The sequence below is a fragment of the Acinonyx jubatus genome, chromosome C2 (assembly GCF_027475565.1).
Source record: "Acinonyx jubatus isolate Ajub_Pintada_27869175 chromosome C2, VMU_Ajub_asm_v1.0, whole genome shotgun sequence".
Lineage (NCBI taxonomy): Eukaryota > Metazoa > Chordata > Mammalia > Carnivora > Felidae > Acinonyx > Acinonyx jubatus.
In genome coordinates, this window is record NC_069384.1 from 3,140,127 (window position 1) to 3,279,146 (window position 139,020).

At 54.5% G+C, this 139,020-nt stretch overlaps 4 protein-coding genes across 14 annotated transcripts in view; 2 read left to right on the forward strand and 2 right to left on the reverse strand.

Annotated features, from left to right (window-relative positions):
* Nucleotides 1-4,713: 4,713 nt before the first annotated feature.
* Nucleotides 4,714-8,281, forward strand: LOC113594347 (basic proline-rich protein-like). Its single transcript, XM_027041523.2, has 2 exons — nt 4,714-6,351; nt 6,612-8,281. The coding sequence occupies exons 1-2, from the start codon at nt 6,216-6,218 to the stop codon at nt 7,316-7,318; spliced, it is 843 nt and encodes a 280-aa protein (XP_026897324.1). The 5' UTR covers nt 4,714-6,215; the 3' UTR covers nt 7,319-8,281.
* Nucleotides 8,282-10,007: 1,726 nt separating this feature from the next.
* Nucleotides 10,008-67,499, reverse strand: PKNOX1 (PBX/knotted 1 homeobox 1). Of its 6 annotated transcripts, XR_008297499.1 has the most exons (13): nt 67,351-67,492; nt 43,107-43,174; nt 41,389-41,496; nt 38,087-38,214; nt 35,143-35,314; nt 33,208-33,378; nt 28,838-28,937; nt 27,802-27,899; nt 21,354-21,482; nt 17,565-17,641; nt 14,943-15,115; nt 12,022-12,735; nt 10,008-11,067 (listed from the first exon to the last, which is right to left on the reverse strand). XR_008297499.1 is itself a non-coding variant. In XM_053220511.1 (12 exons), the coding sequence occupies exons 3-12, from the start codon at nt 41,437-41,439 to the stop codon at nt 12,524-12,526; spliced, it is 1,311 nt and encodes a 436-aa protein (XP_053076486.1). In that variant the 5' UTR covers nt 41,440-41,496; nt 43,107-43,174; nt 67,351-67,492; the 3' UTR covers nt 11,882-12,523. The 6 variants fall into 6 exon arrangements, 5 of the variants coding, with proteins under 5 accessions (XP_053076486.1, XP_053076489.1, XP_026897322.1 ...); XM_053220511.1 differs by lacking the exon at nt 10,008-11,067 and having other exon boundaries at nt 11,882-12,735; XM_053220514.1 differs by lacking the exon at nt 10,008-11,067 and having other exon boundaries at nt 11,882-12,735; nt 28,838-28,934; nt 67,351-67,491.
* Nucleotides 67,500-96,233: 28,734 nt separating this feature from the next.
* NDUFV3 (NADH:ubiquinone oxidoreductase subunit V3) lies at nt 96,234-107,451 on the reverse strand. 2 transcript variants are annotated; one of them, XM_015083830.3, is made up of 4 exons: nt 107,293-107,451; nt 105,739-105,859; nt 98,469-99,557; nt 96,234-96,465 (listed from the first exon to the last, which is right to left on the reverse strand). In XM_015083830.3, exons 1-4 carry the CDS (start codon nt 107,338-107,340, stop codon nt 96,302-96,304), a joined length of 1,422 nt encoding a protein of 473 aa, XP_014939316.2. In that variant the 5' UTR covers nt 107,341-107,451; the 3' UTR covers nt 96,234-96,301. The 2 variants fall into 2 exon arrangements, with proteins under 2 accessions (XP_014939316.2, XP_026897326.1); XM_027041525.2 differs by lacking the exon at nt 98,469-99,557.
* Nucleotides 107,452-119,849: 12,398 nt separating this feature from the next.
* WDR4 (WD repeat domain 4) overlaps nt 119,850-139,020 on the forward strand; it is a 21,354-nt gene continuing 2,183 nt past the window's right edge. Inside the window, exons 1-10 of one of the 5 annotated variants that reach the window (XM_027041526.2) lie at nt 119,850-120,071; nt 121,850-121,912; nt 123,047-123,190; nt 127,630-127,786; nt 128,445-128,557; nt 130,479-130,539; nt 134,228-134,326; nt 135,964-136,028; nt 136,754-136,937; nt 138,082-138,151. In XM_027041526.2, coding sequence (XP_026897327.1) covers nt 119,983-120,071; nt 121,850-121,912; nt 123,047-123,190; nt 127,630-127,786; nt 128,445-128,557; nt 130,479-130,539; nt 134,228-134,326; nt 135,964-136,028; nt 136,754-136,937; nt 138,082-138,151 — 1,045 coding nt within the window. In that variant the 5' untranslated portion in view covers nt 119,850-119,982. Of the gene's footprint in view, nt 120,072-121,603; nt 121,918-122,913; nt 123,016-123,046; nt 123,191-127,629; nt 127,787-128,444; nt 128,558-130,478; nt 130,540-134,227; nt 134,327-135,963; nt 136,029-136,753; nt 136,938-138,081; nt 138,152-139,020 lie in introns of those variants that run through there. The other 4 variants (XM_053220515.1, XM_027041530.2, XM_027041531.2 and 1 more) reach the window with 4 other exon arrangements.

Here is a 139,020-nt window from a genome sequence, read left to right on the forward strand (position 1 = left end):
TAAGACCCCCATTACCAAATCCAAGATCATGAAGTTTTACCCCTATCTTTTCTCCTGAGACTTCTATTGGTTTTAGCTGTTATTCTGGTAAATGACATTCAATGATCCATTTGGAGTTTTCATACATGGTGTGAGGTAGGGATCCGGCGTCCTGTTTTTAAATGCGGATACCCCGTTTGTTGAAGAGACATGGTCTCCCATTGAATGGTCTGGGCGCTCTTGTTGAAGATCAGTTGTCCGTAGATGTAAGTATTCATTTCTGGACTCCGTACTACTGGTCTCTATATCTCTCCTTATGCCAGTACCACACTATTTTGATGATTATGGCTTCATAGTAAGCTTTGAAATCAGGAACTAACTGTGGAGCCCTCCAGCTTTGTTCTTTTTCAGTATTTTGGAAATCATGATATATCTTGATATAGTTTTCTTCATGGTTCTTGTGCTTGGAATTCATTGAGCTTCTTGGATTCCAGTATTTGATTAGAAATAGTTCCAGGGAACAGGGAAGGAAATCGCCAGTGAAACAATTCACAAAGCTGTCCCAGAACAAAAGGTTGAGAGGGTCCACCCGCAAGGGACAGGGAAAGACCCATACGGGACATCACTGGGCAGTGCTAGATCACCAAGGAAAGGATCCAAAAGCAGCTTCCAGAGGTGGGTGGGGAAACCCAGGTTACCCAGAGCCTCGGGAATGAGAAAAGCGCCTGACTTGGTCTCTAGCAGGTGGAGGCTGGGAGGCGAGGGGGCAGAGCCTGAAAACATCTGGAACGGGAAGGCAGGCAGGCAGGCCACGCTCTCCTGTAACAGCAAACTGGCCCCCTGGCCCCAGAAAGCACTAGAAGATGTGCTCCGCCCAACAGGATCCTGAAGGGCACCCCCAGAACGGTGGGAAGGCAGGTCCCTGGCAAAGGGCTGGGCAGCCATGGGATGCAGCAGGACAGAGGGCTCCCGGCGATGCTCAGAGGGGGAGGGGACGTCACAGGCCTATAAATAGTCGAGTCCCAGGCCTAGTAGGTAGAAAGTGGGGTTACAGTAGTACCTAGAAAACACCACAAAAAGACTGTATGAATGAAGGCTGGACAGCTGACCCTTGAGCAGCACAGAGGTCAGGGATGCCAGCCCTTCTCCCCCTGCAGTAGAAATTCTGTCGCTTTTGTTCCTCAGAAACTTAACTGTGGGCAGCCTCCTACTGCCCAGTTGGTGCCCTTCTCCTGCATCACTTGCTGGTGATGCGTTAAATACGCTGTATTCTTATGCATATTCTGTTGGGCACACAAATACCATAAATACTGTATTCTTACAGCAGACTAAGCTAGAGGGAAGAAGACGCTGGAACAGCAGGAAGAGAAGATACATTTACGGTATTTACAGTACTAGACTGTGGAGAAACATCCACGCATGAGTGGCTCTCCGCAGTTTAAACCTGTGTCCACGGGTCGGCTGTGGAAGAAATTCAATCACAGTGCAGGATGCAACTAAGCTAGGAGGGAAGGCGGCTTAATTAAGGTCATGAAAGCCTGAACATCAATCTGTCCAGAAGTTATAAACTACATAGGAAGGACAGTTGTACTGGGGGGCAGGGCACGTAAGCTTCACCTTCCGATGTCACCAGTTAAATGAGCAGCACCATGAAAGCTTTGGAAATCTGTGGGCAGATCCCATGAGCAGCCGCTGGAGGCACCGAACCTCTGGGTGGCCAGGCAGGCTCTGGGACCCACTCTTTTCGTTCTAAGTCATCACCTAGAACTGTTTGACTCGTATCTGTGCTCAACTGGTTAAAAAAAATAATCTTTTTACACAAAGCTGGTAAATCCAGTTTCTGGACCAAAGGGAAAATATCTTGGGCGTATTTCTGAAACTCAACAGTGGCCGTATTAGGCCTCTGTGGGCCAATGAGCGGGAGGAGAAGACAGCCCTGCCTGGTGGCCCGTTCTGAAGGATCACAAGATTCCCGGACGGGCCAGTTTACTTTCCCCCCAACAGTGCTGGTATTGAACGGTTTTTAACACGACCCTTTCGTAGCCTGGTCCCCTACACCATGGAGTGGACCGTATGCCAATGCTCGGCGTGGAGCCCAGAGCCTCCCCTCCGCCGTCCGCCCCAGCCCGGGCCTGACTTGGGGTCTGCACCGGAAGGCTGGTGGGAATAAACGTCCCTGGGGGCCCCTCCACCTTGTCAGGAGCCCGCCCACCCCTGCTGCCTACTTGGTGGCAAAAGACTGTGGCCCCAAGGGGCCTGCTCCCTCCCTCCTTCCCAGCCCCAGGAGCAGACCCGGGGAGCAGTGCCCGTGGCCGCAGGCGGTGGTCTTGGGGTAACTTTATGAGCTTCCCAGCTGGGCGGGGCCGCAGTGTAAGCAGCAGGGGTGGGCTCAGGAGCTCCCGCCTGCATGTCCCTGGCCGTCCCCGCCGTCACCTTCAGACGCTGCTCCTCTGGGGCCGTCCCCCGTGGAGCAGCGGGCCTTCCACCACAAGCCTCCCGTTGGCTGGCATGCTTCGCCCCGCCCCCATCCCCACATCCTCTGGCACAGAGCAGCCCGGGTGCCGCTGGACACAGTTCCCTTGTCGTCCACACCTTGTCTCCAAGAGGAAGGCTCCTACCTGCAGCCCTGGGCCTGGGCAGAGAGGGGCCACGCTCAGCGGGGCTGTGGCAGGAAGCCCCTCGCGCCGGGCACGGCCGGCAGGGGTCAGCACAGGTGGCTGCCGTGCCGACTGGACCAGACTCGGGCACGGCCACGCCTGGCTGCAGGGAAGCTGGCGTATGGGGTCTGTAGTCGGCCGCGGGCCCAGCTTAAAATGGCAGTGGGGGTGGCTAGTCCTAAGGAGAAAGAAAAATCAAACGTGAATGCTGACCCCCCCCCCCCCCCTTGAGGGCTCGCTTTCTGCTGGAACCCCCGAAGTGACAGACATGCCTCGGACACTAGTGTCCCGGCGAGCGAGCCGATGGAGCTCCTCGGGTCCAAACCCGGAATCCGCCCCGCACGGCCGGCAGGCCCCTTCCTCCCACGGTCACTCCGGGCCGTGCCCAGCAGGCGTGGTTCGCCTGGTCTCTGGTGTCTCTCCCGGTGGGAGACAGAGCCCACCTTCCGAGCTGCAGACCAGGAAGCGCCGATCGCTCTCCGGTACCGCTTTGCAGCTACAGTGTGGGCACCTGACGAGCTTGGCGTCGGATGCACCACCCGGAGCCCCTGCAGGACCCGGGCCGGTGCGTGGGGTGGGGGCGGCCGAGTGCCTTCCGCCCCATTCCTGGTGCGACCAGCTGTGGACTGGCAGCCAGCCTGAGCCGGGTCCTCCGGCTTCGGCACCGCCGGAGTCTGGGCTTCCTGGCAGTTTCCTTCTTGCCGAATGAGCCACGACTGCGTCTCTTCCAGCAAGAAGCCCGGAGAGGGGACGTTTCCCCCACGGCCGCCTGGGGGTGGCCGTATTCTCGGCCCTTCTGTCACAGCTGGGTGCACGCCGGATTCCCGGAGCCCAGCCTGTGGGAGGAGGGGCCGGCTGTCCTCCACGATGGCCCCGGCAGGGGCTGGAAGTAGCCTCTTCCGGGGTTTTGTCGCCTTGGCTTAAGATACCATCAGTGACACTTCACTCCCCGGGAGGCTGGCCTGACAGCTTGTTCTCAGGGACATAGGCCGAAAGCAAGCTTCTTCCTGATCTACTGGATTAGTGACGATCAGGGGGAGAAAAGGCCCACGGTGGGGAGTGCTGGCCACCGCTGACCCCTAAGTGGGCAGGTATCTCCCCCTGTCCCGGGCATGGGCCTCTGCCACTCCCGGCAGGGGGACATCGGAGCAGCCTTGGGGTGGGGGGGGGGAGGGGGCGGCCTGACAGCACAGAGACACTAACAGCTCGTTCTGCGCCCAGCAGACGTTACCAAGCACCCCTTCACACCAGACACGGCTCCAGGCCCTGGAATCACAAAGGCCTCCACACCGGACCGTCTGGTGGGTGGGATCAAGGACCGATTCCTGCCGAGAAATTGGCAGGTGAAACGAGTGCGGTCTATCCACGCGGCGGAATATTACCCAGCCTTAAGAGGGAAGGACCTTCTGACACACGATATGGGGACGAACCTTGAGGACATTGTGCTCCATGAAGTAAACCAGTCACAGAAGTCACACTCACAGAGGTACCTAGAAGGGTCAGACCCATAAACACGAAAAGTAGAACGGGGGCCATCAGGGGCCAAGGGAGACGGATGGCGAGTGGGCGTATTTAATGGGGACGGAGTTTCAGTTTGGGAAAGCGGAAAGTTCTGGAGACGGATGGTGGGGATGGGTTGCACAACCATGTGAACGTACCTAATGCCACAGAACCGTATGCTTAAAAATTTAGTTAAGATGGTGTATTTACGTTATGTGTATTTTACTACAATGACAGAAAAGAAAAAGCAGGAAAAGGGTTGCAGAGAGCGGAGAAGCAGGTTGAGCTGATGCCCACCGAAAGGGGACATTTGAGACTAGAAAGATGTATGAGGCTGCCTAGCAGCAGATGGCAGGTAAGAATCCTATTTAGGCTTCAGGCACGGCCAGTGCAAAGGCCCCGGGGCAGACATGTGCCGACAAAGTCACGACAGGCCCAAGGGACCAGAATGAGCAGGGGAGAACGTTCCAGAGCCGAGCCAAGGAGCTGCCCCTCATTTTGGGCTTGGTGCCTGTCTGATGCAGGAGCACTTTTGCCTGGTCACCGACAGACCGCCTCCCCAGAGCAGCGCCCTCACCAGAGGCCGGCTTTGGTTATTCGGGTCAGCTCGCTGGTCTGGAGGTCACACGTGACAAGTCCCACCCACACACACGTGTGCGCTAATGCTCTGCACTGGGTGAGTCCCCGGCTTCCAAGGTCCCGGCGACCGTGTCCGGGCTGCTGGCTCTTACAGCAGAGGCCACGGGGTCAGGAGAACAGAGGAGCTTTACAAGCCAGCGGGCGCGGCCAGGGTGGCCTGCCGATCCCTCTTAACCCTTTACCGGAACCACCGGGAGAGCGGGGAGAGGAGGGAGGCCTGGCCCGCTGACCGGGCAGGGTGAGGCAGACGCCAGCAGGCGATGCCCCATCAGGGCACCACCCACCCTGGCGCCCGCTGGGGTCCCCGAAAGCTGGCCTTATGGCGGGAGGCCCGCTCTGGCTGCGCGGCGTGTCCCCCGGCTACCCGGGCAGGGTGCTCGTGGGCGCTCCACCAGGGCACACGCTCACCGGTGAGCAGGGACCCTGCGTGCTGCCTGGTGGGCGAGCTCGGCGGGCAGTGTGTGTGCAAGCTGATGGCCTCAGGACCGTTTGAGCCGTCTAGATTTTTTAAATTTAAAATTAAGTGAGAGTTTAACGTACGGTAACAAATACATGCCAGGTATTTCTAATTTAGTGAATAAAATCAAAAGTTGCATTAAAAAAATTTTTTTTAACATTTATTCATTTTTGAGAAAGAGACAGCATGAGTGGGGGAGGGGCAGAGAGAGAGGGAGACACAGAATCCGAAACGAGCTCCAGGCTCCGAGCTGTCAGCACAGAGCCCGACACCGGGCTCGAACCCACCATCAGTGAGATCCTGACCAGAGCCGAAGTCGGACACCTAACTGAGCCACCGGGGCGACCCAAAAGTTGCATTTTGAAACAGGTATTTACTCCACTAAAAGCTTACACCTTTAAGGAAAGGCAAAGGCAGATGAACCACGTGTGACGACCCTGAGAGACAGTCCAAGGCCACTGACAAGACGGGAGGACTGGGGGGCACAGGGACGGGAGGCTGCTGGAAACCGCGGAGGCCGCGGTCAGACACTCTGGGTGACCCAGTTCTGACGTCACGGCGGGAACAAAACCTGGCCCAGGCTCAGAAGGGTCTCACTCAACGGCCAAAGGCCCAGGAGAGCACGCAGGGCTGGAAATACCGCCGAGGCCACTGGGGAAAACTGTAAGCAGCCACCAGGCCCCGACACTGCAGAAAACGAACACTCCCAGGCAAAGATTCAGGATCCGAACGGTTACAGGACGTCCACTCGACGGGCAGCGAACCGTGAGACAACCTCTCCAATCCCAAGTAAGGATGATTTGCAAGCCGCGTTTTCCCCTTCCGGATCCCGGCGTTAACCGCTGGGCCTCCCGAGAGCTGGTGACGGACCGCACACGCGGGGTTTGGACAAGGTTTGGACAAGGCCCCGCGTCCCTGCGTCCCTCCACCCCGGGTACCCGGCTTGGGACGTGCGTGTCCTGACAGCCTGACAGAGCGGCGGGATGCACAGGCCTGCCTCTGCCTCCCTCCCCTCCCCTCCGACCTGTCTTCCAACCTCACTGTCCGTCCTGTTGCCACCCTGCTCCCACTCCAGGCGGAGAGGCCCCGAGAACGTCAGCCTGACAACACGGGCAGCGGGTAACCCACTGCATCCTACGTCTCCTTGTGCTCAGAGCTGCGGCTGCGGGGCTACCCGGTGACTGGATCCAAAGAGGGACAAACCCCTTCGGGGCGGCCCCCCTTCAGCAGAGCACCGGGAGGGGAAAGACGACAGCCCGGACGTTAGGGGCCCGCCCCCCCCCCCCCCCACAAGAGGCCGTGTTCACTCACAGGGGTGCTGGGGGGCAGGGCAGGGCCCGGGGAGACCCCCACCCGCCAGCCCGACCCTTCCCTCACAGGGAGCAAAGGCCCTAATCCACGAGGGGAGGAGCTGCCGCCGCCCCCTGAAGGCCCTACTTCTGGCCCGAGGCCCCCTGCCTCCCAAGACTGTTCCCCGACGGAAGGCAACCTGCCGCAGAGGCGCGAGCGGGCAGGGCTGAGAAGGGGGGCCCTGCGCCCCGGGATGTGCCCGCAGCACAGGCTGAACCCGGAGGGCCCGGGCCTCCACCTCCGGCCTCGCCCGGGCTGGTGCAGGGGGCAGGGGCAGGGCCTCGCCAGCTGGAGGGACGTGGGGGTAAAAGGCTGCCGCGGAACTGGACTCCCCCTGCCCTGCACGGATGACCTGACGGAGGGGGAGGCCCATTCCTGGGCCCCGAGGACGACCCGCCCTGGTCCCCCTGCCCCTCCACCGCCACGCGGCCTTCCGTCCGAGTCAGGAGGCCCGACCCCCCCCCCCCGTCAACCGAGCCAGACCCCAGAACACCTGCTTGCCACGCGCACCTGGCTCATCCGCCTACAGCCCTGCACCCACCACCCCTCACCTCTCCCCGGCCCGGGCGCCCAGGATGTCCCGCAGAGGCCCTCAGGGGATCCTGTCGCGGCCCCCCGGCTGGGCCTGTGGGACGGCGCACACCGGGAGGACCCCGCGACGGCGGTCCCGGTGAGGAGGGTCCTACCCCCAGGCCACAGGCCCCCATTTCGGAGACAAAGCAGCTTCAAGCCCTAGATCCCTGACTGTGGTGAGCCACCGGCGGGCCGGGCAGTGTTCACACTGGCCCTGCGGGGACCTGCCCACGACGTCCCCTGCCCCGCTCTGGGTTGCCAGGCCTCTTCGTTTTGACTTGCAGGACTCTCCCCTCAAACGTAAACGCGGACTCCCCGCTGGGTGTCGATGTTAGAAAAGAAAAACACTTCCCTCAGATTCCCACCTGCTCGGTGCACAGCGTCCTTCCCTGGCACAAAGGCTTCCTCTGGATCCGGCCAAACCCACTGGGCCGTTTACGTGTCTGGGGTCTTAAAAGGCCTCCCACGAGGTGAGAAAGACGCCCCTCATCATGTCCCACTGACCCAGCGCCGTCCCCCCGCGGCCCCCGGACCGCTGGCGTTGGCCCTCCCCCGACTTCTCTCCACCTGCTCTGATCAGCGACCTCCTGGGGGCCCAGCCCATCGTCCTCCACACACTCAACTTCTCCTTCTAGAAACACTCCTTCCGTGGCTGCTCTGCCTCCAGCTCCAGCCGTGTCTAACAGAACTCTGGTTTCGAGAGCTCAGGTCTACACTGGCAGCGAGCGTAAACGGTTACAGGCCTCACCGCTTCTTTCTGACACGACCGCTGTGTTAGTATCAGAGGAAACTGAGGTGACGTAAAGCAAAATATTTTAAAACGTACCTGATTTCTTTCTACACGCCATTCTCTAAAAACGCCTAAGCAACTAAAGCCATCGACATCTTTAAAACGTGCCTTTTCAACCACACTGCAACTTAAGAATTCCTCGTTCATATTAAAGTCACCACCGGCTTTTGCAGGCTGACGTCCTGGGTTCATTTAAATGACGATGCGGGACACGGAACCACCTGTGCGAGATCTGCCTCCTAAATGCCGTCTGCGTGGAAAATACCGGTTAGTCCAGTGGGCCACCCCAGGCAGGCCTTAGCTGAGAGCAGGTGGGCCGCCTCCTTGGGCGGCGGGACCAGGCCGGTGGGCGCCCCGGAAGGCAGCCCCGGGCCCGCCGCCTGCCTGGGGTCCTCTGTCTCCTGGTCCCACGTGCCTCGACGCTCTGCTCTGCAGCCGTGCAAACTCGAGCGTAAAAACGGTTCGGAGATCTTATGTCTTAGCGAAGACGGCAGGGCCTGTTGTGAAAGGGCAAAAATAATTGCCACTGAGAACTGCTTCTCAGAATGTCTAGAGCACAGCACTCGGGCCAAACACCAAACGCAGAACGTAATGACCTCCGCAGAGAATAACCGAATGCAAACATTGATCCGAACAGGTTTCTTATTTTCAGGGTTCGCCACGTCATCACTCATTTACTCATCTCTCCAGACAGACGGATAGGATTTTATTAGTTATAACATTTTCGACAGGAGGGGAGGTGGGTGGGGGGAGGGGCTAGATGGGTGACGGGCGTTAAGGAGGCACCTGTTGGCATGAGCACCAGGTTTCGTATGGAAGTGATGAACCACTGGGTTCTCTTCCTGAAGCCAAGACTGCGGAGAAGGTTAACTAACTTGGATTTAAATAAAACCTCGGAAGAAAATAAATGTTAATTTTTGAGCTAGAATAAACCTTATATACCAATTTCTTCCTTTTACCAACAAAGCCCTTGAACCCTCAAGGCGTCAAGGACCGGGCCAAGGTCTCACCTGATTAACAATTCATGTCCGCCTCTCACCTCTGACCTAGTGGAGCTGGAGAGAGCACACAGGGGCTCCGTTTGCCACCAAACTGCTCAGAACGTTTCCTAAAACAACAGACTTCAGAGCCGGCTTGTCTAGTCACCCGCAAGGCTTGCAATTTCAGATGCACTTTTTAAAAATACTCGAGTCTGCTGACCTTAGCCTCTGAGCATAAACAGCGTGGGGGGAGTTCTAACACACTGGCCTACGAAGAAGAAACCTCGCTGAAAAGGCTTTAACGTGGCGCTCCGACGTGCCCGGGAGCGGCCGTGGGTCATTCCACAACACGCGCTATGATAGGCAATATGTCACCGACGAAGCATTTTCCCATTACTGTCAAAATAATTACATTTATGATAAACCACAACAAAAAACAAACAAAAGCTTTCCGATTCTTTCCCGGAATGCCAACAGCTAATGGAAGTGAGCAGCTGAAGAAGATTCCAGAAGATGCAAATGGACCTGAGTGCTCCAGTGCAATCCTCCTTTTCCAACAACGTGCAGGGGTCACTACGAGCCCCGCATCCCCAGCGAAACCCGTCACCAATTTGAGTGTTTTCCTTAAAATGGAAAAACAGCTCACGGTGCCACCAGCTTTACAAAATGACACATCCACGAAGCATGTTTCTACTTTTAATTTTTTTGCTTTGATAAATCAATTGCTTCACAAAAATCCCCTTTCGAGACAACAATCCAAGAAAACATACCGTGACAGTATTCACATTTTAAAGATTGTCAGTTCGTAGACCGAACACAACTAAAACAAAGGCAGACTGCTGGGTCACTTCCGTCCCTGACCGCCAGAGGTGGCCTTGCCCACCGTCCAGGTAGGGTTGGGTCTGTCTGAAAGGCAAGGGCCCCGAGCCGGCTCACACAGGTGAGGGCCGCCCAGAAAAGGCCGCTGCGACCCGCGGGTGCGCTCTGGTACCAGCTGCTGCCCCGCCGTGCGTCCCAGACAGAGACTGAAACGGACGGCGCTACCTGCAGCCAGAAAACGGAAGCCGGGGCCGGCCAAGCCGCGGGAGGGTAACGACGTTCTTACTCTGGGTCTGGGGACACATCCGGAGCGTCCTTCTGGCGCAAAGTCAGGATCGCATCTGCTCCGTGAAAATGAACGCTCGAGGGAGTCCCATTTTCAGAGGTTCTCTTGAAGGTCCGAGGGCCGGAAGATGGGGGTTTATAAAATGCAAACCGACGACAGGCACGCCGGGCAGCGGTTTTATGAGCCGAAACGGCTTGCCACGCCAAGGTTGTCCCCGAGCACCTCGGTTATTCGCGGGGAGAGTGGGGGGGAAGCTGAGGCCTCTCCACGAGCGCCCCGTCTCTGGACGGCTTATCCTAGTCCTCCGAACCCGGTAAGAACTTCGAGCCTAAGGAAACCGGCCTCGGCCGCAGGGGGCGCGGAGCGTCACCGGGCACGGAAGGCCGATCTCAAGCCAGCGAGGGCAGCAGGACCCCGCACGGCCCCCGTCTGTCTCCAAACGGGCAGTCTGTGCAGCCCTCGACTAACAGGCTACCACAGCTCAGTGAACGTGACCCCTGGGGCGGGGGGGGGGGGGGGGGGGGCAGTGACCTGCCTGTGAGTCCACACGCACCCAAAGAGCGGGGCGACTGGAGGGACTGGGGAGGGAGGGAGGTGGCTGGCTGGTGTCCACAGCTCCTAGTTTCAAGAAGTCCAACCAAGTTAGGATTTAGGTCAAGTTAAAATGATCTACGAAACCGAAAATATTACAAATTGTTTATAAATAAGGAACGCAACTGTTGCTTAAAAATGTTGTTCTCGCTCCAAAAGAGTTTAGTCCACTTTTTCTTTTAAAGCTCCTGAAGTATTTTTCAAAGAAAATTCTATGTATTTCTTACCGCCTCCTAAGTTACCTAGGAAATAAGTCTTCTGTGATTAACTGTAATTAACCAATTTTGGGGGGGGAGGGGAATCAGTTCCAGAAAAAATCTGCCCCAGCTCCAGATATCCTGCAATGTAACCTTGGTCCGTAACTGATGATGGCTGCTGAATCTCCAGAACTGGTGACCTTCCCAAACACCAAACCACCTTTTAGAAACACGAACACTGGGCGTCCCCTTTAAGACGACACAAAGGCTTGGTGAGACAAGGTGGCTTGTTTTCTGAGCAAAAGCCCCACTTGCAAATAAATGAAAACAAAGGCAACAAAACCCAGTCTACTCTTTTGGTCTGCCTTGTCACCGGGAAACGGAAGTCCTAAAATTACTCCAAACCTCATGTGATCAAGTCGGGGGTGGGGGTGGGGGTGGGAGGTGGGGGGGGGGGGCCGGGAATCCCAAAGCGACGATGTACGGGGAGAAAATACTGACCCCGGGACCGACGGCAGACGCGTGTGAGCTGAGGCCGGAGAGCCCGCCCGGGGAGCTGTGTCGCTTTGGGGACATGTTAATTGCGTAACAGCGCGGGTGCTGGTTACTGGGCCTCACTCTGAGCCGGTGGCACAGAGCACATCTTATATTAGTTTATAATAAACATTCTATGCATAACATAGGGCCGACTAAAAACTTCTAAAACAATACACAGCTAACTGGTGCAGTAACCATTTAACTGTAGTCGAATTTAAATTAGACTGACGTGTGTGGTCACAGCTTCTGACTACTGGTTACCACCTCACTTAACTCACCTAAGTCCTATTAGCAAACACCTTTAGATACAGGTTCAGATCAAGTGTGAAATGCAATCTGAGCTTTTACATAGAAACTGAAGTCCGAAGGTGTCAAAATTGCATTAGACGCTTGTTTCTTCTACGGTACTACATGTCAATAGCTCCCCCGGGATGGTGGAGAACCATGGAATGCTAGCTACCTTTGGGCAGGTTCACTAAATTTGGTCAGTTCAGAACATTCCAAATTGAAATAGTAAGCACGTGTGTTTCTTCTCTAGAAATTTTATCCTCAATATAGTCATAATCCAATTCATAGCGAATTTATAAAAATAGCTTTTTATCCAATAATTCCAGCAAGGTAAAAATAGGAGTTTCTTTTCATATATAGCAAATGAAACAGGCTCACCAAGTCCGTGGGGACCTCGGCGTATGTCCACCAGAGCATGCTCACCACGGGCCACACGCACTTTGCTGCCGTGGGCGTCTACCTTGCACTGGCAGTTTTAAGGTGCAGAAGCTTCTCTCCAATCGTGGGCGACACAAATAAACCAGCCCACTGGGACCTGCTTCAACCACAGAACGAAATTAAAACTGCATCATTTTCTAGAAAATGGCAGCACTATTCTTTAACTAATTAGGGGCTCACGGGGGTGTCTGTCATTCATCACATTTTTAGCGTTAAACCTTTAAAGAATCTCCTTAAAAACCCGCGCACGCACACACGCACACACACGCACACCGGAAAGTCGCCGCGCCCGCGAGGGCGCTCTCGAAGCTCACTATGAAATACAAAAGTGCATTCTTCTCCATCTACGTATAAAACATGTCAGAAATAAAAGTGTGTAAAATGTTTGCTGTGCAAACTGTAAAAAGTCAGGCCCGCCCCGCGGTTCTGGGCTGTGCCGGCCCTACTGCAGGGAGTCACTGTTCTCCAGGACCAGCCCGCTGATGTGGGTGGGGGCGAGCGCGGCCCCGCTGTCCCCCGTGCTGTCCACAGACTCGTCCTCGCTCTGCTCCGCCATCATGACCTGCTGTACCGCCAGGGTGGCGCCGTCCGAGGACAGAGACTGCAGGCTGTCCACGTTCATGCTCACGGGCGTGGTGATCGTCACGACGGCTCCTGCGGCAGAACGTTCAGATTAGCGCCCACCCAGGGAGACACTTCGTGACCCAGCCGGGTGCCGTTCGCTCCTCCGACCTCGTGTTGGGACCCCCACGCGAGTCTCTGGGACGATCGCCAGGGGTTAGGAGACGTCAGACCCTCCTCCGCTAATACGCGGCGCAAGTTCCTGGTCTGCAGGCGGTCCGTAAGGGGCCATACAGACGCGGGCGTGCAGGGCAGAAGCAGGAGCCGCAAGGGAACAGGAGACTGGGACGCAGGACGAGATGAGGAGCAAGGAGACAAAGGCAAGGAGCCAGGGTCGCAGTCGGGGAGACCGTGTGACAAGGGGAACAAGGAGGACCCTGGGACACGCTGGTCCCCAGCAGCCCAGGGGGCTCACACGCTCGTCCCTGAAGGTCTCCAGGAGCAGCGACAAGTGACGACGGCAGCGGGAGACAGTGTTGGGCGGTAGAATGTGGGAAACACCTTTAAAGAGATTCACTCATCCGTCCTTGCCCCCCACACGGTACATCACGTCATGTCACAGATGCGCTGGGAGCATATACGGGAGACTGGTGATAAGGACAGTTTCTGGAGAAGATCAGAAGCCAAGACGGGGCAGAAACTTACTGGTCACTGGCAAGTCTTGTTTGAACTTCTCCCCCAATACACGGGCACTGCCTTTTCCAAGGCCGGAAGGAGGGAGAGAGACCTAATACTAATCCAAAGTAATTTGGACTAAAAGACAAAACGTGAACTGAAAATATAAATTATTTAAACCTAAGGCCACCGCATATCAAAACCCAAACGATGAAGCTTCAAATGCACACACCAGCCCTCAAGAAACAGAACGAAGCGTGATGCACAGCCCGCTGCGAGGGGCCCGTCCCAACCGCGAGGCCGGCACATCTGTGGACAGCCCGGCTCGTCCGTTCGGTGGAGGGAGGTCCGCACGGGCGGCAGGAGACAATCAAGCCCCGGGGAAGAACCAGCTGAAAAGATCGGAAGACGATGCCCAGGCCAGGCGGGTGGAGGGGCGTGGGGGTGGGGTGCCATCCAAGGTCCGGCCTTGGTTGCGGGTGGTCTGCCCAGGACTGAGCACCGCTGGTCACCAAACAAGGGCCGATCACCGAGCAGGGCACGAGAGGGTCCCTTCAGGGCTGGAACAGAGCTCGGGAGCCTTGCCCCCGTGCAAAAGCACCCGCCCCCAGCAAGGTGGCATTCCCAAGGCCTGCCATCCAGTCCAGGATCACCAGGCAGGAAAACCACCCACAGTGAGCAGAAAACCGGGTCACCGGAAACCAGCCTGGGGCTGACAGATGTTAGAACCAGCAGAGGCGGCCATCAAAGCGGTTGTTGTGACTGTATGCTACGAAGGAGAGCCACAAGAGCCGCCAAAGACTGTCCCGAACTTCCGGAAACGCGCACTATGATGTCCACCCTGAGACACGCCCGTGGTGGGACCGGTGGCAGCTTAACCACGGGAGAAAAGGCTAGCGAAGCCCCAACACAGACGTGGAAACTATCAAAACGGAAACGAGAGACAGAATCCCAAACCCTAGAAAGAACAGCGGGACAGATGGGGACCTGGGGGCCCGGAGGGGGCAGGGCGGGGGGGGGGGGGGGGGCGTCAGAAAGTGTTTGAAGACGTAAGGGCCGCGAACTTTCCTCGGGAACAGCAAACTGCTGCGAAAACAGGAAGAAGGAGACAGTGGGGACGGGCTGGGAACACCACCTACACACCGAGAACCACACACACCCAGACAGTCCACACCTGGGCAAGGCGTGCCCACGGAAAGGTGCTTATGGCGCATGCGGGGACGGGGGCCTGTGATGAGGGAGAGGGACACCGTCGGAGGGGACCAGCCGCGGGGGCTCACAGGGAAAAGGGGTGAGATGCCAGGTGGGGGGGCTGGCAGAGCTCCATCCTGAGCTCCGAGCTCCCAGGGAAAAGAAACACGAAAAGGGGGAAAAGGACAGAACGCACAGGACACCGGGCCTCCCAGACGCACCGCGCTCCGTACACGATGCCTCCCTCACGCGTCACGCGCAAAACACCGCAGCCGCCGCGACCCAAGGCTCACGGCTGCCACCGCGGTCAAGGCCGTCCCTGCCCACACCCCTGCTGCCCCCAAGCAGCCAGGCCCTCCCCCAGACTCTGGGCCCCCCCCACACCCCCCCTCCCCCCCCGTCCCCACTGCCCCCCCAGTCCCTGCGAGGCCCACCTTCTGACATGGCCAGCTCGCTGGGCGGCGGCTGTGCAGCTCCCGAAGCAATGGAGTCGGGCCAAAACCTCTGGACCGGTCTGTTCTGAGCTGTCTTCTTCTTGGTTTTTGGAGTTTCTGAGCAACTAGAATCCAACATGGGCTGAAGAATCCGTCTTCTGGCGTTGATGAACCTGGGTGTGGAGGGCGACACCAGAAGCGGTCACTGGGACAGCAGACGTCCCTACAGGGGAGGCGTCAGAGCCAGCCTGGACCTCAGGTGGCCCGCGCACCTCTCCCCCGGCCCAGCGCACGTGGATGGCAGGTGGGGCGCCGGTGTCCCCGGGGAGGGGGGCGGGGAGCGGCCACACTGCACACCCGGGGGTCCTGTCCCGCCCTGACCTCGTGGTCACCTCCAAGCACGGCTCTGGGGCCAGACCTGCGACCCTGCACGCCGCTCACGACGGGCTAGTCCCAGAGGAACTAAGTTCCTAGGTCACTAACCAACCCCACCACGAGGCAGCTCAGAAGCGACTCACCACCCCCGCGGGGACCCGACCCCTGACCCCGCACACGCACAACCACTGCTGCTGCGGGAGCCTGAGGTCGGCAGGGCAGGCGGCTTGTAAGTGCGTGGACAGAAAGCCTGCACCCCTGCCGGCACCTGTCTCCCCGCACCCCCCACCTGCTGTGACCGCAGCCTGCGGGACGCCCATGGCCGCTGGCGAGCTCGGACCGCACGCTCCGACCAGGCCACAGCTGCACCAGCCCGGCCTCCTCCAGGAGGACAGCGACAGGGGCTCACCTCTCGCCGCAGCCCAGCCTGCTAACCCCCGCAGCGGGACCCTGACAGCAAGAGAAAGACGAGCACCAGCGGACACGCGGGCTCTACTTCTGTCCCGGTGCTGTGCCACCACACGCTGCTCTCGGTGCCCCCGACACAGAACAGAGCTGGGCACGGACCAGTGACAAGGTCACTTCGCGTTAAAATCCTAACGGTCCCGGGTGCCTGGCTGGCCCGCTCGTGATCTCAGGTCGTGAATTTGAACCCCACGTTGGGGGTAGAGATTAGTCAAATACAGTTTAAAAAATATAACCCTTGCATTCAAAACTATCTACAATTGCAGGAAGATACGCCCTAAAAACAGAAACAAGCAGGAGTGCCTGGGTGGCTCAGTCGCTTGAGCGTCCGACTTCGGCTCCGGTCAGGATCCCACGGTTCGTGGGTTCGAGCCCCACGTCGGGCTCTGTGCTGACAGCTTGGAGCCTGGAGCCTGCTTCGGATTCTGTCTGTCTGTTTCTTTCTCTCTCTCTGTCTCTCTCTCTCTCTCTGCCCCTCCCCTGCTCGTGCTCTGTTTCTCTCTCAAAAACAAACATTAACCAAAATTTAAAAAAAAAAAAAAAAAAAAAACTTGAGGTCAAACCTTCTAGACAAGACAATTCTGCTAACAGAGCTCAAGGAAGTCAACCCTGAAGAAAAGTGGGAAGGCCAGGCAGCAGCAAAAGCATCACAATGTGCAAACAAGTGTCTCTAACATTCACCCCCAACGAATCGACCACTGGTAGGACCGAACCGAGACAGGACGTGTCACGCGAGGGGACAGGAGGAAACGGAGCGTGTCCTAGGCCGTCACGAACGTCACAGCGACAACACATGTGAAACCTCCGTTTCTGCTAACGGCATTTCAAGATTCCACAGGAGACAGTTCAAGGAGTATGGTCTATCACCGGTTCCCAAAACCGAAACAATGGCCCACGGCAGGATACCGGAGATGTTTGGTGCGGTACCTGAGCACCCGTCCCGCACAGACGACTGCGTATGCCGGGAGACCCCGTCACGTACCCTGGAGCCCACCTGACCTTCAGGTGTAAGCTCTAACGGTATTTCCGACTGATGGGACGTGTGCTCTCTTCCCTTCTACACGGGCCCGTTCTGTAAGCTGGACTCGCGTCCACACGGGCGCACGTGAACACAAAGGACACAAGTGACAACCGCACAAAATGGAAGTGCGCCCCTGGACCCCAGCGCCATTACTGACGGGCGCAGCCCTGATTTCCGGGGCACGCGGTCAGGGTTCAGGCGTCCACGACAGTACGTGACACCGGAGTCAGAACAGGAGGATGTTTCATCCACGAAGTCAACCCTGTCCCAGGCGTGTCCCTCGTAGGGCCCCGAGGTCCCCATAGGACCCCGCTGTGGGTGGGACCACCACCTGGACCCCCACTCAGAGCTGAACAAAGTGGCACAAGGTTCCCAAAGGTGGGAGAGCCACGGGGGGTGCCCCCGAGGTCAGGATGCCTCATGGCGGCCGTCACCACCCGGAGAAGGTTACCCGTGAAAACAGGCCATCGGACTTGAGCGTGGGGGCTCGGGGCTAGAAACGTGGCGGAGACACGCAAGTCTAACTGCACAAGCAGCGTGAGGGCAGAGAGTCCGCCGCGAGGGCCACTGATGCCCGAAAGCTGAAAGCGTGTGCTGAAATCTTCTCAAGCCTCCCGCCACCGATCCCAGTCCTGACGACAGTGCTGCTGGTTAAAAGAACTCAGGAATCTTCAGCCAAATTCCGCTATTGATTAGCGTCCGTGCTTTCAAGGGTTCTATCGCGCTGACTGGCACGACCTCAGGGAGCGGGCGCATCTTACCAGTTGTTAACTTGGAGTAGTGTCAAATTTGTCTGAGCAGCGATCTGTTTTTTCTCATCTTCTGTTGGGTAGGGATGCTACAAACAAGAAGAAAAGTTACCGTGAACCTCGGTGTTTACACAGGAACTCCGGCTTCTCTGGGTAGACGAGAAACGCGTGAACAGTCCTTAGTAAGAACCGCTAAGTAGTGGGGCGCCTGGGCGGGCGGGTCAGTGGGTTCAGCGTCCAACTCCCGATTTTGGCTCAGGTCGTGATCTCACGGTTTGTAAGCCTGAGCCCCGAGTCAGGCTGACGCTGTGGAGCCCGCGTGCAATTCTCTCTCTGTCCCTCCCTCTCTGCCCCTCCCCCTGCGTGCATGCTCTCTCTCTCTCTCTCTCTCTCTCTGAAAATAAATAAACATTAACAAAAAGACTGCTGAGCAGCGATAGTGTTCTGCCAAAACGCCTTCAGCCTCACAAACTTGTTTTAGAAACATCCCGCACAGCATGCAGCGTCTCCCGGAGCCGCTCAGCACCAACGCGGCAGTTGGGGCCCAGACAAAGGCGGGCTGCGACAGCCGGAGGCTCACAGACGGCACAAGTGGTGCCACCACCGCCAGGAGCTGCTGCCACCGCGGGGGTCACTGTCCCAACCACGTGATACGGCCGGTAATTTAGGGACCACCCCGCCGAGGGTATGTTAGGAGCACACGCTGTGGACAGAGGCTTGAGCTCTGACCCGGCCAGAAGGCACGGACATCAGGCTGCACGTCCTACAGTGAACCGCTTTCCTCGGTCACTTCTGACATGGCGGTCATCCCCATTCTACAGATGAGGAAACTGAGGCAGGAGGGCACACGCACTCCCCATCCGACAGCTGGGTAAACGGGAGGGCGCGGGGAAGGGGCAGGGCAGGCTGTTCCAGGCCCGTCCCACGGGGTGACACGTTTCTGTCACGGGTATCGTGAGGAGACACCGACAAGGGGCCGCGCGGACGGCTTTTCGGGAGCCGCCCCGCTAGGTCAGCATGCGCGGTCAGCGGACCGAGCCACCGCTGGGGATGCACGTGTCTGCTACGTCACTCCTTCCCTTGTGATTAGTACCTTTCACTTAAAAAAAAACAGCATTAAACCAGAAGTACGTATCAAAGTCACAGAAGTCCCAGAGGAAGATAATTCCCACCTACGGCATAAACGGTTTCTCCAAGACTGATTACCGTCCACACGCAGAAACCGTGAAGACGTTTACTCTCAGACCTACGCGCACCCACGTCCCTTGTGGACGCCCCGGGGCCCCGGAGAGCACACGGGGGCAGAGGCTCCCGTGAGTATCACTTGGTGGGCGGGAGTCACGCCAGTGGGGTGCCACGCTCACCCCCGCAGCGTGCCTGCTCCCTCAGACGACGGCGGCTCAATCGGTCTGCCCACAGCACATGGCCGGAGGTAGAGGCCGCGCAAATGCAAATACCGTGCTTGCGGGGCCCCTGGGGGGTTCGGTGAGTTAAAGGCCCGACTCTTGATTTCGGCTCGGGTCATGATCTCAGGGTTCGTGGGTTCGAGTCCCGCGTTGGGCTCTGAGCTGAAAGAGCAGAGCCTGCTTGGGACTCTCTCTCTCTCTCTCTCTCTCTCTGCCTTTCCCTCATTCATTCTCTCTCTCTCTCTCTCAAAATAAATAAACTTAAAAAAATAATAAATAGAAGCTCATAAAATCAAAGGGGGCAGGAAACCTAAGTGCTTTCACCAAAAACAAAACAAAAAACAAAGAAAGCCATCATACAGCAGAAAACGCTATCCTAGCGTATTGGGAACACCACCGGAGAGGATGCGATTTCCGAGACACGAGGGCAAGAGAGACAGAGAATGCTTCATGGGGGGAAATAAAGGAACATTTTACTTCGACCTTGTCACAGGGTTTGCTGTTTCACAAATCATTCCGGCGTTAAAGGAAACTTGAAAGAAAAATGCCGACCCTACCACCTGTCTGTAGCGTGACGACCACGCATCGGCTGTGAGATCACAGTGGGCTCAGACGCGGGTGGGTCCCGCCCTCAGTCCCTGCCACCTGCCCGAACCTTCCTGGCGCCCCAGCCCTCGCTGCCGAGTTGACCAGCTGTGTAACGGTCCGGCAGACGGGTGTGTCCTAAACCCCACGCCCAGTCTTGGCGTCGGGATACCCAACATCGCTGTGCCCGTCATCCATAAAACCTCTCCTCTTGACGTGAAACCTTTCGGGACACGTTTCCAGGTGTGGCCACGCCGCTCAGAGACGGCACTGTCCTCTCTGACCCGTGTTGCCGTGTCCTGCGGGCGGGGGTAGCTAGCGGAGAACAGGACAGCAGAGCAGGAGGGAAGCAGGGGCCCGGCTCCCTCAGGGCCTTCCCTCCAGGAAAGGGAGAGGGGTCCTGCCCCCCTCCCCGCCCCGACTGCTCAGCGACATCACATGCCGGTTCAAAGCCTCCAGCCGGCTGCTACTTTGGACCATCACCTCCCGGGTAGGGAGCCTGACGCCAGTCCGAGAAAAGGGGGTGCCACCCGGCCGCGGCAAGGGCCAAACCCCAGAAGACGCGGGATGACCGAGATGGACGCTGGCCTCGTGGCTCACAGCCGGGGTGAGGACGGAGACCGGTCCCGGGAACAAACGCAGGCCGCGGGCCCAGGCAGCGGGCTTCCCGAACGGTGGATGCAGGGAAAGGGCGCGAGGAGCCCTGGGTCCCACAGGCACCTCGCGGACAAGCACGGCGCACTGGGATGTGGACGGGGAGCACGGGGCAGGGAGGAAGAGGCCGCGGCAGCCAAAGGCACGAGCAGGCACCCATGGCAGTGACGGAGAGGGGCAGAGCCAGACCACGGCCACGGCGATCGGGGGCGCTCCATGTGGTTGCGTGGAGGCTGGGGCCACAGGGGCAGGGGGCGCGTGCACCAGAGAAAACAAGCTGGGATGAAGGCACCCGGCCACGAAGCTGGTTCCCGAGGCTTCCGGGCAGCTCCCTGCCGGACCTCCCGACCTCCTGTCCCTCCTCCCTACACAAAGGCCCCTCCTTCCGCCGGACGCGGCTTAACGCAGCACGTGGTGTCCACTTTCCCACCTCGGTCTCGCCACACGCTCCCCCGAAAGCCAACCTGGTCACTCCTGGTCCCGGCCAGCAGGCTGGGCGGTCACTCCTGGAAGCTGCTCCGGGCCACACGCCTCCCGCAGGTTCAGGGGCACGCGGGCTGAGGGTGTCCCCCGCTGAACGGAGCAGCAAGTAAGTGCTTCCCGGGAGGGGACACCTTGCGGAGACGACGTGGCCGTGACCCAGGGGAGGAAACAGGCGCACACACACAACGTGGATGGGCTGGTGCTGCCTGTGGGCCCCACTCTGTGTCACGTGCTCCCCCCTCCGTCCACATCGCGATCTTCGACCTTCCCACCTCTTCCTTTCAAGTCCAATACATGCGACATCGCGCTGTCTGCCCAGGCTTTGCCCCGACCCAGCCTCTGCCTGCCCGCCTCCCTAACTGACCTCACCCCACCTCACCCCGTCATCACTCACGGGGAGCTGGCTCTCACGCACGCACGGGATTGACGTGAGCTGGAAGTATTCCCTTTTCACCAGGGGTGCCCTCCTGTTTAAGTCACTTGAGGGGGTGGCCTCCGGGTTTTGGTAACCCTCCTTCCACCCCGTATTCCACCCCGACGTTTAGACGGTCGACAAAAGACCGATACTTCACGCCGGGCCTGCTCGCGCAGACCAGCACATCTTTCGTGGGAAGCGCACCAGAAAGCAAGCAGCTGGGGGTGCGGCTAGCGGTGCGGTCACTTGCGTTCTTACCCCTATGTGCTGAAAGAGCCAAGATCTCATCACATTGGTGGCATGCTTCGGCAAAACGCCCCTTTTGTTCTTAGCTGAGCCGTCATCTTGATGCAAGATGCTGAGATCTTGGTTTAACTGTAACTGGAGCTTTTAAACAATTGAAAAGAAAATGTTAGAAAGCACAGAAAATTATGACACATCCAAGTGGCTCAGGACTTCAGATGGAGACAATAACCAAAGATCTACGGATAAATGACTTGTCGATAGCAGGGGCACGTGCACTGGAGCGGGTGCAGGCTATTCGGGGCGGGAGGAGGATCCCGGGGCATCATCGCCACGGGCACGGCTGTCTCGCTGTCAGTGGCCCCTCATCTGGCGAGGCAGGTGACACGGGCACCAACAGCTCCCCGGGGTCACTCCCCTGTCGACATGCCAACCCCACGGCCCTCTCATCCACTGCCCGTTTTCGCCTTGTGTCCTCTGGCAAGGGACGTGATAAAACACCGCTCTCCCAGCCGAGAGAGCGGTCAGGCAATCAACAAGAATGGGCAGGAAGGCTTGAGGGCTGGAGACGGCCCGTGGGCTGAGCAGGGGGCAAAGGCACACACAGGAGCAGACAGAAGCATCACAGAGTAAGGGACGAGGGACCGCCGGTGGCCCAGACGCCTCCGCAGCCACGACAGATGCCCCCACCCCCTGCAGAGAGCAGGGAACACGCTCTGTCCATTGCCTTTCAAAAGGAAGGACGGGCAGGGCACTGCGAATGTCCTGCACACAAACGAAAGAGAGATCTGATGTCTGTAAGGATAGGCCTCAGGCCCCAGCAGGTCCCAGGCGCCGCACCTGATGCCCAGCACGCCCGTGGGGACGGTGTCATCAGTGTTCACGACACGGGCAGGGGATGAAAGCGATCACCACTCACCAGGGCCTCACACACACACAGCAGAGACCTCTCTACTGTTACACTTGAATTGAGAACTTATGTATGAAACGGACTCCACAAGAAAACGAACATCAACTTCAATATGATGCATTCATAGACACAGTTGATTTACCATGACCTGAGCCGAAGTTAGATGCTTAACTGACTGGGGCACCCAGGCGCCCCCACAGACACAGTTTAAAGGATTTGGAACTTGGGGCGCCTGGGTGGCCCAGTCGGTTAAGCGTCCAACTTCGGCTCAAATCATGATCTCACTGTTCATGAGTTTAAGCCCCACGTCGGGCTCTGTGCTGACAGCTCAGAGCCGGGAGCCTGCTTTGCATTCTGTCTCCCTCTCTCTCTGCTCCTGCTCTGCTCGTGCTCTCTCTCTCTCTCAAAAATAAATAAAAATTAAAAATTTTTGAAAAAAAAGAAAGGATTTGGAACTTTATTTTGGAGAGGTCACCGTATTATCTGTGCTTCCTCTGGATTTATATCACTTTGGATACATTCTTTAAAAGCCTCAACAATATCATCTAAACAGAATTAAAGGATACGTTAAGACACTGTACCTAAAATATTTTAAAACCAAAGATTATTATCCAGGCCATAAGAGTTTTCGGAAACGGGTTTCCTTGTCGGGGGCTGAAAGCGGGTGGTGTCGAGCGCCCTCTCCGTGCTCCTACGTGTGCACAGGGAAGAGTGGGAAATGAACTTCCAGTAGGAGTTCCCAGGCACCAGGGGCCAAACTTTAGCTTGTCTGCCTTATTTGTCTCAATTAACGTGTAATGTTCCTCATGAAGCTTGACATGGGCTCAGTGTCGCTTTTCTTGTGCAGGGCTGAAGCAACTGTGGGCTCAAAAAAGGCCAAGTGACAGCTGGCCGTGTGACTGGACCCCACGGATGGCGTCAACGGGGTCTGAGAGGGCCGGCGAGGCTGCATGAGGAAGCAGACCGAGGGCCTCGGAACAGAGCAGCCACTGGCCCTGCGGGGCTCCAGCAAGGCCAGGGACTAGACAGGAGGGGGTGAAAAGCCTAGGAAACTGGCCGGAAGTTTGCTCAAGAAGCAGAGACAGCCCCGGACCCTCCCCGTCATTCTCCGCAGATGACCCATCTGTCCCCCAGCCCGCAGGAGACGGAGGACGTGTTGAGCGCAGCTGGACGGTGGGAGTGAGGGGCAAGGAAAGCCTCCACACGACACGGGAGACCCCAGCCCGTCCCCGCCCCTGACGCCAGGCCTGTGCCCCGAGCGAGAAATCTGAGAGTCCTTCTCTGGAGTCACCGAGTGAAGAAGACGCTCCGAGGCTGGCCAACGGAGAGGCCCGCTTGCCGCGGCCCACGCCCGACACGCACCCAGTGGCTTCCTAGCGGCTCAGGTTCCGAGGACAGGCAACTGTCCCCAAATATCTGAAACCCTCCATCTCATGGAACTGGACAGGGCTGGGCTGACGAAATTAGTCGGGCAGAGAAAGACAGACATCGTATGCCCTCACCCGTATGAGGACTTTAAGAGACAAAACAGGTGAACCGAAGGGAAGTCAGAATAACATAAAAATAGGAAGGGGGACAAAACAGAAAAGACTCGTAAATACAGAGGACAAACAGAGGGCTGCCACAGGGGCTGTGGGAGGGGTGATGGGCTAAATGGGGAGGGGCCATTAGGGAATCTCCTCCTGAAATCACCGCTGCACCACATGCTAACTAACTTGGATGTAAATTAAACATAAAAATATCGATAATAATTTTAAAAATAAATGAAAGTCTCCATCACAAAAAGCAGACACCAGCGGGAACGAACGTTGAGGCACAGGGGGAAGAGCGAGAACACAGAAGCTAAAGACAACTGCAGCCACCCTTGGGCCAAAAACGGGAGCTTCAACGCAAAGCACAGAGGCCGAGGAGGGTCTGGAAAATCCCTGCTCTGCTGAACACTTTGAACTTCGAGGACGGGGCGGAAGGCGGTGGGGGGGGGGGTGGTGCGGAGAGAAAAGTAAGTCTCTGAGAACGAGACAATGGGAGCACAAACACACGGAAGTCCAGAGACTCTGTTCAGAGGGTCCGATGCTCAGTTAGCAAAGGCTCTACAAAGAGACTGTGCGTGCCGGGGAGGGGGCAGGGCCATCTCGGGAGACTCCGAGCACACGTCCCCGACTCAAGGACACGAGGTTGTGGGACTGCGCTGCAGCAGCACGGAGGAGAGAAGCATCCGACGGGAGACAGAAGACACTGGCCTCTTCCCCAGGCAATGTGGCCACGAGGGCACAGAGACGCCGTGGCCTCCAGCCCTGGTGACAGTCATCTGCATCCCGGAGCTGCACTTGGACACAGATTGCATCACGAGACCGAAATGAAGTCATTCTCAGGTTTGCAAAGTCTCAACAAAATGTACCTCCCAGCATATTTCCTCTGGACGTTTTCAAAGTGGGGAATAAAGCTAAGAAAGCAGAGGGTACACGCTCCAAGAGAGGGGACTCCTGCAGGTGATGTCAAAGGAAAGTTCAAGAACATGCCCTGTGCCTGGCCCAGAGAGAGATGAGCCCCTGCGAGCAGGAGACGGAGAGCTTCTGGGGGCACACAGCTCCGATGTGCCTTCTGGAAGGCAGGGCATAGGGGGATCAGCACGAGGGTGTCAGCCACGGCCCCATGAGCACTCGGCCAGGGGACTCAGCAAGGCAGCGGTTCACTCGGGCAGAAGCAAACACGTGACCCAGAAAAATGCTGTGATCACAGTTACACACTCAGCTCGGCACAGACCCGTATTTACACAGTCAGGGTAACATTAACACCGAGCAGGGGTGTGGCCACAAGGCCAAACACACAGGGAAGATGGGGGAAAGCCAGAGCGAGCAGGGGCTCCTGCCACAACAGTGAGCCCAAAGCAGGTGTGTAAGGGGTGACTTAGTGTTTAGAAACGGGGAGGAAGCCAGCAGAAGGAATGACTGTAAGATCAGGAAGCAGGTGCCTGACACGAGAGGCGGGAACAGAGGGCGGGAAAGGTGGCGGTTTGCTCCAAGCCTCTCAGCACCCTTGACGCTGAGCTGGGCACGCAGCTCGATATAAACTTGATTTATATCAAAGCAAAGTGAGTTAAACAGTAGAATGGAGGCAAAAAACCTTGTCACAGGCCAACCAATAGCAAAACCCTAAAATATACAAATAACGATCGTACAAATAGACTCTCCCAGGAAAGGAGAGGAGATCAATGAAATCCCCTGGTTACTTCTCTTTTCTCAAAAAAATGTTTTTAGGGGCGCCTGGGTGGCTCCGTCGGTTAAGCATCCGACTTCGGCTCAGGTCACGATCTCGCGGTTCGTGGGTCGAGCCCCGCGTCGGGCTCTGTGCTGACAGCTCGGAGCCTGGAGCCCGTTTCGGATTCTGTGTCTCCCTCTCTCCCTGCTCCTCCCCTGTTCATACTCTGTCTCTCTCTGTCTCTCAAAAACAAATAAATGTTAAAAAATTAAAAAAAAACACTTTTAGAAGCATAAACACCTTTCCATAGAGACGCCCTACGAAGAGGGCAAATCCCACCTCCTGACGGGCATGAAGTCAGAATGCAGCCCATGGTGGCGGACTCTCTCCTGGGCGAGTGTGGCCGTGTTAAAATCCCCCATGTGTGCACCCGAGACCCAGCCAGACACTGGGCAGGACGGGGCGGTAGGGGGCAGCACGGGCGCGAGCGTTACGAGGGCTCAGCCGTGACGGCCACCGCACTGCCGCTGAGATTCACCTGGGGGTCATACTGGCCAGAGCAACCACGTGAGCCGTGACAGTGACCGAACGGACCGTGACAGTTTCCAACACAAGAACAGACCCCGTCATCGGTAAGTTGTCACCCTGATTATCTGCAGCCCAGAAAGAACCAGCCCCACCCCCCAAAAAAGGAAAAAGAAAGGAGCCCAGAGCAGCCCAAATAGCTACAAAAAGAAAATCGTATGCACCACCTCATCCAAAGCACCTGCACCCAAGCCCTCGGTCAATCTGGTCACTCTTCCGTCAGAAACCCGGGCAGCCCGTGTCTCTGGCCTCCCAGCCCTGCTGACCTAGAAGCCATACATGGAGGAGGGTGACGGGGAGGGGACAGGCACACGGTGGGCTGCAGGGCCACGAGGACCGGAGCAGAAACAGCTCACAGGCAGCAAGAAAGGGGGCTGCGTTCGCCAGCCCGCCTCATGGGGCTGGGGGGCATCACAGGCGAGTCTGTGTGAGAAGGGGTTGTGCTGAAACACACATTTGGTAGTTAAACTAGTCCTCGGTGTGTCTAAGAAAATTCAGTTAAGCAGCAACTTCCTTCTTAAGCATCGGGACAAATAAACCTCTTCTCCAGAAGGGAGGCAGCGGACTCTAAGGTGTCTTTCTCTAAGAGCGGTTCATGCTGGCACTGGGACACGCTCTGCCGACCAGGCGCCGCCCGCGTTCACAGCTGTGGCACAAGGGGAGCTCCAGGGACAGCGGGCTGGATGGGGAGCCCAGGGACAATGCTGCTGGGGTCTAGCTCCTCCTCTACCCCTTGCGGGCCCCAATGACAAGGCCCCCAAGCCCAGCCCAGCTCTGCCCGTGAAGTGAGAGGCGGTAAGTCCCGGATGGGCCGGGCCCAGGCCCTCTCGCATCTGCTACCTGAGTAAGGGAAACACGAACGTCTCCAAGGCTGGGCTGCCAGTTGTCAGTAAGGCTGCAGGAAACATCCGTGCTTCCAGGAAACAACGAATCTACGTTCTTAGTGTGAGCTGCTAACAGAAACGTGGTCTTTCTGACTTAAACCGAGCTGCGTGTAAATAATAAGACTGTACGTGTACGTGTGTGTGTGCGTGTGTGTGTGTGTGTGTCTCCACAACTTAAAGCGGGCGGGCAGTCCACCAAGTTCAGCCTCCCCTACCACAAAGGCACAGAGGGCGTAGGTCGACTGCAAGGTCACAGCGCGTAACAGCATTTCCACCTGCTGCTTCTGCCCCTGAGGTGGCCTCCTGTGCTCTCGCAGCTGGTGTTCCCCAGGAGGCGGGGGGCCAAGTGGGGGGTGGTGCCTCACTGGGCGCCTTGGAGCGGGGGAGGGGCAGCCCCCGCTCAGCTCTCCCCTCCGGTGGGTGGGCGGATGTGAAGCAGGCACCCTGGCCACCCCACCGGCCACCCGAGGGCGAGCCTGAAGCGGTGCTCTGGCCCATCAGGTGCTCAGCAGGAAGGCCTCTGCAGGGTCTGAAAGACCTGCCTGCTGGGTCCGCTGTGAACCTCCACGGGGGCGGGAAGAGGGCGTCTACACTGCCTCAAGTCTCCGGACCCAGAGACAACTACACCACCCGATGCTAAATTGGACAACGGGGTTGCTCCAGGGAAGGGGTTATGGAGGACCTTTCTGCCGCTCCTTCGGACTTTCTGGACTTTGCAACTTTCTTACGGTAAAGGAAACGGGGAGTAAAACAAGAAACGGGGCTGACACTGAGCTGAACTGGGGACTGGCACGGTCTTCAGGCAGAGGAACACCCACGCCTGGCTCTCCCGTGCCCGCATGGCCCCGCTCGCCCCCAAGCCCTCCCCCAGGAATGGCACACGCACCTGGGAGTTCTGGATCCTGATGGTGCCGGGCGACAGGGCTTGTGTCACCACCTGGCCTTGAGGAGTGACAACCGTGACAGGCTGATACACCGTGCCACCTCAGGAAGGAAGAGATCAAAACGCTCTTGAGTCTCAGTGATAGAAAACCACATTCTCAATACACTCAACGTACATCATGAAAGGAAAACAAATCTCTGGTCTGACGAGGTTTTTAAGCCATGTCGAATGATCAATACCCCGCTGGCGGACTTGTCACTATAAACTATTAAAACGACCCTCCCGGATGAGTCGCGCCCCGGGAGGGGTGCGGGGGACAGGGCACTGGGCAAGGGGCAACGAGGCGTCCCATCGCTAGGGCGCCGTCAGCCGGGGTGGATGCTGCAATTCCCTTTCTTTTGCTCCATTTCCCCCACAATCGGCACATGTTAAAGGACTTGGCCAAGGGGGCTAAGTAGTTTTCATCGCAGTATTTTGTTGCTCGAACGTGCTTCCATCCTCCTTTGGAAGCTTCCCTTTGCACTATCGTGTGAGGGTTTCTCCCCGCCCTGCGCGCCCCGATTCCGTCCTCACGATGGCTTTGTATCTGCGATGCTGGAGACGCACCAGGGACCTGCAGACTCTGTCCCCTTCCCGCGATGATTTCTGCCGTGCGAGTAACACCAAGGCTAAGAGGGAGTTTTGTTTGCTTGTCAAACATTAAGGGCACGACTTAAGGTTTCCCAGATGCTGCCAAGAGTACAATTAAAAACTACGTTATCTGCAAATTACAACTCAGTTTTTGCTATATATTTTCAACTCCCATATAAAACCCTTCTTCCCCAAAGTTTTTGGTAGGGACGCACAACTTGCATAAAATATCTGTTACTGAGAATGAAAACAAGAGACGGGCCTCCAATTCTAAGAGGTGTAGTCTTGCCACCCCTGTCTCAGGAACTGGCGTTAATCAGCAATTGCACTGACGGGCTTCTCCGTTCTCATATAAAGGACTCTTGCACAAAAGCTCAAGGAAAGAGTGTCCTTTTCTCCGTCGGCATACCTGCCACTGTCGCCATGGTGACGTTCCCCTGCTGCAGCGCGGATGCGGGCACCACGATTCCTTGGGGGCTGAGGGTGCCTGAGATGGCACTCTGAATCTGCTGTGAGTCAAAAACACACGGTGAGCAGTGAGCGGAAACACAAAAGCCACGTTTAAAACTTTAAACCAAGTGGCATGGTGCCACCACCAGTGAAGGCCAGGTGCTCGAGACAGAGACGCAGAGGACAAGCCTTCCGGAAGGCGCGCCTTCCTTATCTGCAAACCAAGAGACCCCCAGACCGACCCACTATTAAATACGACCGTCAGCACCGAGATTCCAGCTTCGACCTGGCTCCCAAACGGTCATCTTTTGCCTCATCATATCAGACTCGCCTCCAAGCCCTGGAGGCGTGACGAGGAAGGCCGGGAGGACCTAAGGTCATCGCACAGCCTTCCCACTCCGTTGGCTCACTCTAGAGCTTTCCAAGAACCAGAGTCCCCATACGGAGGACGCCACAGGCTCAGGAGGCTCCACGTGGTGCCAGAGAGTCACCTGCGGCCGCGGCCAGCTCTGTCCCCTCACCAGAGCACGGAGCACATCGGCGTCCCCCCGCCCCCCGCCCCCGCCCCCGCCCTGGGTGTTCAGGTCCGTAGAGTGCTAGGTCTGGGCCTGGCCCCAGCCGGTTGCACAGAAAGAGCGTAAGACCACATCAAGATCCCAGCCATCCCAAGTCAGGTACAAATGGGCTGTGACGGCTGGGGCAGGTGGCCGGGAAGGGGGCTCTGTGCCGGGCGTCGAGGCACAGGGTCTGGCACACCACCGGCACGCAGGTATTTGAGCGATTAGATGGCATCGGTGCGAAAACCCGAAGACGATTACTCTGCAGGCTGCCGCACCGATCCGAGTGCGTGTCCGAGCTTTGGTAGGGACACACAGCATCTGCCACATGAACTTGGTTAGAATAAAAATTAATTCATCCAAATCAAATATCCAAGCTCCCACATGAAGGACCCAGAAGAAGAGGGACAAAATGAAACCAAAGCAAGCAGAAAGAAGGGAATAATAAAGATCAAAGCAGAAATCGATGAAACTGAAAATAGAAAAACAACAGAGAACAGCCAATGAAAAAAAGAGCTGGTTCCCTGAAAAGATCAATATACTGACAAACCTGCTAAGACAGGAAAAAAGAGAGGTGACAAGTTACCAGCACCAGGAAGGGGACGGGGGGAGGGGGGGCACCACAGGGCCTGCAGATGCCGACAGCGGGAGGGGCTCTGGCGACAACTGGGCACAAACACATCTGACGTCTAGACAGAAGCCAACACGAAACACACCATCCCAACAGCCCGGTAACTGTTGCGGACGCGGAATTTGTAGCTCGAAAACTCAGAAAAGAAACCTCCAGGTCCAAGTACCGTCACTGGAGAATTCTATCAAACACGTAATGAAGAATTCACACCAATTCTACATAATCACTTCCAGAGAACAGAAAAGGAGGGAATACTCTTCATCTCATTTTGTAAAGTCGTATTATTCTGATACGAAACCTTGGCAAAGACTGTAACAAAAAAGAAACCACAATCAGTATGGACACACAAACGTCTCACAACATACAGCAAACAGAATTCGGGAACCTATATAAAAAGAATGTGCTGCGACCAAGTGGTATTTATTCCAGGAATGTGAGGCTTGTTCAATATTCGAAAAATCAAGTAATGTGATCTACCTCCATGTTAACAGAGGAAAGGAGAAAAATCACATAATCACATCAATTCATGCAGGGAAAGCATTTGAAAAAATTCAACATAATAAAAAAAAAACTCTCCGGAAAAAAAAAAAAAAACAGGAATAGAGGGGAACTTCCTCAACTTTATGAAAAGCATCAAGAAAAAAATCTTCCAGTAAAATTATAATTAACAGTGAAAGGCGAGGGCACCTGAGCGGCTCAGTCGGTTGAGTGTCCGACTTCAGCTCAGGTCATGATCTCATGGTTCGTGGGTTCAAGGCCCACATCAGGCTCTGTGCTGACAGCTCAGAGCCAGAGCCTGGAGCCTGCTTCAGAGTCTGTGTCTCCCTCTCTCTCTGCCCCTCCCTCACCCGCACTCTGTCTCTCAAAAATGAATAAATGTTAAAAAAAAATTAAAAAAAAAAAAAAACAACAAAACAACATTGGAAGGCAGAATGCTTTCCCCCTAAGACTGGGAACAGGGCAGGACGTCCACTCCCACCAACTGTATTCGACATAGCACTGGATGTTCTAGACAATGCAGCAAGGTAAGACAAGGAAATAAAAAGCATATAGATCAAGAAGGAAGGAACGGACTATTCCTATCTGCAGATGATACAACTTAACAAGTAGGAAATCCTAAGGAATCTATGAGAAGGACCTCCTAGGACTAACAAGTGAGTTCCGCAAGGTCACAGGATACGAGACAGACACACAAAAATCAATTATATTTCTAAATACTAGTCGGGACACTGAAGTCAAAGCTAGAATACCATTTATGATTGCTCAAAAAAATACTCAGGTGTAATTCTAAAAACACACGTGTAGGACTTATAAGACAAACTTACAAAACGCTGATGAAAAAATCACAGAAGAGTAAATAAATGGAGAGACATATCATGTCTGCGGACCAGAAGAGCCAACACAGGAAAGATGCCGATTTGCCCCGAAACGATACACGGGCTTAATGCCATTCCTGTCAAAATCTCAGTAACGTTGTTTTGTAGATACAGACAAGATCACTTCAAAATTTACACGGAGAGGAACTAGAATAACTAAAACCATTTTGAGAAAGAAGAATAAAGGGGGACGATACAGTCCACCCCGATCTGAGACTTACCAAATAGCTCCAGTAACCACAGCTACACGGTGGGAATACATCCAGCAGTGTGACAACAGAGGGGACAGAAACAGACAGACACAAACAGACCGACATTGTGACAGTGTCACAAAAGCAACTCAACGGAGGAACTTCCGGAAACAGCCTCCACCTAAACCCTCACACTTCGTACAAGAGTTAACTCAAGATGGGTGGTGGACCTGAGTGTGAAACACACAGCTTGCAGAAAAAGGACTGGAGAAAATCTTGGGGCTCCAGGGCTCGGCAGAGTTCTCAGACTCACCACCAGAAGCACAGCTCATCAAAGGAAGAGCTGATACGTGGGACTTGATCAGAATTTAAAATGTTTGTTCTGCAAAAGACCCTGGGAAGAGGATGAAAAGATCAGCCACGGACTTGGGAGAAAATATTTACAAACCACATAGCCAATAAGAGACTCGTATCTAGAATACTCTCAAAACAACAGTTAAAAAAACCCTAGAAAACGGGCAAAAGACACGAGCAGACATTCTACCAGAGATCTCCAGATGGCAACTAAGCCCACGGAAAGATGTCGGCGCCGTCAGCCATCAGGGAAGTGCAGATTACGACCGCACGGACCACCGCCTGCCACCAGAACGGCTCAAGGGCACCAGTGCTTCCTGTGGGTGGACCTTGAGGCCACTGCGCTCCGCAAAATACGCCAAACACAGAAGGACAAATACTGTAGGATTTCCCTTACATCAGGTGCCCAGACGAATCAAATCCATAGACACAGAAAGTAGAATGGTGGGAGCCAGGGACTGCGGAGGGGAGAAGGGGGAGTTAGTAGTTAACAGGGACAGGCTTCCAGTTTGAGAACGTGGGAAGTTCTGGAGACGGAGGGCGGGGACGGTGGCACGACAGTGTGGACGTGCTTCAGCCACGGACCTGTGCACGTAAAAACGGTTACGATGAGGGGCACCTGGGGGGCTCGGCCGGTTGAGGGCCGACTTCGGCTCAGGTCGTGAGCTTACGGTTCACGAGTTCGAGCCCCGCGTCGGGCTCTGTGCTGACAGCTCGGAGCCTGGAGCCCGCTTGGGATTCTGGGTCTCCCTCTCTCTCTCTGCCCCTCCCCCACTCATACACGGTCTCTGTCTCAAAAATAAATTAAAACGTTAAAACAAATTTTTAAATGGTTAAGATGGCACATTTATGACATGTGTACCTTACCACAATTTTAAGAAATAATGAACAAAAAACATATTTTAAAAAAGAAGGAAACAAGTGAACGGTACTCTATCCCCCAGAAGGATGGGATCCAGGGCACGGTACACAGACCGAGGCCTCACTTCAGTGGCTGCGTGATGCCCGGAGGGACTGTCTTTAGGGCTTGAGGGAATTCACTGCCAGCCCAGGTCAGGCTCAGAGATCTAGAAACCTCTCTGGGCAGGACGGCCGTAGACAGCCCAGACGTTCTCAAAGGGCTGTCGGTCTCCAGACTGACAGTGACGAGCAGCCGTCCGTCCCCTTGCGGACAGGACGGTAACCGAGGAGCAGAGCGGGGCCCAAACGTACGTAAATACCTGGGACTGGACGGGGGAGTACGGGCTTCCAGGCTCCCCGCTCAGGAGGGTCTCACTGTTCATTTTCGTCTTTAGACAAGCAATATAGCGACTGCAGAAGTCTTTGCAGAGCTCGTTAACCTTTTCCAGCTCAAGAAGATGAATGCGCAAAACCTGGATTGCTTTCACCATCTAGAAGCAGAGACAACGAAGGCTCTCAGACAAGCAGGCAGGAGCACAGCGGCCGTTGGTGTCACCAGCACAGGACCGCTCCGTGACTGGCCCGAGCCACGTCGCCACGACTGTCTGCACCACCGGGGACACAAGGGGAGTGACGTCAGAAATCAGGCCAAACAGTAAGTCACCCCGGCGCCGCTGACCTTCCGTACTTCAGCTGCATCCGGTGTGTGGGGACCCAGATGGTCCCAGGGCCGCCCTCGGGGAGTCGCTGCAGCGGGAGACAGCAGGGCCTCGGCCCGGCCCCACGGCCGACCCGCATCACAGCCAGTGAGGTGCTTACCTCCCACTTCTTCGTCTGCAAACAGGGAGGAGTCCATGCCCACCGCATAGGCAGCTCTTCATTTGGACAAAACCCCAGTTAACCGACTCTGCCCTTTACGGATTGTGCTTTCGGTGTCGAGCCCGAGAACTCCCCGCCCAGTGCCAGATGCGGGCTTTTACGATTTTCCCAAAAGTTTTACAGTGACTGTGTCAAGTCACTAAGTTCTGGAGTCACCTGCCCCACAGCAGTAGACAGCGGCCTCAGATGGAAACCACCACTTGCCGGGAATCCACAACCCGGAGCCCAGCCCCTCCCCCTGTGACCTGGGTGGCAGTAATTCACATGTATCTGTGGACCGAGAGTGACCACGAACCAAACTCTGCCAGGCCCTGTGCTCGAACACCGGTCAGGAGAGCCCGGGGCCACTCTGGCTGTACCCGCGGCCCACGCACTGATGGCTGTATGACAGAGATTCAGAGGCAGAGAGAGCTTCTGAGTCTCACCCCAAGAGGGCGGGCGCTGCTAGTCCCATTTCAAAGATGAGGAGACTTACTCGAGGTCGGACAACTCATCACAAAATCCATTAGGCAGTGAGGGCTGAATGTATAATGAGAAACTTAAAGAGCAACAAAGCTGCGGGCAATTTATTCAGGAAAAACTTTTCTAAGGATGCTTTTCTGCTGCTAAGGGCCCTGACTAGGGCTCGGGGCTGGGAGTTAGGGTGCTCCAAGGAAACCCGGTGAAGGGGCAGGCCCCCGGCCACAGGCTAACGGCTCTCCACCAGCACGGACGGGGCCCGCTCCCTCTGGGTCCGGCACTGACGTTCACTCCAACAAAGTGTCCGCTCCCTTGAGAAAGCACACACAACCTTGAACCTCGGGGCCGGAGCTGGAAGGAGGGCGCCAAGGTGAGACCAACTGGCTCCGAGCAGAAAGGCCGAGGGAAGCAGCGGGGAGCCTGGGAGCCCTCTGGTAAGCCTGCCTCGCTCCGTTCACGGGCCTCCCCGAGCGCACGTACAGCCCTGCCTCCCAACACAAATACCAGCCTCAAGACTGAGCATGAGGTCCGTCTGTCTCGGAGAAGAAGGTTGTGTGTCCGTGACCAGGGAGAGGCCAAGAACAGAAGCGGGGCCCAGACATGCTGCCCGAGCAGCCCAGCGCGTGAGCACGCCGACTCCGGGGGACGTTACAAATGTTGAGGAGAGAAGTGGGTCCCCGGCCCCTTGCGATGCAGGCTCAGGTCCTCTCCTCGGGTTCTTACATGAGGTCACTGGAGAAGCTGGACGACGTGGGGACACTGAGGTCACAGGTACAGGAAGCTATTTCACGAACTGTATGATGCTCCCCTTTAGCAGAACTACATCCTAAAGTTCTAATTGGAAGCTTAAAATTTATTGGTCACATTTGAAACTGGGAAGCAATAAGACGTAAGAATAAAACGTTTCTTTTACTTACTAAATTGTCGGTTTCCGGGTCTTCGCAAAAGAAGGGTTTTCCTTCTTTCTCTTGCTTTCTTACAAAATTTTCAATATCTACATCAAAACTGGCAGAGGTCGTGCCTTCTGAGCCCTGGGTAGACTGTTCGCATTTTTCGAACAACAAAGCTAGTAGTGGAAATAGTGGATGCCTAGGGGGAGAAAAATTTTAAATGTACGTTCCACATTTTCAGGAGAATATTTTAGTATGTACGTATGCACTGGCTTATATAACAGCGCGGCTGAGAGACAGTTCCTGTACGAAACAACATCCACTCTAAAGTGGACAGTTCAGTGGTGCTTACTATACTCACCACCAAGGCAATTTTATAACATTCTCATCGTCCCCCAAAGAAACCCTATCGTCATGAGCAGCCACTCTCCATCTTCCCCCAAACCCCAGGCCCAAGCCGCTGCTAATCTACTGTCTGTCTCTACGGATTCGCCAGTTCTGGACACTTCGTATAAAGAGTCACGGATGGGAATGCAAACTGGTGCAGCCACTCTGGAAAACAGTGTGGAGGTTCCTCAAAAAACTAAAAACAGAACTACCCTACGACCCAGCAGTTGCACTACTAGGCATTTATCCAAGGGATACAGGCGTGCTGTTTCGAAGGGACACATGCATCCCCATGTTTATAGCAGCGCTATCAACAACAGCCAAAGTATGGGAAGAGCCCAAATGTCCATCGATCGATGGATGAATGGATAAAGAAGATGTGGTATATATATACACACAATGGAGTATCACTCGGCAATCAAAAAAGAATGAAATCTTGTCATTTGCAACTATGTGGATGGAACTGGAGGATATTATGCTAAGTGAAATTAGTCAGAGAAAGACAAAAATCATATGAGTTCACGCCTATGAGGACTTTTAAGAGACAAAACAGATGAACATAAGGGAAGGGAAGCAAAAATAATACAAAAACAGGGAGGGGGACAAAACAGAAGAGACTCATAAACATGGAGAACAAACTGAGGGTTGATGGAGGGGTTGTGGGAGGTGGGTGGGCTAAATGGGGGAGGGGCACTAAGGAATCTACTCCTGAAATCATTGCTGCACTATATGCTAGCTAATTTGGATGTAAACTTTAAAAAATAAAAAATTAAATAAACAGATAGATAGATAGATAGATAGATAGATAGATAGATAAAAGGAATCACAGGATACGTGCCCTTTGGCCTCTAGCCTCCTTCACTTAGCGACACCGCTTTCAAGGGCCGTCAGTGCTGTACCGCGTGTTGGCACGCCATTCCTTTTTATGGCTGCACGACACTCCACTGTGTGGAGAGACCAGTTCTCCAGTTGCAAGTTTTACACTGAGATCTATGCCCCATCTTGAGGCAACTTCTGTATAAAACGTGAGATGAGGTCAAGGGTCTTCTTCCAGCAGGTGAACGTCTAACTGTTCCAACACTGTTTGTGGGAGGGGCTGCCTCCACTCCACCAAACTGTGTTGGCACCTTTGCGAAGGTCACGTAAATCATGTTTTCGTACACCTACTTCTGGACTATCAGTGACGCTGATCCCAGCCCTTCACCAGCGTCACGACATCGTCATTACCGTAACACCCGAGTCAGCCTTGAAGCCCGACTGTAGTCTTCCTCTTCAACACTGTCTTAGCTGGTCTAGTTCCTTCATCTGCCATGTAAAATTTAGAACTGGCTTATCTATATGTACAAAAATATCCCGCTGAGACCTTAATCGCAATTGTGCTAACCCTGCAGCTGGATTTCAGGGGAAATGACATCTATGCTGTGCTGACTCTTGCAATCCATGAGTATGGTATGCCCCACCACCTAGGTTCTCTCTGATTGCTTGCGTCAGCATTTACAGTTTCCAGCATCAAGGGTCTGTGTTTTGTTAGGTTTACACCTGATTTGGTGCTCTTGTAAACGGTATCGTCTTTCTAATTTCCGTTTCCAATTGTATATTACTGGTATAGAAATAGGATTTGTTTCTGTGTGTTGCCCTTGTAACCTGTGACCTTATTAAACTCAGTCCTGGACATTTTTTGGTGGAGTCTTTGGGATTTTTGATGTAGACGATCGTGTTGTTGGTGCACAAAGCCAGTTTTCTCTCTTCCTTTCTCAGCTGGTATGCCTTTTCTTTCTTTTTCTTGCCTTACTGCACTGGCTATGACTTCCATTACAGTACTGAACAGGGGGAGGCCGAGTGGACATCTCTGCCTTATTCCCAATCTTACAGAAAACAGTCATTGGCCACTAAACATAATGAGAACTATAGATTTTTGGAGGTTGCCCTTCATCAGGCTAGGAAAGTTTCCCTCTATTACCACTTCGCTGACAGCTTTTAACCATAATTAGCTGTTGACTTTTCTGTGTCAACCGATACGAGCGTGTTGTGGGTCTCACTGGTTGAGCTTTGACTAGTGAATCAGTCTTGAGTTCCTGGGATAAACTCTACTTGGTCACTGCAGGTGATTCTTTTTATACGTCACTGAATTTCATTTGTTAATACTGGATTAACTATTTTTACGTGCAAGTTCGTGAGGCGCACTGGTGTGTACTTTTCCTTTCTGTATTGTGTGTGGCTTTAGTATCACAGTGATGCTCAATTCGTAAGCTGAGTTGGAAAGCCTCCCCTCTTCCTTTTTCTGGAAGAGACTGTGTAGACTTGCTGTTTTTTTCTTCTTTATTTTTGGTAGGATTCCCCAGTAGAATTGTCTGGGCTTGAAGATTTCTTCTTGCAGGGTTGACTAAAATACAGATTTAGATTCCAAAACTTTTTTTTAAGGTAGTAGGAATAACATCTTAATTCGAGAAACTGCTCACCCTAGTGGTCATCACACCATACCCAAAGCTCTGCCTAGCTGCCAGCTCCAGCATATTCCATTTACCAAGTTTCTCTGCTCCTCTTACCCCTACTAAAACCCACGCGCATCGCATCTCATCGCTACCTATAAATGGCCTGCTTGTCTGCGTCCATTGGCGTCTGGGAGCCCGCCGGGGGAGGGCTCACTCCTTCCACATCCGGTTCAGAGCAGTTGGGATCTTGCTCCGTTTTTAACTCTGTTACTACTTGCATCTGTGAAAGGAGGAGGAGAGTTTTTGTTACTAAACACAAAGTAAACTGCTACTAAGTATTCTCTTCTCAAGCAGAAACAAGAGGACTGGTAAAGTGGGAGACAGTTGGATGGCTGGCGAGAATCCATCAAAATTACCACCAACAAACCTCCTTTGAGTCTGACACGTTTTGCAAATGGCTAAAACAAAGGTTGAGTTTCCAAATCATCTTGAAAACTGAGGGCCGATATCTGTGAACTGCGTGTGATTTTCAAAAAATATGCCACCTCCAGAGTGCCGAGGGGATTAAGTCACCTTACTGTGTGTGTCTCTTCCTGCCCTAAACCCTCACACTGAGCAACATCACAGCTTGAGAGGTAGAAACAAACAGTCCAAACTCTTTCTATCTTGTCACGAAAACAAACGTAGTCATGGCAGGGCTGAAACTCTCCCCTATCTATTCTTAAATTTCAGGAATACGTCATCTATAAACGTTTGGGAAAAAAAGTCACTGTATTTAGAAAGTAAAGACTGGCGGTGTTTAAAGAAATAGCGTCTAGATATTATCATTTAAACTGCTTTAAACTAAGGGGCGCCTGGGTGGCTCAACTGTTTGAGCCTCCAACTTTGGCTCAGGTCACGATCCCACGGTTTGTGAGTTCGAGCCCCGCGTCGGGCTCTGTGCTGATGGCTCAGAGCCTGGAGCCTGCTTTGGATTCTGTGTCTCCTTCTCTTCTCTGCCTCTCCCCACTTGCACTGTCTCTTTCTGTCTCTCAAAAGTAAATAAATAAATAAATGTAAATTGCTTTAAACCAGCTATTTTGGTTTGTAACTTAGGTGAAAAGTCTTTAAATCCTTAAACATAAAGAATTCAGTTTACAGAAAAAAATTCCAACTTGCTGGGGGGCTCTGGGGGGCTCGGTCAGTTAAGCATCCGACTCCCGCTTTCGGCTCAGGTCATGATCTCAGTTGTTAGATGGAGTCCCAAGCACAAGTCTGTGCTGACAGCACGGAGCCTGCTTAGGATTCTCTGGTCTCTCTCCCTCTCTGCTCCTCCCCCGTCTCCCCCACCCCCACCCCATCTCCCCACCCCCACCCCCGCCACCCCGCACCATGCACTCACTTGCTCTCAAAATAAACATTTAAAAAAAAACCCTAAATTGCTGCAGTAAACTTGTAATTATCCAGGAGCAGATTACCAGTGCCCTCAGCTGCTTCAGGACCGGAACCCACCTGCCCTGCCGCCAGCTGCCATGACTCCGCGCCCCAGGGAAGCAGCTGGTGGGGGCACTCGGGGAAGGGGCTTGTCCCAGGCAGGGAGAGAGCCTGCTCCCTGCCATGCGACCCCCCTGACAGCCGGGGGTAGTCGCCCGCCCGCGAGGGAGCCCCCGTCCTGCGGTGCAGGCTCTAGTCTCTCCGTCAGCCCAGATGTGCAGGGAGACCTCCGTCCCACTGCCTTCAGATGGCGCAGCGCGCCTGGGAAATTGTTTCTCTCTTGAAAACACGAAGCAGTAAAGCAACTAACAAGCCCAATCGAACACAACCTTTCTGGAGGGAGATCCGACAGTATTACAAACAAGCGTCAAAAGATGTATTTCAGGTCTTTGGGTTTGTTTGTTTCTTTCTTTAATGGTCGCGAAGGAAGGGAAAGCTCGCTGTCCAAGTGTGGAGGGGAGGCAGAGCCACACCGTGGGACAGTCAACGCGTAACATAACGTTCACGAGTTTTGCGTGTCATGGGAAAGAGCTTGGCTGTTAAAAGCGAGGCTCTGTCCCTCCCCGTGCCTGGCACTGCACAGGACACGACCCCATCAGGGCACCAGGATGCCCGCCTGCCCTGTGGGGGGAGGGGACTCCGAACAGGATCTGCCAGCAGGTGATGAGTGCCAAAAGGAGAACCAGGTGCAGGCAGGGAGGGAGCAGGGGGCAGGCTTGGGGGGGGGGTGCCGGGGCGGGCAGGGGAGTCCTCCCAGGAAGGATTTGCGCAAAGACCTGCCAGACAGGAAGGCACTGGCCCCCCTGCTGCTTAAGGAAGAGCCAGGGCCAGGCCCAGGGCCACGGGGCAGGGATGCACGGGAAAGAGGGGCAGAGGTGAGTGCGAGGGCGATGTGGGGGTGTGAGGGTGATGCAGGGTCACCCCGCCCCCACCCCCCGGACAGGGTTCAGCAGCGGGAGAGGAAGGGACAACCCCAGCTTGGTGTTTTAGAAACAAAATCACTTGGAAATATCGCGGGGCTTCCAGATGCAGAGAGCAGGCTGAAAGGGACCCCCCAACTCAATTCCTGTAAGAAGCTCAGACCCCGAGACGTTTTTCAAAAGCCCACAAAAACCAAGTCTGTGCCACAGGAACCAAGCCAGGAAGGGCACGAGACCAGCCACCAAGGAGAGTCACGAGGGAGGCTGCCTCAGGTCCTGGGCGCCCACCTGGAGCCTCACTGAGGCAGGGCTGTGACCTCATCTGGGAGAGGCCACCGAGCCTGATCAGTTGGTCGGGCCCACTAACTAGGATCTTCAAGTAGGGAGAAAAGAGAACCTCTGGGCATCCCCGCACCACCTCCTGAGCGCAGGAAGCAGGGGCAAAGGCAGGCTGGGAGGCCCTCGCTGCACGGAGCTCCAGGGCTCGAGGGAGACGGGGGTGGCCCCCACCTCCTCCTCCCGAGCGCTTCGGGGCACACAGCACAAAACCCAGCCTTCCCGCAGCTGCAGCTGCAAAGGCAAGCCAAGGCCACGGACAGTGGGAGGGCGGTCAGGACTCCACCCACGCGGTGTCAGAGCCAGCCGTCCGGGCACAGCCGTGCGACGTGAGCAGACGGCACGGCCTCCGCGCCGCGCCGTCCATCGGGACGGTGCCCTCTGCCGCCCGCACCACGCCTCCCGCTGAGCTCAGCCACCTGGGGCCCGGCTTTTAGCAACGGCACCCCGCTTTTCTTTGAAGGCAACAAGCCTCACTAACACAGACACTAACAGGGCAAACCCCCGAGAAACCGTGACTCGGGGAGTCAAAAGCACTGGCGGCCTGCTGTCCCCGGGGGAAGCGACGCCAACAGCTCCATGGCTGGCCTCTCCGGGCAGCAACACGTACGAAACGCAGGGCGCACTTGAAACTGGACCCGCAGCTCGATGAAACTGAACGTAACTACACAAGGCGCCGGTCCCCTGGCGGCACTGAGAATGCAGAATAAAGCCCCAGCTCTCACTTGTTGCCCGTCTTGGTAGCTGTCTATGCTTAGTGTCTGTGTAGCCATCATGGTTCATGGGTCTCATAGGAAAGCATCAAATCATCTTGTGTCAAAAGCAAATGGCGTCTGGGGAAACAAAAGCAGAAGAGCGTCAGTTAGTAACTGCAGAGCACTCCGGGCCCCCCCTTCCACGGCACCCGGGTACTTTTCAAGAACACGTACTTGCGCACGGAGAGGGAAACGCCACCCTGGCGTTGTCGAGAGCCGACCCCCCTCAGCACCACCCCACTCACTTAGCGGTCACGTGTTTGTCCCTGCCCCGGGCCCTGACTGGCTTTCAGGTTTTAGCCACCTGGGTTCATTCATCCACTCAGCCAACAAGCATCTAGTAACCGTCTACACACGCAGGACAGCGCTGTGGGCCCTGGGGCACCACAGCAAGTCAGTGAGGCTCAGCTTTCCTGGGGCAGCCAAGGCCGCAGGAGTTGGGGGGGGGGGCGGTGGCCACAAATACAGGGAATGTCAGGGACCACACATGCAGCGGGGGACAGGATGCAGGGCCAGTTCTCCCAGCCGGGTGACGGGGTGCCCTTCTGGCCACGCGCCCCGGACACAGAGCCCAGCGACCGGGGGTCCGGAGACCGGACCTCAGACGGGAGCGGTGAAGGGCTCTCCCCTAACACAGGTGTGATACACAGGCGGAAAGACGGTTCATTTACTTGAGGACAACGTCAAGTGACTCGTTACGGTGACGGGGGTGGGGGTGGGGGGCCAGGAGCACCTGCACTGTGGCATGGGAACCGATAACGTCCTGGGGCGGCCAGAGAGGCTCCGACAGCCCAGGCTGTGCCGACCAGGTCACGAGGTCAAGGGCATTATTCCGCTTACTCTGCCCTAGCTCGGCCACTGAAGGTCACCAGGGGAAGCGATGCTCTGGGAGACTGTGCTCACTGGAAAAAATCCAGTCGAAGACCAGCAAGCCGGGGGCGGAGTGAGAAGCACGTCCCGAGGCCCAGCCAGAAGGAGCAGGGTGTCCAGCCCACGGCCCGCCCCGGGGGAGGCTCTCCCGGGGGGCCGTGCTACGCCGAGGAGCCCGACTACCAGGGCCTCCCCCCTGCCCAGGGAGCCGGCATGAGGTGGGGGCTCACGACGTGACCTCATGAAAAGCCAAGGGGCAAACAAGGTTACCCTCCTTCCTTCAGCAAAGGCTCCTGTCTCAAGCCCTGTCCTGTGCACTGGCGGAGCGTGGGTCCGGGGCAGACAGGCACAAACCGGTCACCGTGCACACAGGTTCGGGTAGGGGAGCTGGCGGGGGGCACACAGACCAGTCACCGTGCACACAGGTTGTGGGGGAGAAGGGGGAAGGCACAAACCGGTCACCGTGCACACAGGCATCAGGAGGTGATGAGGTGAGGGCGACCAGGCAGGGACACGGAATACTTGGGGGAGGACCACTACAAGTGCCCGTGGGAGACACCCAGAGGCAGGGGGACGGGAAGGAGCCGGGTGCAGTGTGTCTGGAGGACAGCTAGCGTGGCTGGGCAGCGTGACAAAGGAGAAGGGGAAGGCAAGGGAGCGGGAGGCACAGGACCAGGTCCCACACACCCTCATGGTCACAGTCCCCCGTGTCAGGGGGACAGGGACCCACGGGAAGGTCTGAGCAGCAGGGTGACGACACAGGGGCACAAGGACAGGTGTGCAGCCACAGACAGGCTGGGGGCCGTGGGGATTCCCACCTGAGCAACTGGCCGAGCAGAGCCACATGTCCCAGACTCAGCAGTTGGATCAGAGCAGGTTCTGTGGCCTGGGAGGAGAGAGCAAGAGTCGGGACATTTTAGGTTTGAGACGCGGCTCCTACAGGTTCTCAATAAATGAGTCTGTGCCAGAAACGCAGACTTGGTGGGGCGCCTGGGTGGCTCGGTCGGTTAAGCGTCCGACTTCGGCTCAGGTCATGATCTCACCGTCTATGAGTTCAAGCCCCACGTCGGGCTCCGTGCTGACAGCTCGGAGCCTGGAGCCTGCTTCGGATTCTGTGTTTCCCTCTCTCTCTGCCCCTCCCCCGCTCATGCTCTGTCTCTCTCTCTCTCAGAAATAAACATTAAAAAAAAGAAAAAACAAAGAAATGCAGACTTAGTGACCATCAAGCATGGCTGGTGCATGCAGGGGCTGAACAGCGTCCTCCAGGACATGGCCAAATCCCAGCCCCGGGGCCCTGCGAATGGGACCTTCTCTAGGAAATAGGGTCCTTATGTATGGACTTATGTGAAGGATCTTAAGAGGAGATCATCCCGGATTTAGGGGAGCCGTAAATCCAGTGACTGGTGCCCTTGAAGGGTGGGAGTGGGGAGAACAAGACCCAGGGCATACGGAGGGGACGCCACGTGAAGACAGGGTGACACTGGAGGGACACGGCCACAAGCCAAGAACGCCTGGGGCCACCAGGAGCTGAAAGAGGCAGGAGGGACCCTCCCCTGGAGCCTTCAGATTGCAGGTTGATTTCAGAGCTGCAAGAAAATACGTTTCTGTGGCTTTCATCTGCCCGGGTGGTGGGACTTTGTTTTGGCAGGACGCCGAGGCAGGCTGGAGAGCCCCCCAGATTGGGTGAGTCCGCCCGGGGGGCACGGGGTGGGAATGTGGGGCACCAGCCCAGAATGGGAGCCGCGGCCAGCGGGACAAGAGGAGGTGGAGGAGGTGGGCGGGGTAAGGGGCGTCGGCCGTGTCATGCAGCTGAGCACCTGAGCACGGCCGCCACCGGGACCTGCAGGGGTGTGTCCGTGGGCCGGGGAGGGCAGGAGAGAAGGGCGGGATGTGGCAAGCCCACGGCGAGACCAGGAACTCCTGTGGAGCCGCCGCTGAAGTTGCCCTCTGTGCCCCTGGCACCCCCGATCCTGAGACACGGGCACACCTGTCACTGAGCGCCTCCCAACCGACTGTGCCTTGACCAAAGGCTGGCCCTCCCCCTGGACTCGCGCCTCCCCCTCCACCCCAGGCCGCTGGCCCCAACCTTGATCACCGGCAGGGCTCAGGTGAACCTCCGGCCTTCCCCCTCCTCCCCTCCGGAGTCCACCTTTCAGAAACGCAGTCCTGGTGAAAACCCCCCTGCAGGGCAAGTCCCTGGCCAGCCGTCCCCTACTCGGAGCTGTGTCCATGTCAGGGAGCGCCCGCCTCGTCCTCGGGCCGCACGGTGCCCCCCCCGCGCACTTCTGCCCCGCGCTCCGGCCTCCTGGGGGCCTGGCCGGCGCCCGCACGCGCCCCGTCACCACGTCACCGTCCCCAGGCGGCCCTGCCAGTGCCTCTCCCTCGCCTGCCGTGCGCAGCTCTCCGGGGGCCCGCCGTCCACCCCGGGCTCGGCCCCGCGGCGCCTCGTGGTTGCTCCCGCTACACGGTAAGGGCCGGCGAGGGCCCCGTCCTGCCGCATCCCCCACGACCGGCACGGCGTCTGGCCCCGCCCCGAAGCGCTCACCGTTGACGGGGCGCGCGTTGGACACGCGAGTCACCCCAGCTCCGCGGGCCCCGACACCCACGTGTCCTCGCTGCGCTTTTGAGCCCTTTCTCCTGTCACCGTTACTTCTGTGGCCGCCGGAACGAGAGCAGCTCGCGGCGCTGCTCCGACGGAGGCTCAAAGAACAGCTCTGGGGGGGTCCACGTCCTGAGCGCACTTCCCGCCAGACAGACAGTCGACGCCAGAGCCACCCTCCCTAGGGAACACCTGCAGGACGGGGCAGACGTGGCGAGTAACCCCCTGGTCACACGGCTTCACCCTCCCGGCCGCGGAGACATCGGGTGAGGCCGTGCGGAAACGCGCGTCCGTGTCGGGGCCTCCTCCACGCCTGTGGTTTCACGCATCCCCACACGCACGCGGCGAGGGAGACTCGGCCGGCGGGTGTCGGGGCCGGCACGGCCCGGCCCGGGTCCCCGTCTTCTCGGAGCTGTGCAGCCACAGCGGGGAGGGAGGCAGTCCCCCCCCCCCCCCCCCCCCCCCCCCGCCATCTGGACGCGTCTGACGCTACTCACTGTGGAGAAGGAGTGGTCCGCAAACCGTCCGTCTAAAGAATAGCTAACCTGAAAGCGACACCACCCTCCTCTCCGCGGACGCGTCGCCCCCCAGGCCGGGCCGGCCGAGAGGCTGAGCCGGGAGCGGCCTCCGTCAAACGTCACCGAGGCACATCCGCCAGGACGTGGTCCGGCGCGGAGCTTGGCCGACACCGCACAGCCCTCCATCACAGTCCAGGGCCAGCCGTGTCGGGAGGCCTGCACGTACGCGTCCACGGGACGGCGTCAGAACGGCCCCTGGCTTTTATGCAGGCACACCGTACTCCCAAAAGAGGGTGCGGGCCCCGCGTGGGCTCCCAGCTCCGTCGGAGGGTCCTCCCTGGGCGAGCCCCGCCGCGCGTGCAGGTGAACACGGGGCCCTCGGTGCGCCGCCCACGGGGACTCGAGCACAGGAAGTGGCGCCGATCCGAGGCCCTGCGTCCCTCCGCTGCCCGCTCCTCTCGAACAGAAGGGACGTTCAGCAGCGAGGACGCGGGGCAGCCCCGCTTCCACCCACGGCACTCCCCGCACAGGCCGGCGGCGCCCTGCCCTCAGCTCTGGAAGCGCCCTCCCTCACTGGGCCAGGAGGAAGCCGCCCCCCCTCGGGCACAGAGCCACGACACAGCGGATGGACGAGCCTCTTCCTGCAACACCCCACTGACTTCCTGACTTAAAAGGTACACTTCCTTGGGTTTGATAAACAGGCAGATGCTTCGTGAGACTGGGAAGACACACGAATACACGGGGAATAAGCACAGGACGGTCGGTGACAGAGAAGGGGCCCCAAACACAGACAGGGAACGGCTCGGGGGGACCCCGCCCTGCTGGAACAGAAGTGGAGCTGTCGGTGTGAGTTCCCGTGCGTTCAACACACACACACACACACACACACACACACACACACACACACGTGTGCACCTGCTTCAGCCCTGTCCCCCGAGAGGGTGGAGAAGCAGCGACACCCGGTACCACCCAGACCCTGGGTGATAAATGTCACTCCCCAGAACAAAGAATCGGGGCTCCGGAGAGCAGTGGCTGACGTGACCCCAGGGCTGGGGCAGGAAAGGCACAAGGTGACCCGGAGCCTGTGCTCAAAAATTACGGGGACACGCCAGAAGGAGTCAAAGCAGCTTGCAGAAGCTCTCACGGGCCAAACGTGGGACAACGGGTGACGGGGTATGACAGTACTCGGAGTAAAACAACCATCGGTGAGTCCAATGAGGTACTCAGGAATAAACCTAACCAAAGAGGCGAAAGGCCTGACTCTGAAAACTAGAGGAAGCTTTCACAGGAAATCGGAGGTGACTCAAAGAAGCGGGAAGACCTTCCGTGCTCACGCGCTCCAAGAACAAGCACTGTGAAAACGTCGACGCTGCCCAAAGCCGTCCGTGTTGATACGCACACGTAAACGAAGGACAAAGTGGGGGAAGGCACAGCTCTGAATTATAGCGCGGTCCATCCAGTAGGTAGGGGCGGATGCAATGCCATCGCGCTGGCAACAGGCACAGTAACCCGAGCCTCAGGCGGGACTCCTCGGGGAGGCCCGTACGAGGCCCCGAAGAGGAAACGCACCTGATGTCAGCACACCTGCCCTAACGTACCACCGATTACACGGGAAAACAGTAGCTTCGCAGTGAAGACACCCGGCAGACAACATGTAACCAGACGGTGAACATTCCGATGATCAGTAAGAAGACAAAGGAACATCACAGCCCTCCCGAGAAGGACACCTAAGACGTGGGAGGAGTCCTGCCCAATCCCGAGGCTGCGCCCACCATCCGAAACTGAGGGGCAATCTACGAAGTGACTGGCCTGTAAGCTTCCAAAGCCGGAACGTGCAAGAGGCCGATAGACTTCTCCAGTAAGTGAAGCGACAGGTGTGTGTGGTCCTCAACGGGGGCCTGGGCCCCCCAAATGCTCTTTCCTTTTTGCCGGTAGCGAGACAGTCGCTCATTCGTGAGACACCCGGCAAAGTTTACACAAAGTCAGAGTAGGTAAGAGTATTTTACCAGTCACTTTCCTGATTTTGGTAACTGTGCTGTGGTTAATGAAGACAGCATCCTTGCTTTGGGATGCATACGGAAATACTGGGGGGCATCACATCTACAACTTACTCTCTCAAATGTACGCACACACATACGTGTGTATGTGTATACGCACACATGTGCACGCACACACAGTGAAAGAGAGGTGGAGAGAGTGGGCATACGTTTGGTAAAATGTGAACACCGGGGAAGGCACGTGGCAAGTCGGTACAGTTTTTGCAACGTCTCTGCAAGACTGAGATTCAAAGTAAGAAGTTTTTAAGTTTAACACTCGTAGGGGCGCCCGGGTGGCTCAGTGAGTTAAGCGTCCAACTTCAACTCAGGTCATGATCTCACGGTTTGTGGGTTTGGGCCCCGTGTCGGGCTCTGTGCTGACAGCTCGGAGCCTGGAGCCTGCTTCCAATTCTGTGTCTCCCTCTCTCTGCCCCTCCCCCGCTCTTGCTGTGTCTCTGTCTCGAAAATAAATAAACATTAAAAAAAATTTCGTCTTTCAGTTTAACACTTGTAGGGTTATAAAAAGGATGAGGGACTGTTCCGGGCTCAAAGAGACTGAAGGAGCGACAACCAATTGAACACATGACGAAAGCTGTGAGAGGCGACGGAGGGGCTCTGGGGGGCCACACGGAGCGGACAGGAGCCGACCCTGGAGACAGGGCTGCTGCCCACATGGCGGTGCTGCTCCTTCCCAGGAAGCACCTGTCAGCAAGGGCTGCGATGTTTAGGGGTGTGGTCACGAGACCCACACCTTTGAATGGTCACCAGGCACTCCCATGCGGCCAAACACGCTGTGGCCAGAGTCAACAACTGATGAATCCAGGTGGTGAGGGATCCCCCTGCCACTCGTTCAGCCCTGTGGTTTCAAAACAGGGGCACCGGGGCGGCTCAGTCGGTTAAGCGTCAGGAGTCTTGAGCTCAGCTCAGCTCTTGATCTCAGGGTCGAGTTCGAGCCCCATGTTGGGCTCTGCACTGGGTCTGGAGCCTAGTCGGTTAAGAAAATGAAAAAACGTCCATAACAAATACCGGGGGAAAGTCAGACTTTTATTTCAAAACCATCTAGATTTACAGTCCTTCTATCAGACCTTGTTAAGACTACAATGTCTGATATTAGTACAGCCAGTCTAAAGGGAAAATTGGGAATTTGTCCCAAAAGCTTTGAAAATACGTGCTCTACAGTAGAATACTATGCAAGGAACTTTTTTTAATTTCTTCATTTTGAGAGAGAAAGAGAGCGAGAAGGGGAGAGAGAGCATGAACAGGCGAGGGAGGGGGCAGCGAGGGAGGGGGCAGAGAGAGAGGGGGAGAGAGAATCCCAAGCAGGCTGCATACTGTGCTCGAGGAGCCTGATGCAGGGCCCGAACCCACAAATCGTGAGATCCCGACCTGGGCCGAGATCATGATGGGACGCTTCACCGACTGAGCCCCCCAGGCGCCCCTACGCAAGGAATTGTTCACAAAGGGTCACTCTCTCCAACTGACACACTGCTGGGTGAAACCAGGGGCGGGGCAGAGTAGCAAGGTCACCCACAGGTCACCCACGGGACAGGACACCACAGGGTCGCAGGAAGGTGCCAGCAGGTGGCGCCATTTGCCCAAGAGGTTGAAAGCGGCCTCGGACGCGGGGCGGGAGCCTCGTGCCAACGTGTTGCTCATAATTTTCGGAGCCCCCTTCCAAATTCCACTCCCCAGCAAAATGCCCCACCACCCCCGGGCAGCGGGGCTGACTGGCACCTGCACGCGGGCAGGCCAACAGCCCCAGCAGACTTCAGGCCTCGGTGGTTCAGGAGGGGCCAGTCTGCTGGCTGCAAGCCGGCTCTGCGGCCGGCCGCGCCAGGCCCAGGACAGAGTCTGAGTGCCCAAGTGAAAGCTGTCATTACCCGCGAAATAACTAAAGCATCCAACCCCAGGACGGACAGTCAGCAAGGCTCCTTTTTATCAAAAGCTGGTTTTGCTAGGCATTTTGCAGAAACCAAGGCTAGCCAGAGATTTAGAAACAATCAACAAATCCCTATTTCCTCCCTCCATTACACAGAAAGGGAAGTTCCTGTTAGGTTCACACTCAACACTGCCTTAACTTCTAACGCACAGAGCTCCAAAATCCAAGTTGAAGAATGGCCAGCCCAACGTATGTATGATATCGTGGCGCTGAGCCATTGGAATAGCTTTGCCTGGTCTATTTCTGGAAATTTCATCCCATAAAAAAAGGACACGTCACGTACTGAAGCTGTCACTTTGGTGCCCGCTCAAGAGATCTGGCCGGACTAAGACAAATGAGGAAAACACAGCCTTCTGATTCTCACGTACAGAAATATTACAACTCACTAGTCACGAAAGAGATAAAATCTCTCAACGAATAATCCTTTTTCATCTAGCGATTTAAATTTAAAACAAGAGTGCTACATTATGTTGGCAAAGATGAATGAAACCCGGGGCCCAAAGGGGTCCTGAACCTCCCGAGCCGTGTGACTGGTGTGCAGAGAAACCTGACCGCGTGCACAGTTGGCCACAGAACACGGTACACTCTTCTCAACACGGTGTAAATGCTGCACAACACGCAATGTGGCCCAAATCCACAGGGAAGCATTTTCGTGTTTGCATACATTCCCATCCAGGCTGATGGGATGAAGGGGTTTAGTCTTTCAGAAAAGAACAGGTATAAACAGATTGGTTGAATCCCACCGAGTGTTGAAGTCCTCTGTGGATGGGTCTGGGAAGGGTCCTGCGGGCTGGGAGGTCTGCAGAGGCCAGAAGCGAAGACAGGGGGTGGGGGGTAGAGGGCAGGCCCTAACAGGGCCGTAGCCTGTCCCCTGGCATCCAAGCCACAACCCCCTCTTCCCCCCCCCCCCCCCACCGATGTGGGTCCCACAGGGGAGCCCCTGCCAGGCTGGGAGACTCAGTTACTGCCAGGGAGGTGGCCGTGAGGCCTGTGGAAGATTTAAATTTGAATATTTTTATGTTAAGTCTCAGAATAAACTATGTATTTGACCTTTAGGGTGTTTGTAGTATTTAAGAAAATTTGGCAAATTAATGTTACATAGTAGCCGGGACTCCAATACAAATGTATAATTAAGCTTCTAATTTTAGACACAATTTTTCTTTTTTACTTTATTGAAAAGGTATAAAAGAGACATTTATAGGGATTATCAACATTCTTTAATATTTTTTACCATTTATTTTTGAAGGAGAGACTGAACAGGGGAGGGGCAGAGAGAGAGAGAGACACAGAATCCGAAGCAGGCTCCAGGCTCTGAGCTGTCATCACAGAGCCCGACGTGGGGCTCTAACTCACGACCTGCGAGATCATGACCTGAGCTGAAGTCGGACGCTCAATTGACTGAGCCACCCAGGCGCCCCGAGAACATTCTTGATCTACGCAAGCACATGGATTGCTGGGCACTCTTGTAGCCACTGGGAATACAGCAGGGAGCAAAGCCAAGTTCCTCACCCCACAAAGCTCACTTCCAGACAGCCAGGTTTGGAAAGAACTTGACATTCACTACATAGGTAACTTTAAATTATTAGACCTACTTGAGAAAGTTTTACTTGTTTGGTCAGATATTCCCTGTGCCTAAAATGACAATTAAATCCAGTACACTTAACACCACAGGGGCGCCTGGGAGGCTCGGTCAGTTGAGCACTCCTCGACTTCAGCTCTGATCATGATCTCAGGGTTTGTGGGATTGAGCCTTGCGTTGGGCTCCGCATTGGGTGTGGAGACTGCTTAAGAATCTCTCTCTCTCTCTCTCTCTCTCTCTCTCTCTGTCTCTCCCTCCCTCTGCCCCTCCCCTGCTTGCTTTCTCTCTCTCTCTCAAATAAATAAGCTTAAAAAAAAAAAAAAAACAAGAATGAAAACGATGGCTCAGAACGTACAAGGGAAGTTAAAGGCTCAGTCAGGTTAAGCATCCAACCTTGGCTCAGGTCATGATCTCGTGGTTCGTGAGTTCGAGCCTCTGTGCTGACAGTGCAGAGCCTGCTTGGGATTCTCCTCTCTCTGTGCCCCTCCCTGCTCGTGCTTTTTCACTTTCAAAATAAATAAATAAAACCTTTAAAAAATTAACCTCAAATAATCTTTTCAATGCTGAAAAGCCTCATTTCAAAGGGCATTCAAAACCTAGAGCAAGAAATGCTAGATGCTGAGAATGTTTTTAAGCCACCTTAATAAAAAATGGAAACACTGGGAACGCAAGCTGGTGCAGCCACTCTGGGAAACGGTACGGAGGTGCCTCAAAAAACTAAAAATACATCTACCCTACGACCCAGCAATGGCACGACTAGGCATTTATCCCCGGGATACAGGCGTGCTGTTTCGAAGGGACACATGCACCCCCATGTTTATAGCAGCACTATCAACAATAGCCAGAGTATGGAAAGAGCCCAAATGTCCATCGATCGATGGATGAATGGATAAAGAAGATGTGGTATATATATATATATACACAATGGAGTATCACTCGGCAATCAAAACGAGTGAAATCTTGCCATTTGCAACTACGTGGATGGAACTGGAGGGTATTATGCTAAGCGAAATTAGTCAAAAAAAGACAAATATCGTATGACTTCACTCATATGAGGACTTTAAGGGACAAAACAGGTGAACATAAGGGAAGGGACACAAAAGTAATATAAAAATAGGGAGGGGGACAAAACAGAAGAGACTCTTAAATACAGAGAACAAACTGAGGGTGGCTGGAAGGGCTGTGGGAGGGGGACGGGCTAAATGGGCAAGGGACATCAAGGAGGACACTTGGGATGAGCACTGGGTGTTATATGTAGGGGATGAATCACTGGAATTTACTCCTGAAATCATTGTTGCACTAGATGCTGACTAACTTGGATGTAAATTTTAAAAAGTTAAAAGTAAAATTAAAAACAAAAGATGGAAACAGAACCTTCATGTCCTCCCAAGGGATGGTGAAATCAACTACAGTCACCCATCATCGATCATCAACAGGATGGTTACATCCCAGAGCAGCCTGGAAAGGGCTCCCAGCAACCCGTCCGACGGGAAGGCAGGGCACACGTTTGCTGTGCACTTGACCGTGCCCTTCCTTCCGTCCGCAAATATTTCCCGGAGCTCTTCTCGGTGCCAGGCTCTGCTCTGAGTGCTGGGGGTGGAAGGTCCTGGCTGTCAAGAAACCACCTGATAACTGTGTCAAGCGGGTATCTACGGGTCAACGTGGGGAGAAGAGACGTCTCTCAAGCACCAGGTCACCCCATCCAGGAGCACATCTCTTATGCTGTTTGACAGTCTCTGTGGAGGTCTTCTGGACTCTTGGGGAGACTGACTCCTAAGCAGCTCACGTCTTCCTCTCGCGCTGCCCAAAGTACCTCATTGTCCTTGTGCCTCCTGGTGGGCCGCTGGACGGGAAGGAAGCACGCCCGGAGTGCGCAGGCTAACGTTGCAGCCGCCCACTTGGCCAGCGGCTTTCCTTCCAGTAGCTCGCGGAGAGTCCGCTCACTGTTCTTGGAACACGTCGGTATCCCAGCCAAGATTCGCGGTGCCTTTCAGAAACTCAAGGGACCTGTTCTCACACGCGTGCAGAATGAAAGTCCGCGAGTAGCTGTACTACCCTTAAGAGGTCTGAGAAACACCAACTGTCGGAATACCCTACTCGGCCACAGCAACAGCAGAACGTGCAAACACACAGGCCAGCGGAACAGAAGCAGTAAGACATCAGACTTGCCGGGGCCTGAAGAAAAAGCACCCCCCAGAAGGCACAGAGCTTTGCGGCTTTGACGCTTTTACAAAAACCCCGGAACTCGCTCAAGTCCTGCAAGGCGCTGGTGAAAGGGGCCGCCGTCCAGGTGCCCGTGCACACGCACAGGGCGCACGCCAGCGGCACGCTCTCCCGTCCGGCCCCGGCACGTGGCCCCTTGACGACCGAGCCGGTCGCCGCAGAAGCACCGAAAGAGCAACTCTGCACACGGCTGCAAGAACGGGGCTCGAGCCTCCGTGCGACGGTCCTACTCGTTCGTGCAGCCCGTGCCAGCGCACACACACGCGGAGGACTCGTTCTCAGAAGCCCGCCACTCATTTTGTACCAAGACGACAAGGGAAACCGAGAGGAGAAACGTCATCTCGAGTCTGCTCTGTGTTGAGGCCTATGTGAGGCACTGTTTTATTTTTTAATGTTTGTTTATCTTTGAGGGAGAGACAGAATGTGAGCGGGGGAGGGGCAGAGAGAGAGGGAGACACAGAATCCCGAGCAGGCTCCAGGCTCGGAGCTGTCGGCACAGAGCCCGACACGGGGCTCGAACCCACGGACCGTGAGATCGTGACCACGAGAGCCAAAGTTGGACACTTAACCAACTGAGCCACTGGAGCCCCTAGACCTATGTGGAGCACTTTTTTTTTTTAATGTTTATTTATTTTTTACAGAGAGACAGTGCGTGCAGGGGAGGGGTAGACAGAGAGGGAGACACAGAATCCAAAGCAGGCTCCAGCCTCCTAACTGTCAGCACAGAGCCCGACACGGGGCTCAAACCCATGAGCCGTGAGATCGTGACCTGAGCCGAAGTCTGATGCTTCACCGACCCAGCCACCCAGGTGCCCCTACGTGAGGCCCTTTTAAAACACATCCCCAAATTCACTGATTCCTCCCGATGAGTGTGGGGTTCTGTCCCCTGCTCTTGAATCTGGGCTGACCTTAGTGACTCACTTGGAACCCCGAGAAGGCAGCAGAAATGCTTTGAGGAAACTCCCCAAGACTCCAGCCCTCAGCCATCATGCCGCCATGGGCCTGGGTCGTCCTAGCTGAGGACCCCAACACTGTGGGACGGAGACAGGCCGTTTCCGCTGGACCCTTTCCAAATTCCCGACCCACGCAGCCGCGGGCATAAACAAATGGTTGTTTTGCCCCCACCGACAGGGCGATCGGCTTCACGCTAGTCGTTAAGCAGAACGCTCTCGCAGATCATTCGTAGCAGGGTCCTCAGAGGTTGCCTACTTCCCTGAGGTCGGTCTCTGCAGCTCTGAAGCCCCGCTGTGTCGTTGACATGTCATCTCTGGGAACACAGTGACCCTGTGTCTGACACAGATGTAGAACCCGCAGGGAAATCGGTACGGGAGCGGGCAATCTTACAACTTGGATGCAACAATGTGAATGTTAATTCATTAATGCCGTGAATTCAACCTACGAATTATGGTGTCAGTCAAAATGGGAAACGCCGAGAGCGGATGAAGGCGGCGGTCCGTGGGCAAACAGGGGTGCCTTTCAGTGACAAGCAAGGATGTCACGCGGGATGCCGCCCACCCATGTAGCTGCTCCATGAACACGAACCAGAGTCCAAAGGAGAGGAGAGCTCAGGTGCGGAAGCCACGTCTCCCACAGCCCAGGCTAGAGAGTCCGCCAGCCCCAAAATACCACAACGCCAATGGCTACAGAGGACAGAACTCCTACCTCATGTTTCATCAACACATGGAAGAAATGCACAACGTAGCAAATGCACGTGGATAGCATGGGAAGGATTCTGGGTACTACTCACGAGCACGTGAGGGTTAAACTGTGGGGTGACACAGACTCCAGCTGCAGCCATGAAGATTATTCTCCGGAATTTCACTTTGGAGAAGAATCATCTAGCGTGTATTCACCAAGTTGACAGAAACGATCACCTCACGGAAGAGGGGGCAAAGGACCCCCCTCGAGTCTCCCCTTCCTGACCTCCAGCCACGCCTCCAGATCTTCCTCCCAGGGCCACTCTTCCCAAGCCCCACGCCAAAGCCCATTCTCCTCACCGCAGCCCCGGTGATGGGCTTCCTTAAGGCTTGCTTCTTTCCCTCTGGTTGCCAATTTTCAGAATAACGTGCTGCTTCCCCGGTGGTTTCCACCGGTGACCGGGGAGGCTGTTTGCAGCACATGAGGACCTCGGTGGTTTGAACAGGGAGAGTAACTACAACCTTACATAAACGTATCTATGTTTTGATGTTACAAATGGCCCCGTCTTTGGCCAATGCAAGCCCCCTTAGTAACCTCCTAGAGCCCTTAACACACCCTACGAATTCCCGACAGCTCTTCTGCTTTCGGGTAAGACAAGCTACTCCAGGCTCATCTTGTCCATTTTCGGCACCAGACTCTGACTTTGCCATTCGTTCGAGGGGCTCTGATTCCTTTCGGTGAGAAATGATACGTAGAGACCACAATCCAGGTGCTCTGGGTGCCCACTGTGTCCAGGCCTCTGCAGGAGACACAGGAGATGTTTTCCCATTAAAAATTTTTCAGGGGCGCCTGGGGGGCTCAGTTGTTTAAGCATCCAATTTTGGCTCAGGTCGTGATCTCACGGTTCGTGGGTTCGAGCCCCACATCAGGCTCCACACTAACAGCTCGGAGCCTGGAGCCTGCTTCAGCTTCTCTCAACTTGCTCTCTCTCTGCCTCTCCCCTGCTTGCACATATGTGCACACACTCTCCCTCCCTCTCTCTCAAAAATATACATTAAAAAAAAAAAAAAAAGAAAATCTTAAAAAATTTTTTTTTCAAAACAGGTTAATACTGATATCTACAATTCAAATTTGGGATTACAGGGTATTTACCTAACAGCTTTAATTTCATATTTGTGTACCTTTTATTTGCCCTGAAAACCTTGACCATGTGACATAATAACATACAAATTTTTGTTTCGCCGATGGTTGCTACAATTTAAACACTAACTTTGATCTAACTCACACAATGGTTCCTAGTGCCTTTTAAACAGATACATCTTTGGCTACCTTCTCAACTTCATCTCAAGTTGCTAGTCTGTACAGGTTTTCTACCTCCAAGATCAATTCTGGTCTCTTATACCTTCTTCATAAGCCATCCACAGTTCTTCAAACTTATTGCCATCAAATTGTATGCGGTGTATTCTTATTTAGAGATCTTCACACGTGCCGTTATATCCCTTTTGAAAGTACTGTGCTCTCATTTCTTTTTAATCTTTTTAATCTCGTTTCTTTGCAAAACGCAGAAATAGATTTGCCTCTATTGTCTTTGACTTCTCTTATTCTCCTGGTTTCTTGAGTTGAAAGCTGAATTCATTTACTTCTCTTGTTCTCTAACACATTTAGGTCATACATTTTCTTTCTCCTGAGAACTGTTTTTCCTGATCCTAGGATTTTGGTATGCAGCCCTCTGCCATTCCCTTACACAGAGTCTGAGAGGAGTTTCTGATCTCCTCTTTAACCCAAGGGATACAATGAGGGGGCTCTTAACATTGTCAGGGAGATGTTCTTAGCTGCCCTTTCACTCTTAAGCTCTAACTAGGTTGCATTATGGTCTGAGAATCTGGCCTACAGGATTTACTTTTTGAACACTTGGGATTTTTCTTTGTGGCCTGTATGTAGCCAGTTTTGTTAAATGTTCCACATAAAGGAAGGAAATCTCTATTTTGGGGCACCTGGGTGGCTCAGTGGGTTGAGTGTCTGCCTCTTGATTTCGGCTCAGGTCCCGACTCCGGGGTCGTGGGACTGAGCCCCGTGTTGGGCTCTACCGTGAGTGTGGAGCCTGCTTAAGATTCTCTCTTGGGGCGTCTGGGTGGCTCAGTTAGTTGTCTGACTCTTTATTTCGGCTCAGGTCACGATCTCACGGTTCGTGGGCTGGAGCCCCGTGTCGGGCTCTGTGCTGCTGGTGCGGAGCCTGCTTGGGATTCTCTCTCCCTCTCTCTCTGCTCTATCCCTGCTTGTGCTCTCGCTCTCTCACTCTCCAAAATAAACTTTATTTTTTAAATTTTTATTTATTTTTGAGAAAGAGCGGAGGAGGGGGCAGAGAAAGAGGGACAGAGGATCCAAAGTGGGCTCTGTGCTGACAGCAGACAGCCCGACGTGGGGCTCGAACTCACAAACCACGAGATCATGACCTGAGCCAAAGTCCGTTCGTTGTTTAACCAACTGAGCCACCCAGGCTCCCCTCAACATTTTTTTTTTTTAATGTTTATTTATTTTTGAGACAGAGAGAGACGGAGCATGAGCAGGGGAGGGGCAGAGAGAGAAAGGGAGACACAGAATCGGAAGCAGGCTCCAGGCTCCAAGCTGTCAACACACAGCCTGATGCGGGGCTCCGACTCATGAACCGTGAGATCATGACCTGAGCTGAAGCCGGACGCTTAACCGACTGAGCCACCCAGGCGCCCCAACATTTTGTTTTTAAAGATTGTCTCTCCCCCTCTACCACTCGCACACTCTGTCTCTAAAATAAAAAGGGAAAGAAAAAAGGAGAATCTATATTTTACGTCTGTTGGGTACAAATTCCTGTACACATCCGGCGACCACATCGTTTATACCCTTTATAGCAGTGGCTCTCAACTGGGGATGCTTCGGGTCCCCAGGGACACTTGGCAAAGTCCAGAACTCTGGCTATCACAAGGAGGGGGACGGGTGGCCACTGGCATCTAGTGAGTGCAGGCCACGGCTTCTGTGAAATGCCCTACAGTGCACAGGTGGCAAAGAATGACCTGGCCCCAAACGTCACCGGGACCAGGTTAAGAGCCCCCTCCACACCCCTTCTTCTTCCTGGGTCCTTGGCTTGCAACTCGCAGTCCCTTTACAGCCTTCCCCTGTACATGTAGAATGGTCCGCTTCTCTGGTTTTGGAGAGTATGACTCTGTTTCACTGTCACATTAAGTGTGTGATCATTAACCGTGCCTTTGAGTGACAAGACGTGCTCAGAGCTCTGTAACTTGAGCCTAAGTATGTCTGGCTCAAAGTTACTAAACCGGTTTTCTTTCTGTTAGGACTCATATACATTCCCATCCCTGTTTCCTACCTTCTTGTGTTCTGGGTGTATCACTTACATACAGTATTTTTTTAATGTTTATTTTTGAGAGAGACAGAGCAGGGGAGAGGCAGAGAGGGGGAGACACAGAATCGGAAGCAGGCTCCAGGCTCCGAGCCGTCAGCACAGAGCCCGACGCGGGGCTCGAACTCACGGATTGTGAGATCACAACCCGAGCCGAAGCCAGACGCTTAATCGACTGAGCCCCCCAGGAGCCTTCACTCATATGCAGCATGTAGCTAGATTTCCACTTTTCTCCTAAATCTGGAGTCATCACCACATGGGAGGTCTAAACCCACTGACATGACCTGCGGTTACTGACACGTTGCGGACTTCCTCACGCCAGCTCGGGTCAGTTGTTTCTCAACCAAGTAAGCTTCCTTGTCGTCATCTTCTTTTTCCCACGCTCCTGTCTAAGTACACCCAACGTGGGGCTCCAACTCACAACGCTGAGATCAAACATCACACGTTCCAGCAACTGAGCCGGCCAGGCGCCCCTCTTTCCTCTCCGTTGAGCGAAGCTCTCCCTCTGGCGCTTTGGGAATTACGTCCCTACCTCAGTCCTCCGCTTCCCCGCCCCCTTCCTCCGATCCGCACTAACCCACAGGCCCCGCTTCTCCAACAGCCCTCACTCCACCAAGGACGGAAGCGCCCGCTCCCCGGACTCCCACACCGGAATCTGCCCTCGGTACCGGCAGGGACTGTGGCTTTTTGTCCTTCGAGGCTCAGGGCTGGTTGCGCACACACAACAGTCTGGGAAGGCAAACACACCCAGGATCATCTTCCAGGGTTTAGCCCCTTAAAATGAATTCCAGGGCATTTAACGGTTAAACTTTATCGTGGCTGTGTTCCTCTTAGCCGTAAATGCTTCATTCCCAGTTAACGCCACAGAACCTGAATTACACCACGTTTACACTGACACTTAGTACTCTGCACACTCATTAGTGCCACGATGCCCCCTTCTAATGAGGAACCACATCACACATCGCAGAGCACAGTTCATACCTACTTTTCAACACCTGATTATCCTGACTAGTCTAGACAGATTTCAGATCCTTTTAATGACACCCTGCCAAGAATACACAAAGGGAAAATATTTAAATGTTTTATTTGTACCGTAATCATCACTTTTGGTAGTATTCCCTACACGGAAAAAAATCACATTAGAAAAACATTCTCTTAAGCTTGGAAGACAGAGATACCGGGAACGTTCCGCTACGTGCATTCCACTCCATGCAAATTCTATGAACTGAATTATCCACCTGGAGAACAGTTCACATAGAATAATTTTTTAGGGGCGCCCAGGTGGCCCAGTCGGCTGAGTGTCCGACTTCGGCTCGGGTCACGATCTCACAGTTCGTGGGTTCGAGCCCCACGTCGGGCTCCGTGCCGACAGCTCAGAGCCTGGAGCCTGCTTCGGTTTCTGTGCCTCCCTCTCTCTCTGCCCCTCCCTTGCTCGCACTCTGCCTCTCTCTCAAAAATAAACATTAAAAAAATCTTTAAAAAAAAAAGAGTAACTTTTTAAAACAGGGAAGGTAACAGACACAACGAGAGAGATTTTTAAAGTTCAAAACCGTTACGGGGAACGTGAGGACGTCCTGGGCTGACGCGACGACTGAAACAGAAACCCAAACTCGAAATAACAACAGGGCAGGTGTACCCTCAGGCAGGCTGACCCCAGGATATCCAGAGGGTCAAAGGTCCAGGAGAAAAACAACCGTCTTAAAAGAGGTGAGGATCATTCAGTCCCTTTTCTTATTCCTTTTACGAAAGAAGAAGCCCTGAAAGAGATGTGAAGACAAAAAAGCAGGGGGAGATGCTAGGAGGAAAACAGGAGCCCCTACAGACCGAAGCGAGGGCGCCCGGGCCCCGGCCCCCTCGCCCGGTGTTCCTTGAGCCCGGCGGGCCGTCGCCGGGAGCGCCGCCCCACCAGGGAACCTTCCTTGCTCCCCCAGGGGCATCAGGGGTCTCGGAACAAGCGCTCCTGGGCCAGGCGGCGGCCGGCAGGAGAGAGAATCCGACACCGTCTCCTGACTTCATCAGCGACGCGAGGTTCCCCAGGGCTCAGATGCCAAGGAGAGAAAAACAAGGGAGCCCAGAAGCGACAGGAACTCGTCCTGAAAGCAGGCTTCTAGATTTAGCTTCCAGCGCGTGGTCACGTGGAGGCCTTCGCGATTCTAATTCTGGCCGGGGAGCTATTTACACGGGCCGGGTTTTCACAGGGTGACGTCGCAGACCGGCCCCAGCAGGGCCCAGTCCCCCGCGGGGAGCTAGCCAGCCCCCTCCCTTTCCTCGCTTGTCTTTCCCCGACAGTTATGCAACCCGATCGCCTGCACCCAGACCGGCCTCCACGTGGTCTGGCCGTGAACTGAGGGAGGTCAGCAAACGTGTTCCGCGGGGGCCACGTGGTGCTCTCTCGGCTTTTCGGGCGACCCACCTTCTCTGTCACACAGTCTCCTTTCTTCTAGTGTGACCCTCAAAATGCAGAGCGCGCGGCCCCAGGGCCACTTGGCCAGCGGCCTGTCGTTTGCCAACCTGGCCTAAGGCCCAGCTGTCCGAAGAGACACATGTGATGCTTCAGAAATCGAGCCGTCCTCTTTGTGACCCATCTAAAAGCGGCGAGCGCGGCCTGGGGGACATCCAGTGTTTTGCGTTTTCCGGTTAATCCGCAAACAGGCCTATGGCAGGGGCCGCCACCGCCACCCCCCACCCCGGCTCCCCCACCCCGGGCCCACGCGTCCTACAGGGTCCACTCTCTCGGCGGGACAGGTGCGCCGCTGCAACTAACGACCACGAGGGACACGATCGAGTCCACCGACAGAGACCAGACGTTCTAGGGGGATCTTAGCTTTGTTGTCTCCGGGAGCGATGGTCACAAAGCCAGAGACACTCGCAAACTGCGAGTCCCTTTTGCTCGTTTTTCTGCTTACTACTATTTTCCAGAAACGTGTCACTGAGGATCCCCTTTCAAACCAAACCTATTTATTCAGAAAGCTCAGAAAGCTCTCAAGAAATCCGAGACAACTGTCAGATCTTTTCCCAGATCTCTTTCAGGAAACTAACTGTATGTCGCTCCAATTCAAGGCATCTTAATTTTGTGTGTGGAGGGGGGGGTCTTCAGGGACCACGCGGCTCGGCCACCTGTCCATGTCCACGGTCTTCCACACTGGCTCACATCCCCCCCACCCCCACCCCCGGGAGGTATTCAGTCAATAACTCATTCTGAAGAAAACATCTGTGAAGAGATCACTTTATTTTTCACACAAGTTTTGGGGAGATACCTCTTTAACATTCAAATAAAATCAGGGGCGCCTGGGTGGCTCAGTCAGTTAAGTGTCCAACTTGAGCTCAGGTCGTGATCTCACAGTCCGTGAGTTCAAGCCCCGCGCCGAGCTCTGCACTGACAGCTCAGAGCCTGGAGCCTGCTTCAGACTCTGTGTCTCCCTCGCTCTCTGCCCCTCCCCTGCTCATGTTCTGTCTCTCTCTGTCTCAAAAATAAACAAAAACATTTAAAAAAATTTTTTTTAATCAGAGTAAATCCTGTTAAAACAAACTGTACGAAAACAAGACATTTCTAAGCCAAAGATCCACATAAGTCCATTAAAGTCACAGCAAAATTCTAATAATGAAGGTGTTTTAATGGAATCAGAATCTGTTTTAGCAAATTCTGAACTGCGATGTCTTAGTGGGCTGGTGGTAGAACTTTAAATCACACCATGGCTTTGCTTTTCAGACCGTGACTATCACTGGCATCATTAAAACCTCACACTCAAAACTTTCATGATGGACTTGTTATCAAGAATTAATGAGGGCGCCTGGGGGGCTCAGTCGGTCAAGCGTTCGACTTCGGCTCAGGTCATGATCTTACGGTTTGTGGGTTCGAGCCCCGTCTTAGGCTCTGTGCTGACAGCTTGGAGCCTGGAGCCTGCTTCTGATTCTGTGTCTCCCTCTCTCTCTGTCCCTCCCCTGCTCGCTCTCTCAAAAATGAATGTTAAAAAAAATTTTTTTTTAAAGAGTTAATGTTTTATGAAAAACAAGAACCCCAACTGTTCAAGGCCAGGACCCTTTCACATGGACAAGCCTTTTCCCGGGGGGGGCACCGTATGCTCCAGGACAGAGCACCGCAGAAAGGGACCCAGGGGCGTTACCCCTCCTACTCAGTGCCCTGCCATCTGGCTAGCACTGAGCTTGGTAGGCCAGAGGATGATGGAGGAAACATAGAGGAAATATCAAAACCTAAATGCTCAAAGGCTCCACAACACCAGCCACAGCCATAAAGCAATACATGGCGGGGGGGGGGGAGGATGAGAGAATTGGGGGCTCCTGGGTGGCTCAGTGGGTTAAGTGTCCCACCCGGGATTTTAAATCAGGTCATGATCTCACGGGTCATGAGTCCGAGCCCCAAGTCGGGTTCTATGCCGGCAGCCTGGAGCCTGCTTGGGATTCTCTCTCTCCCTCTCTCTTTGCCCCTCCCCTGCTATCAAAGTAAATAAACTTCAAAGAAAAAAACCAGAATCACAAAACTGTGTGAAGATGTTAGCTAAATATTTTAAGTGAAAAATATGTGAGTTATATAGGTAGAAACATACATAATAATGCCGACAAAAACTCAACCACAAAATAACTAATACATGAAAATGGACACACAGCCCATTAAACTCAAGTTCCACAATATACATTTTGGGGAATGCCGTTTTAGATCAGTTCTCACCCAGGGGTGACTTCTGTCCATATTTGTGACTTTTGTGACATTGGCAATATCTGCAGACATTTTTGGTTGTCACAGCTGGGAGTGGGGGTCCCAGTGGCATCCAGTGTGTAGAGACCAGGAATGCTGCTGACAGCCTACAGTGCACAGGACAGCCTCCACGATACAGAAGTGTCCGGCCCCGAGGGTCAACGGTCCCGCAGTGTAACAGAAGTGTCTGTGCTTGTGCTGCAAGAAATTCTGCCAAAGTACATCCTGGGGGGTTGGGGGGAGGTATCCATAAACACACACTTTAGAAGAACACAAAGCTGGGCGCCTGGGGGTGGGGATCAGTCTGTTAAGCGTCCGACTTCGGCTCAGGTCATGATCTCCCGGGTTTGTGGGTTCAAGCCCCACATGGGGCTCTGTGCTGACAGCTCAGAGCCTGGAACCTGCTTCAGATTCTGGATCTCCCTCTCCACTCGTACTCTGTCTCTCCCTTTTTCTCAAAAATAAATATTTTAAAAAATTTTTAAACATGCAAAGCTAAATTTGTAAATTTTTTAATGCAAAAAAAAAAAAAAAAAAAAAAAAACCTCGATCAACTATCTCAAACAACATAAAACAAGGTATATTGAGAACTTACCAAGCTCTCATTAAGGCAATTATTTTTGCAAAAGTCTGGCCAGACTGTTCTGGGTGGAATCTGCATCACAGTACCTACCAGCTCATGGTCCCTTTAGAGGGACCTGGCCCCACTGCAGTTGTGGGAAGGCAAGAGCCCAGCCCTCCCAAGGACGGGGGGGGGGGGGGGGGGGGGGGGGGGGGGGGGGGGGGGGGGGGGGGGGGAGGATGGGGGAGGATGGGGGGGGTGGGCAGCACCCAGCCCGTGGGGCAGCGCCTGCAAGGTGGCAGAGGGAAAGAGCTCGGTCACTCTCCCCATGTCCCCATGTACCCTGGGGAACAGGAAGAGCACGAGGCGGGTAGGCTGTGGGGAGAGAACTTGCAATCAACGGTGTGCAGGGCCGGCAGACAGTGGGGAGCGACAGTCTAGCTGAACCGAGAAAGGCCCAGACTCGCGCCCAGAGTTCAAGCTGTACTTCTGTGAGCCCGAAAGCCCAGCACTAGCGCTTCCTGGGGTCCCGCCAGATTCCTCTTTTCCTTATTCCTGTGTAACCCCCTAAGCCCCCTGGGCTTGGGGGCAGCCCGGTCCCTGCCACCTGGGGACCCGACCAAAGCAGCCACTCATTCTGGATCAGTCACAGCTGGCAAACAATTACAGCACCTGCAGTGAGCGTGCCCTGCGGCCTCTCACCTGCACAGGGGTGCTCGTTTGGCCACAGAGGGCCCAGAGGGCACATGCCTGCCGGGTGACGGGGAATCACACCCTCCCCCCAGACGCACCAGCGCCCCGTGCTGAGCAGCTGACCGTGCAGGCAGAGAAGGCAGGGCAGGCCGTGGCGGCTGACCTGGCGGACGGCTGGGTCCTATCATTTAAAGGGAAGACTCGCAACCCTAAGATGAGTGCAAAATTTTACTCCCAGACTCTCAGGCGTGCAACCTGGGAGCTCAGTTGCTTTCAAGATTTTTGAAAACACCGTAGAACCTTCTCCCTACAGAATCCAGCACAGAAGGAAGCTGTTGTGTCCCCTCAACGCCTGCCCCCACCTCCCACAGAACCACCGAGCTTTGGAGCCACTGGTTTCCAACTACCTTGTCAGACAGCACATTTGCCGTGACACCACACAGCCTTCTGTGCACGAACTTTCCAGAAACAGCGGTGGGGCGGACACGCCACAAGGGGCGGCTGTTGCTATGGCAGGGGCGGCCTCAAGTTCCCGGCTTTGCAGCCAGGCCTTTCCAGCAAACGGCCAGGCTTCCCGGCCCTTCAGCGTTGATTCTAACAATTTCCAGGCTGAACTCTCCCTACACGGTGCTTCCACCGTCCGAGACAAAACGGTAACTTATCACAGTTGCGAGCCCTCACAACCCGTGTAGACGGCACTCCCCACGTGGCTGCTGCAGCTCCTGGCCCGTAGGATGCCCCCCCCCCCGCCCCCAGACGGCTAAGCCTGGCGTCCCCTTCCCGCACCCTTACTTCCCCATCCCCTTCGCCAACAGTGCAGCCACTTCAGGAAGGAAAACAAGGACACGTACGTAGTCCTACTATGGGTGGGCCTAGGGTAAACTGACTTCTAGTGCACCGGTTCTGACCTTGGTCTGTGAACCTGAGTGAGAAAATGCATCACATCTTCGTTTGCAGTACCCTCCGCCTGAAATTTAGCCCCCGCTCAATTACGAAGAGAGACAAGAAATCCTGGGGTTTTAGCACCACCTGTGTCTTTTCCACCAACAGAAACTACAGATATGCTCACAAAGCACCAGAATTGCTACAGAAATGCCAGACTACTCCGAAAGTCACTAACGCCGGGGCCCCACCTGGTACTAAGTGAGGCAACGAAGGGCACATCAGCAAGTCAAGCATCAATTTGGTTCAATATCTTGGTAACTATTTCAATATGATATATGGGCTCCGTTCTGGGTCCTCTTTTCTCTAGGAGGAGCCCGGGGGGGAAGCCCAGAAAAGGCCCCAGGGCACATTCCCCCCCCCCCAGTGGCTTCAGGGTTTCTTCTCAACAGTTTCAAATGCTTCAACAATTTGCAACAAAAGTGAAAGTCACAGCTACAATGTTACTATTCAAATGCAGAGTTCTTAATGTTGTTACTTTCGGGGAAAGTTACAATGTGCTACACAGAAATGCAAATGTGTGGAAACCAGTGGTCAAGATCCAACAAAATGTGTCCGTATTCCTATCCTTAACCACGCAACCCGCTGACACTGAAATCTTAAACGCTGAATGTTAATCTCTCAAGTCCGTTTTCACCCACACATCTCATCAATTCCAATTTCCACTTTTAAATCTCTGAAGCGGGAAGCATCCTACTTCTGCCTAAGAATGCACCCGGTTAAGTGACGTCCTGCAATGGTGCACTGTGGCCTCAATCAAATATTCTAGATGATCCCCAGATCGCTCTCCACCTCAATACACTAAAGACATGAAAGGCAGATTTGAGGCCGGCGGCCACCCTCCAAATAATATGCCCACAACTACCTTTGAGTGCATCACCGATCACTGCACTGGCAAACGGTTCCCTTTCGCTTCAATTATCCCTGGGAATATTTAGAATGTACCATACAAAGCATTATATAATTTGCCAAAGAGGATGTGTTACATAAATGTATTAAATATTTCCTTTTTCAGAATACGCCAGAAAAAAATCATAAACTCACGCCCAACTAAAACTCAGGATTTTATTCACCCCGAAGTGGAACGTACTCCCTTCCTAAGGGGGGGGAAAAAACAAAACCCAGTTGCTGTTACAAAAAGCGAACTCTTACAGTGCAAGTAACTACTTTCCCCTTATCCACGCCGACCACCTCCCGGTGCTTTCGAGTCTGCGATCCAAGCCACAGACGCACGTGTGCTAGTGCACAGGTTCCCCCCCGCCCCCCAGCCACGCGGAGCCGGCTCCAGACGCGACAGCACGCACGCGGGCCGCACTGGTGGGGTCTGGGGACCACCGACAGAACGGGGCACTCCAACAGCCACGGCGATGAAATAAGGCAGACTCAACTTTTCCTAATTCCTCTCGAGTGACTCACGATCTCTGGCTGAAGGAATGTGAGCGCCAGAGAGCGGCCTCACCGTGCCCCGCACCTCCAGGCATCCACTTCCCCCCGTCCGACCACTACCAGCCACACATCTGGAGCACCCTGCCCTGGGGCAGGAGGGAGCCCGCCCCGGCCGCCCCCGACGTCCGCCTCCAGGGGGCTCCAGGGGGCTCCAGGGGGCTCGGCGCCCCCGCCCCTCGCACCCCGGCGCCGCTCCCTGCGGGCGCCCCCACCGCCACCCCCCGCCGCCGGCCCCGCCCAGCACCCCCGGTGGCCGCGGCACCGAGCGCGGGGCGCGCGCCCCCATTCCGGCCCCGCGAGCGCGCCCCCGGCCGCCCTCCCCCGCCCCCACCCCGCCCCGCGCGCGCCCCCGCGCCCCCCCCGCCGCCGGCCCCGCCCCCGCGCGCCCCCGCGCCCCCGCCCGCGCAGGGGCGCGCGCCGCGCTCCGAGAGGGACGGTTAGGAGCGCGCGCCTCGCAGCGGGCCCCGCGCGGCACCGGCGGCGCCTTCCAGAAATTTCCGCGTCCCTCAACCCACACCGAAAAACAAGCGGGGCGCGCCCCCGCGCCGGCCCGGCGGGCAGCGCCCCTCCCCGCGGCCTCGGCTCCCCTCCCCCACCCGCGCCCCCTCCCCGCCCCCTGCCCCGGGCGGCGGGTCCGGCGCGGCCCTCCCGGGCGGCGGCGGCCCGCGCAGACCCGGGCGGCGGCGGCGGGGCGGCGGCCGTGGCGCCTGCGGGCCGGCGTGATTGATAGGGACGGGGCGGCGGAGCGGCGGCGGCGGCGGAGCGGTTGAGTGACAGCTTACCTGGGTGCCAATCTTCATCACACTGACAAGCGGCTGCAGCAATCGGGACCCGCAGTGCCGCGCCCGCGTCCAACCGTCACGCCGACGCTGGGCCACGCGACACAGCCTCGCTCAATGGGAGGAGGGCGACGCCGACGCGCGCCGCATCAATATTCAGGGAGGGGGCGGGGCCTGCCGCACCCGGGCCCCGCCCCGCCCCTGCGCGGCAGCGGCGCGGGGCGGGGCCCGCGCACCGGGGGCGGGGAGCGAGGCGGGGGCGGGCGGCGGCCGGCCCCGCCCCCGCCTCGCGCCCGCGCCGGGCCCCGCCCCGCAGCAGGGCGCGCCGGCGAGCGAGGAGCGGCCCGCCCCGCCGCGCGGGCCCAGAGCGCCGCCTCATGACTATGCATCGAGGGGCGTGGCCCGGCGCGCGCGCACGCCACGCCCCCTCCGCCGGCCGTCGGGAGGAGCGAGGTGTGTGGAGCGGGCTGGGGTGGGCGGAACCATCCGCCGCAGTGCCGTGGGGAGGGCGGGCCGAACCATCGCGGGAGGAGGCGCGGGCCGCTCCGGGCGCGACCCGCGGCAGGTGGGCCCCCGCCGCCGGGCACCCTGCGCGCGCCCCTTTGTGTGCGGTGCCCGGGTGGACGCGGGCGCGGGCGCTGCCCCGGGGACGGGGCCCCCTTCTGCTCCCGCGTTCCGCCTTGGGTCCACCTGTTTCCCCCCCCCCCCCCCCGCCGCCCCGGGCGACCCGCGCAGGCCGGAGTGCGAGTGAAGTGGCCTCCCTTAGGGGGACACGAAAGTTGTGTGTGTTGGGGGTGGGCTTTCGGGGTCGGGTGCGGGGCGCCCGCAGACCCCGCGGGCGGAAGGGCAGCTCCTGCCCGCTTGCAGGCCGGGGGGTTCATTGTTGCGGAAACAGTCCCGGCGAGCGGGGAGCGCCGTGCCCACCCAGACCCGGCTCGGAGCAGGGCCGCGCACCGGCGCCCGCGCTGCCCGGGGAGCACGCCAGCCCCGGGCTGCGAACGTGTGGCTGGAGGGCGCCTGGGCCCGGGCACCGCTAACGGCGCGCGGCCCCGGGCCAAATGCCGTGTGGCTCGGTGGGACCGCGTTTTACGGAGAGAGGGTTGTGGCCGGGCCCGCGCCGCAGGGCGGCCGGCGAGGGGACCCCGGACCAGCTAGGCAGTGTGCGGGGCCCAATGCAGAGCGGAAACGCAAGGTTCCTCGCCCAGCAGTCACCGAGGACTTGAGGACAGGGGCAGGAAGAACTTCACACCACGTGGGCCCGGCTGGGCGCAGGCCTGTGCGGCTGTGCCGGTCCCACCAGCCGCCAGACTAGCCCTGGCCTCTCCCTTCCCCCTCCCCCTCGTCCTGGGCCCGGTCCCGGTCCCGGTCCCGGTCCGAAACTTTGTGTTCTCCTCGTGGTTTTGTTTTTAGTTACCCTGGAGTTTATTTAAACTAAGAAGGAAAGGTCATAATGTTTTCATGCACTGCACATTTGGTTCTTTAAATAACAATCGTGACAAAGAAGGAATCATGGAAGGCTGCGCTTGTGGTCCCTACAAAACAGCAACATTTTGGATTGTATGTAATGTAAGGAAACGCCTCAAACACTGAAATACTGTAGCCAATACCTAGAGGCATGCCTTAGGTGGCCCTAAGAAAGAGAAATACCACACAGGAGCTACCCAATTTCTTCAAAGCCACTGAGCAAGAAAAACGACATTGAACTCCCCTACGGATCTGACACAACTTCCGTACAGTATCTTGGCTTCAATCCAAGAGCACGGTAAAGTTAGATGACTCCCCCCACCCCCCACCCCCGAGTTTACCTGGGAGTGACCTTTTTAATTTTTAATTTAAAAGGCAAGTTTGGGGTGCCTGGTTCAGAGTTGTGCTGCCAGCTCAGCCTGGAACCTCTTCCGATTCTGTCTTTCTCTCTCTGCCCCTCCCCCACTCATGCCTCTGTCTCTCTCTCAAAAAAAAAAAATTTAGGCAGGTTTGACACTTTTATCCTGATGTCACCAATGTTAGTTAGTATTTCTTGGGGTCTCGGGAAGACTCCTGTTCTGTGCGGCTGATACAGCACGGGCTGGAGCGCCCGCTGGCCAGAGTGCTGTGTGCTTCCCTCTAAGTCCCGGACATTGGTCTCCAATCCCATTCCCCCAGCCACCATTTCTGCAACGATATTGTGGACCTTGTGGCACCTGCGTGGCTTGGGGCACATGGGTTAAGCAGCCGACTCTTCATTTCAGCCCAGGTCATGATCTCCCGGTTCTTGGGTTTGAGGCCCACATTGGGCTCCACACGGCGATGGTACAAGGCCTGCCTGGGATTCTCCCTCCCTCCATCTCTGCCTCTCCCATGCGCGCTTTCTGTCTCTCAAAATAAATAATAAAAAGAATACTGTGAGCTTCGTCCACGTGGAAAATGAAATCCAGCTCCCATTTTCAAAACACTTGTCTAATGTTTCCACAAATATTTGAATAAGATCTAAAATGCCAAGTTCGCTTTCTGAAGAATCTACACAGAAAAAATACAGTGTTACATAATGTCTATAAATCCGTTTGCTGTCAGATCCACCAACTGACGTAGGGCAGGGGGGAACTTGGAGAGACGCGCTTCCCCTGGTTGGTGAAGGTGAGAGTCACCTTGATCCAGCGGAGGAGCCCGTGCAATGGGTGGGCGCCCGGGGCCAGGGAGGGGCCGGCCTTTCTCCCCACCTGCCCCCACCCCCTGGCAGACAAGCTCAGCAGGGGTCCCGGGACCTGGAGGGAGGAGCTGGGTGTGTGGGGGTCACGTGAGAGCCCATACCAGTCACAACGTCCACGAGGCCCAGGCCAGGCCCACCCACCATCTGGCCTCTGTGCCCGGGCCTTTTCACCTGTACCCCCTTGATCTGCAGGCCTTTCCTCCTCTCGCTGCGCTATCTCCAGGGAAAATACGACAAGAGCTGGGAGCGCCATCAGTGATCACCTCCAGTTTCTGTGGCCTTGTGGCTCACACATTTGGGAGTGGGAGAGGACTCTTCAGGCAGAATAAAATCAGGCCTGGGGCTTTGGGGGACAAAACTTCCTTCCTTCCCTTCGCCTCCACCCACGGCTTCCACCCTAATGTTGAGGGCCAGGTGGTTTCCAAACGAACATTCGCAGGTAAGTGGCCATTCCGGCTATTTTTCCTTTTTTTTTTCTTTTTTTTAAATTTATTATTTATTTTTGAGAAAGACAGTGCGAGCAGGAGAGGGGCAGAGAGAGAGAGGGAGAATCTCAAGCAGGTTCCACGTTGTCCGCACAGAGCCCAATGTGGGGCTCGAACTCGAGAAACCACGAGATGGTGACCTGAGCCAAAAACAAGAGTTGAATGCTTAACCGACTGAGCCACCCAGGAGCCCCTCAACTTTTTTCTTTTTTTTTTTCTTAATGTTTTTTATTTATTTTTGAGAGAGAGAGAGACAGAGTGCGAGTAGGGGAGGGGTAGAGAGAGAAAGGGAGACAGAATCCAAAGGAGGCTCCAGGCTCCAAGCTGTCAGCACAGAGCCCGACACGGGCTCGAACTCACAGACCTTGCGATCATGACCTGAGCAAACATGAAGCGTTGGAATCATCAGGAACTGAGCCAGCCAGGTGCCCCTCCATGTTTTTTCTACAGGTTTGTTACTATTATTCAGTAACAGTAACAGATATTAGTAACAAATACCAACATTTGTTACTATTACCAAGGACCATGTTTAAGGGTGTGAAATGAAAAACCACCTGTAATTGCTCGCGGAAGTAGTCACGTGACTGGGGCGCCTGGGTGGCTCAGTCGGTAGAGCATCCGACTCGATTTTAGCTCAGATCATGACCTCGCAGCCTCGAGATCGAGCCCCGCTTCGAGCTCACCGCTGGATGTGGAGACTGCTTAAGATTCCCTCCCTCTCCCTCGGCACCTCCCTCTCCCTGCTCTCAAAGAAAGAGCGAAACCTGCGGGTGACAGCAGGTGCCGTCATACCGGGAGGCGGTGGGGAGCAGGACGCGGTAGGTGGGGGTGGTCAGGGGGGTGGAGCAGTGCTTTGAGAAAAGCCACACGGAAAGGCAGAAAGAACCGTGCCAAGGTGCCGGCCAGCCTGCCGAAGCGGTGTCCAGGCTCGGTGGGGACACGTAGGAGAGAGGCAAGACTCGGGCCCTGCCGGGCAGAACCCGTGGTCCGGTGTGGAAAGCAAACAGCAACGCTACGAGGGCACAGAGGTACCCGCTGCGTCGCATGGGGGTGTGAGGTTCAGGCTGGGGGGGGGGGGGGCAGGGCTTGAGCTGTCCTTATGGAAGGGCCGGGATCTGGAGACACCGGTAGGACACACGAGCTCCAAAGCCACTCAGAAACACGGGCAAGTCTCTGGCTTATTAAGGCGGCCAGTGTGAGCTGTCTGAGCTGCCTGGGTTCGCATGGGCGGGCAGGGGCGGGAGGTCACCAGCAATGATGGGATGCGGCCATGGGGACGAGCCTTTATAAATCAGGGGTGGGCGCCTGGGGGGCCCAGTCGGTTAAGCGTCCGCCTCTTGGTTTTGGCTCAGGTCGTGATCTCACAGTAGGTGGGATTGAGCCCCGCGTCAGGCTCTGTGCTGATGGTTTGGAGCCTGCTTGGGATTCCCTCCCCGCCTCCCTCTGTCTCAAAATAAGTAAGTCAGATCACATCACTGCTCCGCTCCACTCCACCCCTCCAACAGCTCCATCAGATCCAGAGTAAAAGCGAGTCCTTACAGGAGCCCAAGGGGGTCGACACAGTCCTCTCTCCCTGCACCTCTGACCTCAGCTCCCTTCACCCTCCCCTTCACCCCAGCTGTTCCTCTCACTCCCCGGCCTGATTCAGCCTCTGGGCATTTGGGCTGTTGCCTCCGCCCTAAGCTCTTTCCAAAGATATCTGCTTGGCTTTCTCCCTCACCTCCCTGAAGCATTTCTCAAAATCCCTTTCTCATGAGAAGTTTAAAAGTGCGAACGCCCAGCTCCCTCCCTACCCACCCCGCCCGGCTTCCTTCTCCAGCACACTTGTGTAGCTACATGCAACGTACTGTGTAACTGTATTAACTATGCAACTCATTCACTGTGTCTACGGTTCAACACACACTCCACCCACACGTATATACAAACTCTAGAAGGTATACTTCAGAAGAGCAAGAATTTTACTCTGTTTTGGTCACCGATGCGTGCTGAGCACCTAGACTGGTGCTTGGCAAATCGATATTGACGGAATGCTTGAAGGAATGTTTCTGGGACAAGATGTATTGGAAATCTGTTGCTTTGTAACAGATCGTCACAAAACTCAGTGGCTACAAACAGCACACATTTATCATCTCACAATCTCTGCGGGTCAGGAATCCAGACATGACTTGACTGGGCCCGCTAGGACTGCGGTCTCATTTGACGGCTCGACTGGGGACGGATCTGTTTCCTGGTTCACATGGTTGTTGTCGGGATTCAGTTCCTGGTGGGCAGATGGACTGAGGGTCTCGGCTCCTTGCTGGCTTTTGGCTGGAGGTCACCTTTGGTTTCTTGCCACTTGGACGTCTTCATGAAGGAAATCAGGACCCGGCAGCTTGGGTCATCAAAGCCAGCAAGGAATAGAGTCTGCTAGGAAGACAGAATTTGCATTCTTGGAGACAGTGATCCCAGAGGTGACATCCCATCACCTGTGCTGTAGGTTATTGGTTCAAAGCAAGTGGCAGGCCCTGCCCACGCTCAGGGGAAGGAGATCACACGAGAGATGAACAGAGGAGAGGATGCCTGGGGCATGTGAGAGGCTGCTCAAAAGAGCCCAGGGCTCACAGCCCCAAGTCCAGGGTGGATAGCCTGGCTTTGCCACTTACCATGTGGATTCCAAGGAGGCTGTTTCATTCCCCGAGATCATTTACCTCTGTCTTCAGTGGGGACAGCAGTGCCTCTCAGAGGATCACACAGAGGAGGAGTCAAGGCTGCCTCCGGAAAGTGGGGTGCCCAAGCTGAGAGGAGCCCGTGAAGAGCTCAGGCCAGGATGCTGTGGGGGGGGGGGGAACGGGACCCACAGACGTTTGTTCCTAAGCTTTGGTTTTTCTCAAGAGAACAATTCCAACGATGAGGTCCTAAAAGGTTAGGCGTCACTGTCCTCACCACCAACACGTCCCCCTCAAGGATCCCAGCAAAACGTCCCAGGGAAGTGGCAGCCACAGCCAGATTTGGGGCCGATCGGTGTTTTAAAAAATAAAAAAGTGATGTTGGCCGAAGAAGGAATCGTGAGTCTCACGCACACACACCATCAGCATGTGCCAAACGCTTTACTGAACGAGGGAACTGGTGAGACAGGACAACCAGCTCACAGGAAGGCGTGAAGGACGGACACATTGATGGGTCAGGAATATCGGAACGGATCTGCAAATTGCGCAGAACTGCCTCGGGAGGGGAGCACGGGGTGAGGGTCGCCCCCACCACTCCATCGCTTTCGTGTCCACGGGCAAAAGCCGTGTCCGTCGTCGTCTACCCTCAGCAACTGGGACTGCAGAACAGCACAAAGGCAATGAAAAGCGAGGACAAGGGAACGTCTGGGTGGCTCAGCCAGTTAAGTATCTGACTCTTGATTTCAGCTCGGGTCATGATGTCACGGTTTCGTGACTTCAAGCCCACGTGGGCTCTGCCCACAGCACGGAGCCCACGTGGGATTCTCTCCCCCCTCTCTCTGCCCCTCCCCTGCTCACTCCCTCTGTCTCTCTCAAAATACATAAATATATTTTTAAAAAACAATTAAAAAACTAAAAGCTAGAAGGGGGGGGGTGCATCTGGGTGGCTCAGTCGGTTAAGCATCTGCCTTCAGCTCAGGTCATGATCTTTCAGTTTGTGAGTTCGAGCCCATCGGGCTCTGTGCTGACAGCACAGACCCTGCGTGAGGCTTTCCGTCCTCTCTCTGCCCCTGCCCCATTCACACTCTCTCTCTCTTAAGAATAAGTAAATAAACTTAAAAAAAAAATTATTGAAAAGAAAAGAAAAGCTAGAAGCAGATAAGCCAGAGGCTGAGCTCCACAGGATGCAGCCTCCCACCGGAGACACCCAGGGATCCTTCCTGCTTATTCCGTCTCCCTATGCCTGGCACAGGGCCTTGGGAGGGCAGCTGTGACGGACTGCCACAAACACGGCCGCTGAAACAACAGAAATGCATCCTCTGGTCGTTCTGCAGGCCAGCCGCCCAAGATCAAGGTGTCAGGTCAGGAACTTCCAATCTGCTCCCCGGGAAAATGTCTGCGGAGGGCGCGCTCCAGACAGGAGCGGTGCTGGGCCCTGGCCTCCAGGGCTCACGTCTGGCAAGGCCTGCTCGCCCGCGGTGCCAGCCAGGCCAGTCCTCCCACACACCGCCCCGGGCCCCAGCCAGTGAAGAGCCTGTGTCCGTCCCTGCCACCTGCCTCGCAGCCATCCCGTCCACGTCCAGACGCCCCTCCCGTGTCTCCTATTTCACAACAGTTGTATCTTCCTGGTGGCCTCGGGGTCACGTCGCGGCGGCTGCCCAAACCTCAGAAAGCTGACGGCCTGGAGCCCGCTCCCGGGAGGGCTGGGCTTTTCTCCTCGGAGCCAGACTAGAGCTGGCCTGCTCATCCAGAGCGACCCTGATGCTTTCCTGCAACCAGTGCCTCCCTGAGACGGCTTCAATGCCCCCTACGCTTGGGCCGCTTTTTCTTTTCTTTTCTTTTTTTTATGTTTATTCATTTTTGAGAAACAGACAGACAGATAGAGTAAGAGCAGGGGAGGGGCAGAGAGAGAGAGAGACCCAGAATCCGAAGCAGGCTCCAGGCTCCGAGCCGTCAGCAAAGAGCCCGACGCGGGGCTTGAACCCTGTGAGATCATGACCTGAGCTGTAGTCGGACACTTAACAGACTGAGCCACCCAGACGCCCCAGGGCTGCTTTCTAAATTAGGTTCATAGTCAAGGGGCATCGTCTGATGTCATTTTTGCAAAAATCTGCTTCTCGTTGAAATTACAAAACAAATAACACAAAAGCCTTCGTGGGGCCTGCAAAATGGAACCAAAAAGCAGAAAGGAGCCTCTCTTTGTTGTTTGTTACAAAGAGTGATCCAACGTAGGCATTTCTCGAAGGCCTCTGGCTTCTTCACTCAAGTTTCCTCCGAGTTCTAGCACGGGACAGGACAGCCTTCTTTAAAAAAATTTTTTCTTACTATTTTTTTCTTTTAATGTTTATTTTTGAGACAGAGAGAGACAGAGCATGAGCAGGGAAGGGGCAGAGAGAGAGGGAGACACAGAATCCGAAGCAGGCTCCAGGCTCTGAGCAGTCAGCATGGAGCCCGACGCGGGTCTCGAGCTCACGGACTGCGAGATCGTGACCTGAGCTGAAATCGGACGCTTAACCGACTGAGCCACCCAGGCGCCCCAAATGTTCATTTATTTTTGAGTGCTAGACAGACCATGAGCAGGGGAGGGTCAGAGAGAGAGGGAGATACAGGATCCGAAGCAGGCTCCAGGCTCCGAGCTGTCAGCACAGCCCTACGCGGGGCTCGAACTCACAGACCGCGAGATCACGACCTGAGCCGAAGTTGGACGCTTCAGTGGCTGAGCCACCCAGGCGCCCCTGCATTTCGCTGATTATTAATGATGTCGAGCAACTTTTCATGTGTTTGTATGTCTTCTTTAGAAAAATGTTCAGATCATCTGTCCATTTTTTAACTAGATTGTGTGGGTTTTTGTTTGTTTGTTTGTTATGGTGTCTTATGAGTTCTTTCTATATTTTGGGGTGTTAACCCCTTATCAGATATATGACTTGCAAATATTTTCTCCCATTCAGTGGGTTGGCTTCTTATTTCATTGATGGTTTCCTTTGCTGTGCAGAAGGTTTTGTAGTTTGATATCGCCCGACCCGTTTATCCTTGCTTTTGCTTTTGGTGTGAGATCCAAATATTTATTGCCAAGACTGATGGCAAGTAGGTCACCACCTATGTTTTCTTCTAGGAGTTTCATGGTTTCAGGGATTGTATTCAAGTCTTTAGTTCGTTTTTAGTGAATTTTTGTGCAGGGTGTAAGATAGTGGTCTGGTTTCGTGTCCTTTTCTTTCTTTTTCCTTTCTTTCCCTTCCTTCCTTCCTTCCTTCCTTCCTTCCTTCCTTCCTTCCTTTCTTTCTTTCTTTCTTTCTTTCTTTCTTTCTTTCTTTCTTTCTTTCTTTTTCTTTCTTTCTTTTTCTTTCTTTCTTTCTCTTTCTTTCTTTCTTTCTTTCTTTCTTTCTTTCTTTTTTTCTTTCTTTCTTTCCCTTCCTTCCTTCCTTCCTTCCTTCCTTCCTTTCTCTTCCTTTCTTTCTTTCTTTCTTTCTTTCTTTCTTTCTTTCTTTCTTTCTTTCTTTCTTTTCCTTCCTTCCTTCCTTCCTTCCTTTCTTTCTTTTTCTTTCTTTCTTTCTTTCTTTTTTTCTTTCTTTCTCTCTTTCTTTCTTTCTTTTTTTCTTTCCCTTCCTTCCTTCCTTCCTTCCTTCCTTCCTTCCTTTCTTTTTCTTTCTTTCTCTCTTTCTTTCTTTCTTTCTTTCTTTCTTTCTTTCTTTTTTTCTTTCTTTCTCTTCCTTCCTTCCTTCCTTCCTTCCTTCCTTCCTTCCTTCCTTTTTCTTTCTTTCTTTCTTTCTTTCTTTCTTTCTTTCTTTCTTTCTTTCTTTCTTTCTTGCATGTGACCATCCAGCTTTCCCAGCACCATTTATTGAAGACACTGTCTTTTCCCCAGTGTGTATTCTTGTCTCCTTTGCCATACATTAATTGATCTCATAGGCACGATCTTATTTCTAGGTTCTCTGTTCTGTTCTACTGATCTGTGTGTCTGTTTTTATGCTACTACCATACTATTTTGATTAGTATAACATTGCAACAATTTGAAATCAGACAGGATAATATCTTTCAGTTTGCGCTTTCTCAAAATTTCTTTGGCTATTCAAGAGCATCTGTGGTTCCATACACATTTTAAGATTGTTTGTTCTCCAGGTGCCTGGGTGGCTCAGTCGGCTAAGGGTACGACTTTGGCTCAGGTCATGATCTCGCGGTTCGTGGGTTCAAGTCCCAGGTCGGGCTCTGTGCGGACAGCTCAGAGCCTGGAGCTTGCTTCGATTCTGTGTCTCTCTCTCTCTCTCTCTCTCTCTCTCTCTCTCCCTCACCCCTGCTTGTGCTCTGTCTCTGTCTCTCAAAAAAAAAATGGATAAAAATTAAAAACATAAAATACAATAATTTGTTCAAAAAAAAGATTGTTCTCTTCCATGAAAAATATTATTGGGATATGGAGGGGCTTGCACCTGATGGGGCACGAATGTGTAGATTGCTTTGGGTAGTGTGGACACTTTAACAATACTAACTTCCAATCCACGAGCACAGTGTGTCTTTCTATATCTTTGTGGCTTCTACGATTTCTCTCATCCCTGACCTATAGTTTTCAGTATGGATTTCCTTCCTTTCTTTGGCTGAATAGTATTCCATCGTCTGGATATTCTATATTTTGCTTATTCCATGGACACTCGGGTTATCTTCACCCCTGACTATTGTGTATAATGTTGCCATGAACACGGGTGTACAAAAAAATTTGCTTTTAATTTTAAGTTTTATTTATTTTATTTTGAAAAAGAGAGAGTGCATGCACTCAAGAGCAGGGGAGGGGCAGAGAGAGAGGGAGAGAGAAAGAATCCCAAGCAGGCTCCGTGCTGTCAGCACAGAGCCCGACGCAGGGCTGGATCTCACAAACTGTGAGATCATGACCTGAACCGGAACCAAGAGTCTGGTGCCCAGCCGACTGAGCCACCCAGGCACGCCAAGAGGTTAAGTTTATAATGTAAGAAATGTCCTAAATATGAGGAATTGGGAAATTTAGACTTGCATTTCCCCAGAGCAGTTGGCCTGAAGTTGGACTCGGGAGGAGTATTTACATAGATACTCCACTAAAACCCACTAAAACCACAGGTAGACATTTCTGAGAGGTCTGTGACCAAGGGGAGCCTGACGCCACATCGACGAACGTTTTGTGCCGTTGGCCTGAAATCCATTGCTCTCTCTGGCACTTCCAATGGATGTGTTGCCCACACATGATCTTGTCACACGGCCACTGGGTCATCTGAAAAGTATTCATCCTCTGACATACACATACAAGTGTTGATACACCTCATAAGTCAGCGTAAGAAACCCACAGCTGTGAACGTCCCCACTCGCCTCACGGAAAAGTCCCCAAAGACTGGGACGGGATCACAGGTGATCACAGCGGGGAAGTCAACTCAAACCATCAAAGTTTTCCCCCAGGTGATCACTGAATTGGGGCGGGGGACCCTGCCCCCAAAGGGACTTGGAGGGCACCCCCCCCTTCCTCACATGTATATTAAAGAATTTTTTTTTAACGTTTATTTATTTTTGAGACAGAGAGAGACAGAGCATGAACGGGGGAGGGTCAGAGAGAGAGGGAGACACAGAATCTGAAACAGGCTCCAGGCTCTGAGCTGTCAGCACAGAGCCCGACACGGGGCTCGAACTCACAGACCAGGAGATCGTGACCTGAGCCAAAGTCGGACGCTTAACCGACCGAGCCACCCAGGCACCCCTCTCACACAGATATTAAAAGCTGCTTATTCGGTGGTCAAGACTTAATAAAATTAATCAATACATTCTGCCCCATCAAGGACACCTGTCCTGTTTTGACAGTGAGTGGGCCCGGGTACAGAGCGCGGTGACCAGCAGTGGGTTTTGGTGCCATGCCTGGATGCTCCGCGCTGACGAGGCGCACGTGACGGGGGAAAGGCAGGTGGCATCTCGGTGCTGTTCTGATCACAGTTCTGACCACCCTGACTCCCCCAAACGGCTCCTGGGGGCTCCTGGTTGGACTCTAATGTCACACAGGAGAGTCACGCTCTTTGAATTGATTTCCCATCGGTTATTCAGCAGGAGCTCTTTGTAGAGTTTTCTCTTCCTCAGGGACATCTCTCAACTTGCCCGTTGGTCTGTGATTGAAAGCCTCCGAGCTGCTGGGTCCCGAGCTGGGTGTTGCATGCTCGGGGCAATCTTGCCTGCTTTTTATTCTAATTGGAGCTCAGTTTTGATCCTCTCCTCCAGGGTCACACACACCACATCCAGGCACTGCTCAAATACCGCAATACCGTGTATGCTCCAGCAACTCTCCAAATGACTCGATTTCGATTCTATAATCTGACAGAAGCCGGTTCTTCCAAGAGAGCATTTCTTGATGGAATCGGTGAACAGTCGAAACGCGATCGACGTGAGGACAGACGAGGCCAGCGCGTGCGCTCAGGTCTCGAGGGATTCAAGAGGATCTGAAGTCCTTCGGAACATGTCCTCGCCCTGCAATGGAACTAAAGTACCAGTCAGTAATAGAAACATGACGAAAAATCCCCACGTTTGGGGGAACTACGTAACACGCTTGTGATAAAACACGCGTAACAGAAAGTTTGCCGTTCTGACGACTTGTAAGGGAGCGGCGACCTCGGGCGCTCACTGCTGTGCTCCGTTCCCACCGCTGTTCACAAGGTGCTTCCGTCTGGGGAAGCAGGGGCCCCGTGACCCCTGAGCAGTAGCCCCGGGCCCGTGCCCTTGGTGCCCACAGCTCTCCTTGCTGTCTCTGACACCTTCCAGGCTCCTCCCACGAGAGGAATCACACAGCCTTTGTGCTGGTGTGACCGGCTTATTTCAGTCGATGTGGTGTCCTCTGGGTTCATCCGCGTTGTGGCACAGCTCAGGACTTCCTTCCCCTTTAAGGCTGAATCATATTCTACTGTATGTTTAGAAAGAGAGAAGGGGGGAGAAAGAGAATTTCTTGACCGGGTCAATGATCCGTCAAAACGTAATCACCAGCAGCAGGCAAAAGCGGGCCAGCAGTGGATGAGGCCACACTACAGAACAGAACAGAAGCAGGCTGGGGTCACAGACGCACAGCGGACCGCGCGGGGGCCAGATGCGTGTGCCCCCGCCTTAAGGGAGCCTGCTAGCATGCACCGACAGGTTGAAGGAAGCACAACGAGCAGGAACCGTGGAACGTCCCCAGTGTGTGCAGCTGGCTCTGGGCATGGGCTCTAAACCCAGGCAGGATGATGAGTCCTGAGCTCTGGAACCCGTGATGGTCGGTTTTATATGTCAGCTCGGCTGGGCCGTGGTGTCCGGATGTGTGGCCAAACACCAGTCCAGAGGTGGCTGTGAAGGTATCTTTTAGATGGGATTAACATTTAAGTCAGTAGACTTTGAGTGGAGTAGATTACCCTGCAAGGTGTGGGTGGGCCTCATCTCATCAGGTGAAGGTCTTGAGAGCAAAGACACGTCCCCCAGGAGGAAGGAATTCTACCAGCAGACGGACATTGGTCTCGGACTCAAGCTGCACCAACTCTTACCAGAGTTTCTAGCCTGCTGGCCTGCCCTGCGAGTTTCAGACTTGCCAGCCCTTGCAATGGCATAAGCCAACTGCTTAAAACCTGTCTACTTTATCTGTCTGTCTGTCTATCTATCTATCTATCTATCTATCTATCTACCTCTCTATCATCTAAAATCTCCGTCTTATCAGCTCTGTTTCTCTGGAAAGGCCTAACTAACAGTGCCCCTTTTCATTTCTATTTAGGTCTTAACAATGGCACATTGAGGCCATCGGGAGAGACCTGCATTTATTTATTGCCCCGTGGCCGCCAAAGCTGCCGGGAGATGGGCCTGGAAGGCCTGTTAGCCATTCACCCCTGGTTCTTCCTGGAGGGATTATGTGGTTGAGACTCCGCTTCAGAAAATGTGCCTTCAGGGGCCCCTGGCTGGCTCGAGTCAGTAGAGCGTGTGACTCTTGATCTCAGGGTTGTGAGTTCAAGCCCCATGTAGGGTGTAGAGATTACTTACAAATAAAATCTTGAAGGAAAGAAACAAAGAAAGAAAGAGAGAAAGAAAGAAGGAAAGGAAATGTGTCTTCAAATCCTACCTCCTGCTTCCTGTCTGCCCACAGCGGGAAGGTTGCCCTCCCGCTTGTGGAAGTCCCCAGGACTTAGACGCTCCTGTCTGGAGGGGAGTGCGGGGCAGAGGGGGTGGCTGCAGCCGTCTCCTGCCTCCCTGCCCACCAGCTGGCCCACTGGCCCCTGCAGGAACCCAGATCTGCTCTCGCTCGTCTGGGTGGGGGCGGCTACAGATGGGTGTCCGGGGGGTGGAGCTGGCCCACCGCCCTCCTGTGCTCGGGGCGGCACAGAGTTAGCACAAAAAGACACATCATGCCAAAAAATGTTCTTTTTCTTCTTGCCCCTCCTTCCTGGCCGTTTTCCTAATCTTGCCAAAATGATTACCATCTCTCGAGACATCAGGGAGCAGAGCTGCTGTTTCTGCAACATCTTCTCAATGAGGGGAAAAAGAGAACAAAGCCTGGGCCGGACCTTGTGGGCCGGGTCAACAGCATGCCTTCCGTGGCGGCTGTGTGTCTGTCTTGCTTGCCACCGGTCACACGAGACACACACAGGTCTGCAAACAAATGCACTTGGGTTCTGCGCAAATCCTAGCCGCGATGCACGGAGAGATTAGACAACAGACTTGTTTCTGGAAAACAGAATGTGCCTAATATGGGTCTTTGGAAGGTTGTTTAACAATGGGATGGAGGGGCGCCTGGGTGGCTCAGTCGGTTGAGCCGCTGACTTTGGCTCAGGTCATGATCTCGCGGCTCACGAGTTCGAGCCCCGCGTCGGGCTCTGGGCTGACAGCTGGGAGCCTGGAGCCTGCTTCACATTCTGTGTCTTTTTCTCTCTCTCTGCCCCTCCCCCGCTCACACTCTGTCTCTCAAAAATAAATAAACGTTAAAAAAAAAAAATTAAGGGGGCGCCTGGGTGGCTCACGTTGGTTAAGCGTCCGACTCTTGGTTTCAGCTCAGGTCATGATCTCAGTCTCCGTGCTGACAGTGTGGACCCTGCTCGGGATTCTTTCTCTCTCTCCGCCCCTCCCCCACACGCTCTCTTTCTCAAAATAAATAAACTTAAGACGTTTTTTTAATTAAAAGTTTTTTTTAAGTTGAGGTCGAGCTGCAGAATAGTTTTGCATACATTTGCCTGCTAGTTTTAGCAAGACCCATATGGCCTTTCTTGGTGGCTGTCCTTTCTGGAAGCAGTTCTAGACCCCTGCTGAGCACATGTGTGCTGCCCGCCCCCCCCCCCCCCCAACCCCGCAGGTCTTTGAGGAAGCCTTCTCTTCCTTCCAGGGGGTTTCACACCAGATAACTCTCTTTACACTATTCTAGAAAGCTCAGGGGGTTGTCAGAGGCCAACAGCAATGTCTTTGCAAGTACGCTCCTTCCACGGAGGGACACGTGTGTTCACCTCTACTAACGTGCAAACCTCAGCAGCCCGCTTTTCGTGGCTCTGTCTGCCACCCTGCACCTCAGATGCTGTCCTCCCATTCTCCACCTCGCGTTACGGGGGCCACGGCCTTGCTCATCGGCTCGCTAATTCCCCAAACTGGATAAACCACCACCTGGCGACGGGAGTCGCGTTGCTGGAAATTAACCAGCTTCTCCGGCAGCTTCTTTCCATTCGGTGTGTGCATCTGCCTCTGGGAACCAGTGATTTATAAATAAAAATTTATTATTTATCATTTATGAGCCTGGAAATGTGACACATATGGAGCTCCGGAAATAAATTGTCAGCTACTGGGCAACATATTTTTGATATATTGCGAGTTTATTTCCTACATCACCGATCTGCCCAGATGGGCTTTCGGTTTGTCATACTCAGATGAAATCCTCCGTGCAGCCTCCGACACTTTGAAAGTTTTATCTTTGTGTTTCATAGCCGGTCTTCCCATGGGCCCCAATCTATTTTCTGGCTCTCTGTCAACGATACCTCCAGGGGTGATACAATAATTTGAGGGCCACAGAGTAATAACTCAACGTGTTTATGTGGCATCCTTCTCCGAGAGGCAAAGGTACTCCGAGGACAGTGCTGAACGTTAAGCCATTCCTGCGTGGCAGACAGGGGCAGGTGTTATTGTTGTGGGTTTTTCTAACTTATTATTTTGGAGATTTTCACATGCACAAAAGCGGGGAGAAAAGTGTAACAAACCTCTGTGTGCCCATCGTTCAGCTGTCAAATCATTAACGTTTCCCGCATCTCACTTCCTCTCCGTCTCGTTCTCTTTTCCCCCTTGAGTAGCTTAAAACAAATCCCAGATATGCCGTGCCACTGGTGCAGGAGAAAGTGTCATCGATCCCATTTTATGGCGAAGCAGGGGCACCATGAACTTAAGGATCTCACCGGAAACCTTACGCCGAGTCTACGGGGAAGACAGGCACCAGAAGTAGGTCTCGGGGTGCCTGGGGGGCTCAGTGGGTTACGCGTCTGACTCTAGATTCGGCTCAAGTCACGATCTCGCAGTTTGTGGGTTCGAGCCCCGCGTCGGGCTCTGTGCTGACAGTTCGGAGCCTGGAGCCTGCTTCGGATTCAGTGTCTCCCTCTCTCTCTGCCCCTCCTCCACTGTCTCCCTCAAAATAAATAAACATTAAACATTTAAAAAAAAAAAGTCAGTATATCAGATTGTGTATTCAAAATATTTAACGGGGGCACCTGGGCCACTCAGTCGGTTAAGCGTCCGACTTCGGCTCAGGTCATGATCTCGTGGTTCAGGGTTCGAGCCCCGCGGAGCTGCTTCGGATTCTGTGTCTCCCTCTCTCCGCCCCTCCCCAGCTTGCACTCTGTCTCTGTCTCTCTCAAAAATAAATACACGTTAACACAGAAGTTTTTTTTAATTAAACAAACAAACTAACAACAGAAGTAGGCCTCCCTGCATCCCGACACCGCGCTCCTCAGAACAGAAGCAGGCTGTCCCTCACAGTGATGTGCTTGGTTACATAGGAAGCATCTACTACACGGTGTCAGCTGTGGCAAAGATGTTCGAACAGATTAAGAACACAGACGGATTTATCTCAGTCCATAAATATTTAAATACTTTAGAAGAGTTTACTTCCTGAAACCATCAGAGTCCCTGTAAAGAATTAACGACAAGCTAAATCCCCCCAAGTTCATACACTTAGTCAGAGAGCCATTTGAAAACCCGGACATATGGAGTCATAAGGAATAAACGTGTGACCTCTTGGTCACTCGCAGCTCAGAACATATTGCATGTGTCTCGTGCTGTTGCGTTGGCGAGGCCGAAGTGCCGGCCCGGAGAGTTCACGGCAAACGCCATCTCCCGCGAGGACATCTTAGATGTCTGGCTTCTCTCCTGGGCACCTGGGGCCATCAGGGGAGCCTTGCCAGACGCTTCGGCATCCTCTGGTTTCCCCCACAGGAGAGCGGCTTCCAGGTGGCTCCGTGGGTCCCCTGCTGTGCCACTGGGAAGCCTGAAGAATTTGGCAGGTTTTTGTGGCTGGTTCCTGGAAGGGGGGCCTCTAAACCGTCAGACCGCATCCAGGTGTAGGCCAGTGGGGTGGCTGATGGCCCCTACACAGCTTCGGGACGGGCGCACTTCATGCCACAAAGGCCAACATGGGTTAGAGGGTTGGGACTTTGGGTCAAGTGATATCAGGCTGAACTTTGGATCTCCAGGGAGGGGAGGGGGCTGGAGACGGAGCTCCTGTGCAGGGGCTCGGCGTGCCTGTGTCATAGCCCGTCACGGGAACTCCAGACCCAGACGCTCAGGTGAGCCTCCTGGCTGGGGACACAGGGATGTGCTGAGAAGACAGCGCACCCAACGGTGTGAGTCCCGCCCGGACTTCACCTTGAGGTCTCTTGAGGCAGAGCCTGATCTGTACCCTTTATGGGAAACCTGGAACCATTGTTCTGGTGCTTTCCTGAGCTCTGTGAGTCGTCCTAGCACATGATTGAACCAGAGCAGGTGGGAGGAGTTCCCGAGTTTGCAAACAGTTGGCCAGAAGCACGAGTGGCCTACGGGCGCCTGGGTGGCTCAGTCGGTTAAGCAGTCAGCTTTGGCTCAGGTCATGATCTTGCTGTTCGTGGGTTCGAGCCCCGCGTCGGGCTCTGGGCTGACGGCTCGGAGCCTGGAGCCTGTTTCGGATTCTGTGTCTCCGTCTCTCTCTGCCCCTCCCCTGCTCATGCTCTGTCTCTCTCTGTCTCCCAAAAATAAATGAACGTTAAAAAAATAAAAATATATAAAACAAGCACGAGTGGCCTGGAACCCCCAAAGTGCTGCTGGCAGCTGGAGTGAGGGCAGTCTTGTGGGGCCTGCGGGGTCAGCACTAGCCCTGGGAGCTGGTGGCAGCCTCGTACCGCCTGTCCCAGTGCGATCACCCCGAGTGTGCACCTCGGGCTGGTCAGCGACCAGGCCTGCACCCAGCCCCTGACCTCAGCACCTGAGCCCCTGACCTCAGAGCCTGAGGGGCCCGGCCAGGGCTGCAGGGTGGATTGGGGATGGGCCACCTGCATGCCTCCTCCCGGGCTCCCTCCTCTGGCTTCCCAGTGGGTTGGCCAATGAGAGAGTAGGAGGAGGAGAGGGGGGCAGGGCTCAGGCTAGGTCCCGGTGCGGGGTGGGGGGTGGGGTCCCCTGCTTCACTGCCACACTTGCAGTATTCACCTGCCTCCTCCGCTTCTGGGAACCGCTCCCTCCCTCTGCCCTCTCTCCATGGGCTCCCAGCTCTCGACAACCCCACGTTAGGGTGCTAGGGTCGAACACCGCGGCACCCTGTGCCCGCAGCTCGGAGCCAGCGCCTGGATGAAGTGTCTTCAGATCCCTCAGCTCGAGTGCCCTCTGTGTCCCGCGGGCCCAGCCAGCACAGGGAATGGGGAGGGGGTGGCAGAAAGCTGCCAGGGGAGAGCAGGGAGAGGCGGCTGGGGCCCTTCGGGAGCAGCGGCCACCTGCCCAGCACTCAGGGCTGTCACAGAGAGGCCCGGGGTGGTTCTGGTCAGACAACAGGCCAGGTGAGAGGACAGGTTGGCGAAGGCCACTGAGGAGAGAAGGCAGGGGCCAGACCCTCGGCTGGGCTGGCCAGGCCATCCCTGGACAGACTCTCCGTGCGATGGGTGCCCCTCATTCGTCGTGGGGAACGTATGGGCCTCAGGCCTCTGAAGTTTGAGACGTGGAAAATCAGCATCCATGAACAAACATAATAGCAAATACTGCAGAGGGCTTGGGCGGTTGGCTACATCTCAGCATCTCGGTCACCGCACGACAGGCAAAGGTGCGGGGTAACATGGCGCCTGCGTCCCTCCAACACCCCAGAGCAGAGTTTCTCAAAGATCCCAGATCTCAGACCTTCTCAAAGTCTGGGCATTTGTCACAATGCACATTTTTTTTTTTTTTCCCCAAGGAGGCTTCATGCTCCGTGCAGAGCCCAGCGTGGGGCTTGAACTCAGCACCCAGGTATCGAGACCTGGGCTGAGATCGAGTCCGACGCTTAACCGACTGAGCCACCCAGGCGCCCCCCGAAAAGCAGATTATCGATGCTGACGACAGTGAGCTTCAGCTGATCCCCCAGAAAGCTGCGACCTTGAGAACGCCCGCTTCCCCTGCCTCTGCCTCAGGTAAGACTCCCCCTCGGGCCTTTCCCTCCCTCCCACGTGACCCACGAAGATGCCCGTTTATACACAGACTCTGCTATTTCCTGTCCTGTGTCTCGTCAGTGGTTGGCTGAGGTGAGCCCCGCCCCCCCCCCCCCCCACCACCAGTTACAGCTGGACAGGGACACATTTCCACCCCGCGCCCTGCGTGGGCCCTGGACCTCAGACCCACGAGTCCCACACCTGTGACTCGTGAGACCACCCTGCCCAGACTCTCCGTTCCTGCACCGGGCCCCCTCCTTGTGGCGGCGGCCGCAGAACGTCAGCCTGCTTCCTTGCATGTACGTGCGGGCGGCAGTGCGCTCCCCGGGCCCAGGAACCAGCATTTCCACATGCGCCTTTGGGTGCTTCCTACAGCATTACGCTTGAGCAGCTGGGCTCTGGAGCCCTGGGCGCCCAGGGAGCGCCGTGAGGGCGGTGTGGCCAGGCCCACACTCTCTGCATCGGCAGGTGAGGGTGCCGCGGGCACCCTCCCGAGGGAATCAGCTGTCCACACTGCTGGCGGTTCTCCAGCCTCCATCCGGGGGCCACTTTGATTTGCCCCGGCGTGGGGGAGGGGGGAGAGGAAGAGCGGACTTTGTAAATGGAAAAGACACCAAAGTTGAGTCGATGGGAAGAATCTGGAAGTCAATAGTTGGTTTCTGAAAGCAGCTCACAGGCCGGGGTCCAGTGTCCTTTCTTAACCAGCAACTCCCGGCTCGGCGTTTTCTTGGTTTGTCCTCGTCGCCCCTGCTGACAGTGAATGATTCCCTCCCTGGGACTATCACAAGAACTGTAGTGGCTGCCAGAACCCTTTGGCACAAAATTCCTCTGTGAGTCAGAGCCCGAGGCCATTAGTGAGAAAGGGACAGCTGCGGGCCGCACATCTGTGAGTCATTTGAAAATTTTATGAATAATAAAAACTATCCATTACACAGACTTATACATTATATATTAACCCGATACCTCCACGATTGCCCTATCAGCGGTCTCCTCTGGCACGCACGTTGTTTTCTAACGACACTCTAGCTCCAATAATAAATTCAAATATCTAGAACGTTGCTCTCCAGTAACACGACATAAAATTTCCCACTCTGCATTGTCAACACTCCAAGAACAATAATAAGAATAGATACGGCAGTCACTGAACAGAGAAGGGAGACATGGAAACCCCCCAGAATGCTACGAGCATGGAAAGAGAATTATGGTTTTAGGTTAAATAACCAGGAGGCTGAAAAATTAAAAAAATAAAAAATAAAAAAACCCCAGAGAACATCGAAAGATGCTGAAAAATAAGCCTTAAAGATAGTTGAACGGCCGGGAGCTGCCCCGAGTGTAGGTGACCTTCGTTTGTGTCCGGCGATATCATCAGGGTGCTTTAGAGGACCCAGCAGCACAGCGAAAGGACGGAGGGTGGGAACCGGAAGCCGCGGGAAAGAAAAGGAGCCCCCTTAAGTACCATGCAGGGCAGGCAGGGGCTCATTGTGTGTGGGGCGGTGGGGGGATCTCGCGGAGAGATCCCTCAGCCATGGGACCTGCTCGCGGGCCCTTCCGGTGTGCGGGTCTCCACCCCCCTCACCCCTGTGTCTGGGTCCGTTTTCAGGAATACCTTTTCCCCCATTTCTTTTTCTCATAAACTCTGTAGTTAACATTTTCTCCCTCGGAAAACAGCTTTTGGTGGTACAAAGCATTGCCTATTTCCATGCATTAAACCTACATTTTTATTCTATACCAGAACATCCTTTCTTTTCTGCTTTCTCCCTCATTCCGGCGGCAGTGACTTGCCACATGTTCCAAAGAAGATGGTGTTTTATTTTGGTTTCCCCTGGCTGGCCCAGAGCTGAGGAGGATATATTTTAAGGCCCACACTTAAAAATAAAAGGCTTGGCAAGGCTTCTGATGAACTAAAAACATCAAGATATACTTGTAACTTGGGCCCTGATTAGTTTAGATTTCGTAAGATTTCAAAACCAGTGCTTAGAAGAAAGAACGAAAGGCTAGCGGGTGCCAGTGTGGAGGGATTGGTCCTGCTCCTGGGGGGCAGGGCTGGTGTCCCGGGACAGAGCGTGGCCCTCAGCCACTTGGTGCCCTTGCCAAGGGGATCCAGGTGCCGTCAGGCCTCGACTGCCGAGGACAGTGCAGAGAAGCTTGCCCCTTCGATGCATTTGCAAGCTGCTGGTTGCTTGTTTTAAACTTTTTTTTTTTTTTTTAAGTAAGCTCCAGGTCCAGCACAGAGCCCAATCGGGGCTCGAACTCAAGACCCCAAGATCAAGACCTGAGCTGAGATCAGGAGTCGGACGCTTAGCCGACTGAGCCACCCAGGAGTCCCAGCTGGTTGCCTGTTTTAGACGTAAGACTGGCATGGCTGTCCCTGGTTATGTTCTGTCCCCGGTCTCCCCCCCCAATTTGTCCCATCGGCTACGTCCCCGCTGGACTGGGGATCTAGCGGGTGGGGACAACAGAAGAGACATTTCAACCTCTTTGGGTAGGAAGAGCGGCTTCTTTGCGGAGCCCAAGAGTCCAGTTCTGGGCTGCCCATTCCACCCACAGTGGCCAAGGACGGCGGTTCATCGCCAACATTCCGGTTTCGTTCCCGGCCTGACTTCGGTGAATACTTGATTTGTAAGTGCCAAATCCCGTGTAAGTGATTTGAGAGGCTGCACGAGGCACACAGTACAGGTGGTTCGCAGGGGACGAGTCTGTGCCCCTCCTGCACAGTGATGTTCCCGAGGGCCCGCCGCTCTCTCCCCAGCAGCCTACTCTCGCCGTGGGAGGCGGCCTTGACTTCTCACCCATCCGGAAGCCTACCTGGCTGTGTTGGCCCAGAGACGCACCATGCAAAGAAGCAGCTCACGATGTTGGAGGAAGCGCGTCTGTCATGAAGGCACCGTGACCCCGCGGGGGGAGCTCTGTCTTCCCTGGTCTTACGTACGCATTTCTGTTAAGAATAGGATGTGGTGTTACACCCCTGCGTCGGGGTGCCGCGCATCTGGGGCCGGGGCAGTGAGAGGAGCCGTCAGAGGTGGCTGGGGCTCTGGCACCTCGCGTTAGGGAGAAGGAGGGGGTCCTCAGACAGCAGAGCAGACAAGGAAGAACCCCCGAGGCCGCGATGCCCTCGCGGCGCTGTCCGGCTATCACAGAACTCGACCAGTACTCGACATTTGCAGCAAGTGCGCTGGGAACGCCGGCCTCTTCTGCAAGTTTCACCACGAGGAAGCACGTGACGAGCGCACGCGCCGGCCGGGTCTCAGCTGCACGTTCTCTGGGGTTTCGCGGAGACGGGCTGAAGTCCACGCTGACTTCTGATGGGTCGAGGGAACATCCTCAAGTAAAGAAACATGCTGGAGACGACTGAACGTTTTGTGGGTTCTCCGGACTTGTGGGGAAAACACGAGCAGCGATTTTTGCCAACCGAGGACTGGATGCCATCAACCCACACTCGCTTTTTGGGTGGGCGATCTTGCCTGCTGTCACTCGTCAGTGGTGTCGCTCGCCCCTGCCTGCAGGTCCCGGTTAGACTTAGGTCAACGTCGTGGGGAAGTGCAGTGGCTTTTAGTGTGTTGATGCACTTGGCCACCACGAAGGCCAATCACTAAGCGGGGACACTTAACTCCTGCCCAGTGTGGGGGGAGCTCCTATGGGGCCACAGGGACAAGCTTCAGGCCCGTCCCTGAGGATCCAGGGCCAGGTGGGGATCCAGCTAGGGATCCCCACTTGTGGTCACAAGGTGTCAAATTTGCAAAAGTGAGACATTTGAATACAATAGCTTCAGACCACAGCCTCTTTCCACCCCAGCTCGTCTCTCACAGGCCCTGGAGTGGCTGGGAGCACGTCAGGACCTGCCCCAGGGGTACGCTTAGTTTGGGTTTGGTGGGATGTGGTTGGGGGTTCACAGTGACTTCCCTGGTCGGTGCTGTCTGGTGTGGACCGGCTTCCGGGCACATTCCTGCTTTCCACCGAGCGGAATCGCCAGGCACTCTGATGTGCAGGTGGCGACAGAGGGGATCCCGTGGTATGGACACCATGAGATTGCGGACATTGTTGTGCTGATGTCACGTGGCCAGGAACGCGTGGCCTAGCTGTGAACATGCGGTGTGGCCACAAACACTAGTGACGCGGCCAGGTCCGGAGGGGTTTGGCACTGAGTAGCTGTGGGTGAGGGCGGGTTTTGAAGTGCATGGAACAGAAGCTACTCGGGGGGAAATCCTTTCTTTCTTTTATTTATTTTGAGACAGCGACAGAGAGAGCGAGCTGGGAAGAGGCAGAGAGAGAGAGAAAGAGAGAGAGAGAGAGAGAATCCACTTGGGATTCTCTGCTATCAGCACAGATCCCAATGCGCGGCTCGATCCCACGAGCTGGGAGACCGTGACCTGTGCTGGGACGGGAGTCGTCTGCTTAACCAACTGAGCCACCTGGTGCCCTAGAAAATCCTTTCAATCAGGAAAACTCCCATCAGAGGATTCGGTTTCCATCCGTAACGGGACAGATGGAATTCTGTCGAGAGCGTCCTCCTCGCGTAGCGGAAGCAGCTAAACATGGGCCTTACTTTCCCCTTTTTGATAGGAGCATGTGAAATAAAGTTTATCAGCATTCACTACAAACAGCAGAGACATCTGTGTGTGGTCACACGTCTATGCATCCAAACCACCAAAAAACCAAATTTCAACCAACCGCGCAGGAGGAAAGATGGCATTATCTTCATAGCCAGCAAAATAGTGCTATGAAATTGTCATAAGAAGCAATCAAACGTAGCAGCCCAATGTTATTTTTCTATTAGCTGCCTGACACATAGAAGCGTGTCAAGTGGTTAATTAAAATATGTTATCTTTCTGGATTTTGTGAGGTTTATAGTATCCACCAACTTTTAAAATTTGTAAGCAATTTTTTTCATTCTCTATAATATCCACTTTCACGTTTGATTTTGAATTCTTTTAAAAAAAAGTTTTTTTAATGTTTATTTTTGAGAGAGAGAGAGAGAGAGAGAGAGTGTGTGTGTGTGTGGGGGGGGGGGAGGGGCAGAAAGAGGGGGACACAGAATCCGAAGCAGGCTCCAGGCTCCAAGCTGTCAGCACAGAGCCTGACACAGGGCTCAAACTCATGAACTGTGAGATCACGACCTGAGCCAAAGTCAAACGCTTTAACTGAGCCACCCAGGTGCCCCTTGATTTTGAATTAAGTCTACATTATTTTTATTAAAAGAAATTTGCCAAATTTCATAGCTTCAGGCCCCACGAAACCTGAATCCGTCCTCAAAAATTGGTTTATACTTTCTTTCCTTTTTTTTTTTTCTGTTAATTTTCATTGAACCCCTTCTAGACTTAAATAATATTCATTCATGGATTTAGGAACTGAAAAAAAAAAATACTTTCACTACACTTCACTAAGAAATCCATGTCCAGGGGCCCCTGGGTGGCTCAAAGTGTCCGACTTCAGCTCAGGTCATGATCTCTCGGTTTGTGAGTTCAAGCCCCGCGTCGGGCTCTGTGCTGACAACTCAGAGCCTGGAGCCTACTTTGCATTCTGTGTCTCCCTCTCTCTGTGTGCCCCTTCCCTGCTCACACTCTGTCTCTCAGAAATAAGCATTAAAAAAAACTTAGAAATCCATGTCCAATAAAATTTACTTTTTAAGTTTAGATGTGTTCATTAAGGGGTGCCTAGATGCCTCAGATGGTTAAGTGTGGGACTCCTGATTTGGGCTGAGGTCGTGATCTCACAGGTTTGTGAGATCAAGCCCCAAATTGGGCTCTATGCTCACAGCGCAGAACCTTCTTCGGATTCTTGCTCTCCCTCTCTCTGCCCTTCTTCCACTCATGCTCTCTCTCTAAATAAACTTTAAAACTTTTTTTTTTTTTAATGTTTATTTTTGACAGAGAGAGCATGAGCCGGGGAGGGACCCTCAAGCTGGGGTTAGGGTCCTATTAAGAGACTCCAGAGAACGCGCTCGCCCCCTCTCTGCAGTGTGAGGACACAGCGAGAAGGTGGCCATCGGCAAGCCAGGAAGAACCTTACCCGCTGCATCAGCCAGTACCTTGATCTTGGACGTCCGCCTCCAGAACCGAGAGATGGACACTTCTGTTGTTTAAGCCCCCCCAGCTGTGGTGTTTTGTTATGGTGGCTGAGCTGCCTAACACAGAGCCCAAGCCCCATCCTCGCTACGCGTCCCCTCCCAAACCGTGACCTCCAGCGATGTCCTTGTCCGGGCCTTTGCATGGACCCACCCACCCTGACACCTCGAAGACCACGCCGAGGGTCTCCCCACCATTGCCCTGTGCACCTGGGGACTTCCTGGTCACCTGGCAATATCTGGGCTAAACATCTTGCCCCACGGAGCTCTCTCGGGTCAACACCCAGCCCCAAACAGCCCCTCTGCTACCAGACGTGGCACACCAACTTGCCAGGCCTTCCACGTGCCTCGTTACCAAGGCTGGAAACTTGGGAGAGGTCGTCCGTCCCCACCGTCTCTGACCCCACGGCCCAGATGCAGGCCTGGCATACGGTGGGCATCTAGACCCGTGTTGACTATAGGCCCACGAGAGTGACATTGCTCTGAAAGGAACGCCATTTTAACTGTTAACTTTTATACCCTAGTCTTTGTTTCAACTCCTTGCTGGAATAAAGGTAGGAGAGGAGGGCGGGAGGGGGTAGAACCGAGGGTGGTGAGCACCTGAAACAGCCCTTGTTACTTTTGTTATTTGAGAGACAGAGAGTGTGCGAGCAGCAGGGAGAGGGACAGAGACAGAGAGAGAGGGAATCTTCAGCAAATTCCACACTCAGTGCAGATCTGGACACAGGGCTCGATCCCATGACCATGGATCACGATCCGAGCCAAAATCAAAGAGTTGGACACTCAACTCACTGAGCCACCCAGGTGCCCCTAGTCAGCCTTTTTATTTTTGTTTTCAATTTTTTTTTAACGTTTATTTATTTTTGAGATAGAGACACAGCATGAACGGGGGAGGGTCAGAGAGAGAGGGAGACACAGAATCTGAAACAGGCTCCAGGCTCTGAGTGGTCAGCACAGAGCCTGACGCGGGGCTCGAACCCACGGACCGTGAGATCATGACCTGAGCCGAAGTCGGACGCTTAACCGACTGAGCCACCCAGGCACCCCATCAGCCCTTTTATTAAAGCAACCCCTTCAATCTGGGGCCCCTCAGGAAACCCTGCTCTCTGCCATTGCATAAGGCCCACAGCCAAGAATAGGTTAAACATTTTTTCTTAATGTCTATTTATTTTTGAGAGACAGAGCATGAGTGGGGGAGGGGCAGAGAGAGAGGGAGACCCAGACTCCAAAGCAGGCTCCCAGCTCCGAGCTGTCAGCACAGAGCCCGACGTGGGGCTCGAACCCACAAACCATGGGATTGTGACCTGAGCCGAAGCCACACGCTTCACTGACTGAGCCACCCAGGGACCCCCGGGTTTAACATTTTTTAAAGGGATGTAAAAGACAGAAAAAGACTGTTCAACGCTGCATGTGGCAAACCCTGAAATATTTCCTATCTGGCCCTTCGCAGGGAGTGTGTTAATGCTGCTTTAACGGAAGAAATGGCTTTGTACTGTTTATGTGTCACACTTCATCCCCTAGGGCACAGGAAGTTCTGTGGTGCTGGTGAACTCATTTTATAAACCTTCCATTGCTTCCTACGTGCAAGGTATGGGACGCTCCCAGAAGGCACTGGGTGCGAGTCCTGAGCCGAGGGGCACTTTCTTGGGTCTCGGATGCCAGTTGAGATGGGTGGGAGGACTCCGACTGTTAAAACTCAAAGCACATACTTGGAGGAAGAATCAGAAAGGCCACACCGTAATTTGCTGGGTTTCAGTTATTCACCAGCTGCCAGCAAACATTAGGACAAGAATTCACAACAAGGCCTGGACTTCTGCTTTGTGTATAATGCCCTCCAGTCTGTGGAAGCGGAAGCAATACCAATGTTTGTGAATCACGTGCGATTCATCAGACAGGTTTCTGGAAATCCGTCTTAAGGAAACAATACAACACACGGCAGGAGTTACAGCCGCCCAGATGTTTCTGGCAGCGCTAGGAGAGAGCACGGGGACGAGCTCGGGTCCCAAACCACACTCGGTGGGGAACCACCCCCATCGGCTCGCGAGGGCTTTGGGGGTCAGAGAGAGAGGATAATTTAACAGGGCTGGTTCCCAGGGAAAAACTTCATGCAGACAAAAATTTTTTCATCCAGATCGTTCCGTCGGGAGAATGAATCCCCAGCCCCTGCGGCACGTGCGGTCCGGGAAACGCACCGTGGTTGTGCCCCGCCCCCCCCGCGCCCCACACCCCGCACAGGTTCTGTGGGCCACGGTTTGCAAAGCCAGGTATCACATGGGCACAGCCGGCAGGAGAGAGAACCGTCTGCATGTCGTGGGGCGACCTCTCTGAAGCCACCACCACCGGGGAGGTGTGTGACACATCAGTGACTGCGGGGCTGGCACCGTGGCCCTAGGGGTTTTCCATTTTCTCCCTTTTGGGTGACGTGGCTTTGGTACTTTTCTGATAAAACAATGCGATCAGGAGAAGCTCGCGGAGTCGCCAAGCGTCTCCCTTGGCGGTGGATGATGACAATACTAGGGTGACAGACACATGGAACAGAATTCCACGCACCACACTGTGTGCTGCAGACTCGAGGCCAGGGACCAGAATGCAAATGAAGGGAGGTGATGCCCTGGGGTCCGGGCACAGGAACAAGGGCCATGTGAGAACAGAGCAAACCACGGCTGTGACACCAGTGGGTAGACAGACTTCTGCCCTGACAAACGGACGCATCTCCCACCTCCGCTCTCGTGGTGGGGCGTAACCTCACCTCCACTGGTCTCCAAGCAGACAGTTCACCTCGTCCCCGCAGGGTGCGAGTGCAAACACACAGCCTGACACACCCCGCTTACGCCCCGAGGTGTGAGTAACGTTATCCCGAGCCCTGGCCGACCCAGAAACCCTTCGTAGCAGAGGGGTCCGGAGTCCGCCGCGGCCATCCGGGGGCGGAGCTGCTGATGGGCCCCACAAAACTTCAACCCCCCCCCATCCCGCCTGAGTTTACATCAAACACTGAATTCTGGTGAACGAAAAGGATTCCATTCCTTCTCTAACGATAAAGTGCTAGAACCTAATGTTTCAGTCTCTTTGCAGTACAGGAGATAAAATCAGTGAAACCCTGTCTTTGATGATCAGAAGCTAGGTCTACCAAATCAGAAGTCCTCAGCACACGTATGGGCACCTGGCTGGAAAGCAGACGGACGTTAAACTGACCAGGGACTCGGCACAGCGGACACACGCTGATGGAAAGCCCCAACGGCTCTCTAAGGCTACGATCTGTGCGGCGGACCCCAGCTTTACAATGAGAGGAAAACCCCTTGCGCACAGACGTTTCTGATGCCCGTTGAACCAATGGTCAGAGAGCAGGGTCGCTAGCTCAGCGTTCACCGTACGAGGGACACCGATCACACACGAGGCCTCACGACCGGGGCGGATTTTATTTCTGTAGCCCAGACAACGGGGAAGTTACTCTCTGAAGGGGGCGCTCAGTGGCGAGGGGACTCCCGTCCTGACGAGGGCTGGGGCATCCTGAACTTGGACAGGTCCAGGTTGAGGTCTAAGAAGGTGTACGGGGTATAGTCGTGGTGCTGCAGGTTCTTGTAGGTGGCGCTGTCCAGTGGCTCGGAGGCGCTGGCGGCATGAGCGGACTCTGTGGGGGGAAACGCAAGGCCCGTGAGAACGTGGGACAGGCGGCGTTCCCGCGGGGCTCAGCTCTCAGAGACCGCGTGCCCGCATCCTGAGATAAACTGTCTAACTAGGGAAGCCGGTGAAAGCTACAGGATCCTCAGACGCGAAATAAAGGAATTAGCGGAAGACGTACTCTAAGCCTCGCAGCCGCCGCGGTGGGAGCCGCTGGTTCTTACGAGGCGTCTGAACAGCCTACTCTGTCCGCTCCCCGGCCCGTGCTGTGCAGAGCTGTGAAAACGCCTACGACAAGGATGCAGGGACTTTCAGGACTTGAGGGAGCAAGAGAGACAAGCAGATCTACAGGAGTAGGAATGAACTATTTGCAGAAAAAGATGTTCAAAAGCAGAAGCCAGGTGAGCCCTCTAAGTCTCTGGATACACGAAACTAGACTCTGTCTGAACAACGTCACAAAGTTAAGGGGAACTGGAAGGGAGATGCAAAGTTTTCAACTTTTTTTGAAAAAGCTGCTGGCATACCTTCGATTCAGGCTAAAACGTACAAGCTAAGTTGTATTTCTTCACGTGGAAAAAGGATCTAGAACTCAAAGTGCACAGCTGAAGCAAAAGAACGCAGCTCTCCTGCCTTGGGACGTCCGCACAAGGGCACACGGCGCAGCCTGCGGGGAGGCCCCTGCACGGCTACCCAGGCTGCACAGGAAATCACCTAAGCACACTTTCCACCATTTGAATTCACACCCAAAGCTCTGTTTGTCACGTCTTCGGCTGTGTTACACAAAAACGAGGACTTATGCAGAGCTGACACCTTCCCGATCTCGAGCAGAGAGACTGCCCATGTGGTGCAGGCATTGGCGGATACAGGGAAGGTGTTAGCTGGAGGGAAATGTGGGTGCAGGAACCTCGGGGCAGGAACCCGAGCAGAGGACTGCTCAGCGACACCACACGGGGGTTGTGCTCTGGGCGGCCTCCTTACCCCCCAAAGGGCAAAGGGAGTACGAGAAAAACAACAATGGTTTGCTGTCATCATCCTAAGTTTTGGTTTTCGTCTCCAATTTGTAGCATCAGGAACTGCATTCTCCAAGTCTGGACAAGGCTGGCACTTTGTGTATTAACGAAAGAGGGAGAAAACGGAAGGAAGAAAACACACAAATTGTGTCAACGGAACGCAACCAACAGCGATTAGCACATAATGGACATCAGGCAAAGGCAGAGGCTTTAGGAAGACTAAGGAGCAAATAAGAAGGGCCGGGTTTGTTAGCAACGCAGCATTTTACAGACACTCTGCGGGGCCCGGCTCTGAACCCGGGGACGGCCCTGCCGGCTTCGCCACGACCTGCCCACAGCATGTGCCTTCATAAAGTTCGATGCGCAAGTCGGGAGCATAATAGGAATAAAACCCTAAAAATCTGTGATAGCAAATAGCCCTTCATAAAAATTCAATATGGAAAAACAAAGCAGCCCATTGTGTTTTTGGGTAAATCAGAGAAGGAAACGTCACCCAGCAGAAGGAAGACTAAAGCCGCCCCTGGCTGCCCCTGTGTCACTTACTGCGGGACTTCCCAAAATGGGGACTTCCCCTCTGGTCTAAGAAACCTAAAAGCAACACCCCTCGTATCCCCCCAAACCCCACATCAGGGGTAAGCACGGCTCTTCGCTGTGGGAGTGAATCAGGACCCCCTTCCCGCTGACCAGAGGCCCTGAAAGTTCACGGACACCTTCCAAAGCGAAGGGGGCCGTGAAACCACTAGAGTTGAAACATCACCCTGTGGCCGTGGGACAGCAGGAGGGCCAAGCGCACGCTGTTTCACCACAAAATAAACAGGAAATGCCCCAGGGATGCCGCGCACAAGGCGTGGGTCCCTCAGGAGCCCGGCACAGTCCTCTGCCCGCCGGAGGCCGCGCTGCAGGTGCCTGACTACCTGGACCCCTCCTCGGGGCGCACAGGCCTCCAAAGGCCCACCACCCGCCCGGGAAAGCAGGGCTCTCGAGGGCGCAAGTGAAGGTATACCCTGGGTGCCGTCCGGCCCTCCTGGAGGGGCAGGGTCTTCCGCCATCCCGGCCCCGCCCTCAGGCTCTGGGCCCGCGGCCTTGTCCTGGAAATCGCTGCCTTCGCTAGGAGCAGGAACCGGCTTCAAACTTCGGACTGACGCCTGACCTTCCAGAGTCTCTCCCGAGGCCTTCAGGGTTCCCTCTGTCACCTGCGCCCCCAAATTTTCTTTGCTGAACAGGGGGAAAGCCACCTCCCCACCACGCTCCGCTGCGTGTTGGCCCCGGTGTCTCTCGCTGGCCTCAGGAGCGGCTGGCGGCGGTCTTGCTGTTCCGGTTCTTTCCCTCCACTGAATGGGTGCTGGGCTGCCAGCCGGCTGTGTGGACAATCCTGACTCTGTATGAGCAGGCAGGACTTCTTCGACTTTGGGCAGCTTTTGTCCTTCTTTATCGGTTTCACTTGATCTAAGAATTTTCTGGAATTGCTTTTCCTTGACGTTTTGCTTCATAAACTCTTTATCTGCTTGTGACTTGGGTGTTGTGGTTTTGCGTTTTGTGTCTTTTCTGTCCTCTGGTGGCTTGATGGTGCCCCCTTTCTTCTTGACCGGACGGGGCCTCTCGGGTGGGGGGACGTCTGGCGGCGAGCGGGGCTTCTCTTTGGCGACTACTGCAATTCTGGGGGCTCCATCTCCGAGGGGGCAGGACGCCTGCGGTCTGGGAGGCCCTCCTCTGCCCCTGCTCGTCCCCTGGGGGTCAGCTGTGGAGCTCTCCCCCTCCCCCTCGGAGTCGGAATCGGAGGAGCTGGATGAAGAGGACGATGAAGATGAATCATCTCCCCTGCTCTCCCTAAGAGCTTTTGCATCCGTGCCCTGCTTCCTGAGTGGAGACGGAACTTTCTGAGGCGTCTCTACGACAGTCTTTCGCGACCGGAAGTCTGGAGCCCCTTCGGCTGTGAATAGCATGCTGCCTTCGGGGCCGGGGCCGGGGCCAGCTACCAGCCCGCCCGGACTCACAACTGACGGGTGAGCACGGGGTGAAGACAAGTTTTTAGACAATTCAGCTGCTGTTGGGGTGGCTACGAGTTGGCCCCTCTCCTTTGGTTCCACTACATCTAGGAAATGGCATAAAGAGGAAGGTTATTCTCAATATTTTGTACAACAATCCAAATTCATAAGTCACAGACGGCTCGCTAAATAACAACTTGCTATTATATCTTCAATGTAATCATCCTAAGGAACGCTCCATGGGAACTCACTCTTAGGTCAAAGTCAAGCCGCCTGAGAGAGAACAGTAAGAAATGTAGGTCATTCCTTTGCAGCTGAAAAACTAACAAGCAGCTGTTTTTACCAACAGGAGTAACAAACTTGTCTCCACTGCTCACAATGCCAGATTCTTTGATGCTCATTTTTAAGCGACTACTTCATCCAAAGCTCAAATCGTTAAACCACAAAGATATTTTCCAATGACTACTGCAAGCTTTACACATGTGTACTTTCTTAACTCTTTAAGAAAACTGATGCCTCTCGAATATTAAAAAAGTTATCCCCGCTGGACGAACCTGAACTTTCTGAAAACCCAGAAAACACAACTGGAGACAAGAGCCTGGTTTGGGTTTGGGTCCGCACACACACGTGTTTAAGTGTTGCAGGGTACCGGGAAGAGGATGACGTTGTTCACATCAACGTGCCCGAAGGAGGAGAAGAGCCCTTCAAAATCAGAAGTCGTTCGGGGATCTCCTCGGCCAAAGGAAAGCGTTACACGACCAAAAGAATCCAAAATAAACTGATAACGAGATATATATACATGAACAACAGGTTTTAAGCTGTAAAAAAAGGAAAAGGGCTAATATGAAACCTTTATATTTCATAGCATCGATTATTAAAAAAATAACACTGCACAGTAAGTTGATTGGAACTAACTTCATTCAGTTTTCTCAGGTGGTAAACCCTTTCTAACCCTGCAGATTTAAAGAAAAATATAAGACAAGCTTTTATAAATGAAAATTACTTTCCAAATCTAAAGCCGAAACTACACACATTACAGACAAGCAAGTTCTAAATGCAGAGACTTCACTTTCAAGTCTAGGGGGTCTGTCTACTTTATACTGAAAAGATCTGAATCCTGCTTCTCTCAAGTGGGAAAAAAAACGTATTCCTAAGATCACCATCTTACCAGTATCCAAAAAGGGTTCTAATTGGTTTCTGAGCTCAAGGACCTACCCATGATAGATTGACAGAAAACGACCCAAGAAACCCGAGAAAACACCAAGAATCAGAAACGGGCCGGAGAGGAAACCCGGCGGTGCGAAAGGGTTGACCGGGCAGCCAGAGCAGAGGGGACTGTTTACATCCGTCACCTCCACCCCCTCCACCCCCTCCGTCAGCACCTTCACCCCTACCTCCTCCACGCCACGTCGGAAGCTGTGGCTACGTGCCAGCCCAGAATCTGCACTCCGCATGCTAGGCGGGTGCTGACCTAACTTCAGGACTCTCACAGAGCTCCAGGGTCACGAGAAACCTCAAAACGAGGCAAAGGAATGTATACACACTTGAACGCTCTGCTCTCTCTCTGTGAACCATACCTGAATCAGCTCAGCGGTTCCTAGCAGGCCCCGCACGCCGCTGTGCCCGCTCACCTGTACCATGCACCCACGTTTACGTTGGGCATGAATGCTCCAAGTATGAAAAATTAACTAAAAACAAGGTGTATCTTACATGGGCTGTTTTCAATAGAAAAATTACAATTCCCGAATCTTCCAAAGTATGTGGTGGAGATTTAAAAACTGCAAATAAGTGATCGGAACTACGTTACAGGCTGAGTTATCACCCACTGACAACGGAAAGAAAACTTCATATGGGACTAACGTTTAAAAATTCTCTTTGAAGAGGAAATTCCTATTATACGACATAAGAGCATTTTCATTATTCGAGCTAAGTTACTGAGAGAATTGCAGGGAAAGGCCACCGGACCAAAACAAAAATGCATTTTCCTTTCATTGAGAGTCAATTTCTGGCCCAGTGCAGGACGGGCCCAGCAACCGCCCCCCCACCCCCGTGACCCCCCAAGGAAACTGCCACAATGGCTGGGAACCGCCACCGGTAGGTAGCTGCTGTTGCAGGGCGCAGGGCGCAGACCGAGTGTGGCCCCGCCGTGAGGTGCAGAATGACGTCACCTGGGAAACAGCACCATCACCTAGAGGAGCGAGGGCTCGCACGTTGACCTCGCCTGCTGGTTTTCACAAAGTCGCACACTTTTGGCCAGAGCAGGACGCCCACATACTGTTTTAGTTTGATACTGACCTCCCTCGAGAAACAAATCTATGAAAACACGAAACCACCTAGGGAAGGCTGGCCGCGCAGGCACATCTCACAGCACAAGACGGCGACCTCCGGGGCTGTGTCTACTCTGCTGGAGGACAGATAAATGACCATGGCCTGTGCACGGTAAAGGCGCACACACACTGCTAACCGTGCAGACGGAGAAGCTGTACTGCGTGTCCACCTCCTCTCCAACTGAACTTAGCTGTATTTCCCAGGTCTCTTTTCTGCTGGGGCGAAAAGTGAGGCCATGACCTACACGTTTCTGGTGGTCTCCCTCACACAGGCACAAATGACGATGGTGTTTGAAATGGATTAGCCACCTTAGTATTCTTCCAGATCTTGGGGCGCCTGGGTGGCTCAGGCGGCTGGGCGTCTGACTATGGCTCAGGTCATGATCTCATGGTTTGTGGGTCCGAGCCCCATGTCAGGCTCTGTGCTGACAGCTGAGCCGAGATCCTGCTTCCGATTCTGTGTCTCCCTCTCTTTCTACCCCTCCCCTGCTCACACTCCGTGTCTCTCTCTCTCTGTCAAAAGTAAACATTTAAAAAAATTAAAAAAAAAAAAAAATTCTGGGGCGCCTGGGTGGCTCAGTCAGTTAAGCGTCCGACTTTGGCTCAGGTCACGATCTTGTAGTTTGTGAGTTCGAGCCCCGCGTCGGGCTCTGTGCTGACAACTCAGAGCCTGCTTCCGATTCTGTGTCTCCCTCTCTCTCTGCCTCTTCTCTGTTCACGCTCTGTCTCTCAATAATAAATAAACGTTAAAAAAAAAAAAAAAAGTTAAAAAAAAATTCTTCCAGATCTCGTCACTGGGTCACAAAACCAACCTCGGAAACAAAGCACATTCCGACACAACAGGAAGGAGCACAGTTACTCAAATTTTATGTGAACTAAAACTCTTTTCCATGTATAGGACTATAGAGTTGCTTGTCTGCTTGCTTGTCTGAGGACTGAGATTTTCTCAGAGGCAAGACAGCACGGAGAAGAAAACTACAGATGGTGGGGCCTTCCTGCCCGGGTTTACATCCGGCTCCACTCCTAACACACGTGTGGCCTTGGGCAGCTCACAGGCCTCTTCCCTCCTCCGCTCTCTCATCTAAGGCAGGGAGACGAGTACCACCTGCTCACGGGTTGTGCGGACCAGACGGAACAACGTATGCCGGGCTCTGCTGGTTAGAAGTAAACACAACAAATCCCTATTTCCAGAGATTCCTCACCCTTCAGACTGAAATGAGGACTTGAAAGGAATCATTAACTGTGGCCTCTGGACAGACCCTTGAAAAGGCGGCACAGGAGTCGATGACTTAGTACCGGTTGTTGCCATAGTGGCTGGACTGAGCGGACCGTCTGGAGGGGCACCTGTGAGGAGACCCTGGGCCCTGACATCTGCGTTGGTGGCTCTCCTCGGGAAGGAGGCAAGCACTGCGAGAAGCTGGAGTCCCAGAAGGAATAGGGCAGAACGTCGTCTGGAACCCCGGGGTCCTGCCTCTGAGGCAGGCACTTTGCCTAGAGATGGGACCTCAAGGGTGAGCGCACAGGGCCAGATCTGCATGCGGGAAACTGCCGTTAAAGCTCCCAAAGCCAGTGAGAGCAGACAGGGCTTTAACCTGGGGCATTAACGGGCCACCAGCAGGCAGAAAGCATTTCCGCATTTTTCGCTTGACCAGTCTCATGAGCACTGACATCTCGGGCAAACACTGAGGCCTGTACATGTCGGTTTAGAAATTCCTTTTCTTCATACAGGGATTATAAGTACTTTTAGATTATACACAGATCTCACACGAATTAAAGACAGCGTAGTTCACAATACTGTCTTCCCACCTGAAAGCACTCTACACTCAGTCGACACCGCACACATATATCCCCCTCACAGGGGCCTAGCACGGCCTGCGCGCTGACCCCACTCAGGCGGGAAAAACCTCATCCAGACTGATGACCAAACTACACAGGCCCAGGGCCAACTCCTAGGTCAATGTTCCCTGCTCATAACTGCGCCTAAAACTGTTACATAAACAAGCACCCTATTCTACTCACACATAGAAGCATGTTTAAAAAAGGATCTTTGGGGACGCCTGGGTGGCTCAGTTGGTAAAGCGTCCGACTTCAGCTCAGGTCATGATCTCACGGTCCGTGGGTTCAAGCCCTACATCGGGCTCTGTGCTGACAGCTCAGAGCCTGGAGGCTGCTTCGGATTCTGTGTCTCCCTCTCTCTGTGCCCCCCTCTCCCCCGCTCGAGCTCTGTCTCTCTCAAAAATATATAAACACTGGGGTGCCTGGGTGGCTCAGTCAGTTAAGCGTCCGACTTCAGCTCAGGTCATGATCTCACAGTTCATGGGTTCAAGACCCACATCAGGCTCTGTGCTGACAGCTCGGAGCCTGCAGCCTGCTTCGGATTCTGTGTCTCCCTCTCTCTGTTCCTCCCCCACTCACACTGTCTCTCTCTCTCTCTCTCAAAAATAAAGGTTAAAAAAATTAAAAAAATATATATATAAACATTAAAAAAAGGGGGGGAATCTTTGACTCTGCCACAATATTTTAAAATCCATTAAGTCAGCTTCAAAAACCTATGATGTAGGATTGCAGAAACAAGACTAAGAATCACCAAAGGCATCAATAACATTAGCAATGAGATTCACTAATTATCAGTAAACATTGAAAGAATGTCAAAAATGTGCTATGTGTAATGCAGAATTTAACTGACATTCTGGCTGTTCGCATTAGTTTTTTAAATTATATTTATTTTTTGAGAAAGCATGTGCGAGAGAGAGAGTGCGTGCTGGGGAGGGTAAAGAGAAAGGGAGAGAGGAATCCCAGGAGAGAGGAACCCCAGGAGAGAGGAATCCCAAGCGAGCTCCATTTCATCAGCGCAGAGCCCAACGTGGGGCTCAAACTCACGAATTGCGAGATCACGACCTGAGCTGAAACCAAGAGTGAGATACTTGACCAACTAAGCCCCCCAGCTGCCCCAGAAAAAAAATTTTTTTCGTGTTTATTTTTGAGAAAGTGAGAGAGAGAGAGAGAGTGAGAGAGAGAGAGAAAGAGAGAGAAAGAGAGGAAGACACAGAATCTGAAGCAGGCTCCAGGCTCCGAGCTGTCAGCACAGACCCCGACGTGGGGCTCGAACCCATGAACCGTGAGATCACGACCTGAGCCAAAGTCAGATGCTTAACCAACTGAGCCACCCAGACGCCCTAAGATTTTATTTTTAAATCAACTCTACACCCAACGCAGGACTTGAACTCACAATCTTGAGATAGAGTCCCAGGTTCTGCTGACTGAGCCAGCCAGGCGCCCCCTATGGTCAGTCATTAATAACGAGCAGGGAGTAGAAAGTAAAATTCCCACAAGTATTTAAAATAGTGTCGCACATTGTATTTTCCTTCCATGAGGATATGCTACGTTGGTATTCAGGAAGGAGAAAAAGAAAAAAGTAAAATCCAGCAATAAAAGTCAAAATGACTCTGGACAAAGCCGGACAGAGATCACACATCGTGCTTCATCAAAGTGAGCGGTAATGGAAAACGGTTCCTGCTCTTAACTCCCTCCCCACGGTCATGAAAGGAGGCCCGCAGTCCTGGACGGTGGCCCACGAAGCCTGGGAAGCCAATCTGTGTTTCTGAGACACTGAGAAGCGTCACAACTGGGGGAGAGGAAAGCAAGGTGGGGCTCAGGGCGGCCACAGGAGCACAGCATCTGTATCAGGGCCATCCAAATGTCCCCTTGCCACACATCAGAGCACAGCACTTAGAAAACACAGACAGAACTGGTTCAGGGCTAAATGCTGAGTCAAGGGCTGTTGCATTAGTGATGTGTTTGGTCTAAAATCTGCCACAGATCCGATGTCGGATTATAATCTGGACACAGCTGGAGATGTAGAATCGAATTATGTGGTTAGTAAAACTCTTCACGCCTGGAAAGCGGACTGATTTGTTTACTTTGCATTATTCTCCCCTTGGGACTATCATTAAAATCTTACTTTTTGGTGGACTTTGCTTCTTGGGATTTGGTGGCAGTCCCTTTTCGCTCTTCCCTGATTCCGCAGAGAGAGACACTGAGGGAGCAAGTCCTCGAAACACTCGTGCGTCTAGGAGCATAGTCTGACAGAAGGATGAACAAATATGGACATTTTAGAGTCATGCCATTTGGAAGCTATTACGACCTATAGACGTTATATATCATTACATGCATTACATGTACTATATAACGTGTTATAACATAGCATTCATGTCATATTTCTAACGGTTATTACAATTTTCATAACATATGGAAATTTTGGAAAATACAAAAAAAGTTGCAAGAAAGAAAACACATGACAGTCACTATGAACTATGTAACTCCAAGAAAAGTCAAAAACAGTTTCTCCTGTGCATACTTTTTGTAGCCCCCACCTACTATTTAACCTACCAAATACTCTGGTTCTTTTTGTTAATAAAGTGTTTTCCTATACTTAGAACGCCAACTAGAAGAAATACTACCTGGGAGCCTGGGTGGCTCAGTCAGTTAAGCATCTGACTTGGGCTCAGGTCACGATCTCACGGTTTGTGAGTTCAAGCCCTGTCGGGCTCTGTGCTGACGGCTCAGAGCCTGGAGCCTGCTTCGGATTCTGTGTCTCCCTCTCTATCTGCCGCTCCCCTGCTTGCACTCTCTCTAGACTCTCTCTCTCTCTCAGAAATACACAAGCATTAAAAAAAATTAAAAAATAAAAAGAATAAATACTATCTGGCTGTTAGTAATGATGCAGGTGGATAACTGCTTCAAAACCACATACAATGTATCATAAATGGCAAACCTAAACTGATAATTCACTCAACATGTATTTACTAACAGCTGCTACGTGCTAGGCGCTTTCCTAGAAGCTGCACACAGAACAAAGGTGCCTCTCCTACATACACGAAGGTAAAAGTGTATCTTTTTATGTTTATGACTAGAAGTACGTGTGAAAGCTGAAAAAATTATTTGGAACCAGGTGTTTCAAGGACTAAACGGTGGACTCTCGGAAACAGATCTCCCCCCATCTGTACGCTCTATCTCGCAATGAATAGGAAGTGCTTTTGTAAGAGACTTCTGCAAATTTAAACGCAGGGCAATGATCTCACATTTTTTCTACACGTAAAAAGAAAGCCCTCTGTCTTCCTCTCTTTTCCCAGACAGGATCATGTAAGCGGGCATCTTAGTGGCTGCCAAGTAAGTTACCGGCTCACCCAGGTACCTCAGAGTCCCCTCCTCTCCTCTCCGGGCTACGTAAGAGGTCAAGACGCGGTCCTCAACGTCTCGGAGCGAGCGCGGCGGCGCAGGACACCTGGGAGCCCTCGCACCTGCCCGCGACCTTGGCACCGCACGCCGGGGGCTCCCCAGGAGATCGGGGTCAGTGTCCGTTCGCCGCCCCCCCTCCACGGCCCGCGGCCAACTGCTCCGGCCCAGCGCCCTCTCTTCCACCCCGGAACCGCGTCATGGGCCCACCCGGACGGCTGGAGGTGCCCCTCGCCCCAGCCCTACGCTGGCTCCCAGCCGCCGGCCCGGCTCCCTTTACCTTCATTGCCCCCGACCGTCCTTGCCGCAGCAGAAGAGAGGCCGCCATGACTGTGACACGCGGGGGCGGGCCTGGCCAGGCAGAGGTCGCTCCAGGACTGACTCGACAGCTGCGCGCGCACCGCCGGCTGACGGCCCGCCCCCTGGGCCGAAGGCACCAATCACAGGCAGGGACGGGCGCGGGCGGAGCGGGTTAGGGGCCGCCGGGCTGCGCGCGCCGAGGCCACGCCCCCGTGGAGCTGCCAATCACAGGCGGAGCTGTTCGCGCCGGTGCCGCCGGGGGCTGGACGCTCGCGTGGCCGCCGAAGAGGGTGTTGCCGTGTCCTTGTCTGCGGAGGGCGGGCGCGGCTTCTGCTCGCGTCTCTTTCCCAGGTGCACCGGCCTCAGACCGTACCCTGGACGTCCCTGGCCCTGACCCAGAGTCGTCTGTGTTTGATGGACTGGAAGCCCTTCGGCACGTGAGGTCCGCGGCCTCAGCGTGCCCACCTTGTGACGTCGGGTCGCACCCCATCCTCCGATGGGCGTGGCCACCCATGGTCTCCACCGTTCCTTGCTCATCCTGCAGGCGGCCGAGGGCACGCTTTGGGGCCATGAGGGCACCTGTACCAGAGCTATATGCAGATCAGGAATGCAAGCTTCATTTTACGCGAATGTTTATGGCTTGCGGTGCAAAGACTTCCCCCGAAGTAGGGCATGATTGTGGAGCAGGTGTAGTCAGTCGTTGGCCCCCTTCTTCCGCTATTGATCATGACTCCCTGCCTTGCCCTGTCCAGCACCCCTTGGAAGGTGAACCTGCCCACACCTCCGACCCCACCTGGACTAACTGGACATTCATTCAGGTGGCCGGATAAATGGGCAGAAACAGGTCCCCTCAGACACTTACCAAAGGGGACTTGAATCCAGCGAGTGCAATGCAACCAGCCATCTGTCACCCAGGGAGGCAGACAAGACAACCTTAGGTCTTAGGGTAATAATGAGAAAGGATTCCTTTGTTTCCATAGGGAGAAAAACCTTGGTGAGAGAAGAATTAGCCTTTACTCAAAGCAAATTAACCTGCTGTCTCCAGCGGAAAGTTCACGCTTGTGTTTGTGAAGTTGAGGGGCCATAAGCACAAGCTAAACCCCGCTCCCCCCCCCCACTAGATGGGATGTGTGTGACATTCCTCAGGCACCCCTGGCTGCCCAAGAACAAAGGAAAGGAAAGAAAATAAATGGTTAAGTGATGAGATCACAGTCCTGCAGGACATGTGTGTCCATCAGTTTACCAACGTGTTAGTAAATTACAAGATAAAGCAATCTAATTAATAGCCTAGCCTCCAGAAATGTACACACTCAGTTTCCAGGACCGCTAACATCACCCTCCCCTCCCTAGTGATGTGGGGAATAGGGCAGAAGGAAATGGCAGATAAAATTAAATTCCTTTATAACCTGCAGCCCCTTGGCAAATACTTGAGGCAGGCAGAGTAAAAAGTTTTTCCAGGAACCCCCTACGGTCTTAATGTTAATGCTTTGCTAAAGGGAAAAGCAACCATAACTTAACAATAGCTAGGACTCCAATATCTTAAGAGTCCTCTTTCACATGTCAAAGTCCTTTTGGAGGCCTTTTTTCCTTACCCTCCCCCCTCTTCAATTCCCTTGTGTATAATCAGTCACTCTTCACAACCCCAGTGCAGCTCTTTCTGTCCACAGGTCCTGTCCCTGTGATTTCATAACATCACCTCTTTGCACCAAAGACGAGTCAAGAATTCTTTTTTAGACGCCACCATCACTCCCAAACCTCATCAAAGCGTGCTTTCTTTAAAGGTGATCAAGAATATTGAGGGTGATGGGGCACCTGGGTGGCTCAATTGGCTAAGCGTCCAACGTTGGCTCAGGTCATGATCTTGTGGTTTGGGAGTTTGAGCCCCGCATCGGGCTCTGTGCTGACAGCTCAGAGCCTGGAGCCGGCTTCGGATTCTGTCTCCCCCTCTCTCGGCCTCTCTCTCACTCTCTCAAATAAACATGAAGGAAAAAAAAAAAAGAATATTGAACATGAGGAGTCACAGCTGCCACTTGGGGAAGCTTATCTGGAATGGGGAAATCCTATCGCCCTCCTTCAAGAGATCTGGAGCCCTCAATTTCCTCCCATCGGCAGCAAGCACAACCCTCTAAAGATAGCTGAAGTTGTTAAGACTCAAGAATAAAATGAAAGGCCTCCCTCATTGGGATCAGTGTGGTTACCAGCCAGAGTGGCTTGAGGAGAGGGCACTTATAGTTGAGGGGAGGCCTGGGGAAGAAGAGACACAAAAGTGGGAGGGGGGCACGTTGATGGTTTTCAAAGAGGCAACATGATTGTGTGTGAAGGTAATTATGGCAACAATGTGGAGGCCCAGTGCCTAAGCCTGGAGGGGGCAGGGCCTACTAGGAAGCTAACGGGTAGGGCAGTTGAGGTGGGCCTACACGACATTTGGCCAAAGGGAAGAGAAAGTGATGAGGTTTTTGGGGTGACGGTGGGGTCCGGAGCCGATGGCCAAGAAAGAATTCTTGAAGACGCCCTTGGTTCACAACGGTGGTTGTATTAAAGCACGAGGACGGGACCCTGAGGAGAGACTGGTTAGGTACTATGGGGCTGGGGGAGGTAAAGTCCAGAGGAAGTTTCCAGGAGGATTTTCATAGGCTAAAGAAGACTTGCAGATACAGGAGGCCTAGCTATTTTCAAACTGGGGTTGTTTGCCCTCTAGCAAAGCATTAGCAGCAAGACAGTAGAGAGTTCCTGGAGAGGCCTTTTACTCTGGGCCTCAAGTAGTTGTCAATGGGCTGCAGGTTAGAAGGAAATTTAATTTTATCTGCTATTTCCTTCTGCCTTTGTTTTTCACCTCAAAAGGACTCCGCAAGAGGCAAATACCTATAAGGTATTGCAAAAAAATCAAAGAAACAGAGGCCAGAGAAGGGTCGGTGCTTTCATGAGTATTTGTGAGGAGGGATTACATCATCTTTTCTAATCATCTGGAAAACTGTATACTAGATTCTGTTTCCCCAGAATCTGCCCGGTCTTGCTGTACCCATCACCTCTGCCCGGAACTCTGGCAAGTACTGACTCAGCATTTTTAGACAAAAACCTCAAAAGCTTATGTTTGTCTAGATTTCTTTATTAATCACATAAAGTTCGGGGCGCCTGGGTGGCTCAGTCGGTTAAGCGACCGACGTGAGTTCGAGCCCCGCGTCAGGTTCTGTGCTGATAGCTCAGAGCCTGGAGCCTGCTTCAGATTCTGTGTCTCTCTCTCTGACCCTCCCCCGTTCATGCTCTGTCTCTCTCTGTCTCAAAAATAAATAAACATTAAAAAAAAATTTTTTTTAATCACATAAAGTTCTATCTAAATTACTATAGATCTCCCTTAGCTCTCCTAAGGGCAAGTTAAACTTTCAGTTTTTTTTTTTAATTTATTTTTTGGGGGGAGGGACAGAGAGAGAGGGACAGAGGGAGAATCCCAAGCAGGCCTGGTGCTGTCAGTACAAAGTCCGACTCGGGGATCGAGCTCACAAACTGTGAGATCATGACCTGAGCCAAAATCAAGAGTTGGATACGGGGCGCCTGGGGGGCTCAGTCAGTTAAGCATCCGACTTTGGCTCGGATCATGACCTCACGGTCCGTGGGTTCGAGCCCCGGCGTCGGGCTCTGTGCTCACAGCTCAGAGCCTGGAGCCTGCTTTGGATTCGGTGTCTCCCCCTCTCTCTGCTCCTCCCCCGTTCACACTCTTTCTTTCCTTCAAAAATAAATAAACACTAAAAAAAAAATTTTTAAATATCTTTTAGGATGACCATATATAGTATGCCTTATTCTTATTAAGGTAAATTCTTTTTTTTTTTTTCAACGTTTATTTATTTTTGGGACAGAGAGAGACAGAGCATGAACGGGGGAGGGGCAGAGAGAGAGGGAGACACAGAATCGGAAACAGGCTCCAGGCTCTGAGCCATCAGCCCAGAGCCCGACGCGGGGCTCGAACTCACGGACCGCGAGATCGTGACCTGGCTGAAGTCGGACGCTTAACTGACTGCGCCACCCAGGCGCCCCAGTAAATTCTTTTCAATAAAAGAGATAGGGGCTCCTGGGTGGCTCAGTCAGTTAAACGTTCGACCTCGGCTTAAGTCATGGTCTCATGGTTTGTGAGTTCGTGCCCCGTGTCGGGCTCTGTGCTGACAATTCAGAGCCTGGAGCATCCTTCGGATTCTGTCTCCCTGTCTCTCTGCCCCTCCCCGACTCATGCTGGCTCCCTCCCTCTCTCCCTCTCTCTCTCTCATAAATAAACTCAAAAAAATTTTGCTTTAAATTAAAAAGTTAAAAAAAAATAAAAGAGATAAAAACAGGTAGTTCTGCAAACAGGAAAAGTAAATTTAAAAGCTTTTTTGGTCAAGAGAAAATAAGGAAATAGGGAAAGTTATAAGTGAAATTGTGCTATAAGGCCTAACTGTGCTTTAAAACACACGTGCTGGGGGACCTCTGTGGCTCAGTCCGTTAAATGTTCAATTCTTGATTTTGGCTCAGGTCATGATCCCAGGGCGGTGTGGAACCTGCTTAATATTCTCTCTCTCTCCAGAGTGACTGGGTGGCTCAGCCGGTTAAGCATCTGACTTCGGCTCAGGCCATGAGCTCCCGGTTCGGTTCGAGAGTCTGAGCCCTGAGTCGGGCTCTGTGCTGACGTTGCAGAGCCTGCTTGGGATTCTCCTCGCCTCCCTCTCTCTCTCCCCAAAGTAAATAAACATTAAACAAAAATTCTCCCTCTCCCTCTGCCCCTCCTCCCTACTTGCTAATGTCTCTCTCTCTCTCAAATAAAATTTAAATAAATAAATAAATAAACACATGCACTGACTTCTGTCTCTGTGATGAAGTTTTGGGGTGATGGGGGGTTTGTGGGGTCTGGCGCTGATGGCCAAGAAAGAATTCTTAAAGAATTCTTTGTTGCCAAAAGGTGATTTTATTAGAGCACGGGGACAGGACCTGTGGGCAGGAAGACCTGCACTGGTAACTCATTACATACCCTCAGGTTGGGTGGGGGGTGGTCAAGGATAGAGTAAGTCTCTAAGGACTTGTGGAAGCAAGGTTTCCAGGGCCTTGAGGGACTAGCTGTTTCTAGGGAAATGCCATTTATTACCGTTTAATAAAACCTCCGTCAGGAGCCCCTTCAGATCTATATCAGGGGCCAGAAGCTTGGAGTAGGGTCACCAGCGTATATCTTGGGGGAGTTGAGATAAAGGAAGCAGATTTACAGGGTCCTCGAGGTTGGGACAATGTTAAGGCAAGATTCCCTTTTGCCCCCAGCAAAGTGTCATCCTTGAGGCAGCTGAGCTCCTAGAGGGAAGGCACTCTGCTGGTCTCGAGGACTTGTCAATGGGCTGTAGGCAGTAGGGAACTTAATTTGTCATTGGCCTTAGTTTCCCCACATCACCATGGCACGCACTTAAACCCCTTTCCTTTGTTCTTGGGCCCAACAGGACTGCCCGAGGAATGTCACACGGACTTCACTGGGGTGCATGTGTGTGTGGGGGGGGGAGGGGGTTGCCAGCCTGTATTTTGTCCCTCAGCTTGGCTTATGCTCCCTCATCATCTGGGAGCATCTGGCCACTAGATATTATGAAAAACCGTTGGGCCACAGAACATTTCACGATGCTGGGTAAAACATCGCAGGCATCATGGCAAATGATCAGTTCTGTTGTCACTTGTCCACGCTTGCTGGGCACTGATGCCCTTGCTGCCTGTGTACTTCTGGGCTCCTGTCTGTGGGAACTCCCAAGCCCTGGGCTGAGTGCCCCTCCTGGGTTGATGTGGTTTGTGTGTCCACCAGGCGCTTGTGAGGACTGCCTATCTGGGTCTAGTGTGATCATTTTTTTTAAATTTTTTTTAATCTTTATTTTTGAGAGAGAGAGAGAGAGAGCGGGGGAGGGGTAGAGAGAGAGAGGGAGACACAGAATCAAAGCAGGCTCCAGGCTCCGAGCTGTCGGCATAGAGCCCGACGCGGGGCTCGAACTCACGGACCACGAGATTATGACCTGAGCCGAAGTCGGATGCTTAACCGACAGAGCCACCCGGGCACCCCAAGTGTGATCATTTTTTTCACAGTTTGGAATGTCTGGGACCACAGGAAGTGTGTGTCCCCAGGGACCTAAAAATGAGCAAGAAACCACAACCAGCCACATTGCCCTGGGAGCATTTGCTGATCTCTGTATGCTAATGTGTTGGTTTAATTGATGTCAAGAGGAGACAGGACCGGGTGCCTGGCTGGGTGGCTCAGTAGGTTAAGCGTCTGACTTTGGCTCAGGTTGTGATCTCACGGGTCGTGATCTCACGGTTCATGGGTTCGAGCCCCGCGTCGGGCTCTGTGCCGACAGCTCGGAGCCTGGAGGCTGCTTCGGATTCTGTGCCTCCCTCTCTCTCTGCCCCTCCCCACTCTCACACATACTCTCTCTCTCAAAAATAAATAAAGGTTAAAAAAAATGAGGTAGCAGTCACTTCCTCTGAACTCTGCTAACTGCCTTTGGTATGGTTTCTGTCAGTCCTGCTAGGGATTCCGGGGCTGTCTCAGACCTTCCGTGGACCTGCCTCCCCCACACTTCTTGCTCCCCCTTGTGGCTGATTCCTAAGCACAATCGAATGCCTTCTCTTCACCCCGCAAGTAACCAGGTTGAGTGCCCACAGCCTTCCTCTTGTTTCCCAAAGGTCAAGCTGCTTGTCTCTCCTCAGCTCTCGCATTGGGGCCCATTATGCGTGCGTGCCCACCGTTTGCCAAAGCTCACTGTCGTTGCCATTGGGAGTGCACTCTGGGGGTGTGTGCGGGTGAGGTGCACAGAGCCCGGGGGGTGCCAGTGGGCCGGTGGGGGGGTCTGCGGGCAAGGTGTCCCTCGTGGCTCGTGGGCAGTGCAGTTGGCAGTGTTGGGGCCCGTTCTTGCCCCTGAGAGTCCTATCTGCTGCTCTCCCAGCCCTTGCTGCCCCAGTACTCCTGACTCAGTACTCTGGAAGGGGCAAGAGAGACACGGGTGTCTTTGGTAGTATCTACCTGGACTCCCACAAAAGCTCTTTCCTTTGGGGGGAACTAACATGGTGTTTTCCAGGGGCTCCCAGGCCACGGCCAAGAGAGGGTGGGGCCACTTCACGGCCAGGACAAGCTCCACGGCTGGGACCAAGGTGTGCGTGCCTAGGACCCGATCCGGGGGTGGGAGAGACTCTGCTGGGGTTCCTTGGCATACGGGGCTGGGCGCCACGGTTCCCACAAAGGCTCTCTGTGCAGGGACGGATGCTAACTTGTTGCTGAGTGGGGGGCACGACAAAGGGCATCTTGTTCAGCCACGATGCTGACACCCCCCCCAAAGTTCTCACGGGCATCGTGTTGAACAAAGCACCACCCACTGGCTTCAGGGAACTGGACAGTTTAAGTGAAAAAAGGCCAGTGGGCCTCCAATTTGCTAAGAGCAGTGAGAGTGTAAGAGCTGCTTAAAGTGCACATTTTTCTTTTCTTTAAAAAAAAAAAATTATTTTTTAAAATTACATCCAAGTTAGTTAGCATATGGTTCAACGATGATTTCAGGAGTAGATTCCTTAAGCCCCTTCCCCATCTAGCCCATCCTCCCCCACAACCCCTCCAGCAACCCTCTGTTTGTTCTCCATATTTAAGAGTCTCTTCTGTTTTGTCCCCCTCCCTGTTTTTATATTATTTTTGTTTTCCTTCCCTATGTTCACCTGTTTTGTCCCTTAAAGTCCTCATATGAGTGAAGTCATGTGATACTTGTCTTTCTCTGACTAATTTCGCTTAGCATAATCCCCTCCTGTTCCATCCACGTAGTCGCCAATGGCAAGATTTCATTCTTTTTGATTGCCGAGTAATACTCCATTGTCTATATATCCCACGTCTTCTTTATCCATTCATCCATCGATGGACATTTGGGCTCTTTCCAGACTTTGGCTATCGTCGATAGCGCTGCTGTAAACATGGGGGTGCGTGTGTCCCTGAAGGGCACATTTTTCAAAGCGAGCAACAGGGTGCCGGACAAGGTGCCATCTCCAAGAGGGCAGAGGCAAGAGGCATGTTGGGGTAGGGCCTAGGGAAGTGCTCCCAGCAGGCCGAACTCACCCTGATCAGAGGACACTCCCCACTCCTGCGGTCCTGAACACGTTGCCCCAGTGGATTTAGGGATTGCTGCGGACCAGTGATCGCTCTGTGCACTCCCTCTCCCCCTTTCCAAATGCGCTGTGGCTGTCCTTTCCCCCGTGGCCATTGTACGCCGTGTGGGGGCCGGATAACTGATATGTTTAGTTTATGGGCCTGGGCCACGTCCGACCTAGTGTAGGCCACGAGACCTTGCCCTTTGAGCCGGGTACTGGTATTGCATGAGACTTTTGGGGATCTTGGGAGGAGGGGAGTGTTTTCCCGGGGGAGACGTGTCAATAATTGGGGCCAAGGGGCGGACTGTAGTAGAATTGACCGCACAAAGGGCATCAATTTTCCACCCCTCCCTTATCCAGGCCCTTTTTTGTTCTTATTTATTTTGAGGGAGAGTGTGAGAGCATGCACACCTGGGAGAGGGGCAGAGAGAGAGAGAGAGAGAGAGAGAGAGAGAAAGAGAGAATCCCACGCAGGCTTCTCACCATCAGTGCAGAGCGCCATGAGGGACTCGAACTCATGAACCTCGGGATCACAACCTGAGAGGAAATCAAGAGTGGGGACACTTAGCCGACTGCGCCACCCAGGCGCCCCGTGTCCAGGCCCTTTGTAATGTGACTCTGCAGCTCCTATCACCAGCAGGGGAAGTTTATTTCCCCTTCTTCGGATCTTTTTGCCCTTGTGTCTTGCTTTGGCCAATAGGTTGTGTCAGAAACAACTGCACACCAGTCCCACACACGGACCTCACAAGGCCTGCGGGCTTTTTCTTGAGTGTGCCCGCCATGTAAATAAGCCCCAGTGCCCCTCCGAGGGATGACAGAGAGACGAGCTGTGTCCCAGCGCATCCTAGACCAGCTAGTTCTCTTCCAACCAGGTGGCAGGCCACGGGCACAGGAGCAAAGACCAGCCAGCCCAGAAGAACCACCCAGCTCAGTCCAGACCAAATGGCCAACCCACGGAATTGTGAGCGGAATCAACGATTACTGTTTTAAGCCACAAAATCTGTTGCTGTATGTTACTTGTTAGATATTTACCATGTATTATTATGACAACAGAGAACAGATACAGTTGCTAATAAGCTACCAAAACAGTGACTAGCTACGGGTTACTGTTAACACAGCAGGCTCCTTTGAGAAAATTACCAAGGAAATAGTACAAAACCAAATGGCTCTCCATGTTCATCCAAGCTGTAAGTGATTAGTATGCCCTCATTGGTTTGTAAATTTCAGAGAGGTTAAACCTTGGTTATAACTTTAGTAGCTACATTAACAAATTATAAAAGAAAACAGCCAAATTATACCGAACTGAAATTTGAGTTGGGGGTTTGGGATAAAATGCTAAAGACATTAGGTAGTAAAATACCAACACATCATATTAATGCCGAAATAGTTTACACGTATAGATAACAGTCATGATGCTAGGGGCGCCTGGGTGGCTCAGTCGCTTGAGCATCTGACTTCGGCTCAGGTCGTGATCTCACGGTTCGTGGGTTTGAGCCCCAGATGGGGCTCACCGACGTCAGCACAGAGCCTGGAGCCAACTTCGGATCCTCTGTCCTCCTCTCTCTTTGCCCCTCCCCCACTAGCGTGCGTGGGCTAGCTCTCAAAAATAAATAAACATAAGAAAAAAAAAAACCCAGCAATGATGGTAAAAACCACTTAACACTTTCACAGACCTACATTAACATCGGATAGCACGCAACAAAATAGATTTGTGTGGCAGCAGAAGAGACACAAAAAACTGTGAAAGTAAAAATAAGCTTTAAAACCATTTCAATTCAGACTTGATTAAAATTACAAAGAAAAGGTTTGGGTTATCATGGAATTTGATGAGGAAAAGGATCTTTAAGCAAATAAATCTTGTTGGCACAAGTACTGTACGAATTCAAAGTATGAGGCACATGGGATGGTCAGGTACAGTTCTTTAAGACCTCATTGACACATGCTCTGTATCTTGTGAGGTAATGCACGATTTCTCTTAATCTTTGTTATTCAGTCTCTACAGTTTTTGTTTTTTAGTTTCTACAGTTGAAAAAAATTGTACTGGGGCGCCTGGGTGGCTCAGTCGGTTGGGCGGCCGACTTCGGCTCAGGTCATGATCTCGCGGTCCGTGAGTTCGAGCCCCGCGTCGGGCTCTGTGCTGACAGCTCAGAGCCTGGAGCCTGTTTCAGATTCTGTGTCTCCCTCTCTCTGACCCTCCCCCGTTCATGCTTTGTCTCTCTCTGTCTCAAAAATAAATAAACGTTAAAAAAAAAAATTAAAAAAAAAAAGAAAAAAATTGTACTCATTTCTCAAGGTTGTAACTTAAAACACGAAGGCAGTCACACTTCCCTGGGCACTTCAAATAGGTACGTTATAGCCAATTGTATCTGCTAGAATGTGTATTATGGAACATTATGTAAGATGTAAACCATAATTGTAAAAGAAGTCGAATCTGATCATGAGCCTAGTGATGCCTGGCCCGACTAGGATCTCTGTGGTCTTATTATTGTCCTGCCCAGAATGGAAATTGTAAATTCATTTGTATGCCTGAAAAATATCCCAGACCATGAGTATGGGTTTTCACTGTGCCAGCTCGAGTAGTCAAATAGCAATGATTTTTTTTTAATGTTTATTTCTTTTTGAGAGAGACAGAGTGTGAGTGGGAGAGGGGCAAAGAGAGAGGGAGACACAGAATCTGAAGAAGGCTCCAGGCTCTTAGCTGTCAGCACAGAGCCCAATGTGTGGCTGGAACCCATGAACCCTGAGATCATGATCTGAGCCGACTGAGCCCCCAGGCTTCCCAATAGAAATGGTGTTTATGGCAGATTCCTTTTCAGAAACATTGAAGTGTCCTGCTTCCACTGTGGTCACTGCCCAGTGGCAACCCCTCTAGTAATCCTCCCTTGTAATGTTTTTGCCTCTTCTTCCCCTTCTCTCCAGCCCTGTGTCCTTTGTCCCATGATACGCAGACTCTCTTCCATTTTGTGCTTCCATGAAAATCCCTTTTACCTCATTGCTTTCAAGGCAGCCTGGCTTCTCTCAAGCTTTCTGCTTTGCCAACAGCAGCCACCTTTGATTTGGGTACAAATTCATCCTTGTTTCATACAGGAGGTCGGTTAGGGCCAGCATTCTTCTAGTTTCCTATACCTCCTTCCTGTCATAGGTCCGTCACTCTTTTGTAACAGTAGCTGCTCTTTTAAGACAAGTTACTCCACTCCTGCAGAGCAAATATTGGTTGAGCACTGACTTCTCACCAGGCATTGTGTTGCAAGTTGGGAAAACCAGTGATGTGCAAAATTAGGCATCTGTAGTCTGGAGAGACAGTAAACAAATAGTCAGGAATGCAAAGGATGGAAAGGCAGGGAAGGTTTCCCTGATTAAGTGATGTTGCCCCTGAAATGAAATTGGGTGACTGAAATTTACCGGTTACAGTAAACAGATGGAGCGCTGGGGAGAACATTTCAGGCAGAAAGAATGGCATGTGCTAAGGCCCTGTGGTTAGTGAGTGCCTTGCGCCAATGGAAGGAAGGGCAGTGATGGCTAGAGCACCGGGAATGAAAGGGCCTGGTAGGGAGAGAGGCTGCCGAGTAGGTGGGGGCCAGACCACAGACATTCTGATAGTGCACGATTAGGACTTGGACTTTGGTCTTTGCCACGAGAGCAGTGAGAACCCACCTGTTGCTGTTGTGTTGTTGTTTTTTTGATGTTTATTTTTGAGAGAGAGAGAGAGAGAGGGGGACGGAGGACTGCGCTGTCAGCAGAGAGCCTGACGTGGGGCTCGAACTCATGAACAGGAAGATCATGACCTGGGCTGAAGTTGGATGATTAACCGACTGGGCCACCCAAGCGCCCTGCCACCTGTTGGTTTTAAGATGAGATCTGTAATCTGCCAAGACCTCTCTGGCTTCCGCGTGGAAAGCCGATCTGTGCGGACACCGGCAGCTGCGGGGCCCGGCAAGCCGCGGGCCTGGGCGAGCAGGGGGATTTGAGCGACTAGACGAACAGGGTGGGGTGTGGGGCGGCGCGTCCTGAGAAGCCACCGCGTCCGCTGGTGAACGGCGACGCCACGCCACGAGCAAAAGGCCACGGGCAAAGAAAGCGCTCTCCCCGGGGCGCCCGCGGCGTACCTCCCAGGGAGGTGGGTAGGCTCCCGGCCAGCGCCTGAGCGCCCCTCCGCGGGCCCGCCGACGCCAACGCGGGACAGGCGGGGGAGCTCACACCCACCCACCTCTGGAAAGAGCGGCTACGAAGAGCCCAGCAGGTACCAGCAGGACCAAGTCCCCAGCTACAGCGGAGAAAGATCCGGAACCGGCCCTGCCCAGGAGGCAAAGAGCAATGCTCAGCAAGCGTGCTCACGGGAGCGCGCGAAACCGATCGGCAACGGATCCTGGCCGGGGTGGGAGGGGGGGTGGGCGGGGAGGGGAGAAGGAGAGGGCACCTTGTGCGCATGCCTGGGGCCTCCGGCGCCGCGGGGGCGGACCGAGCGCGTCAGCCCGCGGCGCCTTACGTGACGTCATTGCACGGCGCCGGCAGGAAGTGGCTCTGGGCGGCGCACGTGGGGGGTGGCGCGGCGGCAGGGCGCATGGCGAGTTCTGCGGGGCTGGCGCTGTGCGGGCAGACGCTGGTGGTGCGGGGCGGCAGCCGCTTCCTGGCCACCTCCACTGCGAGCAGGTGAGGGGGCTGGGCCTGGAGCGGGGAGCCCCGGCTGCGGGCGCGCGTCGGGGCCTGGAGGGCCCGAGTCCCTGGCGCCGCCGGGCCGGGCCCGCCCTGGCGGGCACCCCCCGCCAACCCCGCCGCCTCCTCGGCCCGCGCCTCCTCTCAAGAGCCACCCCCGGTGCGTCCCACCGCCGCCGGCCCGGGGCCCGGTGCGCCTGGCCGGGTCGGCGCCGGACGCTTCTGGTCGCTTCCCGGGCCGGGTTGCGTGAGGTGACGCGGGCCAGGCCCCGCGGTTTCGAGGTCGTGGCCACACCCGCTCTGGGGGCCCTGTGAAGAAGGCGGCCTCTGCCCTCTTGGCGAGGGGTGCCTTACTCTCGGGGAACGCGCTGGGAGGGGGTCCCGGGCGCACTCCTCTCGCCTCCCTCTCCTTGTCGGTGCCTGCTCCCTCGCCCGCAGCCCTAGACCCCGCTCTTGTTCTTTCTTTGGGGCTCTAGGTGTCGCGCGCACCTCCCCAGCGCCTCTTCACAAGGCTCTGCACCCGCTTTCTCTAACTGCCTGCACCCGCTTACACGGCACCCGAAATTCTTAGCAATAAGTGTTAATCAAATAGTCTTGCCCCAGGAGCCGCATGGATATTGATGGTCCGTTTCGGCCCGTGCTCCTTTCCTAGGGTAGTTTGGATTCATACATATGTCCGTCAAATGCAAATATAGCCTCTCTGAGCTTTTTGTTCAAAGCCTGGTATCGGAAATCCCCTTTCAACGTTAAGTTCAGTTTTCACAAAAAACTTGCTCATAAACGTGTATGTTCCAGATTGTTTTGTTTTGGAGACTCTTGGTATCCTAACACGTGCCACTGGGAGACATGGGTTTATTACACTTGATATGCTTGCTTTGGTCTACGCCTTTTGAGGAAATGTGCGGTGGCAGTTTTTGCCTCGGAGAAGTGTTTCTACGTCACAGTGTTTGGTGGGAAAAGAGTCTGAGCGCAGTCACTTTAAAGGCTGTGCCCTGTCTATGCCCGGACACTGGAACGGGGGAGATGGGCATAAACTGAAGAGAGCTTAGGGTCTTGAGGGAAAGTGGGTGGTGACTCCTGTACTGGTAGGTGTTTGGCGGCCGTGGGAGCTCTCTTCGGTAGTTGAGACGTTTTTAAAAGGTGGCAGTTTTATTTTATTACAAAAACTTTTTTAAATGTTTATTTTTGAGACAGAGATAGAGCTTGAGTGGGGGAGGGGCAAAGAGAGAAGGAGACACAGAATCGGAAGCAGGCTCCAGGCTCTGAGCTGTCAGCACAGAGCTCCTCGCGGGGCTGGAACCCCCCATGAACCGTGAGGTCATGACCTGAGCTGAGCTGAAGTCGGACGTTTAACTGACTGAGCCACCCAGGTACCCCTTAAAGGTGGCAGTTTTAAATTTGCATACAAGAAACCTCCAGAAACATCAACGTAATTTCTTCTGACATAAGCATCTTGCATTGATTTTTTTTTTTTAAAGTTTATTTATTTACTTTGAGAGAGAGAGAATGCAAGTAGGGAGAGGCAGAGAGAGAGGGAGAGAGAATCCCAAGCAGGCTCCATACTGTCAGCGCAGAGGCTGATGCGGGGCTCGAACTCAGAAACCATAAGATTATGACCAGAGCTGAAATGAAAAGTCTGAGGCTTAACTGACTGAGCGGCTCAGGCTCCCTGATAAGACCCTTAATTTAATGATTATAAGATTACTTATGTTCTAGGAAAAACCCCGTGTTTTTATTAATAAAGTGCTCTTTTTAAAATCTTTGTTCTTCCTTAGTGATGATGTCCTCTTCGCATATGATTGCAGCACGGCAGCAGAGAAGTCACAAGAAAGTAAAGGGTGAGGTAATGGGGGAGCCTCATCGGGCCTGATCATGGAATTATTGGGACAGGGTAGCCTAAGAAGTAAATGATCTTCTTCCTCACTGAAGTCTTCATTTCTTTTTTCTTTTTCTGTTCTTTTTTAAATTTTTATTTTTGAGAGAGAAAGTGCAAACAGGAGAGGGACAGAGAGAGAGAGAGAGAGAGAGAGAGAGAGAGAGGGACAGACGATCCAAAGTGGGATATACGCTGAGAGCAGCAAGCCCCACATGGGGCTCGAACTCGTGAACTGTGGGATCATGACCTGGGCAGAAGTCGGAAGATTAACTGACTGAGCCACCCAGGTGCCCCTGAATTCTTCATTTCTCTTTACCCTGCTGTGTGGATAAACCAGGTACCACCTCCGGAAAGAAACGTGGAACTAACTTTTAAACTTGGCATTAAGGATATTAGGATTTTTCTAAGTATTTTTAATTAGTTTCTGTCCGTGATTAACTTTTTTATAGTCATCTTGAAATACAATGGGATTTTCATGTTTTATTTTTATGTATTTTGAGAGAGAGAGAGAGAGAGAGGGAGAGAGAGAATCCCAAGCAGGCTCTGCTCCCAAGATCATTACCTGAGTTCAAGATTGTGACCTGAGCTGAAATCAGGAGTCAGATGCTTAACCAACTGAGCCACCCAGGCACCCCAAAATAGAATGGAATTTTAAATGCTTTGAAGGCAGGTGTATGAAGTTAGCTTTAGTTAATTTAAAGATCAGGAAAGCAGAATGTGATAATTTTGTATGGTGTTCTTTTTTTAGTAGAATTGGTCTTGTGGCTCATTAGAAAAAAAAAAAACTGAAAATAATCCTTGGCTCTAGTCTTGGATCCGTTCATGTCCATGAGGGAGTGGGTCACGTGATCTCCGAGGGTCTTTCCAGCTCCGCTCTTTGGGTTCTGGTGTGTGTGCCTGTTTAATGAGATTTATTCGTTAAAAATTCCAGCTGTGTTGAACCTCCCTCTGTCCCCTTGATAGGTCTTTATATTCTGGTTACGTGAATCTCACACCGTTTTCTGCCCCTGTTCGTGTTATAAATGAGTGAGGCTAGCCTGCAGGGATGTCGCCTTGTTTACTCAGGTAGGCCCTAACCCTGTCCTCTCTTTCTCAGGGAGGACGGGCAGCCCGTGGATAAGGGGAGTGACACGATTCTGGCGTCAACCTTCTCCAAGTCTGGCACCTATTTTGCCTTAACTGATGACAGTAAGCGTCTGATTCTTTTCCGTACAAAACCATGGCAATGTCTGAGTGTCAGGTATGAAATGCTAACGTTGAATAATTTGATGTTGAACACACAGCTTACACTTGCATGCCTGTAACCGTAGCGACAGCGACCTAGTAATAAGCAACTAACACATAGTCTCAGCTCTGTGCCAGGCACTGTTTTCAGGGTCTTACGTGTGTTAACGGATTTAATCCCCGAAACAGCCCTGTGGGGGGGGGGGGGGCAGGGGTCTTGCCCTTACCCACATCCCTGGCCGGAGTCCAGAAGCTGATCCTCATCAGCACCCAGGGCAGAGCCGGGCCCTGAACCTGGTCACTCTGGCTCCAAAGTGCGGGCCCCTGGCCACCGTGGCATCCTGCTTTCCAGCACTCCTCCAGCCCCGTGGTGGCAGAAATGGAGACTAACCGCGGGCGCCCCGAGAGTGTGAGGGGTTTTGTGTACGTTCAGGCACCTGTGCCGCAGTTGAACTTGGCGGGATGTAAAGTTAGCGTCCTGATTCCCAAGTACGTGAAGAATGTGTGCGAGCTCAGTGTTGATGGCGGAGGGTGTCAGCGGCCTGGTGTCCTTTGGCCTTACTTGTGTGTTCTTTGGCCTTAGTTATCCCTCTGGAGGTCTCAGTCAGTGAGTTCCCGAGAGCTTCCTTGTTTTGTGACCTTGAGGGCTTAGAGAGGTGGGGGTTGCTGACGCAGGCCCTGGGCACACGTGATTTTCTGTTACTGTGACGGGGCGGTGGTGAGTTCTCTGCTTCCTCCAGTGGGAGAAGGCTGGGATTCTTTGATGTCTGTGACAGGGACGGAAACACCCACCCAGACCAGGGTCAGCCTCTCTGTCCCCTCATCTTTGCCCCCGCCCCCCCCAACCCCCGTGCAGGCTGCTCCGCTTAACTGTCCCTTGACAGTAAGAGAGAAACGCATGCAAGTTACGTACCTGTTGAGCTGCCCAACAATCAGGGCTAAGGGACTCCGCCTGGTAGCTGGTTCACATCTGTATCGGGGACAGCTGTGCTTTTTATTCTATTTATTTACTTATTATTTTTTAAACGTTTATTTGTTTTTGAGAGAGACAGAGACAGAATGTGAGTGGGTTAGGGGCAGAGAGAGAGGGAAACGGAATCGGAAGCAGGCTCCAGGCTCTGAGCTGTCAGCTCAGACGTGGGGCTAGAACTCACGAGCTGTGAGATCGTGACCTGAGTCGAAGTTGGACGCTCAACTGACTTAGCCACCCAGACGACTCCCCCCTTTTTAAAAATTTAAATTAAATTTAACTTAGTTTAATTTTATTTTTAAATGTTTATTTAATTTTTGAGGGAAAGTGCACACGCATGCACATGTGAGAGGATCAGAGAAAGAGGGAGACAGAGGATCCAAAGCGGGTTCTGCGCTGACGGCAGAAAGCCCGATGAGGGGCTCGAACCCATGAACCTGGAGATCATGACGCTTGACGGACTGAGCTCCCAGGCGCCCCAGCAGCTACGCTTTTTAGAGTCCTGATTGATCTTACTTTCAAAGAGAAGAGTGAAAAGGCAAATTCCAGGTGGCCTCTGCATCGGGGTGTGCGCTGTGCTCAGGGGAGCCCATCGCCCTGAACTTGGGACAAGGGGACATCCGCACAGCCTGCCACCACGCCCCTGCATCCTGTGGTGGAGCTTGCGCCTCGACCGAAGGGCGAGCGCCCGGAGCTCCTGGCGGGGCTCTGGCCATTCCCCAAGGGCTCCCGGGTGCCGCGACTTGTTTTTGTGTCTTGAAGGTGCCGTGTTGGAGATTACCTTCCCGTAAAGATCTAGGAACACTCAGGGTCGGCAACAGTACGCTGGCAAATGGTGGTTGGTGTCTCGCTTTTTTCCCCCTCTAATCGTATTTGGGCTGTTGGTTTTTATGTTGATGCCAACAAAGGACTGTGTTGCAAACGTGCATTAGGTGTGCAGGGCCTCTCGTGTCGCGGGTGGGGTACAGCGTGCCCTGCAGACGGTGCTTGCTGGCAGTTAGGCGGGACCCCACGGGACTCCTGTCCCGTCTGTGTCAGCCACCGAGTGAAGGGTGAGGGCCAGATCACGTTGTGGTTCTAGAGGCTGCGTTTCCCACGTTGCCTCGTCCTACACCTTTACCCTGAACGCAACGTAAGATGCGATGCTGCCCGATGCAGCACCTGTTGTGCTTGGTGGGGGCCGGGGGGGGGGGCGGCCCCGACAGATGGACCCTTCCTCGGAAAAACAGCCATCCTTGACCTTCAGTTCAGTCTTGGGAGCATCGTGGACTCGCGTGTTTGACCAAGACTCGTCACAGCTCGGAGCTGTCCAATGGCCTTAAAACCTAGCCATGGAGGGTGTTGAGGAAAAGCCCAGATGGAAGTCGTGGGTAGCAGTGATTGTTTTCAAGGTTTCAGTTCAGGATGACAAAGGCCTGGAACTGAGGCCAGGTTTTCTGAACCAAAAATGAGGACACTTGGTGTGACATGTTTTCTGTTTTCTTGGTGAGAGATCTCACGTAGGAAGTCATACCGTTTCGGGAAATAGATGCATTAAAATCATACGAGTATGTGGAAAGGCAGAGCCCTGGGAAATGAGATTGTTTGCTGCTGGAGGTGTGTGGTGTTGGGGAGCTTGGTATCCTCGGGGCCCTGTGGGGCCCGGCGGGCTCAGTTTTGTTGAACAAGCATGGCTTTCTGGAGGGGGGCTTGGGTGGGTCCCAGCCCAGCGGGGCATCTCGGGCTCAGCTGCTGGACCAGGATGGTGGCCAGGGGAGAGGCCAGGCTGGCCTTGGGGGGCGTGAAGACAGGAACAGTGGGCTGTGTACCTCATGACTCTGGAGGGAAGGGAGAGACCCTGAGGTCAGGTGGGGCCCTGTCACCCCTCCTTCCGGGGGGGGGCTGAGTGGCCAACCCATCGACTGTCCTGTCTCGGGATCTGCCCCTGCAGACCCTCACCCCCACCTGCTCTGTGCATCCTGGAGTCCTTGCAAGGACTAATTTAGCCTGAGAAGATAGAAGCCCCCCACCCCACTGGCAAAAGACGAAGTGACAAGATTGTAGAGCCGGGCCGTTTCTGGGCTGATCAGGAAGAGGGGCAGTGGGGGGTGCCCGTGTGAGTCCTGCAGGACCAGCCCAGGCCGCTGCTCTGGAAGGGTGGCCGCGAGGCAGCTGCATAATCGCCCGTTAGGAGCCGCGGCGGCGTGTAGGTGAAGGCGCGCCTGGAGAGTTCTGCTTAATCTTGCCCGGAGCCTCACCGTCTTTCTCTGTTTTCTCTACGTTTATGTCATTACTCGTCCTTTCTTAGCTCCCCTGGCGGGCGGAGGGGGAGGTTCAGCTGCTGCTGGCGGCCCTCTCCCCTGCGTTTTCTGTCCTTTAGTCCCTCTGCTCCCGAGAAGCTGTGACGTCCTCGTTCGGTCCTCGTGTCGGAGACGTAGCTTGTTTGAGCTTAGGTTTCCATTTCGGGCTGACATCTGGAGCGCCAGCTGCAGGGCGCCGTGGGGGTGCACTCGCATCCCCTCTGGGGACAAGGGAGGGCAGGGACCGTAAGTGCAGGTAAGGCAGATAAACGTGATGTCTGCGTAAGGCTGTGGCGCAGGTGGGGGTCTCACGGAGCCGGAAGTGCAGGGACTTGCCTTGTGGACAGCGAGTAGAAAGGAAGCGAAGGAAGTGTAGAAGGAGGGCGGGAGGAAGCTGCATAAATCCGCCCCCGAGAGTGGGCGAGACGCTGGGTGGCCAGGACCCCGGATGAGGCGTGCGTGCGTGCGTGCGTGCGCGCGCACGCGGTAATGTTTCTCTGGCTGGCGCAGCGCCGAACCAGTTTCCAACTCGCGGGTGTGACCGACCTGGTGAATGGGATCGGGGTGTGAACTGACGAGCGTGTGAACTTTCATGGGGCCTGAGCCGGAACTCAGACCTCCCCAGCCGCGTGCCGGGGCCACCCCCGTGGGGACGGATGGCGCGTGCGTGTTTGCGGAGAGGTGCCGCACCCCGGCACCTGTTGTGCAAGCAGGAGCAGTGCGGGTGGGTCCAGCCCGGCAGGGCCCCGGGCTGCGTGTGGAGTCTCCCGGCGCAGGGGGCCCGCGTCGTGCGTGTGCTCGCGGTTTCGCCCAGAGCACGTTGGGTGTTTTCTGAAGCTGACCGTCTTCTTCCTCGACATGTGCGGTGGAGCTGCTGGGTCGAGGAGCAGGTCTTCCGACGTTTTATTAGGATAATCTTCAAGCACAGCAAATTGGAGAGGATTTCGTGCCAGACAGCTAGGTATCCACTGGCCAGATTCTGCCATCATAAAAGCAAAAATATCATTTCAAAGTGAGATTTGTCTAGGACGTTGGCTTTGTTTCCATTTCTTAACTGCCTTGCTTTTTTGGTGCTGCTGTGGTACCCGGAGGGGGAGACGCTCGGCGAGGAGCTGACGCGTGTCCGAAGGACGCACGGCTGGCAGGCCCGTCGGCCCTTCCTGTGCTGACTGTGCGAGCCAACTGTGGGCGTCTCTGGCCTTCCAGGACCGTGGTGAGGAGGTGCACGGCCCTGACCTTCACAGCCTCCGAGGAGAAACTTCTGGTGGCCGACAAGTCTGGAGATGTTTATTCCTTTTCGGTGTTGGAGCCACAGGGATGCGGCAAGCTTGAACTTGGGCACCTGTCGATGTTGTTGGATGTGGTATGTGGGTGGTGTGCTAGTCAGGTGGGGCAGAGCAGAGGGTCTGACGAGGGTGAGGCCGGGTCTGCAAGCTTGGCCTTTGGGGGCGTGTGGGTTCTGTAGAAGCTCTGCAGACCAGTGAGCAGGCGGCCTCACAAGTGGGACTTAGGAAGGTGAAGCGGCTGGTGAATGCGGAGGGGCCAGCGAGGAGGCGTTGGGGTGGTCCCGGAAGTGAGGGACAGCCCGGGTCACGTGCCGAGGCAGAGGAGGGCTGTGGGAAGAGCAGGCACCGTCTCCAGGCCTGGGCTTGTTCTCCGTGCTTTATGGGCCTCACCTCCGTGTCCTTGCGGCCCCTCAGCCACGACCTACCCCACCGAGGGGCCTGGTGAGGGCTGGGGGCGGCCAGTAGGAGGTGGGACTGGGTGGGACCCGAGGACGTCGGCAGGAACAAGGAGGGAGGGTTTCTTGAAGGAAAGACCGCCAGGACTTGGTGAGTGGGTGGCCATGGGGACACGAGGAGGAGGAGGGAGAGAGGGGGCGGGGAGCGGGTGCTGGAGGTCGAGGGGTGGTGCAGGCAGTGTGTGTGCGAGGACACCTGGGGAGCACCGGGAACGAGTCCCGGGGGCGGGGGTCCCGGCTTCGGCCACCCTCACCTGTCCTTTGTCACCTTCGTGTGCAGGCCGTGAGTCCCGATGACTGCCACGTCCTCACCGCCGACCGGGACGAGAAAATCCGGGTGAGCTGGGCCGCGGCACCGCACAGCATCGAGTCCTTCTGCCTCGGGCACACGGAGTGAGTCCCCTTCCTGCCCCACCGGAGGATGTCTGGGACGCACAGGCGGGCTGCTCGAGAAGCGGGGGCACCCGCTCTGTGGCCAGGCCTGCAGGAGCGGGTGCAGCGCTCCCCTGGGCGGCTCCCTGGCGCGGCCCCATCCGGTGCTTGCTTCTGTCCGGGGCCCTTCAGAACCTTCACCTCCCCCTTCCCCTCCCTTCCTGTGCGTTTCGGGGACCGGTTTTCTCGTTAGCACTGGGGTCTCAGACCCCAGCACGAGGGCATCACAGATGGTGGTGGTGACGCTGCCCACGGGAGCCAGCGTGGCGCTCAGTGTTGGAGGACTTTCCTCCAAGCCTGCCGCCTCCCGCCTGTGACCACTCCCCAGTGGTCCCCACGTTGGCCTCCAGGCGAGGGCTTGTTTCTGGAACACTCCTTTCTCTGCACCGCCACCCGCCAGGGCCGGGCAGTGGTCGGTGGCCAGTAGGCATGTGTGTGGGGGACATACTTTCGTAGTTTGAACAGTCCAGGACTTAAATCTGAACCTGGGCAGTGGTCTTTCCTTTGCGACCTCTTTTCTAGGGCAAGTGAGCTCTCTTCTAGTTGAATTTTGACATTTTGCAAGGGAGGCATTTTCAAAGAATGCCGGTCTTCTCGGGGTCAAGGCTAATTACAGTGTGTGCTCAGGAGAAGTCCTTAGTTTCGTTTGCTGCAGTCTTTTATTTTAAGGAAAAAAATTTTTTTCAATGTTTATTTACTCTTCAGAGAGAGAGACAGAGTGTGAGCAGGGGAGGGGCAGAGATAGAGGGAGACACACAATCTGAAGCAGGCTCCAGGCTCCGAGCTGTCAGTCCAGAGCCCGTCGCGGGGCTCGAACCCATGAACCATGAGATCGTGACCTGAGCCGAAGTCAGAGGCTTGACTGATGGAGCCACCCAGGCGCCCCACATTGGTGTCTAACTCTTAGATGGGGTCCCTTGCAAATTCCAGTCACGTGGCTGGAGCCCTGTTTCTTTTGGGCTCTCCGCCGGCCCATCTCCTGTTGGCTCCTGCAGCCTTCGTGGGCTGTGCTTACTGCTGTCTCCAGCCCTCCGCACAGCGGCAGGTCGTAGGTGCTCAGGTATTTCAGTGAGCGAATAAGTGGTAAAAATAGATTAAAAACAGTATTTTTAAGCAATCTCTGCAGCCAGCACAGGGCCGGAAGTCACAACCTTGAGATTAAGTTGCACGTTCTGCCTGCTGAGCCAGCCAGGTGCCCCAAATAAAAATAGATTTTTAAGCCTTTTGTGTAAAATCTGTAGAAACGGGTTTCCACCTGTTTCGTCTTGACTCGTGGAGGTGACCCACGGCGTCCATAATGGACATTCTGTGCCGGGGGAGTGCTGGGGCCAGCCGCCTGGGGTCCCCGGGGGCCGTGGGCTGGTGACCACCATACAGCTGGCGGGAAAGCCGGGGAGGCCGTCTCCCTCGCAGGGCGAGGCTGGCTCCGAGGTGGGCTTCTGGGGACGACTGCGGGCTGAAGGACAGTGGGTCTGTGTCTGCCTGCCGACCACTGTTGCTCCGTCCCCCGGATCCCACCCTGAGGCTTCCATCATCACGGACCTGCAGGGGAGGTCTCGGGCTGTGAGCGGGGCGGCTCGAGCAGCGGCATAGAAGCTCCTGGACCTTTCCAGCAGCGCGTCTGGGGAGCGCGGCCAGGGTGGGGAGCGCGGCCAGGCTGGGCCGGTCCCTCCTGCAGGTTGTCGTGTTGTTGGGCCCTGAGAATGACGCGGTGTGCTCCCCGGCTTGCTCGGCGCTGTCCAGCTCCCCGTGGACCCTCCCTTAGTTTTCCCTGGGGCTCGGGGGTATGTGGGACAGGGCTTTGGCGAGGACAGACGGACCGGGCGGGTGTCAGAGCAGCGTGCCAGAGCTCAGCTCACCCTCTGCTTCTCTCACGCTGTAGGTTTGTGAGCCGCATCTTCGTGGTGCCCGACCACCCCGAGCTGCTTTTGTCCGCGTCCGGGGTAAGTGCTCGGCTCCGTGGTGAGCACCTGTGGGCGCCTTCCAGCGGGGGACCCGCGTGCGGCTGGGGGCCCGTCCTGGTGCTGGGTCTTGGCTGTTCTCCACTAGATGGTGCTTGTTTTCCCAAGTTTGGAGCTGACCCAGGCTGCCTCCTTGCTTAGGGCCTTACATTGCGGGGGGGTGGGGGGGTGTCCGTCCCAGGCTGTGTGTGTCCGTGTGTGTGTGTGTGTGTGTGTGTGTGTGTGTGTGTGTGTCCGTCCCAGGCTGCCTCCTTGCTTAGGGCCTTACACAGGGGGGTGGGGGTGTGTCGCCCTGGAATGGAGTGTGAGGAATCGGGTCTCAGGGTTGTCGTCTTACTGGAATAGCATTGTGACCTCCGGTACAACAGTACCTAAGTCCCACGGGGACCTGGGTTCCCCCGAGTTACAGCTGCGCTTCACCCTGTCCCTCACCCTGTCCTTCGGGCCGGCACCTGGCCCTGTGTGTGTTGGGGGGGGGGGGGTTTGGTTAGTAGTGAAAACTTCGGTGTCCGGAAGGTGGGACTCGAAGCCTCGATAGTTTTGTCGCCAGAGACCTCTTTGCTCTGAGGAAGATTTTTGCCCAGAGAAGGTTTTGAATTACTGATGGCGTCTGATTCTTCCTTTCTTCCCAGAAGCCCTGTCCTGTCCCTCCTCCTCTGTCATTCCTGCTCCTTAGCATTCTAGGGGACTCGGGTGCCTGGGGTGGGCTGCCCGGAAGGCTCCTGGCCCTCCTGAGTTCGGGCTTCCGGGTGGGAACAGCGGCCTCCCTGCCGTCCTGCAGAATCCTGGCCGCTGTCTACACGTCTGTTCTTTGTTGCTTCACCACGTTTGTGTTCTGCTTTCTGACTCTGTTCCTCCCAGCCTTGCTTGGTCCTGTGATAGCAAATGGAAGAAAGTAGGTGTGGCTAGAGTTCCCAGAGGTGGCCGGTTTTTGTGAATTCTGCTGTACCTACGCCTCCCAGTGTTTCTCACAATAAAACAAGCATCCGAGCACATAGAAAAGTAGAACGAACACTTTGACTTTGACACTGGCTTTGTCAAGTTCCATGTTTTGCTTAGGAGCGTGTTTAAAGATGCGGGAGAGCTCTGCCCACCCTGTGCCCTGCCCTGTGCAAGGTGCAGTTCTTTTCATTATTTTTGAAACATTTTTTTAAAAGTTTTTTTTGTTTGTTTTTAGCGTTTATTCGTTTCTGAGAGATGGAGAGAGACAGAGTGCAAGCAGGGGAGGGGCAGAGAGAGAGGGGGAGACACAGGATCCAAAGCAGGCTCCAGGCTCCAGGCTCCGAGCCGTCAGCACAGAGCCTGATGTAGGGCTCAAACTCATGAACTGTGAGATCATGACCTGAGCCAAAGTTAGACGTTTGACTGACTGAGCCACCCAGGCGCCTCTAAAGATTTTATTTTTTAAGGAATCTCTGCACCCAGTGTAGGTCTTGAACTCACAATGACCCTGAGGTTAAGAGGTGCACGCTCTACCGACCGAGCCAGGCTGGCGCTCCTACTGTTTATTGTCATTAGAAACACACGCTTACAAAGTGACATTCCGCTGTGAGGCCCCCAGTGAAAACTGGCACTTGCTCCCACTGCCCCTGTGAGGTGCGTCCCCGGCCTCTTTGCCCTTTTAACTTCCACTCTGAGTGTCCAGAGAACAAGAGTGATTGAGAAACAGGAGAACACGCCCCCCTCCCCCCCCCCCTTCCGCGTTTCCCTGCCCTGCGGAGGGTGGCGGAGGGTGGTGGAGGGTGGTGGAGGGTGTGGAGGGTGGTGACGCTGTCTTGTTTTTGACCCCTTCTTTCCTGTTGCCTCCGGATGCCCCTCATGTTAGTTCACGTTCTCTGTCCCTCCTTTCTCCCAGGGGTGCCTCTGAAGGTGGAGGGAGGGTGGTGTTAGGAAGCCGCCTTTCTGGAAACGCCCTGAATCCTCTGCCCCCGCCTGGTGGGTAGGTGGGTATCCGAACTCCAGGTTAAAGCTACCCCCCACCCCCCGCCGCCCCCCACATCTGATGACGTGAGGGTTTGCGTTCTCTCTGTGGGATCCGTTCCCCCTTCTCTGGTCGTTTTGGGGGCCTCCATGCCCCGTGCTCTGGAGATGGGGGTCAGGGCTCTGACCAGCTATGTGGTTAGCGCCCCCCTAGCCCCACCCCCCGCCTGATTCGAGACCCTCCTCTCTCCTGGGGAAGCGTCCTCACTCTCAGGTGTGCTTCTCGAATGGCTCGCTGTCTTTCCCTTGACATTTCCCTCATGTTCCTGCTTCTGCTGTGGGGACGTCTCCACAACTTAATTTCCCAGTGTCCTGTGGGCTGTGAAGTTCTGCTGTTACCATTAGTTCTCGGCAGCCTTTCTGGTGCCCAGAACGTTCTCCCCTCACAGCACCACGCCGAGCGCAGGGCCTTTGACCCCCGAGATCACACGTTTGCGTTTCCTTCACCATGTGTGGTGTCTGCCTTTTGCAGGGGGGTGTCCGTGTGCGGTGGGGACAGGGCAGTGGCCAGTGTCCCTCGAGTCCAGGGTGTCGGAGTCGGGCACCTATAGCCGTGGGTCACCTCTCTTCTCCTGGTGGTCACATTGCCCAGTCTTTGCCCTCCTGGGCGTCAGGCCTGTCCGCCTGCCCCGGGAGGTGACCAGGGAGGGCCAGTGGTGTGGTCCCTCACTCTGGATCCGGACGGGGACCCCGCGGCTCTGCGGGCAGCAGGGTGGGGAGTCCGGCTGCTCTGATGGACCCCCTGGTTGTGCTGCTGGGCCCGGCCTGGTGCGTCACATCTCAGCCCCCTACGGCCTGTCCCTCCCTTCACCTCCTCCCGGGTGGCCTCACGTGACTGTCGTCTTCATCCTTGAGGGTTCAAGCTTCTGAAACCTCCCTTTCTGGTCACTGGGGAGGGACGTAGGGGTGGGCGTGTGTGTTCACGGCGCCCACACACCCCTGCCGTTAACACTCGGGCAGTTTGTCGTCCGTCCTTTCTTCCTGATGGTTTAAAACCTGCCGTGTGCGCTGCGTTGGTGGCGTCTCATTGGATGAGTCAGCGTTAGGTTTTCAGGCGCACGTGGGCCTGTGCACGCGTTCCCAGCGACGGGATTTAGCGCACGGGTTTCCTGGGCGGACCTGACGGCCCACCCGCACCTCACTCCCTGCTCATTCTCCTTAGACGTGTGGTTCTTCCCGTGTCCTGTCCCTTCAGCGAGCGCCGTGACCTGCATTTGTTAATACGAGTTCTTCCTCTGCCGTGTGTATCTGCGGGGCGCTGAGGCCTTTGGGACGCACACCAGTTTCCTTGCTGGCCACACAGTTGACGGTCTCACGGGGAACAAATGGACGCCCCCTTTTCACTGTTCCTAAACAGGGACGTGGGACCGTCCTTGTGCTTGGCCCGACCCGTGTTTCTCCTGTGCGAGCACATGATTGTTGCGGTGCGTGTGCGTGTGCGTGCCCGTGTGTGTGTGCTTCGGCTCCAACCCAGCCGCCGTGGTCCGTGAGGTCTGTACGTGACGGGTCGTCTCGTGTCCTTTGCCCGCTTTGCCATGGGGGTCACGTGTTTTCTTAGTGGTTGTGTGACTGAGCACAGAGAGCCTTCATGCCGGCTCCGCTGAGTCAGTCCCCCCCCCTCCCCCCCCCGGCCTGGGGCAGGCCCGGGTCTCCCCGCAAGTGCACACTGACCTGTCCTTGCTGTGTGCAGGACCGCACCCTGAGGCTCTGGGAGTACAGAAGTGGCCGAGAGCTGCACTGCTGTCACCTGACCAGCCTGCGGGAGCCGGCGGAGCCCTGGGGTGACGAGGTAGCGTCTGGGTGTGGGTTTATTGGACTTTGCAGGGCGCCTCTCCAGTCCCGGGGATGCCGTGGGCCAGAGCCACTGTTGCGTGGGAAACGGCTCTCTGCCATCAGCACAGACTTGTTCCAGCTTGGGAGAACGCGTGTTCTCCTTGAGGGCGCCCGGTCGCCTAAGTAGGAGATAATTTGTATTTCGCTGTGTGTCCATTGCAACACCCGCTTTACAGAAGTGCCTCTCCCAATCCTGCTTGGAAACAGAAAAGACAGTGATGCTTGAGCAGAGAATTTAATTAGTCTCGTGACCCTCCCCATACCCTTGGGACGACACACTGGCCAGTGTATCCTCAGGTCAGGTCACCTGGGCCTTTGGTTGTGAAAGATTTTCAGGGGAGAACGTGTGGGCGGCCCTTTGAGGTGTTCCAGATTCCGTGCTCATGGGCACTCAGCTCTGTGATGCTTCCCAGCTGGTGCCCTGCACGGCTGAGGTCCAGGTTGGTCACCTGAGGACAGCCCCACCGGTTTTCCCGGAGGCCCTGCTGGGCCTGGCAGGGAGGGAGCAGTCCGTTCTCGTGGCTGTTCAGGCCTGCAGAGCTGGCCCTCGGTGTGGTTTCTTGATGACCGGGATGTCCTGCCTGTCACTGGGAGCTTTGCAGTTTCCCCCGGAGCCCCCCCATGGCCCCCCGCCAGCCTGCAGGAGGTCCGCGTGAGAACTGAGGGCTTCTTCTGCCTCATCCTGGGACTGCCTGCTCGCTCTCGTCCCCCCGAGACTGCTCTGTAGCCGCTGCCCTTACTCCCTCTCAGAAGTGGGCAGGCCAGGCCTGACCACGGGCCAGAGCCTCAAGGACCCCTGGGGCTGTGGCCACCCAGCCGAGTGGCTGCCTGGGCCTCCAGCTCAGCCGACTCTGCTGCTCTGGCCACCTGCTCGTGGTGCCTTCTGCTTGGGTGGCTGCCGTGCTGGTGCCCCCGTCGGAGGCTGTGGCGAATAGAGGCCTGATTTGTTCCAGTGACTTTCATATTCGTGCTCTCTGAACCTTCTGATGCTCTGGGACAGTGAGGTTGAGAGAGGACCCTGAACAGGCAGCTGTTTGACCTCGGGCCTGGCCCTCAAGGCCTGTAGGGTCTGTGGAGCATCCCCGCCCCTCGGGCTCCTCACCTCCCTCCCTCCCTGGAGTCCCCCTCCCACATGGCCCAGCCCCTCAGGCCAGGCTTGGTGAGCACCAGACCTTTCCCTCCACTTCTCCCGACTGGCAGGCGTCTGGTGGTTCCCTCTCCAGGACCAGGGGACCTCGACACCGTTTTGTCTTGTTAATAATTCCTTGTGTTCTCTGCTGCCCCCTGGTCTTGCTTTTTGACCAGTTCTGTTGGCTCCAAAGACACTGCATCGGCTCCGGAGGGAGGGCCAGAGCCACGGAGAGGCTTCTCCGTCTCTCGTGGCACGTCGGAACTGTGTCATGGGGGTCTGCTGTGTCTTCCTTTTCTCTCACCGATCTCCAGAAAATTCTAGGGCCGTCGTCTCTTTTTCCTTCCTCGACTGTGGTGGCAACCGTCAAAGTCTTGCCGCGTCCGATCTCGCTTTGAACAGAGTAGTCTGGGGCCGGGTCCCTGGCAGCTAGCGTGCATTTACGTTGCTGTGCTCCCTTGCAGAGGTTTGCTGCCTCCAGGATCACTTACTGGAGCCAGGACGGCTGCGTGGCGCTGCTGTGTGACTGGTGAGCTCGTGCTGCTGCGGGGCGTCCGTGGGCCCCTTGCTGTGGGCTGGCCCTCCTGTACGCGCTGCTCGGTTCATGGTCTCCAGCTGTGCCTGAGAAAGTCTGTGCCCGAGAGCCACCCAAGAGTTGTGGAACGCACCTCAGTCGGTGCCTCCTGAGGGCCGGGCAGGTCACGGCACGACCCGCTGGCCCTCCCGAGGGCTCCCGGTGCCGAGGGGCGCTGAGGAGGAGGATTTCGGGGGCACGTGCCATCCACGGGCGCACCAGCATCTTTATGCGCCGCGTGGGCGTGTGGTGTGTCCGCACATTTCGTGTGTCCTCAGGACAAGCCTGCCGCGGGCGTCTTTGCTTGTTTTACAGCAAGGATGTGGGTTTAGAGCGGGTGGGAGTGCCGGTGTGTCCCGTGCTGTCCGAGGCGCAGCCGGGACGGTCACCTTCTCCACCTGTTTTGTGCTGCACTGGTTCCCTAGTGCCGCAGGGCAGGCTGGGCCAGAACTGGGCGACCTGCACTTGCAGCGACCCTAGGTCCTACGGCTCTCCGGCCCGGAGGCGGCTCGGCTAGGTGCGTCCGGCTGGGCCGCTCGTGAGCCTGCAGCCGAGAGGTTGGCGATGGCCGGGTCCCTGTTCGGGGCGACCCGGGCACGGCACTAAGCTGTACACGTCGAATGATACCACGTGGGCCTGGTTGTAGCCGTAATACAAGTTCTCTCTCTCTTTGCGGAAAGTATTCCCGCGATCTACGTTTTCCAGCTCGATGCCGCCAGACAGCAGCTGGTTTACAGACAGCGGCTGACGTTTCGGCACAGAGTGTGGGACATCGCTTTCGAGGAGGGCCGGGGACTGTGGGTCCTGCAGGACCACCGGGAAGCCCCCCTCGTGCTCTGCAGGCCTGTGGGCGGCCAGTGGCAGGTGAGGTTGCTGGCCTTGTGCCTCTGGTGGGGGTGGAGGGGGCGACGGCTGTGCCCCCTTCCAGCTCAATCGTGGCTCGGTGCTCGGGGGGCTGTGGCCGGAGGATTTGTGACGTGGGTTCAGGGAGCAGGGATGCCCAGCCAGCTCTTCTTTTTTTTTTCTTAATGTCTTTATTTTTGAGGAAGAGAGAGAATGAGTGAGGCAGAGTGTGAGTGGGGGAGGGTCAGAGAGAGAGGGAGACACAGAATCCGAAGCAGGCTCCAGGCTCTGAGCTGTCAGTACAGAGCCTGACGCGGGGCTCGAACCACGAACCGTGAGAACATCACCTGAGCCGAAGTTGGACGCCGAACCGACTGAGCCACCCAGGCGCCCCCCTCAGCCAGCTCTGTTCATGTCACGATGCCTGTAGTGGTTTTTTGGTGGGGGGGGGGGGGGTAGTTGCCATCATTGGCATATGTTCCTTCGGACTTTTCTGGTCACGTGTCCTTTTAGCAGAGGAACCGACAGTTGGGGTGGCTTGGGTGTGTGGCCTCGACATCGGCAGGCTGCACGTGGCCTTGCACGTGGGGGACTGGACTCACGCGCGCCCATGTGTGGAGAAAGGGGTGTGGGCTGTGGGCCGGGTGATGTGTGAACCTCGCACATTCTCTGAGTCGGCTCCCCTGTCTGTAAAGTGGCGTTGTCTCCCGCCCGTCCCTAATCTCCTAGGACGTGGCGGGGGAGAATGAGATAAAGCCCGCCCGAGCCCCGTGCTGGCTGGCCCGTCCGTTACAAGCGCTCACTTGACTGAGGGCTTTGTAGATGCCCGGAGCCTCTCGGGATATTTTCATCTAGAAAGTGGTGGTGAACAGAATGCCCCCGGCTGGGATGTGTGGGGTCTGCCGGGCTCCTCAGAAGAGGTCGCGCTCGACAAGCCAACGTGGAGGGAACGCCGGTGGCCTCACGTCATGGGTCTTTATCCAACGAGACGCGAGGACGGCTGTGTCTGTCGCGCTGGGACTGCCGGCTGGCTTTGCCTGGTGTTGGGCGGCCCGAGCGGGTGTCTCCTGGGCCCCGGCCGCCTGGACCACGCCTGGCGGGTCTGCCCTTTCCAGCGCCGGCAGCACCGCGGCCTGAGTCCTGCCTCTCTCCGTTGTCTTCCCAGGCTGCTCCTGAAGACGCCGCGGTAGAGAAAGTCTCCGCCCATCTCCGGGGGAACTGGGCCATGCTGGAAGGTAAGAACGTGGGCACAGCCTGTTTTCGGGGTGACATCCAGAATTGGTTACAGCCAGGGGCAGATCCCAGGTTGCAATACACGGTAGGAAGCCGCTTTTCTGAGCAAGGATACAGGAAGCGTGGCATGCGTCCGTGTCCCCTCCAGAAGGCCAGTGGCTGGTTGGGGCACCGGGGGGCTGACCCACACCCACACTGGGAACGCCCAGTGTGAGCCTGCTCCAGGACCATGAGCTACATGGGAACCGGGGTCACAGTCGGGGCGGGGTCCACCCCTTTGCCTTCAGGGCTGCCGGTGCTGGTCCCCAGGGTGGGGCTGGTAACGGGTGGGCCTTCACTTGGAGCGTAGGGCGACTCGTGAGCCTCAAATGTTGGCCCTGAGCGGTTCCTGGCCATGAGGTCAGGCGTGGGGACAATCACTGGAACCCCCGAGGGTCTTCTTGGCCCAGTGTGGGACCCAGCGTGAACCCCAGGCCGAGAGAAGGGGAGAGACCGTGGTGAGAAGGCCGACCGCCCCCACCCCCCCAGAGTGGTGCTGCAGTGTGAGGAGAGTGGCCTGGCTGTCAGAGCCACGGGTCCCCGTCAGTTGAAGGGCCCGTGGTAAGCACTGAGTGCTGCCCTCACTTAGTTCTGTCTGAGAACGTTACAAGAACAAGACCTCGCTCCGTTTTTATTGATAGAGGAAGGCAAGCCCTTAGCTGCACAGCTTCTAGCGACTTCCAGGATGCTTTTCTTGGGCAGAGACTTGAGGCGACCGTGTCACAGGGATGACTCATGGCCAGCTTTGGGAGTCAGCTGCCTTAAGACGTGGTTGAGCAGCAGACACCTGTCAAAGCCTTCCCCAGGCAGAAGTCCGAGTTCTTGGAACTCA

What these genes read in the sequence shown, in the direction of transcription:
- LOC113594347 (XM_027041523.2), top strand. Translation starts at nt 6,216, where the DNA reads ATGCACAGGCCTGCCTCTGCCTCCCTCCCCTCCCCTCCGACCTGTCTT. An exon ending in CCTGACAACACGGGCAGCGG is followed by an intron (nt 6,352 to 6,611) that starts GTAACCCACTGC and finishes CTTCCCTCACAG; the next exon opens with GGAGCAAAGGCCCTAATCCA.
- PKNOX1 (XM_053220513.1), bottom strand. Translation starts at nt 41,439, where the DNA reads ATGATGGCTACACAGACACTAAGCATAGACAGCTACCAAGACGGGCAA. An exon ending in TCAGGATCCAGAACTCCCAG is followed by an intron (nt 21,483 to 27,801) that starts GTGCGTGTGCCA and finishes ATTGTTTAAAAG; the next exon opens with CTCCAGTTACAGTTAAACCA. An exon ending in CTACTCCAAGTTAACAACTG is followed by an intron (nt 15,116 to 17,564) that starts GTAAGATGCGCC and finishes CTCCACACCCAG; the next exon opens with GTTCATCAACGCCAGAAGAC.
- NDUFV3 (XM_015083830.3), bottom strand. Translation starts at nt 107,340, where the DNA reads ATGGCGGCCTCTCTTCTGCTGCGGCAAGGACGGTCGGGGGCAATGAAG. An exon ending in GACGGTCGGGGGCAATGAAG is followed by an intron (nt 105,860 to 107,292) that starts GTAAAGGGAGCC and finishes TCCTTCTGTCAG; the next exon opens with ACTATGCTCCTAGACGCACG. An exon ending in GAAGCAAAGTCCACCAAAAA is followed by an intron (nt 99,558 to 105,738) that starts GTAAGATTTTAA and finishes GCCATTTCCTAG; the next exon opens with ATGTAGTGGAACCAAAGGAG.